This window comes from Carassius auratus, chromosome 22, assembly GCF_003368295.1.
Source record: "Carassius auratus strain Wakin chromosome 22, ASM336829v1, whole genome shotgun sequence".
Classification (NCBI taxonomy): Eukaryota; Metazoa; Chordata; class Actinopteri; order Cypriniformes; family Cyprinidae; genus Carassius; species Carassius auratus.
In genome coordinates this window covers 25,183,169-25,312,260 of record NC_039264.1, presented here as the reverse complement: position 1 = coordinate 25,312,260, position 129,092 = coordinate 25,183,169, and the positions used below count along the sequence as shown (strand labels likewise).

Sequence of the window (129,092 nt, the reverse complement as noted above, 5' to 3'; positions counted from 1 at the left end):
ACTCACTCTTGCTCACTAGCGCACACATATCACTCACTCTGCTAGCACACACATACAACACATACATACACACACACTAGTGCACACAGACACACACACATTCACTCCACCAGTGCAAACACACACTTACTCACTAGCGCACACACATACACTCCCTCACTAGCAGGCACACACACCACTCACTCACTCACTCTTGCTCACTAGCGCACACACATGTACTCACTTGCTAGCACACACACACACATACATACACACACACACTAGTGCACACAGACACACACACATTCACTCACCAGTGCTCACGAGTAAACGATAGTAAACAATCTCAGCATCTTTGCGGAAAAGTGAGGAACAAACTGATCTCTGCTTCATTACAGTTTGCACATATTTTTTTGTCATGAACGTTGATCTTCCTCAAAACAGCCGGTAAAAGAGTCCGTGCGATAACCTGCGTCATCACTAAGACACGGCATTAAATCTGGCTTTTGTTCACACAGCGCTCGTCCCTGGATTGAACACGGCAATGTTACTAGGTCCCTGACCCGGGTTCAATGCCAGAATCAATCCCGGGACGTGTTTGCTTTCACACATAAGGCGACCCGGCAATGTTCCGGCAATTTGCCAGGTCCGACGTGCAGTGTGAAAGGGGCTTTACTCACACTCACTAGCATGTGCACACACAAACACACAGTGAAATACAAACAGTCAATTAAATTAAAAGGTTTTTAATGTTTTATGTTTTTTTTTCAGATCGAGGAGGTTGAACCTGTCGAACAGGAAGTTGAAGTTGTGGGAGTGACTGAAATTGATGACAACTGCCACCTACTTACTGCGGATGATGAAATCTTTGTTGTGCCTTCTGAACATTATTGTGGCAGCATTGATGACCTAATCATGGAGTTGCCCATGAAAATTATTGTAAATCATGTTAATAAACGAGTAGTTAGCGTACAAACAGTAAACTAATCAGTAATCAGTTCAGCGAATCAGTTTTATTGTAGTCATAGCTTTATAGACTAATCAGTAATCAGTTCAGCGAATCAGTTTTATTGTAGTCACAGCTTTATAGACTAATCAGTAATCAGTTCAGCGAATCAGTTTTATTGTAGTCATAGCTTTATAGACTAATCAGTAATCAGTTCAGCGAATCAGTTTTATTGTAGTCACAGCTTTATAGACTAATCAGTAATCAGTTCAGCGAATCAGTTTTATTGTAGTCATAGCTTTATAGACTAATCAGTAATCAGTTAAGCGAATCAGTTTTATTGTATTTTATTTTTTTTGTAGTTATATATATATATATATATATATATATATATATATATATATATATACACTTTTGCATAATAGTAAAAAAATATTTTACACTATTAGTTATTTGTGCTTATGCTAATGCAAATTAATGTTAAATAAATTTGTTCTTGTTCAAATTTATTGCAATTGTTTAAACACTTTATTGCACAATCACTTAGGCTGTGTCTGTATTTATACCTCACTATCACACAGATGAATTCACAAACACAAATCTTAATTAGTAATGCTTTTTAGAAATCTTATGATCACCAAGGCTGCAATAATTTTAAAATTGAAAACCTTATGCACAAATGCTATTTTGGGGATTTCCGCTTGGCATTTTTCCTACCTAAATTCAAAAGCTTCCCATACCCACACCCACATGCAGTGGTGTACATACAAAAGTTTGGTATCATTTTACAGGAAATCTTTTGAAATTACATTAAACAGTTGAAATTGATGAAAATGATCTTATATGTTGTAGCTCAATTGGTAGAGCACTGCGCTATCCAAATTTGAAGTGTCCCCATACCCACATACATTGGAATAAATACAATCTTTATATCATTTGACAGAAAACACTTTGAAGTTACATAAAAAGCTGTTTGCGACAAATATTCTTATGTTGTTTTTCACATGATGAAAAACCTCAACACAATGCACTTTTGTGTGTGTGTGTGTGTGTGTGTGTGTGTTCTAATCACTGTCTTTAAAAGTGGATAACTGGTACTGCAAACTGCATTAAATTATAAAATATATCTCATCTATCACAATCTAAAATAAAATCCACAATCTCCAGCTTTATATCATTTCATTTATGTGCATTCTGTATAGGTATACTGATTGAGAGCATCTGACCTCAGCATCATCTGTATCCCTGTATCTCTCCAGCCTCTCTCTCATCCGTCTGTGTGTTTGGTCGCGTGCGTGCTAATCCACTAGCCGGAGTTGCTACATGGCCTTCAGAGAGTCAAACAAACAAATATACGTTCATCCACATAGCACTGTAATAATCCATATGTATTTACTGTATATTTCCTCAGATGCATCATGTACTGTACTTTTCTGTCAATAAACAGTTTATCAGTATGCTAGCTGTGCTTTTACGTTTCAAAATAAAGATAAAAATATATAAAAGTAACTAACACGTTTATAGCCTCACCAGACGTGTCCTGTACTCTCCATGGCGCCGGTGCTCATCGGACCATAACTTGTAATATAATTATTATTTAATTGATATTCTCCGAGACGTGTATGCTCAAACCTTTCCGCATGCGAGTTTTGCATACAATCAGCCGAAAACTCCAAATCCCAGCGTGCATCGCGGTCCCGGTGTCATTTCTCAGGACCCAGAGTGATCCCATTGGCTCAACGAACAATTAATGGGTATTATTTTTAGCGCCTGATTACAATTCCTGCAAAATCGTTTATAATTGTTGTTGTTTGAACTGTGCTATAATGACCATTAATGTCTTTTAAATTACATGTTTTATAGGCTAATATATAGCCGACGCTATAGGTTGTGAAATCAAACATTTTATGTTTTTTTTAAATAAAGTATGTCAGTATGCCCATTATATTTATACCATTAAGTATAGAAAGTGAATAATCGTTGTTTGTGCACTGAAAGTAACTAAAAATACAGCTAAATAGTTTATAATTGTTATATAAGTATAACTTTCAATTATAATATAATAATTATATTAATAAACAGATTTTTTACATATAAATGTTCAAAAAATATGCACAAAATCAATGTAAGACATTTATACATTTTTCAAAATACATAACATTTCAAAAAATCTTTACAGAAAGACATACCTATGGTTTTAATAGTTGGTGATAAATGCTTTAGTCTTCATACATACAGCAAGCAAGCCAAAGGCAACAGTGCTAAAAAAAAAAAAAAAAAAAAAAAAATCTTTAAAATGCTGATACTGGAGTAAAAACAAAACCTTTGGAGAAACTAGGCTCACCAAAAACACTGGGGACCAGTTCTCCTCTGTATATTCAGTCTGAATATTTGGTACAATGTCAATGGTATATAACAGTGTTACTGCATTGATTCATCTGTAAGGTTAAAGGTTAATTGTGCCATTTACAGGCAGTAACATTGTTTTCTCTGTGGCCCAGGTGAGGCAGGTAGTGTTAGTGAAGAGTTCTAAGGTGTAGTCATCCTTGCTGCTTTGCTGAAACTGGAAACAGTTCATCCTATGTGAAGTCGATTGTGGAAGATTGGGGATTCATCAGTCTCAACGTAACTGACAGAGCTTCTGTGGTAAAGAAAAATATAAAAATGTTTAGGAACTTTAATATAATAATACAAATAATTGTTTCCTCTCTGCCTTTGTAATATACATTATGCTGAAAGACTTTCATGACATCATGCAGAACGGGTTCATAAAACATGAGCAGGAGGAAACATCAAAAATCACTGTTAACCGTAGAGCATTGGTTTACAATTCTTGCAAAAATCAAGTTATGATTTGTGTATGTTGTTATAAAAACAATTAAACTGACATAAATGTTATCTGTTAAATTCAGTCTATTTTGTATTCAAAACATAGCAACACCCTAACAACCACCCCAAGTAAATAGCAACTGGATAGTAATGCCTTAGCAACCCCCCAGAAACCCTAGCAACCGCATAGCAACTATCTATCTCTGACAGACTGTATTGCCTTCAAACTTTATGCTTTTAAAACTTATTTGCATTTTTTACTATTTCATACTGAAAACTGTTAAACTTTTTAAACTTCTTAAACTTTTTAAACTTTTCAGACTTCAAACTATCTATCTATCTATCTATCTATCTATCTATCTATCTATCTATCTATCTATCTATCTATCTATCTATCTATCTATCTATCTATCTATCTATCTATCTTCAAACTCTATCTATCTATCTATCTATCTATCTATCTATCTATCTTCAAACTCTATCTATCTATCTATCTATCTATCTATCTATCTATCTATCTATCTATCTATCTATCTATCTATCTATCTATCTATCTATCTCAGACTGAAAACTGTAAAACTTTAAACTTTTTAAACTTTTCAAACTTTTTAAACTTTTCAAACTTTTTCAGACTTTCTGGTCAGGCTTTTCTCAAGCCAACTTAAAGTTTGTCTTGACGAACTTTTTTATCTAGTTAAGTTGGCTTGAGAGAGCCAACTTACTGATATTCTATTTAAACTTATTATTATTATTATTATTCTTCTGAGACTAAAATTTTCAACTGCTACTCCTCCTAGAGCTTTAACTCTACAGACTCCAAACTCAGCCCAGATCTTCAAACTGATCTGAAGTTAGTTGCTATATCTTTTTAGACTGATCGGACTTATACTTTTCATAAAACTGAAGATTAAAAATCATAAAAACTCCCATAGACTTGCATTGAAAAGCCTCTGCTCAACTGAACATTCCGTCAAACTCCAACTGTCAAAAATTCAAATCTAAACACACTGAAGCCCATTAAACTCATAGTCTATGTACTATGTACATATTCTATGTACTATTACTAACCCATTCAAACTCATTCAAACTCATTCAAACTCATCTATCATATCTATCTATCTATCTATCTATCTATCTATCTATCTATCTATAATCTGTCTGTTTCTAATCTATCTATCTATCTATAATCTGTCTGTTTCTAAACTATCTATCTATCTATAATCTGTCTGTTTCTAATCTATCTATCTATCTATAATCTGTCTGTTTCTAAACTATCTATCTATCGATCTATCTATCTATCTATAATCTGTCTGTTTCTAATCTATCTATCTATAATCTGACTGTTTCTAATCTATCTATCTATCTATCTATCTATCTATCTATCTATCTATCTATCTATCTATCTATAATCTGACTGTTTCTAATCTATCTATCTATCTATCTATCTATCTATCTATCTATCTATAATCTGTCTGTTTCTAAACTATCTATCTATCTATCTATAATCTGTCTGTTTCTAATCTATCTATTCTATCTCTCTATCTATCTATAATCTGTCTGTTTCTAATCTATCTATTCTATCTATCTATCTATCTATCTATCTATCTATAATCTGTCTGTTTCTAATCTATCTATCTATCTATCTATAATCTGACTGTTTCTAATCTATCTATCTATCTATGTATCTATCTATCTTCATAGCAACACTCTAGCAACTATCCAAACCAACCTAGAAACCACCCAGGGTATCCTAGCAACCACATAGCAACACCTTAGCAACCACTCGGGGTACCCTAGCAACCGCATAGCAACACCCTAGCAACCATCCCAGATACCCTAGCAACCGCATAGCAACACCTTAGCAACCACTCGGGGTACCCTAGCAACCGCATAGCAACACCCTAGCAACCATCCCAGATACCCTAGCAACCGCATAGCAACACCTTAGCAACCACTCAGGGTACCCTAGCAACCGCATAGCAACACCCTAGCAACCATCCCAGATACCCTAGCAACCGCATAGCAACACCTTAGCAACCACTCAGGGTACCCTAGCAACCGCATAGCAACACCCTAGCAACCATCCCAGATACCCTAGCAACCGCATAGCAACACCTTAGCAACCACTCAGGGTACCCTAGCAACCGCATAGCAACACCCTAGCAACCATCCCAGATACCCTAGCAACCGCATAGCAACACCTTAGCAACCACTCAGGGTACCCTAGCAACCGCATAGCAACACCCTAGCAACCATCCCAGATACCCTAGCAACCGCATAGCAACACCTTAGCAACCACTCAGGGTACCCTAGCAACCGCATAGCAACACCTTAGCAACCATCCCAGATACCCTAGCAACCGCATAGCAACACCTTAGCAACCACTCAGGGTACCCTAGCAACCGCTTAGCAACACCTTAGCAACCACTCCTGGGGACCCTAGATCTATCTATCTATCTTCTGACTGTGTCTATCTATCTATCTATCTATCTATCTATCTGATCTATCTCAGACTGAAAACCATCAAACTTAAACTTTTTAAACTTCTTAAACTTTTCAAACTTTCTGCACCGCCTTTCTCAAGCCAACTTAAAGTTTGTCTCGACGAACTTTTTTATCTAGTTATTATTATTATTCTTCTGAGACTAAAATTTTCAACTGCTACTCCTCCTAGAGCTTTAACTCTACAGACTCCAAACTCAGCCCAGATCTTCAAACTGATCTGAAGTTAGTTGCTATATCTTTTTAGACTGATCGGACTTATACTTTTCATAAAACTGAAGATTAAAAATCATAAAAACTCCCATAGACTTGCATTGAAAAGCCTCTGCTCAACTGAACATTCCGTCAAACTCCAACTGTCAAAAATTCAAATCTAAACACACTGAAGCCCATTAAACTCATAGTCTATGTACTATGTACATATTCTATGTACTATTACTAACCCATTCAAACTCATTCAAACTCATTCAAACTCATCTATCATATCTATCTATCTATCTATCTATCTATCTATCTATCTATAATCTGTCTGTTTCTAATCTATCTATCTATCTATAATCTGTCTGTTTCTAAACTATCTATCTATCTATAATCTGTCTGTTTCTAATCTATCTATCTATCTATAATCTGTCTGTTTCTAAACTATCTATCTATCGATCTATCTATCTATCTATAATCTGTCTGTTTCTAATCTATCTATCTATAATCTGACTGTTTCTAATCTATCTATCTATCTATCTATCTATCTATCTATCTATCTATCTATCTATCTATAATCTGACTGTTTCTAATCTATCTATCTATCTATCTATCTATCTATCTATCTATCTATAATCTGTCTGTTTCTAAACTATCTATCTATCTATCTATAATCTGTCTGTTTCTAATCTATCTATTCTATCTCTCTATCTATCTATAATCTGTCTGTTTCTAATCTATCTATTCTATCTATCTATCTATCTATCTATCTATCTATAATCTGTCTGTTTCTAATCTATCTATCTATCTATCTATAATCTGACTGTTTCTAATCTATCTATCTATCTATGTATCTATCTATCTTCATAGCAACACTCTAGCAACTATCCAAACCAACCTAGAAACCACCCAGGGTATCCTAGCAACCACATAGCAACACCTTAGCAACCACTCGGGGTACCCTAGCAACCGCATAGCAACACCCTAGCAACCATCCCAGATACCCTAGCAACCGCATAGCAACACCTTAGCAACCACTCGGGGTACCCTAGCAACCGCATAGCAACACCCTAGCAACCATCCCAGATACCCTAGCAACCGCATAGCAACACCTTAGCAACCACTCAGGGTACCCTAGCAACCGCATAGCAACACCCTAGCAACCATCCCAGATACCCTAGCAACCGCATAGCAACACCTTAGCAACCACTCAGGGTACCCTAGCAACCGCATAGCAACACCCTAGCAACCATCCCAGATACCCTAGCAACCGCATAGCAACACCTTAGCAACCACTCAGGGTACCCTAGCAACCGCATAGCAACACCCTAGCAACCATCCCAGATACCTAGCAACCGCATAGCAACACCTTAGCAACCACTCAGGGTACCCTAGCAACCGCATAGCAACACCCTAGCAACCATCCCAGATACCCTAGCAACCGCATAGCAACACCTTAGCAACCACTCAGGGTACCCTAGCAACCGCATAGCAACACCTTAGCAACCATCCCAGATACCCTAGCAACCGCATAGCAACACCTTAGCAACCACTCAGGGTACCCTAGCAACCGCTTAGCAACACCTTAGCAACCACTCCTGGGGACCCTAGATCTATCTATCTATCTTCTGACTGTGTCTATCTATCTATCTATCTATCTATCTATCTGATCTATCTCAGACTGAAAACCATCAAACTTAAAACTTTTTAAACTTCTTAAACTTTTCAAACTTTCTGCACCGCCTTTCTCAAGCCAACTTAAAGTTTGTCTCGACGAACTTTTTTATCTAGTTATTATTATTATTCTTCTGAGCCAAATTTTAAACACTATCTCCTCCTAGAGCTTTCAAGCTAGAACCACCAAACTCGGGTCAGACCTTCAGACTGGTCTGACTCGGGTTGCTATATCTTTTCTAACTGATTCGGCTTATGGTTTTCGTAAACCAGACTACCAAAACCACCTTAAATCCCATAGACTTTCATTACGGGGGTACAAACTTTTGAAAAATAAGGCTTATAATATATTTAAGCTGTCTACTACCAGGGCAAACCTTAAAAACTCTCTACTGAGAATACAGCTAAAACCAGCCTAAGCTGATCAGTTGTTTTGGCTAGTCTCCCAAACTGGTTTTTAAGTGGTTTTGACCACTCTCACGCTGGTCTTAGCTGGGTTTTAGCTGGTTTTTACTGAATCCACTGTTTTTAGCTGGTTTTTGCCAGATTCGCATAGAAACATGCTAACAACATGCTAGTTACTCACTAATCAGACTAGAAACATACTTCTAACAAGTTTTAAAGTGGTTTTGGCCACTGTCACGCTGGCCTTAGCTGGTCTTAGCTGGTTTTAGGTGGTTTTCTTTACTGAATCAACTGGTTTTAGCTAGATTATCATATAAACATGTTAATACCATGTTAGTAACTTGCTAATCAGACTAGAAACATACTTCTAACATGGTTTAAAGTGGTTTTGGCCACTGTCAAGCTGGCTTTAGCTGGTCTTAGCTGGTTTAAGGTGGTTTTCTTTAATGAATCAACTGGTTTTAGCTAGATTATCATAAAAACATATTAACAACATGTTAGTAATTTGCTAATCAGTCTAGAAACATACTTCTAACATGGTTTAAAGTGGTTTTGGCCACTGTCAAGCTGGCTTTAGCTGGTCTTAGCTGGTTTTAGGTGGTTTTCTTTACTGAATCAACTGGTTTTAGCTAGATTATCATAGAAACATGTTAACAACATGTTAGTAACTTGATAATCAGACTAGAAACATACTTCTAACATGGTTTAAAGTGGTTTTGGCCACTGTCAAGCTGGCTTTAGCTGGTCTTAGCTGGTTTTAGGTGGTTTTCTTTACTGAATCAACTGGTTTTAACTAGATTATCATAGAAACATGTTAATAACATGCAAGTAACTTGCTAATCAGACTAGAAACATACTTCTAACATGGTTTAAAGTGGTTTTGGCCACTGTCAAGCTGGTCTTAGCTGGTTTCTAACTGAATCAACTGGTTTTAGCTCGATTATCATAGAAACATGTTAACAACATGTTAGTAACTTGATAATCATGTCAAAAACATGCTTTTAACATGGTTTTAAAGTAGTTTTGGCCACTGTCACGCTGGTCTTAGCTGGTTTCTAACTGAATCAACTGGTTTTACCTGGATTAGCATAGAAACATGTTAGTCACTTGCTAGCCATGCTAGCCACATGCTAGTCACATGTTAATCATGCTAGCAACATGCTAGTTGTATACTAATCATGCTACAAACATGCTAACGACATGCTAGTCACTTGCTAATCATGTTAATAAAATGCTAGCAACATGAAAATCATGCTAGAGACATGCTAGCCACATGCTAATCATGCTACTAAAATGTTAACAACATGCTAATCATGCTACAAACATGCTACAAACATGCTAATCATGCTAGCAAAATGTTAGCGACATGCTAGCAACATGCTAATCATGCTACAAACATGCTAACAACATGCTAGGGACATGCTAGCCACATGCTAATCATGCTAGAAACATGTTAGCAGCATGCTAATCATGCTACAAACATGCTAGCAACATGCTAATCATGCTAGCAAAATGTTAGCGACATGCTAGCAACATGCTAATCATGCTAGAAACATGCTAACAACATGCTAGAGACATGCTAGCCACATGCTAATCATACTAGAAACATGTTAGAAACATGCTAATCATGCTACAAACATGCTAGCAACAAGCTAATTATGCTAGCAAAATGTTAGCGACATGCTAGCAACATGCTAATCATGCTAGAAACATGCTAACAACATGCTAGCAACATGCTAATCATGCTAGAAAAATGCTAACAACATGCTAGAGACATGCTAGCCACATGCTAATCATGCTAGAAACATGTTAGCAACATGCTAATCATGCTAGCAACATGCTAGCAACATGCTAATCATGCTAGCAAAATGTTAGCGACATGCTAACAACATGCTAATCATGCTAGAAACATGCTAGAGACATGCTAGCCACATGCTAATCATGCTAGAAACATGCTAACAACATGCTAATCATGCTAGAAACATGCTAGCAACATGCTAATCATGCTACAAACATGCTAGCAACATGCTAATCATGCTAGCAAAATGTTAGCGACATGCTAGCAACATGCTAATCATGCTAGAAACATGCTAACAACATGCTAGAGACATGCTAGCCACATGCTAATCATGCTAGAAACATGCTAGCAACATGCTAATCATGCGAGCAAAATGTTAGTTACATGCTAACAACATGCTAATCATGCTACAAAAATGATAGCAACATGCTAGCAACATGCTAATCATGCTAGCAAAATGTTAGTTACATGCTAACAACATGCTAATCATGCTACAAAAATGCTAGCAACATGCTAGCAACATGCTAATCATACTAGTAACATGTTAGCAAAATGCTAATAATGCTACAAACATGCTAGCAACATGCTAGCAACATGCTAATCATGCTACAAACATATTAGTAACATGCTAATCATGCTAACAAAATGCTACCGAAATGTTAACAACGTGCTAATCATTCTACAAACATGCTAGTGGAATGCTAGCAACATGCTAATCATGCTAGAAACATGCTAGTCACATGCTAGAAACATGCTAGCAAAATGCTAATCATGCTAAAATCATGCTCTCAACATGCTAGAAACATGTTAAAAACTTTGCTAATCATGCTAACGACATGGTAGTCACTTGCTTATAATGCTAGTAATATGTTAATCACTTTCTTTTTTAAACTTCTTAACTTTTCAAACTTTTACATTTTTAAAACTTTTTAAGCTTTTCAAACTTTCTACATTTTTCTAACTTTCTGGCCAGGCTTTTTCAAGCCAACTTAAAGTTTGAAAACAAACTTTACTATCTAGTTAGTATTACTGTATTTTTGATTAAATAAATGCAGGCTGGGTGAGATTTCTCTAAAAGACATAAAAAATCTTACTGACCCCAAACTTTTGACCGTTAGTGTATTATATATTAATGGTAGCAATTTTGTACATCGCATTTCCACCTATTGGTGAAATTTTAGACACTATTACTGTTTTTGTTCATATTTGTTGTTTCCAGTCTCACTTTTGTTAAAGGTTTAGTATTTTTTTTTCAATTAATACAATTTAAAATACTAGTATTTTAATTAAAATTTTAGTACATCAAGTTGAAAAATGTTTCCTTTGCAGGTATTTTACTTCACATGTACAATTACATGTGTGTGTGTATGTATTCTATATATGTGTGTGTGTGTGTAGTTTGGTGGCCATAAAGAGTTGTTTGGACCTAACTTTTATGTAGAAACATTAGCTAGACAAATCCTCCAGAGAGAAGCACACTGTGAACACCCTAAATACACAGCAATCAGGTTCTGCCAGGTTCCTCCATGACCCGCTGAACACTCTGTGTGATTCTATAGCGCTCAGAGCTGGCCTCATTTGTTCTAGAAGTGTGGCCTTTACCGCACAAACACTTCTGAAATAACACTTTTGTTACTGGAGACTAGATCTTGACTCAGTATATTCTCACAGGAACGGACCGCTGCAGAAGGGGGTCATTTCTCGTTTCATACTTTAAATCCCATAAGATCTTCTTTCTGTATTAAAAAACAAATCCTCTGCTCACACACTACACAACTGATTTCAGAGCCTGCATCATATAGTGCGTTCAAAGCTTCTGTGTGATTTACAGATAATATGCAGCAAAAGTCATTTATTTGTTTGAATTTGTTAATTAAGGCACATTTTATGGCATAAAGTTTAATGGATGGTATAAATGATTGATAAATGAAGAGATACTCTGCCAACCAAACGTTTGAAATAATAACAATATTCTTAATCTTTTAGAAAGAAGTGTCGTACGCTCACTGAGGTTGCATTTATTTAAACAAGAATACAGCAAAACAGTAATATTGTAAAATAATATTACATTTTAAAACCACTGTTGTGGTATATTTCAAATGTAATCTATTCCTTTAACATAAAGTTTTATTTTCAGCATTACTCCGGTCTTCAGTGTCACATGATCCTTCAGAAATCATTCTAAACATGTAGTGTAGTGTCAATTTTTACCCGCAAGGTTATAAAAATAATAATAAAAAATATTAAAACACATTTTAAAGAACTTTTATAAAAATGTATTTTCTAAAATGACTGATCTTTTGCAATTGACCTTGTTTCAATGATTCACTTTTATGGCTTTAATTAATTACAGGTAAATATTTTTTATTTTACATAACTTTTTCCTAATTTTCCTAATTAGTTAGCACATTCTGCCACTCAAAAATCATGCAAGACTACATCAATAATCTATTTTTTCTTTTTGAGAATGATTTTCTTCCTCAATTCACAAGTATGTTTTATACTTGAAAACAAGAGCAAAGTCAAGTTCACTAAGTATGGTGCTTTGGGTAGGTGTATTAATAGGCGGTTGAGACCAACCTGTCACATGGTCACACTCGTCCCACACTTTGGTTTTGCAGGTCTTGCTACAGCAGAAGACTTCACGACAGTGGCCACAGGCTGACAGCTGCACACCCCCTGAACGGCCGCATTCATAGCAATATTTGAAGCGAGGCTTCCTGTAATCAAAACCACACAGCACAGAAAACTCTTTGGTTCACAACACTGTGCTTTATGAAGTACCTCTGCACTCTCTGACTGATGTGTTTATTAAAGGATGTCATGTTGTTCTCCTCAGGAGAGCTCAGCAGACTCGATGTCGCTCTTGATCCGGTTTATAGACACTTCTCTGTGGGACTGACACCTCAAACAACAGATAAACACACAAACTAGCAACCACTTTCTATCATGACAGCTCTCAAAGGGATTGGCTTGATAATGCATACATGACAATGTTAATGTGTTTGGTCTTGACGGAAAAGATCTGCTTTGCAGCTGCAGCAGAGCAAGTACCAACTTGCTACTGCCAATATATCCACAACAAGCTGCTGTGAACGTGTAAGAAATACTGCTGCTGCACATATAACATATATGAAATAACCCCCATATAGCTTACATGAATTATACCGTATAGATCTATACAGGTGGAGCTGGGGGAGGTGGAGGGTTTCTGAAGTGCACGGCAACTGCTATAGCAAACACTAGCTAAGTATTTGAATGATAATAAAGTGAAAAAGTGACGTGACATTCAGCCAAGTATGGTGACCCATACTCAGAATTTGTGCTCTGCATTTAACCCATCCGAAGTGAACACACACCCGGAGCAGTGGGCAGCCATTTATGCTGCAGCACCCAGGGAGCAGGTGGGGGTTCGATGCCTTGCTCATAATAATGCTCATATAATAAAATTTTGTTATAATACTTTTATTTAGAATACATATAATATTTGTAATATGTGTTAGTGTTATTAATATATTTAGAATATGATTATGACAGGTATTATTTATTATTTATCATTCAAAATTACAGACTATTATAACATTTCATTTAAATCAACCAACAGGAATGCATCTTAGACATATACATTATTTTCATTATTTACAATATAAAGAGTAATACGCTCAGCAATATATTTAGAATAATAAATAGTAATTCTTAATTTAAAAAAATATTTATTTTGAATCAATTATCAATTATTCTGAATTGCATACTATTATAATAAATATTATTAATATATTACTATTACTATATATCTTGTTAAAGGGTTAGTTAACCCAAAATCAAAAAAAAAAATCAGATAAATCTAGTTATGTAAAAAATAGTCCCAACTCATTCAAGCGTTGGAATGGGAGTAGGTGGAAGTTACATGAAAAGTTTTATATCGTTTTACATTTGGATATTTTTTTTCTTACAAGAATTGATTCGCTACAGGAGGCCTTTATTCACCCCCCGAAGCCATGTGAGGCATGTTTTATTATGGCTGGAATTGTTTATTTGACTATTTTTAGACTGTTGAACATAAACACCCGTCCATGCCATGGTAAAGAAAGATCCAGGACAATTTTTAATATAACTTCGATTTGGATTCATCTGAAAGAATAAAGTCATATACACCTAGGATGCTTTGAGGGTGTGTAAAACATGGTCTAATTTTCAATTTTGGGTAAACTAACCCTTTGAAGGGGTCCTATTATGCTTTTTCACTATTTCAACTTTAGCTATTCTGTAATGTTAGATTTCAAAGTCCACTTCAAGAGGAGATATTTTATTTAACAGAAATCGCTTTTCAAAAACTACAACGAATTACTCGTTTGGACTACAACGCATATTTTCTGGGGTTTGTGATATCACAAATATCGAGGAATGGGACGAGACCTGGCTGAGCTGCACTAGAGAGGGCAACGAGTGTTATCACTATATCGAAAACACGATTGCTTTCCCAAGGCAGATGAACTTAGAGAGGTTACAATCATCTGGGTTTAAATCGCGCTCAAATTGATTTGATTTTGACGCAAAATTTACACTGAAGCCTTACTTTGGTAAGGGGCATGGCATTTCCCAACCAGGAGCCAAGTGGGGCCAATCACAACACAGACTGGCCCAGCTAACCAATCACAGCACATTTTGTATTTCAGAAGTCGGGCCTTCATTTGATACAGGAACTATTCGAGCCGTTCATGCCAGACTGGGGAGAGAGGTGTTGTAATAATGTAAAATATCTGAAAAATAATGTGTTTTCCGAACAACCTCATATAAGAGCCTGTTATATTACAACCCCAAAACAAAATCAAGTCATTGTAAAAGAGCATAATAGGACCCCTTTAAATCAACCAACTGGAATGCTTATTATCCTTATATCATACTTAGTGCGATTAATCATGATTAATTGCATCCAAAATATTTTTTTTGCCCATACATAATTATATTGTTTATTTAATATGTATATATAAATACACACACATGCATGTATATATTTAAGAAAAATATGTTTTGTTTATATAATATATAAATATATATACATGTAAATAAATGTACATATTTTCAATATACAGTGTATGTGTGTCTTTATATATACACATAATATTACTATTATTATTATTATTCACACATATATTATATAAACAAAAACTTTCATTTTGGATATGATTAATCGCGATTAATCATTCCCCAAAACTAATTATACATATAAATATTTTATTTAGAATATACAGAATTATTTCTTTCATATTCGTTTAGAAACATTTAGAAAAATCCATTTAAATTATTATATAAATAGAATAAGTATATTTATGATAAATGTATTTATTTTTTAACTACCTATAAAATCAATTCATAAATTATTAAGGTTGATCTTTCTAAAACATAATTTTTCATTTTATACTTTATATAATTATTATCAATACTTCTGCTACTAATAGTAATAATAATAATATTAGTTCATTAATACTGATCTGGTAGATATAAACTTGTCTGTGGGACTGACACCTCAAACAACAGACAAACACATAAATTAGCACTCTGTTGATTTCAGTCGATAAGACACGAACTCCTTCGAACGGCTGCAGAAACCCTGAAGGCAGTGAGACAAAATCCATAAAGCACTGTGCATTTATAGAAACGATCGGCCAGTCTCACCGAGTGCATCTTGGCCCTGTTCCTTCTCCATTCTCATCGCCGCCTGTCTCAGCAGATCTCCCATGAGGCCTTGCAACTGCCGGCGGGTGTTATAGGCTCGTCTCTCATGCTTGTTGAGGGCATGATACGGGGTGTGGGCCATGCACTGGTTCTGGTGGGAAAGTGGAACCAGTCTTGTGAGCGGAGCATATTTGGTTGAGGTCATAGGCGAGCGTGTGTAGGGCTGCAGAAGCCTCCTCCTGGCCTCAGGAACTGGGGGCAAAAATGCCCCTGCACAAACAAATTAAATCAATTACGTCTGCTGCAAAAAAAGTGAGTATGAATAGACAGTGTCAGCTGAATATGAATAGACAGCTATTTTTACAGTCTTGCGCATTTGAACTAATCATACATAATTCCGTTGAGCTTAGGAATGCAATGGCCAATCAGAGGCGTTCAGATGAGTCATCGCTGAAACTCATCAGTTGTGTTGAGAGTGCACGTGTTCGCTGACTGAATTCGGGATTCTTGCGCAGTCTCTCATTATAAACAACAAATATTTTCACAGTGCACACAGCTTCAGTGATTATAACGATAGTTTAGTGCTTAAACTCGCGATAGATCAATGTTCGTGATAAAGTCACTTTCTATATATAAGTTATTCGCTGTTTGAATAACAATGGAAAGGAAACGTTATATAATTTTCCAATTATTTTTATTACATTGTAATCACTTTAAATAAAAAATTCAGTCCCGTTAAAAAACTTTTTTTAGCCTACATGACACCCATGTGTTGTTCTTGCCTGAAAAGACGGACGTTTAATACATTTGGCTGCTTTTAGCCTTACCCTGGAGTTGGTTCACCCTCCGCCTATGGTTGAGGTGATAAATGAGATTTCAGATGATCTGGAGCACGGGATGAACTGGTGGTGAAAAGCTGCACCTGCTGGAATGTGCAGTGCGCATAATCCACGACTGTTCCCACAGCGCACCTGCGGCCCTCGCCCACCACCACAGGCATGAGGACGTCAGCAGCGCCCACTTTGATCAACTTCTCCGGCTTAACTAACTGAAACTAAAAAAAGAGAGCGCAGTGATAATAACTATGTTTATTTGACAATCCTCTGAGGTGCTGAATTGACCCTGACCGTGAGTCGAACGATAATTCAACCTGATCTTGTCAGGAAAAACATGAATAGGCATTTGCTTTCTGCAACCCATTAAATGAATAACATGGTTCTATGTTTCAGTGAAATACTTGTTTTATCATTTTGTTTTCTATTTGCAGATTTGTATTATTTTTTCATAATTTCATTATTACAAATTATTTCATCATTTTCTAAAATTATTAGTATTATAGTTGTTGTCAAATACACACCATGCATTTCCACTAAGCCTAACTAAAATTAAATGTATATCTCGACTTTTATTTTGCAATGCAGAGTGCAACTACAGAGCAACACTGCAGAAACAGATTTCTCATATGCACAGTCACGTATTTCCCCCTGGGACTGCGTAGGATAATTAGTTGAAGAAGATCACCAGCTTGACTTGGTTGCGTGGATGTGGCCCACGGTCGTAGATGATGTTGGCAAGGGCACAGAGAGCGCTGCCCACAGGACGAGTGAGAGGAAGATTAGGATCAGCCCCTCCAGCTAGCAGTTCATCCACAGCCTGGGAAAACAGCGTTAATATACACGGCACGTCGATGCAGTGCCATAGAGTTCTCACCCTCATCCTTCAGTAATGACTTATTATTCCACATTCATCCTGTGCCTTTGAATAGACAGCATTTAATTACACCATAAAAGATGATTCCTTGCAAATAGCAGCACTACAGATGACTCCGTTGGAAGAAGTGATGTCAAAAATGATTGGATGCAAGGTCGTAGTCGCTCTGGATGGCCAGAGATAGGGGTGAATGGCCACTCCACACATCGTTGGGGTTTGAGTTCTGAGAAAGGACGAGTGCACCACATCTCTAGAGTTCTGAAAGAGAAATAAGGAATCTTCTTATTATAATTCACGAATAAATTCCAATTCATTTGCATGTAGTGCAACGCCAGCATATGTCGGCACACTGCATTTCAGTTAATAATTATTTGTTAATAATAAAATTACATGCAAATTAAAATGAAAGGAGTATCATGTTTTTTCTGTGTATATACTGTCTCTTTGGCATGACACATATTGGGTGAATTTAGCCAGGAGTCCAGAGGCAATGGGATGCTGATTCTTAAAGGGGCTTAAATGTGCCCTGAGGGTTTATGTTTCTTTGATTAGAGATATTAAAAATGTGTGATGCAATACATTTATACAAGATGTTTACACAGACCTTAACAAGCTCACAGAATTGATGGGCACCCTGAGCTTTGACGGGCATGCAGGAGGAGCTCTGTGATTTCAGGACCCTCTGCTCCACATAAACACACTGCTACTGTGTGTGAAGAGGACACAGACCCTTTTGCTGACATGAACACAAAAAGAAGAAATAAAAATGCCTTGCTGTCAATATTTGATTAAACTTTTGTGATTAGTAGTTGGTCAGGAAGAATCTTTCAAATTGCTTTCTATTGGCATTTTAAATGTTTTGTCAATATTTATACATTTCTAATATCAATAAAATTTAATCTTCGTAGATTCAATTATTATTATTTATTAACTTACAAATTATATGGTTTTCTAAATTTATGCATTTAAATTAAATTAAATTAAATTAAATTAAATTAAATTAAATTAAATTAAATTAAATTAAATTAAATTAAATTAAATTAAAAAGCAACAACTTTCCAAATAATAACATGAACAAACAATGAAATGCCCATCCTATTTTTTTTTTTTTTATCTCATTCTCATTGCTGAAATGAATATATATGGGCAACTTTAGCAGAACAACTGTGAAATCAGAAGACTAAAAACTCTATATGACCCAGATATATTTTTAGGATTCAGATTCAGATAAATTTAGGAGGAATTAATAGGACTTTAGGTATAAACTCTGTCTTAACAAGTGCAAGTTTCCAGACTGTCTCCTGGGTGTCTTCCTGTCTGGCACATGATCTCAGCACTCTTCTGCAGGATATCCTCTGTCACAGGAATATATGGAACATGCAGAATCAAAAGTAGGATCGTCTGATCTGATGCTCCTTTCCAGGTTTTCATCAGTCTCCAGATTTGTCACCTCAACCTCAGAGTCAACGAATGCCTTCGCTTCCTTCTCTTTCCATGATACAGAACCCACTGGGATTTTATCATCAAAGACTTGAATAGATCTTGACTTTATAACATGTGGTTCTTCTGCTGGTCTGTCTTCTAAACGTTTAAGTTGAACAACTACCTTCTTGTTTGGGTCTGTATTGTGATTGATTTGATGAAGTTGTGGTTCCTCCGAGCTGTTGAGGCCCTCTGGTGGGTCAGGCTGAAGAAGTGTCTCATCTTCATTTGTGTCCTCTTTTATTTGCTCTTGAGCTTCAAGTTTCTCCAAGTTATTGAGGTTCTCCGGTTCAAGACTTTGGTCAGTTTGGTTGATTTCTCTTGGTGTTTCAAACGTCTCTTGGCCACTTTCATATTTGGGTGTTCCTGTCATTGGATCCGGAGAGGATTCATGGGAGACATGTTCCAAAAGCTTGATCTTTAGGGTTACGGGCAGAAAAAAAGGGGAGGAGAAATAAACAAAGAATAAAAAATGATCTGAAAAACAAGCAAAACCATTATGCATCCCAAACGTCCTCTCTGTATTATTACCTGTGGCTCTGGGCTGATGTTCTCATGTAAAGACTGAAGTGGGTAGCAGAGTGTAATGACAGACAGCCAGAGCAGACATGCCTTCATCATTTAACGTATTAACATCTGCCCTGCCGTCCAACAGCATGTGGATAACATCCTCATAACCAACACAGACACACAACTAATTATTGTGTATTGTTATTTCCATTTATCCAATGTTTCTTTACAACTGTGAAAAAATAAAAGATAATGCTGCCACCTTCTGGCCAATATTAGTCACTATTTATATGACAAGAAGGCTCAAAGTCCATCACAAATTAGACACAATGTAACAAAAAAAAAATCATGCATATATACTTTTTTATTATTATTATTTAACCTTTATTTAACCAGATGATCTCATTGAGATTTAAAACCTCTTTTTCAAGAGAGACCTGGCCAAATGGCAGCATATTAACAGTGCATAATATGCATAATAATACAAATATGATCACCAAACATATACTCAACAACAAGAGACATTTAAACAATATCCTCAGATACTGCTATGAGAGCCATGTGTCCCTGTGGATCACTCATTTCAGGATGGACTTTTTTCCTCTCTGAGGATTCGGTAAACAATCCTAGATTTACCATGTGATTAAAGTATAATTCATCTAAAAATTGTTAATAATTAATATAATTAAACATATATTTGTTTTTGTTTTTTCAGTGCATTGTCAATATTAATAAATTATATTAAATATATAAAAATAAATTATAAAATATTATAATAGACCTTTTCCACTTCACCATTCTGAAGAAAATGTATCTACTTTGTAGATTAAATTCTTATTATTTATTTACTTAAGAAATTAAATATTCTTTAACAATAAAATATACTTCAAAAAATAAAATGAAAAAATAAAAAACAACAATAATAATAATTTATCAGTAAACCATTATTTTGGAAATCAAGTGCTTTGCAGATTAAATTAATATTCTTATTTTTCTATGTCAAATTAATAATTATATGGTTTCATTATATCTAATTGCCAGTATTTATAAATAAAAAATTAAAAAATAAATTAAATTAAATATGTTGGTAAACAGCCCAGGTAACAAAGCAACAATCTTCTTACCTGTGTTCAAGAATGACCAGAGCAGCTTATTTCCTGTTTGCACCTTGAGAAGATGATGGCTGCATCAAAGCTCTAAAGCTAAAGGCTAGAAAAGTGTCTTAACATAAATATATGACAAAGATTTTTGGTACCTGTGATCTTTAGGCTGTCTAGTATTAATATATGAATTCACATATATTTCGTTTTGTTGAGTGTGGTCACAGAATGAGTAAAAATGTTGATGGTCACAATAGTGAATTTAGATATAAATGTTACAAATATGTTATATTTTACAAAAAAGTTACAATTTTGAAATGCTGTGTTTGTTTTTTCTCAGTGTTCCTATAAATGTAGCATAAGGTTTTTTTTATGCATAGTAGTAACTTTAGAATGTGATCAAATGGTTTAAAATAGCTGGGCTAAGATATCTAATCATTTGATGATTGCAGAAATATGTTATTTCAGTACAGACATTATCCCACCGGTCACAATTGTGACTGAACACTTTTCAAAAAAAATTATAATAATAATAATAATTGATTATTTCAAAGGGTTACTAATGACACATCATTTGGATATAGGGATATGACGGTATCAAATATTCATGTTGAGATTAATTGCTAATGCTAAGTGTGAACGAACAATAAAGAATCAAAACTCTTTCAAACAATATCTAGGGCAAGTTGTAGTCCAGATTAAAATGTTTTTTAGTTTTTTTTTTTATTGAAAATAAATAGCCTATTTAGTCTAAATATTTAAGTATTTGGGCTGTGATGAACATCATAGCAAATCCACAAATCTGAATGGCAATTTAACCTTTTGAGCGGGATGGTCCCACATATGGGATTCTTATTTCCTTGCCCCTGGGAGTATGGTCCCACATATAGGATTTAGAACGTTCAGTGACTTCACATAACTGTCAAATTCAAACTGTGTTTTCGCTGAGCCAGAGACAGACATGCACTGCATCATTTAAATACGTTTTAGAATGTAGCCTGCTTTATTTATGGGGTTTCTAGGGTAATGGCTGCATTTTAGCGCCATCTGCTGTCAGACAGTGCATGTGCTTTCATTCAGCGAGTCTCTCACAAGTGTTCCCCCATGTGCTTCTCATGCCTGCTTGTTTACATCATTTGTTTTTTTTTCTCAGTGTTCCTTTAAATGTTGCATAAGGTTGTTATGCATAGTAGTAACCTTTGGATGGGATCAAACAGTTTAAAATAGCTAGGCTAAGATATCTAATCATTTTATGATAGCAAAAAGATGTTATTTCAGTACACACATTATCCCACCGGTCACAATAAAACTCAATTTTTCAGAAACAAATTAATAAATAATAATCATTGATACTTTATACACGGTGTACTTTAAAAACCCATAATAGGGGAACTTTAATGGAGGAGTTCACAACTTAAAACGTCTTAGAACCAAACAGACCATTATGTGATATAAGGCATGTGTAAGTGAAACCTACCTCTTTGGCCATGTGAAGACACCAGTGCCATTCTTCAGGTTAGCCCAATCTCGGTTATTCACGAAATCCCCCTCATGTTTACATCCACCCGGCCATTCCTAAATCCCATGTCCATTTCTTTTATTAAAACTATCCCTTCCCCACATTACTGTTTATCCTTCTTATTCAGTTCATATCATAAACACTTCTAGTGCGACTTGGAAATACACTTTATCGTCTTAACTTATAATAGATGGTCTATTCATGACAAAACATACAAGAAAAAGGCCGGTGTCCCTATTCAAATAATCAGTTGTCTGTCGTTGCGTTTGTGTTTGTGTTTCAAGTGACCTGCTGTAGTTAAACCGCGCAAAGCAGGGGCACGCGCTAGCTGCTCTTTCTCACGCGCTCTCACACACAAGCCCACACGCATTCATACCTGATAACATTGTCTGTTTAAATAACCTACTATATAATCAATCTATGTTTTACTGACTTATTTGACGGCAGTCAGATATGCAGCAAAGCGGCGCGTGCGCAAAGCTTCCGCGAGCGCGCGACACATACGCGCCATTACAAGTGGCTGAACACACCTGATTGGCCTTTACAACGAGATCAATAATTCATTAAGAAGCCAGGATCTTCTGATACTATCGGATAAAGAGTTTTTACAAAAGTTTGTTTGGTGGTTTTAGGTCAATTTATGATAGTTTTAGTGGGATTTTGGGTGCTGAAAAGGAACTATCGCCTCGAAGACCAACTAAACCATAACATAAACCAGCTACATGATGAAGGAATATATATTTTGTAAATATTTGTAATAAATGTTTTATTCTGCCCATTAATTGTGTGCCGTTTAGTGCTAATTATTGTGGGAATGTTCTTAAATAAATATTAAAAACATTCCTATTTCAATATAACCAATATTATAACAAAATATACAATCATAGGCTACATAAATCTTTGAAAACATTTAATATACACAGGTTTCACAGGATCACACAGGTGTATTGGCTGGACAAACCACCTAACACAATATTTTGCTATCTCTATATGCACCAGAGTTTTATAAATATTTCATAACAAGGACTTCATCAGCATAACGTTTACTTGCGAATGCACCACAAATCACATTGTACTATTTTCTTCATACGCTTAAATAACTCTTTTGCATGTACAGTCATTGTGTAAATTTGTATAGTCTGTCTCAATACTTGTGTATGTATATTCAATTATTGATAATAGTTATATTACTGCTTTCAGAAAGTTAGCTTTGTATAGGTTTAAAAAAAACGTTTCTTAAGTCCAATGTTGTATGTTTATGTTTACGTATGTAGCATTGTGGTCCTGTGTCCGTTGCAATGTATGTCCACACATTTAGCGGAATGACAATAAACCTCGACTTGACTACAAACAGCAAATACTTGTCTTAGATCTAATTTAATTGTATCAAAGGGGTTTTCGCCGCTTTTTTACCAGCTAATCCACCTAAGACCAGCCTGGAAGACCAGTTATCCCATGACAAACCAGCTTCAACCTGCAAAATGATGAACAGAATCATGCACCACAGAATTTACATGATATTCCAAGGTACATGGAAGAAACAACATGTTAATTATTGTATCACCTGTACATTTATTGACCATCTGCAATAAAAAGCTAATATTTACAATGTTTTTTTTTTCCTGATATGTAAAGTGCCAGATTTTAGGAAGTATAATCCAGAAATATATTCAAATTCATGCCCACAGGCACAACATGCTCTGTTTTCATTATATTAATATATTACCATGTCCAGCAGGTTTTTCCAGGTTACAAACCTCTGTTCAGCATGTGTGGAGTCAGAAATTCAAATGTAGCATAATAAAACAGAACATCACAACAAAGAGATAGATTTCACATTATTCAGTGACAATAAAACAAATGCTCTGGGTAAAACCACACGTGATGTTTTTATCTAGTAACCAGGTGCAAAAGGAGGTGGATTCAAGTACTCCAAAGGTAACTGTCTATCTGCGGAGTTGGGAATCCCATCAGATGCCCGACGGCCTTCAACTGTGGATTTTTCAAGTATTTCCTGATAGTCATTTTCCTCCAGTTGCTCAGGGTTCATGTTACTACTCTCCAAAGCAGAAAAAGTTGCATTTTCTTGATCTTGAACAATCTCCTCATACATGTTCTCCTTGGAGCGGCTCTTTTTAAGCTTTTTCTTGATTTGCGCCAGGCCCATGACCACCGGATTCAATGGTTGATGGTTTTTCTGTTGGGAACGGCCTTCGACGGGTGCGTCGGGTGGGATATGATGTCTATCGGAGCTTATCGGCATCATCCCTTGGGATCTGTCAGCATCTGCGGTGGCTTGCGGGCGATTGGGCAAGCATGATCTGGGAGGCAACTGTGGTGGCGTGTCGTCAGTTGGTGTTTTGGATTTGAATATTGTCCTAGGCTTCGGAATGGGCTTTGTGTGCTGATTCTGAAATACCAAAACACATTATTAGATTTTTAACAACCTGTTTTTTAATTCACAATACAATGAATCACAAAAACAATAATTTTAAATGAATAGTTCACAAAGAATTTTTCCATGACTGAACAGATCATTTGCTCACCAATGGATCCCCTGCAGTGAATGGGTGCCTTCAGAATGAGAGTTTCTTTACATACATGCAGCTTTTCAATTCACAAGATACTAACTGACTGTGTAGATCACTTGTGGATTTTTGTGATCTTTTTATCAGCTGTTCAGACTCTCATTCTGACGGCACCCATTCACTGCAGAGGATGAAATGGTGAGAAAGTGAAAAAAAAAGCACTAAATGAGGAAGAAACAAACTCATTTACATCTTGAAAGGGCCCAAGGGCGAGTAAATTTTTTTTTTGCAAATTTTCATTAAGTGGAGAGCTATTCGTTTAACTACAAAAAAATGTATATATATATACATATATATATATATATATATATATATATATATATATATATATATATATATATATATACATATATATATATACATATATATATATATATATATATATATATATATATATATATATATATATACACACATATATATATATATATATATATATATATATATATATATATATATATATATATATATATATATATATATAATTTGTAATTTTATTATAGAATCTGGTGAAGCTGTATTACCGTGCTCTGTAGATTCATAGAGCTCATTTCTGTCTCCAAGCTGGGATACAGTCTCGCAGAAAGACTTGTAGGTTGCGTAAAGGATTCGTTTTGGGCCGGCGGAGTTGGGTTGCGTTCAGAAATTTTTGAATGAGCAGTATGTGTTGGAGTTGAACATTTCATCCATTCAACCTGTCCAGGGTTTTTATCTTTCTTTTGAGGAAACAACAGCTCAGCGTAGTTATTTTTATCACCCTGCACACAAATGAGACCACAAAAATAAGGCACATATTCAAAGATTATGAATAATGTTGATGGTGAAAATAAACATTGACTCTTTCCCCTATCATGCTGTTGATGGGGTAAACAACATACATATACTATTTAACAATGCAAACATGTTCAAAACTTTATATAATGTTTGTGACGTCAAAATCTTCGTAATTGTTATAAGACACTGTGATGTTTTCAGATTTATATAATATATATTTTTATACAGTTTTATTACAGAATTTCATATGTATGTATGTGTCATAACAGCTTAAAGGAATAGTTCACCCCATTTTAATTGTGTCATCATTTACTCACCCTCAAGTCATTCCAAACTTGTATGAGTTGCTTTCGTATGTTGAACATAAAAGAAGATATTTTGAAGATTGCTGGTAATCAAACAGTTGCTGGTTGCCATTGACTTACACAGTAGGAAAAAAAATTGTATGGAACTCAATGGCAACCACCAAGTGTTTGATTACCAGCTATCTTCAAAATATCTTCTTTTATGTTCAACATACGAAAGCAACTCATCGGGGTGAGTAAATGCTGACAGAATTTTCATTTTAGGGTGAACTATGCCTTTAAGGCCGTCTAGAAGGAACATGATAGCCAGTTTGGTGATTTCTATCAGTGTCTTTTTGGTTCATCTTGATGGATAACCATAACCACCGCGTCTGTGGAATATTTAGAAACAACAAGCTAGCATGCAAATGACACTCTATACCTGTTCGCAGGCCACAGTGAGCAAGTCATTGTAGGGGAGAATGGGGCTTCTGCGATGAAAGGCCACCAAGTCATGGAGGGAAGAGAAGGGTGTGTTTTCTCCCACTATAATATACTGGTTATCATGCAAGACGTCAATCATGAAGTGTCTGCAGCGATCTTCAGCTCTAGGAGAAAGGTTTATATTGATTCGTGGTCTCATTCATGTACAATACTTCCTTATAGTGGAGTTTATTGACTGACAACAATGGCCACATTGACTCAGACTCACCGATAAGATAATGTATAACCCACCCTGCTCTCACCAACACGAATGAGGAAGTAACCGGGAGGTTTGCACATCAGCATGTCCTCCGCAGCCCTATAACACAGAAATAGTTTAATTGACAGTTATCAGTAACCTGATTTTCTGCTCTATGATGTCACTGTGTAGTCTGAGCATTCAAGCACATATTTCAGAGTCTGTCTGCTTAGTTTTGTTATAATACAGAGTTCGATCCATTACTTTCTGGATATGATTCCATGGAACCATTCTGGAACAATCCCATTCTTCAAAATGCAGCTGCGCTGGAATTCATTGAACCAGTCGAACGCTGCATTGCTGCTGTCATTCGGTAAAGGCACAGCCATGACATCCAGTTTGTCCTAAAGGCACAAATAATTTGACGGGAATATGCACACTTTTAAGAACATGAATGTAGGCTGGGGACATCCATTTTGTCTGGAATTATTAAAGTATTTTTTTAAAATACATTAAAATACAATACATTCAGACTGTGAGTTAAATACACCACTTCTATGATGAATAGGTTTTCAACATTTAAATTAAAATCATTTCCTTTTATATATATATATATTTAGGTGAACTGTCCTGTGATTGGAATAAACAATAAATTGTCAAAAAATATAAATAAGTATATAAATAAATAACTACATTCATATTTATGTACATACATGCATAATGATTAAAAGTTAAGTTCAATTAAATCATATCAGAACGTAGGCTATCACATATAGGAAGTTATAAATATTTAAAATGTCAAATTAATCAGCAGTTTTATATGACACACAAAAACTTGATTATAACCAACTCGTTTAATGTGATTAAAACAATACAGTCTATATTCTATGTTAAATACGTGGTTGACGTCAAGGTGTTTTTAAAAGACTGTCCCTATTATAAATAAACAAAAATACATACAAAAAAATGTAATGTTTCTCACCTGCTGTCGAGTAGCACGGTTTAGTGACAGGAGTCTACCTGACCTCACCTGTTAAAACTGTTGTTCTGGGTGTGGTTTACACGAAAGGTCAACGACACATTTCTGATTATAAGGTATAATCATTTATAGCTTTGTAGTCATCAGTCGCTTTCTGGTGAAAACATATAATCAGTTTGCAGACGAGTGCAGTTGATTTGTTCGCGGACTGGCGTATATGGCTTGATATGATGAATATTAATTTCGTCCTGTTCACTTTCCTGGATCGTCCAGTGACACAGCCTAATTAATATTCATAAGGCAAATGCCAGTCATTGAGCAAAATAATTAATATTAATTAGTCTAGGCTTCCGCTAGTTTTCCTACGCTCACTCAACTGGCTCTCAGCAAATCAGGTAGGACCTGCTCGGAGAACGTCACATAACATAATTAATAATTTATGAGCAAGGCCTTCGCCGTTGTTGGATTCAGACATATTTACACAATTCGCAGGTCTGGACGATTCAATTATAATTTATTCATGCTTTGTTTTGTGTCAGATTGTCTTATACTGAAACTCATTTACCCTGTGTACCAAATGTTTTTCACAGAAATAAAATTAGGCAGAATCAACTTGGAAGTAAGATACGAAGCTTAGCCTGTTCTTCATGACTGTTCTGGACAATAATCAAACACAAAGTAGACTTTTTATAAAAATTTATTACAAGTGGAAAAGAAATGTTATTTATGCGATATTTTGAAATACTAATTTGACGGGGGGGGGGGGGGGTGGAGGGGGCAACAAAACGCATTCACAGAAATGACTAGGGAAGAGCTAATGTTTCTTTGGCCTTTGTTTGGTCCCCATTTTGTGGTGGTTCCACAAAAGTTCTCTTGTCAAAAATAACATGGCATTATCAATGGATTGATGTACTGCAGTGCATCATGTGGCCAATAGATGGAGCGCATGATGTACATATGAAAGGCTGAAATAATAACACATAATGTCTTCATTTGACCATAAAACACATTAATAGCACAACTTCAAGTGAATTTCAGCTCAGCACATTAACATATTCACTTTCCATGCGGTATGGCATTTATTAAACTATTTATACCGTTCTTTTAGTGGGAAAACTCGGTTGTAGCACCTCAGGTTGTTTGCCTATGTTTTGGAAGTAGCTATATCAAGCCAGCTTGGATAAAAGCGCAAAAGAAATACCTCAGATCAAAAATTAAATTATTAGCCCATTCTGTGAGAAAATGGGGCTGAATAGCTTGCGAGTTGGAATGAAGGAGAGTATTTGTGGAATGTTGCACGATGGACGTCGTTCTCTCTCATCGTCGTGTCTTTTATAAGCTGTTCAGCTCCTGAAGTGTCTGATCCAGCACTTGGTGCATTCCGAGGTTTTCTTCCTTTGCAGAAGATAATTTTTCTAAAAGCAAAAATGAATGTAATTAGTCAGACGATATTGTTATAATTTTTGACACGTTAAAATAGGCTTAAAGACTTAAAAAGTAATAGTATTAAATTACAATGAAGTGTACTACGTCTAAAGAAGTACTTTTCTATTGTGAAGATTAGTAAACTAGAGATGTAAGTGGGAAATCTGTCAGAATTGAAATGTAACCTCACCTTTGTAGTCATGAGATTTTTACATGTAAGGTGTAGGAAACTTTTTAATAAAAAAAATCTTTGTAATATAGTTAATATTTTTATAAATTTAGAACTAACTCCATGGTCTGGGTCATTTAGTAACAGAGTCTTTTTTTTTTTTTTTTGTGTAAAGGTCCCAAATTTCTCAAAGGTTCACATACTTTTGATAAAAATGCATTACCATAACCATAGAATTTCATCAACCTTTCTTTTTAGTCATTTGTGATTGTGATCACAAATCGGACATCACTACATCTTATAAGCATGTACAATATTTCATCTAGGCCTAAAATTGTCCTCAAATTTCCAGGTTTTTCTTCACCACAAGGACCCCTCCTAATCTTCATAACAATTCATTAACAATGAAAACAGAAGATTGAGAGTCTGAAATGAAAGAAAAGGAATGTTTTATTGAGACTAGCGAAGACACATTGAAGAAAATGAAGCGAACATGAAGAAAGTGTCTAGAAATCTGAGATAGCAGGAGGTGCAGCAGAGCGGGACAGAGATGGGTCTAGAGGGAGGTCATGTCATTGAGAGCATGGTCCAGCTCCTCGGAGATGGCCTTATACTTCAGCTTCTGAGAATAGAGTTCATCTGAAGATCGGCAGGAAAAGCAGGAAAGTGAAGGATCAGAAGCAGCAATGGACAAAAACCAAATGAAAAGAGAGAGACAAGAAGTTAACGGATGTTTGAAGACTAAACATGCTATGAAAGATCATGGTTTACCAAGAACAATGTAAGAAAATCATGTGCAAACCAACAATCAATGACTGTTTAAAATTTCATCTGGCCCTAAGAAGGTATGGGTACTTTTACTATTCATATACTTTTATTAATAAGCAAATGCAGAGTTTGGTCTCTTAAAGAGTTGCCTTGCGCTGTAGGAAACAGACATACTTCATTTCTCTTGGGACAGAAGTAATACCAGGCTTGTTTAAACTGATTCCATATACTGAGCTTAATATATCATCTTCCAGTGAAAGCTTCAAGCAGATGAAATATAAGCCTGCTGGAACCCTGACAGAATTTCTCTAAACCAATATGGTGTCGTGTGGTTAAAAAGAATTGATGGCCGCTCTATGCCCCGCCTGTGATCTGTAAAACCCTATCCATGAAAGACTTTAACGTGTTCTGCTTCACCACTGGTCATTTCTGAAGGTGAAAAGTTCATTTAGCCACTTCATTACCTTCACTGAAGTTTTCATTAGAACAGTTTAGTATGTAGTGTTGTTTTCCAAGTCAAACTATAGTCAAAAGTGACCCTTTTGATATAACTTTTGAAAAAATAGCTAATTTACTTAAAACATGCTCATTTTCCAACTCCCCTAAACAGATGAGTTTTACAGTTTTTTAATCCATTCATCTCCGAATCCTTTCAGCCGAACTCTGGCTCTGGCGGTAGCACTTTTAGCTTAGCTTAGCATAGATCACTGAATCTGATTAGACCGTTAGCATCTCGCTCAAAAATGATGAAGAGTTTAGATATTTTTCCAGGCTGATATGGCCAGGAGCTATACTCTCATTCCGGCATAATAATCAACAAACTTTGCTGCTGTACCATGCAGTGATATTACACAGCGCCTGAAAATAGTCCTGAACATACAAAATAGCAGCTTTTAATTTTCCGTCGGTCTTAGTACACGATGTAACTACAGAAGGGAAAATATCTAAACTTTTTGGTCATTTTTCAAGATGCTAACGGTCAGATTCAGATTCAGTTATCTATGCTAAGCTAAGCTAAAAGTGCTACCGCCAGACCCAGAGATCGGCTGAATGAATTCAAAAACGGTAAAACACAACTGTTTAGCTCTAGGGGAGTTGGAAAATGAGCCTATTTTTTAAAAAAGTGGAGTGTTTCTTTAAATGTATACAGGAGTAAAATATTTCTCTTTTGTTCTATCCATCTGAACAAATTTGTTAAAATAAACCACCCAAACCAATTGAATCTAGATTTTGAACCAGTTCATTCCTTCAGTTCAGAATGAAGTGATTCACAAAAATGAACCCCCCAAATAAATCAAATCTAGTTTTAGAACTAGTTCACATTTTCTGAATGAAGTGATTCACTAAAACGGACCACCCAGACCAATCAAATCTGGTTTATGAATCAGTTAATTGCTTTTAAACTGCCAAAACAGTCAAACTAAAATGAATCACCTCCGCCTATGGTTTTTGTTGTGCTAATCTTGATTTACTAGAGAAAATATCTTTTTCCTGGAAAAGTAACAATGCTTTGAAAACAGCTACTGTGAATTTTTGAAATGAACTATTTGAATAAAGTCATTCTTAACGACAAATCAACCCAAAGGAACCGATGCACTAGAATGAGTCAGCATGTTGTCATGCTACACAGCTAAAATAGCAGTCATTGCTAATTATGGGAAAAGCTACAGTACAGTGTTTTGGAAACAGATACTTGCACTTCTAGAACATGTAGTTAATCCAACAGAATCTCTATGTTCATTTACAGAGTCTTCCCAAGATTCAACGTTTGGCTCCACAGTAAACTTGCGTAACTCAAATATTTAACACAAATATTACTATCTTCGTACCTTCCAGGTCATCGATGGATTTTTCCAGTTTGGTCACTGTCCTCTCAGCAAACTCTGCACGGGTCTCGGCCTGAAAAACACAATACGGAAGTAAAAAAAAAAAAACAGTTGGGATGAGAAAGGGCAGCTTATCTTTGACCCTTGTCTCATTTATTGCCTTCTTTACCTCCTTCAGCTTGTCACTAAGAACTTTAATTTCCTCTTCATACTTGTCTTCTTTTTCCGAGTACTGAAAACAAAGACAGATACGGCAAATCTGCATAAACTTTGCTTCGCTTTCAGAGCTATTATGTTGTGAGAACTTTAACCGTAAATTACTGTCTTTTAGTTTCAAAGCAATTATCGAGCTCTGAAGTCGAGCGCTGATTATTATAGAGGTCTGAAATTGTGACTTGGTGAACATTAACAGATAAAAGAGAGATGTTGACTTACTTTCTCTGCCTGAGCCTCTAGGGATTTAAAGTTGTTGGTAACGTTTTTTAATTCCTCCTCTAAATCACTAGTTTTGCTGGAGGTGTTTGAGAGGAAAACAATGTTTTAACTGGACAAGAAACAAACATTCAGATCTTAGAGTGTGAGAACAGAAGTGTGAGAATAGGCAGATGATACCATTCGGCGACTTCAGCTCTCTCCTCGGCTCGCTCCAGCTCCCCCTCGAGGATCACCAGTTTACGGGCCACCTGTGGACAAGATGACGTTCAGATAAAGGGCTTCAAGCTTTCACACATCTGGAAGCGTTGTTCCTTAAAGACGCTTGTAACTCACCTCCTCGTATTTGCGGTCGGCCTCCTCGGCGATGTGTTTGGCCTCCTTCAGCTGCATCTCCTGGATCTCCATCTTCTCCTCGTCCTTCATGGCACGGTTCTCGATGACCTTCATGCCTCTGGAGGTGAAACAAGCAAGTTAGTGATTAGATCTTCAATAGGAGATGTGAGTGTTATTTCATAGTAAACAGCAATGCCACGGTCATGGAATCTGGAAACAGGAAGCAACCAATGAATTTCCATGAACTCTCTGCTTGTTTGTGATTACTGTACGCAAGACACTTATTCAGATAAATTCGCTAATGAATCATTCAAAACCATTTGTGAACCAGATTGAACAATACATGGAACTTTGTGATTTCAATCCATCTAATTTCTGAAAACTCATGGAAAATTTCCATCTTAACTAGTTGTTTATTAGCATGCATATTACTAGCCATTTATTAGTAGTAATTAAACACATATTAATGCCTTATTCTACATTCCTAATCCTACCCAATTACTAAATTCAACAACTACCTTACTAACTATTAATAATCAGCAAATTAGAAATTTACAGAGGGAAAAGTCATAGTTAATAGTGAATAAGTGTTCGCTTTTAAAAGTGTTACCGAACAATAACCTCTCAAACATGGTTAAAAGTAAATAACTTGACTCTTTTCATTATATTTAATTCTGTCACATTGTGCTATCATCTTATACATTTGCTTGTGGATTGATGAGACAAAGATGTTCTGGTCCACCAGAGCCATGTAGTTTGTACCCGAAGCAACACAGCAATTAATTCCTTTCCGCCATTCTTTAAAAATGCAAGCTTTCCATTGACCTCTCGCTCTCGTCTGCTGCTTTCTCCGCCTCTTCCAGTTTCTGCAGTGCAGTTGCCAGCCTCTCCTGAGCCCGATCCAGTTCCTCCTCCACCAGCTGAATCCTGCGGTTCAGACCCGCCACATCACCCTCAGCCTGACGACAAAAAAGGTCAAAGGTTACTTCTATGTAATTATATGCAAATAAACATGTGGCTTTTTAAAACAATGTTCTAATATTTTTCATGTCTGTGGGCATCCTCAAGATGATGGCATGTCATTTCCGTCATTTTTTTGTGTTTTGTTTTTGCACAATGCACAATCAACTGCGACAGAAAAAACATTTTTACACCCTTTACGACCACCACCACCACCCGTTGTGATTCAAACAAAGATTGGCCTCAGAATGAGCACAATGGTGCCTCTGTGACATTTCTCGGCTTTTAAGAGACCTCACAGCCAAACTGGCAAGTTATTGGACTGATAATTGCAACTATAATTATGACAAATATCACCATGGCTCTCTCACAGACACTCAACTGAGCGAGCGAGCAATGCTCTCAGAACGGTGGGAAAATCTCGCAGCCAGGAAACCGCATCTGGGTTTAAACTTTAAGAGAAGACAGAAAAACAGGGCATAGGGGAAAAGTTAAGAGGAGTAAATCGTCCATTTTCTGATAGCATCTTTGTTTTGAGTCAGAGCTGCTTCTACGGACTCCTGTTGCTTTCTTTAAGGTCCAGTAAAATATTTGAAGCATGAACGGTAGTGAACGGATCAAGGCTGACATACCACTTTATTTTCAAGTTTTTTTATAGCTAGTTTGCTACTGGATAGCATAAAAAAACTTTAATAAAACACAAAAAAGAATGTGATGACTCCCAGAATAGGGCCAAACCTCAATATTGTGAATGTTTTCTCATAATTTCAACTTCTTTTCTTGTAATCCCGAGTTTTTTCTTAAAATTGTGACTTACATTTCGCAATAAAAGATTTTATCACACAATGTGACTTAAGACTATTCAAATGTAACTTTATAACTTGTTCGAAAATGTGGGTAATGTGACTTTATGTCAACAAATATAACTTTCTTCTCATAATTGTTTTTTCATTTTGTATATCACAATACAACTTAATATCTCGCATTGTGACAATAACTTTCAAACCAACTATCAATGTGACTCTACAAATGTAATTTTATATTTCGCGATTAAGAGGAATAAAGTCAGATATAAGTTGTATTTCAAGGTATAAAATATTTCACGCAAATTGCGACTTTTCCTCATAATCTGGACTTTATTTCGCAATGCAACTTTATATCTCGCAATTACGAGAAATACATTTAGAATTGCGAGATATGTTTTATTTCAAGATAATTCATTGCAACTTTTTTCTCAAAACTGTGACTATTTTTCAATGTGGGAGCTTGTATTTTGCAATTTATCTCAAAATGTATCGTATTTCACAAAGTCCCATTTAAATATGCTCTTCAATATCAACAATATTAAAGAAGGAGGTCAAATGAACATTTATTCACACATATTTCACCAACACATCAATGGAGTAGGAAGTTGACCCCCTTTCGAAATAAAAGAGAACCAGAGAGGGGAGGAGAAAAATGCACAGGAAATGGACACACTCCACATCCTTTCCCCTCCCAAAATGCTCATTCAGTTCAGGGTCAGGATACTCCCTCATGAGCCGTGCCCTTTCCTTAGTCACCGCGTTCCCCGCGTTGCTTTAGATGAAAGCCATATATGGTAAAAGAAGCTCTGGAGAATGCTAGTGGTAAAGTGCCAAAAAAAGATTTAAAGGCTAAAGAATACCAAAAACAAAAACAGCCATATTTTATCGAAAAGCGTCTAGACGCAGCCTTGAATGTTTTATCATGTACCAAACAAACCCAAACACCCATATGTGTGATATGAGACGTCAACATTCCCAGATCTTTGGATTCCCAGGCCCATTTAAACCACAGTGCACTCAGATCTTGTTAGAGCCCCTGTGACGTCCGTATCCAATTATACGTTTAGGGTTTGAAATGAGGGGGAATCACCTCGGACTGCTGTCGACTTCCTGAGCACAGTACTATTGTATGTGACACTCAGCAAACACTGAGACGAACCCTATCAGTGTAATGACCTTTCTATGGGCTGATATTATGAAAATAAGGCCTATCGGATGAAAACGAACAGTGGCAATTAAGTAAGGAAGTGAAGGAAACGAAGGCTCGTTTTCAAGTTCATATTCTAGAGACCTAAAAGAGCCAAAGAAAGAGTTGCAGATGCAAAATGATTTGTCATTTCTCACCAAACGCAAGGAAAAGCAGAAGTTTATTGGAGTATTGTAAAGTAAGTGACCACTTGTGTGACTAAACTTTGAAAAGATATGCAAAAGAGGTCTTTATCATTTATGACACCATGGGAACCTGTCAATGCAAATTTGACAAGCCTAATGGTTTTTGTGCAGGCTTCGCCATATGTTTCTAGTCATGTTCTTGACTTTTAACCCCGCTGTGAATTATGGCCTACATAGATTAGGACCATCATGGAGAGGTCACTGGTCACGTCATGACCAAATCCAGCAGCATTCTGTCACTCTAAGGGTGGGAAAACTCCCACTTATGAATGCAAAGCCAGCAAAACTTGTATTATAAGCATATGACTCGACACCACAAAAGAGACGGAAGGAAGTTGAGGTAGAAGGATGGGACCAAAAACCTTCCTAACATTTCTTAAGATCTCCATTAACAGGTCTTAGACAAAAGACACTATTGATCTACAAACACCTGAAGAACTGGACTTTTCTCAAGCAGTGCCAGCTTCCTGCATATCTGCATGGTCATCTGAATACGAAGAGGGTCCACAGGAAACTCCAGTGTGGAGCAAGAGACAACATCCTGACTCAGTTCCTTTGGAAGCTCTGGATGGGACATCCTTTGGGTCTTTCTTGAGTAGAGCCAAATCTAATTCTTGAGTTCTACGAAAGATCTAACAAAGATCTTCACTGTCTAAACCCAAGCAGGAGAACATTCACATTTCCTAAAGATCCATTCCAGTTAAATGAGAACAGACAGACTGTAGGGTTCTGGCCATGTTTCCTTAAGGCAGTTTGAACATTAAGTGCTCCACAAAGGATGAGTCAGAAAATGAAGCATCTAAATCCACCAAGGACCGTGGGGGAGAGGGCTTCCTTGACCAGCATTTACATTTACTATTCTTCATCTAAATTAAGCGGCTTTATTCAAAAGAAATATTATTAATTAGGTCTAAATGAACGTTGCATTTTGATTAAACCAACAGAATACAAATACAATACAAATCGATCCTTTGACTGCAATAACTTCAATTTCTCTTTGTTTTTCTTTTCTGTTGAATGGATGGTTGTATGACTGAATACATTAGGTCCCTCAGACCAAAAAAAAGTTAGACAGGGTAGAAATAACTCATAGACCGAGATAGATAGATCTATAGATAGATAGATAGATAGATAGATAGATAGATAGATAGATAGATAGATAGATAGATAGATAGATAGATAGATAGATAGATAGAAATCTTTAAGAATTATGCTTTAAGTACTAAACAGGCAAAAACGCACCAATTGCTAGTTAAAACAAATACATTGTTAATTTTGTAATTTAAAATGGTTTGTAAGACTAAAATAACAGTAAAACGGTGCAATAAACTTATATGAGAAAACAGTGAGGCCTAACAACTGCCCAAAGGCAGATTTGGGGGTCGGACTGTCCCTTTGGACCAACGCCTTTCATTCCACAACCTCACGTCTGCATCCAGGTCTCGTTTTCAGCTAAACATACAATTACAGTCTTCAGAGGAGCCCAGGAGCTTTTTATAGACGCCTGTGCTCACAGAGGGAACGCGTAGAAGAGTCCGGAGACTGTAAAGACGATATGTAAGAAGTAAGAAGAAGTAAGAAGATGTGTCTCACTTTCTCCCGGAGCTCGCGCTCATTGTCCAGCTCGCGCTGTAGAACCAAAGCTCGATCTTCTGCGTCATCCGCCTGCTGCTGCAAAGTCTGGATCTTTCTCTTCACTGAGTCCAAAGAAGTCACACCTGTCATTTTAGATACTTTTATTATACTATACTTGCGACTGAAAAACGAAACAAATCGCGACTTTGCTCAGGGAAAGATAAATCGATGTGCAAAAAACAACGGGAAACTTTTCAAAAGGCTATTAAAAAATAAATACGTAAAAATATAATACCGAATATAGGGATGTTACAAAATAACGGAATGCTAATGTACTTGGATGGCCAGTGCAAAAAAAGGAAAAGAAATAGAAGTGAAAAAATGATATGAAATAGGCAATCCCAAGTTCTTCCCAGTCCGGATCAATACAAAACGCTTCAATGAACAAAAACCGCTCTTCGCAGGAGGTTATTTCTGTCTCATGGAGTCATTGGAATGTGAGAGAATGTAAAGAGGCAGAACTTCTGCAGGAAAGTTTCAATGTAGTGAAAAAGTGAGGTCCCTGTGACGTCACGGCGGGCGGGGCTCCCATTGAGTCACAATTCAGTCTCGTTTCCTTTTAATTACGTTTTTACATAAACTTTGACAACTCCGATCCATAGAAAGAAGTAGTCTTTTAGTTTATGCTCGTTCTAATTTTTTCTCTTCTTTTTCAAATATATAATTACTTTATTCTACACTGTAAAATCATTTTTAACAGAAATGTAACATTCGAAATACAATTGAACACAAATAATTTCTTAATTCTAGACGTCTCAAAAAGGGTCACATTAAAAAATCATATTATGAATAGCCTGATATCATCTTGCATCCCTCTTGTTAGTTTTCTGAGGCCCCTTATTTGAGAAACACTGCCATTGCTACCCAATCTGTCCATTAAATGTTTTCCGGTTGATTGATTCGATCACATTAAATAATATTTTTGGATAAGACTATGAGTTTTAGATTTTCACATACCTGACAAATGTTACAGTAGGTTATATACATTTATTTTAAAGCAAAAAAAAATGTTTTTAGTCATATTAATGATTCGTTGCCATTGAAAATATTCATTATTTTTGTTACCAAATGAAAATTCAAAGTAGTCAAAAGGCGAAATGCACTACAGGTTGTGACTTTGCCACCACTTACCACTTCAACACAGCAATTAAACGCAAGATTTCAATTACAACCCCCTCAGTTTTGACCTTAAACACCATTTCAAGTGTGACACACTTTTCTCAGAAGTGTGCTTTTGTTCTAAAGACGAGCCAGCATTGATTTCATTAGTCACAGGAGTGTGGCCCTCTGTGTTTGCTTTCGCTGCATTCTTGGGATTCCTGGCCTGCTACATGGCAACCCAAGTCCCAGTCTCCCCTGCTGTTCACTGACTTATCAGAAACAGACCTCAGAAATCCAGAGTATCTTACTTCTGTGGCATTGCGAATGCAGATGTATAATTAGTTTACAGTTTCCTCTAATGCATGACATGTGGTAGGCTTGTCTGGAGCACATTTTCAGGGCAACGCTCCAAGGAACTCAAAATGTGCTTGTATTCCCAGTTTTAGGCCTCACGGTCTGCCTACAGAAAACTAGAACGTTCTACAGGAAATGAATCTTGCTCAAAAATACATTTGTCCTCTTATTGGATAAAGTTTGATGTTACGGTTTGTCTCGTAAAAGTGTTTTGTGGTCAATGATAACATCTCTCCTTAAAGGGATTTACCTCCATCATGGAATCATTAAGGAATCACAAACAAGCGGTTTGCCCCTCCTCGGCTTCCTTCTCGAACTATGCAGTCATTTCCTTTGAGGTCACGTTGTGAGGAGTAACCCGAGCTTATCAGAGCAGAGGACAGGATGGACCACTTCAGACCCATGTGTAATTACGGCAATTTTCTCCCTCGTCCTAAAGCCAAACCCGTTTCTACAGGTGAAACCCTTTGTGCTTCATTTTAGCTTCAAGGAATAGTTCACCCAAAAATGAAAATTTGCTGAAAATGAACTCACCCGCATGCAAGTAGTAGATGAGTTTGACTCTTCTGCGGAACGGATTTTGAGAAATTCTACATTATATCACTTGCTCATCAATGGATCCTCTGTAGTGAATGGGTGCCGTCAGAATGAGAGTCCAAACAGCTGATAAAAACAACACAGTAATCCACACCGCTCCAGTCCATCAATTAATGTCTTGTGAAGTGCAAAGTTACATGCTTGTAAGAAACAAATCCATCATTGATGCGGTTTTAATTTCAATCCATTGGTTCCAGCTAAAATATGAGACCTCTATCTATAATAATTGCTTTTTTCCAGTGAAAAAAAACAGTTGTCATTTCTGTATCAGGAGAGAAATATGCACAAATCAAGCACGGTTTACAATTAGAAATATGTTGGTGGACTTTGATTTGAGCAGACAACAGGGGATGGACTTTTCACTGGAAGAAGCAATTTTATGGAATATGGACTCATATTTTGGCCAGAAGCAATAGTTTAAAGTTTAAACACCTTAATGATTAATGGATTAGATTTTTACAAACACACTTCACAATATGTTAACTAATAATAGTCATGTGGACTACTTCTGGATTACTGTCATGTTTAGACTCTTATTCTGATGGCACCCATTCACTGCAAATGATCCATTGGTGATGAAGTGCTAAATTTCTGTAAATGTGTACGGATGAAAAAATAAAATCATCTGGATCCTGGACGTCCTGAGGGTGAGTGCATTTTCAGCAAATATTCATTTTTGTGTAAACCATTCCTGTAAAAGTACTTAATTTGTGTGTTTAAACCTGAAAATGACCTTTTTAGGGAGGGAATTGTCAGTTTCAAGGCATTACAAAAGTAAACCTGAGGAAAAAGGTATTTTAAAAGATTCATGTCTTGACATGTTTTATTGAGGTAAAGCTTTTTATTGCCCTATAAATCCCCATTTGAAACGCTTGGAAATGGTGCCGTGACCCTGAAAGGGACCAGCTGGGATCAGAGCCGCAGTGACAGGAAGTAAAAGCATCATAACAAAGCCTGAATGACTTAAGTTGTTTATCATAGAGGTATCATGTCTGATTCTGTTTTTATTGAACCCTAGTCTAAAGAATGCGTCACTTACGTCAGCAGCTTTTTTTTCAGACAGTTCCAGTTTCTCTTGGGCGTCTTTCAGGGCCTCTGAGTACTTGTCCAGTTCATCTTCAGTCTGTTTGAGCTTCTTCTGCAGGCCGACCAGCTCATCCTCCAGCTGAATGTGGAAGAGTGAGTAAATGTGTCAGAGCACTGCACACATGACATAACTCAAAGGAATTTATCCCAGCTTTCCAAACTAAAATCTGGAATGCGTATAGTAATGAGTGTTGATAGATTTTAACTATTTTTCTGGTGCATAATATTATTTTTAAATGTACATGCTATACATATACATAATTCTATACGTAATGTATAAAAAGTGGTTATATTTCGCCTAAATATTTCATTTAATTTTTTTTGCATTTTATGACTATGATTTTATGAATTTATAATATTTTATGACTGATATTATTATAATTATGTATAATAATTGTAACAATTAATTATAATTAAATAATTTTACTAATAAATTATAATTAAATAATTTTACTAATAAATTATAATTAAATAATTTTACTAATGAATTATTATTATATGACCTTATAACCCATATTACATTCTAATGCCTTCTCTTTGTATTGGACAGATTGGGCAAAATTTCTACAGTGACTTTCTAGAGGACTAAACACATATAGTTTTATTAAATATACACTATAACAATAACCCAATTCACAATTATTTCCAAATATTTCATTATTCATTATTAATGTTAAATCATTAGCCTATTTATCCATGTATTTTTTTATTATTATTATTAGAGTAAAATTAACCTATGCATCTTTTAACATTAAACAATTTTTAATATATGAAGAAAAAAGACATTAACCAAGATTAATAAATGCCTTACTATAATTGAAATTGTTAGGTGCAGATTTTTTTAGCATTCCTATGTAATTGTACAAAATAAGTAGCCACTGTTGTGAAAGACCCAGAATTGCAGCTCAAATGCATACTTGGTTTTCAAGTATGAGGTCTTGGCTCACTTCTCCTTGATTACAATCATACAGTCCAGCCTTTACAGACGCTATTGCCAACACTTTTGTTGGGACTTTGAGCATTCATACATTTTTCACATCACTTTCTTCTGGATCTACCTGAAATCCTGAGTTCTTACCTGCTTGCATTTGTCCTCAGCAGCTTTCTGTTCTGTCTCGGCCTGCTCTGCCCGGTCGATGGCGTTTTCCTTGTCCAGTTTGAGCATCTGCATCTTCTTCTTGATGGCCTCCATGCTTGCAGGTTGATCTAGTGTCTGGGTTAAATATGAAATTCGAGGGAGCTACGAATGAAGTGCAGTTCTTGGTCCTTCAGCCGAAAGTGTGGTCAGACTAATGGATGCGAGGAGATTTAGGAGACGAGAAGAATGCAGCTGATGCTGCCTGCAACCAAGAGCTGCCAGCAATGCTGGATCGCTTTACATAACCCAACCAAAGTCTAAAACACCCCTCTCCCCCACCCGTCTCCCTATCTAACCACTTGTGAGAAGGAATGGCCTGGACCAAACACAGTCAGAAGAACTTCTCCTTATTTGGAGTGGTGCATATTGTTTTTAAAAAAGGACCAAGGGATGGAGAAGTGAGCAGATAGGACCTGGATCCAGATTTAACAACGTAAATGAGCTTCATGTTCTTGTTACATTCTTAAAAATAAATGTTCTTTATTGGCGTTGAAGATTCCATGAAGAATCTTTAACATTCATGGAACCTTTCCATACTACAAAAGGTTCTTTATTATAGAAAAGGGTTCTTTGGGTTGTAAAAAAACATGTTCTTCTCATTAAGAAGAAGAATGGTTCTTTTAAGATCTGTTCACTGAAAGGTTCTTTAGTGAAACCAGAAATGTTTATTCAGTAGAACTGCTGCAAAAAACAACCTCATTTTGAAGTGTACATGACAATCATCAAAAAATTTGTCTAAAGAACTCATTCAAATACCCTAAAATGTATGGTTATGTACTTTTCAAAAACCCTAACCCTTAGCAGTCGTGTACGGTCTGCTGTGGAAGCTGGTATTATTTTTCTTATTATGCAGCTCTCTGAAATACTCCTTAATTATTGGTCAATCACGGAACTGGGCATTCAGTTATTTTTACCATATAGTTCATGGAATTGATTAAAACTGCTCAACATGAAATAAAATCGCCATTTATTCTTATTTCATATGCAATTGGTGCCATATTGCATCTCATTATTGGCGGTGTTTGTCTTGTTACTGATTTTTTTGCGCATTGTAATGGACTTTTTTTTACTTATCACAAACTTTAAGCTAAAATTATAAAGTAGCCATAAAATAAGCCATATAATAAGCTTACCATTTTAATCTGGCCAATAAACCTGTAGGTACACAGTAAAAATTATTTAATGACAAGAATATTAAAAAAACTTGTAAGTGGACCATTTTGAAATGTAGAAAAAAAAAGCGTAGTCAACCACCACAGCAATGTCCAAAAAAGCCACTAAGAACACATTTAAAACCCCAGTTTTAAATGTTAAACATTTAAAACCCCAGACAAGGGTTAATCACATTTATATCGAAAGGAAATAAAGTGGCTTTCGATTTATTTCATGTCTTGTTCAGTCAAGTCTGATATAAAGCAAACGCAAACACTTGATTTAGAGTTTTTGAGACCCAAAGCGCTAAATGGTCAAACCGTTGGGTTTAACTGTTTTGGCACAAAAACTAGAGCAGAAGTGCAGAATGTAACACTTTTTTTCCCCACTGGCTCTCTTAACTGCTATTGGACACTAGCCATTCCAGTAGACGTTTTGTGAATTATAACAAACAGTGTAGTTTAGCTTCTGGGTCTAAACTGGGTCTTCAGTTTTATTTTCGCTCAGAAAGTTCTTTATTGTTTAGTATTAACTAAACAAATGCTTGAATTCCCACCATGCCACAAACTACAACTTTAGCATCAAGGTGCTGAAGCTACGAGACATGTTCGGCATGTACCTTAGACATACTCGTCTGTCAAACAGATGATTCACTCTCCATAACACCTGGATGAACACGCTGAGAAGAGTGGTCAAAAACACCTGTGCTCCAGACAGACGGCTTTCTGCATGTCATCGTTACATATGACGTCATAGCAGTACACAGATGTTTGGCACCTGTAAACCCACTCCAGTGTGCCCTGCCTTTGTTGGCCTCCTTTAAGCACTGTTGTAAGGAAAAGACGCAACGTCATTTGGCATTCGTTCAACGTTACTTACTCATGCCTCTCCCGCTGAGCTTTAAGGATAAAGGGAAGTATGAATGTGTGTCATGTTGTGGAAGAAGTTTAACGGATGAGTACAGCACAAAGTGTACTTTGTCAAATCGCCAATGGACAAAAACATGTTTTAGGAATTCATTCAATCCAGGTAGAAATCTAGAAATTGTTTAGATCAATGTTCAATACACAAGATTCTAAGTTCAATACAAGTTAAGGTCAAGGTCGATTACCACATAAAATATTGCTACTCCATCAAAACAAAACAATTTGGCAATTTTTCACTATGTAAAGTTCAAAAGTTATTTTATAAAATGTCAAATTGTGTGTAAAAAATTTAATATTATGGTAGGACTGCTCATTTACTGACAAAAATGGAGCTGTTGGGTTCTATAATAAAGTATAAACTTACATAAAAAAGTTTAAAAATATTGCGCTGTAAACTTCAAAACTTCTATTGAGCTGTAAACTTCTTAGAAAGTGTCACATTTGTAAGGAAAGTGTAAAAAGAACGAATGTGTAAAGTCTCAATCATTGTTTTGTGACAGGACTATTATTTAACATCAACTAAATTTATTGATAAGTAGGTAAAAATTAAGTAAAAATCTTGTATTCTGTGCTAATACGTGGTCAGTTTTTTGTCCGTAGTAATTAACATGCCACAAGTGCTATCAATAGATATTAACATTCCTTTAAACTAACCTTAATGTGTTGGAGTGTACTGTACATATGAGATAAATATCTGCTATATGCTATCTTTTCTAAAACATGTTGACATGTCAGAAGAGAGCAGACCGCACTAAACACAATGAAAAACGTAACGAGTGTCTATTTTCTTTGGATGATCAAAGTAACTGGATTGGATGTCAATTGCGTGACAGAAGTCCAGCTGTTTTCAAGATAATATAACTTTTCCTTAAACGAGCTAGTGTTTTTTTAACAATTATCGTAGCATGAAAAAAAAAACTACGCACAAAGGTATTTCACTGCTAGTAGGCTAATATTTGTCCGCTAATAGACATAGCGATGATTGGACATCACTAACGCCAAGATGGCATTCCACGTTGACCTTTAATAAGTTTTATGTCACTAAATATGAATATTCTGCAGAAAACTTTTTCACAAGTTTGTCAAGTAAGCTACAGTTGTAAAGTAGCTTCTCCAAAACTAACATGGACATAAACTTAACACAGACACAGACATTTATTTTAAGTTCCCTCTCAACTGTTGATGTATTTGTATGCTTCTTTTAAATGCAGAATGATCTGTTCTGTGGGAAATGCAGGCATTCAGCTGCAGATAAGAAGACTTTGTGTGTATAAATTGTGAACAAGTGAGAATGAGACAGAGGCAGAAATCACAGGCCCCTCCCACAGGAAACCCTAGCTCAGCTCAGCATGACCTTTTATGGTAATAAAAAAATCCCCAAACCGCTGGCTGCCTGTATTGGGAATAGCTGTTAAAAGATATAACTCGATTTAAAGGAACAAGAGCACAGAAAACACAGCCACAAGTCCGAATTTAACTGAAGCAAAGAGAGATATGAAGGGAGAAAAGCCACATATAGTTATAATTCTGATCTTCTTGTATTTAAAAGTGCTGAAAACGTGACAGGATAAACAGCTTTAAAACAACAGCTAGGCTGGTTGTGTAGTTCACCACCCCACTGGTCATAATTGCTTTGGTATTAATTATAACTATTTATTTTAACATTACATTAAAGTTTAGCCTCAAACGTTCCAGAATGCTACATCAATAAAACATTTTAGCGAATTTGGAACGGACATGAACATGGAACTCTACATAAACGCTTTGTCGCTAACAGTTATGCAAACATTGACGACTGATTCTGTAACTGTAGCACTAGCAAAAACTAAAGTGCCCCCTTATGGTATATTCGATGCACTATTTGGACCACAAACTGCTTTTCCACGTGAACGGCTCAGATTCATATTTCCCAAGCCTAATCTCGCCATCTTGCGAACAAAGTAAGGGACTGTAGGCTACATAAAAACAAATAAATAACTGAAAAACACAATACAACAATCAGGATAAATGTAATGAATGTTTATGTTAATATTTCATAAATAGGTTCTTAAAATCGCACAAAAGCACCTGTCAAACAGGGAAGAACTTACTTAGTCATACAGATATTATTAGACTAAATGAATATAGGCTATTCATAGGCTACTTGTCCTCCTACGTTAACTGATCAGCAGAGGGAGCAATGACTCCAAATATGTATAAAACCCTGCTGTTATGGCTGTTTTCACAACAAGTGATCTTTCAGATTTTACATATTGCTTCATCCCTGCACAATAATACAATAAAAACCATCATATAATATGTAGGCTAATGGTTTTACAGGTTATAATGGGAATTGTATTGGTTTTATTGGAAACTACTGGAAACTATACTGGTAATGTGTCACCTTCTATGGCTTGTTAAACCATGAAATCCTAATGGAATATGTTTTAAGACACACTACAGAAAACCGTTTTTAATGGTTTGTAGTTGAAACCATTCAAATTTCTGTATTGGTTTGTATTTGTTTGTTTGTTTTTAGCAGGGAAGACATTTGCATTTTTTTTTCACAGAGAAAATTAAGCACTTCATATTAAAATATTTAATAAATAAAAAAATATATATATTATTCAGTTGCACTAAAGATAACTTTTTGTCTTAGTGACTCAAAAACATACTGATGAAAGTCACTATCTTTTTTTCAACCAATGGCAGACAGGTGGCGCCACCATTGCCATTATTACTTGGAGCTGCATTAAGTGCAGCTGTTGGAATAGTTATTACATGCTTGATGAAAAACATGAACAACAAACCTGACAAAGAAACGGAACTATTGAAGTAGACTTGCCAACATAAATCTCTTCCAAATCCATCAACCTAATTTCAAAAGTTAATCCGTCCTATTCCCAACTAAGCTCTCCGCTTACATGAAAAACATTCTTCCAGTTCCTCTGTTCTCTGAAAACAATCAGGGGCCCCTGCATCCCGCCTGAAGACATGCATTTGAACAGAAACAATAACTGATGTTCTCACAGAAACTGGGCTCAGACATCAGGTGACATTATGCGAGTTGTTAATGCACAGCATGATAGACTATATTTTGCAGTGGCAGGCGTCCAATCTGTGAAACATCAGAGAGCAATCCAGCACACAGCTTTCCCAAGCTGTGGAAACATCCTAATAGTGTTTCTGTGGAATTCACCGAAAGTATTCGCCTACAACAGACATTGAAAAATGGGCATTTTAAAATGGCAGCATACCAAAAGCAACAGAAATCATTTGGATGTGAACTCAGAAGGCTCTAATCAGAGGTATTGTGAAAGAAGAGGAGAGAGAGGTTTAACATGCGTCTTCAGTGTGATGCTCCTGGGAGTGAGGACTTGTGAAACGCAGTTTGCAGCAGTCTGTGGCGAGGTCCCCGCTGAGAGAAAAGATCCCGGGTGTGCCAAGTGCATTTGAGTCCTTTGGCAGACATTGCCCATGAAAGCTGCTGCATAAGATACTTCAAAAGTTACACAATTGCTCACAAGATGCTTACACACACCCAAACAGACTTGAAGAGACAGGTAAATTTCACAGGTGAAGGGTCTACAGAGGTTTTTTGATGCCAAAGAGTGTTATGGCTACTCTAAAACTCTGGCAAGTTAACAAAATACATTGTTTTTAGCTTGAACAGGTAAACGTTAACACAGAGCATTAGCATCACAAGCAGGAATCTCCATTAAATTTGGGGCTACTAAGTTACAAGATAAGCCTAAATTAACGTTCAATTATAGTTGAGCTACTTTAGAGAAAAGAAAAAAAAGTGTTAATTTGTTCAGTCTTTATTCCTGGAATGACACAGCGGACACAAATATGTTCTAAGAACATTCCCATTTCCAAATGTTCTCTGAAAAAAAAAAAAAAAAAAAAAAAACATATATATATATATATATATATATATATATATATATATATATATATATATATATATATATATGTTTTATTGATTGATTGGTTGGATATGTTAACATTTGGGGAAAAAAACATTAAGTGAATGTTAAATTTTATGATTTTGCAAACATTATGACAACGTTAATTTTGAACGTTCTATCTAAACGATCTTTACATTTGAATGATCTGAAACAAGCAGCAAGTAGCATCCAATTAAAATATTTCAGTTTTTTTTTCTATTAACAACACAGTAACATATTTCTGCTAGATTAGATTTTGATAACATTAATAAAAAATGAAAGAACGTTACACTAATTAGGCTGTTAACTTATATAAGAATGTTCTTAAATTATCAAAAATGAAAGAACTTTAAACTAATATATTAACTTTACTGGAAGAATGTTCTTAACTTTTTGCTGAACCTAGAAAAAAATAATAATAAATAGCCAACGTTCTGAGAACATTCTTTGAGAGCTCAAAACAAGAGCATCATGTATCATATTTTTGAATAAACAAATTGTACATCACACTTTTATTTAGTTTTCAAATTCTTTTTTCTTTAAAATAAAATCATGATTATGAATTACTATTGTTATTATCTATATAGACAACGGTATGCCAACATCTGGCAACACAGAACAAAAAAAAAAAAAACGGTTAGGTTGTTTTTCAAACGGGTTTTTCAAACCCTAACCCGCGAAAAAAAATGCTCCAAACCAAACAGCATTTTACAGACCTTTCCGTGAGTAGACTAGTATACACACGTTGAATTTGTGTTGCAATTGAATGAATCTCTTCTCAAATTACAGAGAAATTCTTCCACTGAGAATTACTGCGAAACATACATGTGGTACGAAGCTTCTCATTGCGTGTTTTACGTAGCCTACATACAACATGAACATGTGGTGAAACAGATGTGGCATATGGAACAGCGATCTCTATGCTCTGGTGGGAACAAGGGGGGATGTACGGCAAGAGTATCGCTGACAAAAACATAACTCAGAGACCCCTACTGACAGCCGTGTTATTTCACATGAAACAGCGCTCCGCGTGACCTGATGTGTCGCTTATGCTGTCGTTGAATGAATCACTTTCAAAAGTCACGGAACGGATTCGTGTCACAACGGGGATTAAAGTAAACTTGTATGTGTCTTTTATCGTCTGATTCATCCGCAGCAGCGCTTTCAGTACATGCTACCAAAAAATAATGGTGTGCAAAGGGAATCACATGGGTGTTCTTCATCAGGGGCCAGCTGTCTAGAAAGATTAAACACTTGGATCTCTCCCACAGATCTCTGAGCAGCTGTTGCTCACTATGACATAGAACATTTTGGACGACTTTCCCTCTAAAAGGACCCAGAAGAGCCGCAACTGAATGGAACGCTAATCCACAGCATTCGCTGAACTTCACCATTCGCGCTTTTGCAAACAAAACAATGAGGCTTATATCTCGCGCTGAGAGAAAGCCCTCACCAGCACGTGACCGGATCCTTCCGGAAGCCTTGTAGCAACAATTTGCTCTGGCAAAATTACTAAACCCCTCCTGAATACATCTAAATACGTAGATGTACAATATTTAAGTAGGACTATAGGGACTATCTTACAATATTGCAAACATGCATATTTTAATTGAAAAAATATATATATATGTCTTTTAATTTAGCATTATTTAGTTTTTATTTATTTAGCATCTATATACCTGTAGCTACATTTCAGAATACTTGACAGATGTCTTACGCTCAAGTTTTCAAACTTGTACAAGATATCAACCCTTTCCTAAAATGATATTTTTTTGCATTTTTAAAAAAGTAGCTACAAACTATTCATCCTCATCTAAATTCTCAACTTTTTTAATGTATCAGATCTTTTTGTGTGTTTGTTATCTTAAAAACACAGTTCTGAAGAAATTGCCCATCAGAACTCAATTTTCTTTAAAAATATTATAGAAATAACTTTAAAACCACCTTATTATTGTAAAAAAGAAAAGAAAGTTTCATAATGAGCCATATTGCCTTTTCATTGACTTTCATGAATAACAGCTGCCTGACCATTCATAGGCTTTTTATTTTACATCAATATTTGTCATAATCTGACATTTTGCTTTGTCATCTGCCATAATTTCAACATGACCTTCGATGCATGATGTGAATCTAAAATAAACATTCTATTAAAAAACTAAGAAACCTCTTACACATTAATTTTGAGAAGCGAGACTTCCGATTATTTTTTTTTAACCTCCTAACATCCTCTTACTATAGGTGGGTGAAAAAAAGGACAAAAAAATCTAATTAAATTTTCTCATAAAGTACTGACTGCATTACATTAAATACATTAAAATATATTTTTTAATTATTACAAAAATAAATACATAAATTTATATAATTTGTTTACATTATGTATAAAGATTGTGATTAATTTAATTTAAACTTTTATAATCGTATTATAATCAACTGACAACATTAATAATATATATTTTACTAATTTCAAGTATTTTATAAATATTATTACTATTATTATTTGTACTATTTTTTTATAGGTTTCATAGGTGTAACCAGATAAAATCTAAATCTTTCCAGTTACCCCTTTCGAGGGTTTAAGCAGACAAAGTTACAACATTGACAGCTGAAAGGGGCTTAGTTTCATGCCCATCGGGACCTGACTCTGCAATCCTAATGTTTCAACATGAACGCAGTAGATGCAGCCACCAAGAGACACGTGCACTGGCCTCATGTAATCAAAAAAACCTCTGCTAAACTCAAGTTGGGAAGGAAGGATAAGACTAAGAGATGAAAGCCTTGGAAGTTTCAGTCATGGCTTTGACCAGATGGGTTTTATTTAGTGCTCTCGCAAACATTTGGAATCACTGTTAAAATATTTCCCCCGAACTGTGTAGGATATAGTCTGATGTTGTTGTATTCACTGCACTTCATACATGCAACGAATTACCATCTAGTTGCTAAACAGCAATTGTAGTTAAATGTTAGCATGCAAATATATTCGCATTGCTTCAGAAATTAAATATGCATTTTAATATATAAAAACATATTTTTGGAGGCCTGCTGGTACAGATCAAACTGTAAAAAAAAAATAATAATAATTAGGTGGAAATTACATCTTATTTGCAGTCTTTCATTAAGATAATATTACCAGTGCACAGTAAACTACCAAATTTTAACACTGATTACTATGAGACAAACCATAACCCTAAACGGGTGTTAGGCGTTGTCTGCTTTCGAATTTCTGGGTTGGGTCATTTAGGATTACCTAAGCTTTGCAAAAGTTATTTATCCGAACCAAAATGCTATTTTTAACATCATTAAAGCAATAGTTCAACAAAAAATGAAAAACTGCTGAAAATGTACCCACCATCAGGCCAAGATGTACAGTAGATGAGTTTGTTTCTTCATCAGAACAGATTTGGAGAAATTAAGCATTTTTTCACTTGCTCAGCATCAACTATAGTGAATGGGTGCCGTTAGAATGCGTGTCCAAACAGCTGGTAAAAACATTATAGTGAACCACAAGCAATTCACATTAAAGCAAAAAGCTTTATGTTTTTAAGTATCCATGAATAAAGATGGTTTTCAAATTCAAACCGTGGCTTTCGGCTAAAATATGAGTCCTTTATCCATAATATAGCTTTTTTCCAGTGAAAAAAGTTGTCTTGTCTTAATCTTGAGAGAAATATGCACAAATCAAGCACTGTTTGCTAGCGAAAATGTTCCAATGCATTTCTGAGCAGGTGGTTTTTGATGTGAGAGGACAACATGGGTTATATGTTTTCACTGGAAGAAATATTATTATGGATTTTGGACTCATATTTTGGTCAGAAGCGACTGTGTAAAGTTAAAACACCATAGGGCCCGAGGACCCTCTTGGAATTGCTCCATTTTTTATTATGGATTTGTTTCTCACAAACTCACATCTTTTTCACTTACAAGTCTAATTGATGGACTGAAGTCATGTGGATTACTTGTGGATTATTGTAATGTTTTCATCAGCTGTTTGGACTCTCATTTTGACGGCACCCATTCACTACAGAGGATCCACTAGTGAGCAAGTGATGAAACTCTATAAAACTGTCTCTAAATCTGTTCCGATAGGCAAACAAAAGCATTTACATCTTGGACGTCCTGAGGATGAACTATATATGTGTGAATCAGTCATTGCAATGGTTTTACAGAAATCTTTACAGAAAAGCTCATATTTTAAATGAACAGTGGTTCATTTCTCTGTATTCATGTTCCTAAGAAAACAGGATGAGATATGATGTGTGCTAAATATTACATATTACAAAAATCAACGTTATACAAAAATGTGGAACTTAGAACTATAAAACAATAACTGAAATTACTGTTTCAAATCGACAGCACAGTAATATTGCATTTTTCCGCTATTATATTATTCATGTTAGCATGATCATTTCAGCTATATACTTTCATACATGTGGTTTGCATAAAACATAGTGCCAGAGCAATCACATCCAACTTCGTATATTTGTGAGCAAATTTTCTTGTGTACCTTCATTGAGTATAAATGATTATACATGTGTAATCAAAAAGTATAAATGTTTATACTTGCTAAGGCATGTACTCGTAGGACTGTGTTTATGAAAGGGCACGTGCATGTGTTTTTCTTGCATTTATTTTTAGCATTAATCCCAAATACTGTTGCATCTATTTATTTAGCACTTTTATCCAGATGAAAACAAACTGTGCCAAAATATGACATTCCAGGATTGCTCAGAAGTTGTACTCTGTATATCTGTTCTCAAAAAGCCAGCGCTTTGCATGATTTTTCTTTGCTGAAATGTTAAAAAGTCTTGGCTGTCTGTCAGCTCACTGCTGTCTGGCCAATGAGACGCAGGGTGGCCAAACACGCCCACTGACCGTCTCCCTGAATGGAAATCACACTGATATTTGTGACCCTCTTCTTCCATATGCTGCCAAGAGCAAGCTGTGATTGGCAAGCATTATATTGTTGGTTTTTAACTTGGCAAATATTCACACAGGTGTGTTTTAGTTGAGCGGTAGGCCTGTACAGGACACGGTGTGCAATGTTTGGATTGGAAGTAACATTTTAATTTGTTGCGAAGCGCTGATCAAACAGTGTGGGTGATTTTATCAGTTGGTTGTGATGACCAAACAAGAACGATTTCCTTAACATAAATCAGAAAAGTAGTATAATTAAATACATTTACCCCACAACTTTAACAGAAGTCCCTGATTATTTTTAAGATTTCTGTTTATGTCTGGTTACAGTCATGTAGCTAATTAAGTTTTTAATAGCTTTACAATATGCGGTTATAGTTATAGACTTTCAAATAAAAATGACAATAAATGCAAAAGTAAACTATTAAAACTGTAATTTAGAAATATTCTTCAGAACTCATTAACCATAACAATTTTTAAAGCACGTTTGTCATTTGCATTTGCAATGTATTTGTATATTTTGTAATATCTTAGATTCAGAAAAGTTAATTGGAACTGAATTTCACCAGAAAAAAAAAAAAAAAAACTCGTTTGCTTGCAGACTCTCAGGGGCCTCACAACTTCATAGACATGTAATTCTAAGTGATGAGTCAGTGTGGGGGTTCCTGGCGTTTTATTGGTCATATCAGGCCTTACCCCGCCTCTCTTGACCAATAGGATTTCACTGATTTGCATGCGGTCCCGCACGGGAGGATAAAGACGCACTTGTAGCGGTACTGATTTAAACTTCGAGAGAAACTCTGGACACAAGACATCTGAAGCAGCTGCTACCCCCCAACTGGAACATTAACGTGCTGTAACGCTGTAACTACCCGGATCTCAACGGCTTTTACGCTCAGTTTAAGAAGTTGTTGCATCCGTGATCGATATAATTATATTAATATGGGGAGAGTACGCAGCGCTTGTTTTATATCTTGGATGTATTTGGTCTACGTTTCCTCGGGTTTTGCAAGTACGATTGAACCAGCGAGTGAATTTACCACTCTTGGTAAGTAAAAGCTTATTAAACCTTATTTAACTGCATTTTACTGAATTTTAATTGTGTAACTTTATGCATTTTCTTTAAATAAATGTATACTTTTATATTTATAAATTTTGTCTCAGAATTTAATGTTGGATAGTGCAAAATGTTATAAAAATGTATTGCTTATTTATATAATTATGTTAATTTATATAGGCCCTTCTGTGTTATTTGTATTTTATTTATGTCTTAAAAGACTATGTTTGGTGGTGCAAAAAATATTTACGTTAAAAAAAGTTTTTCACGTTTTTATGAATCTTTTTATTAGTATTTTTAAGAAGCATTTATTATTATATGGCGATTGTAAATGTTATTAATTCCTTGTCTTGTTCTGGTCAGTCTATGTTCATTAACTTTTAACTTTTAAAATATATTCCAAGCTTGATGATTTGTAAAGAATAACTATAAAACTTAATAGTATCTTAATAAATGGTAAACTTTGACTTTACTATATACTACACAGTAATTATCATGTCAAACGGTTGTTTGAGACTTTGTTTACTTTTATTTGACATGCCAGACCAGTCGGTTATGAACACATATTGAAAGACTTATTGCAAAACTATTTTTTATGTATGGTCAGTCAAGCACTGGGAAAGGATCCAAGCTTGCCATTTGGAAATAATTCCTCATATACAAAATAAGGGAAAAGTATAAGCACATGCAAGATAAGCTTCTTTGCAACTTCAATAATTAAATTTTTTTATAAGTAGCTTACAAGTAAAAAGCATTTAATGGAAGCAGCACTTACCTTGCTAGCAGTGAAACTTGTTGATCTTGATTTTGACAGATAACATCATGGAAAATGCCACAGAATGGATGATGGACTTAAATGACATCGAGTCCAAGTTTTCCTTAAGGACCACCGAAGAACCGGAAGATGATCTGTGCTACATAGTTCCAGGCCAACCCGAAACCATCAAAGAATGCAACTTCAATCCAGACACCAAGACTTTCATAGTTATTCACGGATGGACGGTGAGTGTTTCTTCTACACTTGTTGACAACATTGAGTAAATGTGCAAAGCAGTCCAAACCATGACGCCATTGATTTCCTCTCAGGTCACGGGTATGTTCGAAAGCTGGGTTCCCAAACTGGTAACAGCCCTGTATGATCGAGAGCCAACAGCCAACGTGATCGTAGTGGACTGGTTGTCCCGTGCACAACAACACTACCCTACATCAGCTGCCTACACCAAACTAGTGGGGAGGGATGTGGCCAAGTTTGTCAACTGGTTACAGGTAAGTCAAACGCTCGGAGGTGATTTGTTCTACGTCAAGATGGAGTTCGTTTTATGCAGTATTCTTCATATTTCTGGTTTCTTCATCCAGGCTGAGATTGACTATCCTTGGGAGAGGCTGCATCTGTTGGGCTATAGTCTTGGTGCTCATGTGGCAGGAATCGCTGGGCTTCTCACCAAACATAAAGTTAACAGAATCACAGGTAACTTGATTTTGTTTCCTAGGGTGTCACCTTTTTAATTTACCCGTAAAAATGCATTGATCAACCATTAAAATGGACCAATTTTATTGTATCTTCAGGCATGGATCCTGCTGGCCCTAGTTTTGAGTACGCAGATGCCCAAAGCACTCTTTCCCCCGATGATGCCCTTTTCGTGGACGTTCTTCACACCAACACTCGCGGTTCTCCAGATCGCAGCATTGGGATTCAGAGGCCAGTGGGGCACATTGACATCTACCCCAACGGAGGAACCTTCCAACCCGGCTGTGACCTCCAGAACACTGTGTTGATGGTGGCCACCTCTGGTTTAAGAAGTATGTTCCCATTGTCCTCCTCCGAGGTTCTTAGATTTCAAATCACAAATACACGCTTTAACGTTTTTTCCTTGGTTCTCACAGACATGGATCAGATCGTGAAGTGCTCCCACGAGCGCTCCATTCACCTGTTCATCGACTCACTGGTGAACCAGGAGCAAGAAAGCATGGCTTACCGCTGCAGCTCCAAAGACAGCTTCAATAAGGGAATGTGTCTCAGCTGCCGCAAGAACCGTTGCAACAAGGTGGGCTACGGAGTCAACAAAATTCGCACACGCAGAAGCACCAAGATGTACTTGAAGACCAGAGATGTGATGCCATATAAAGGTGAGAAGCACCAAAGTTTATGTAATTAATAAAACAAATAAAGGGTGCATTTTATTTGTATATACATTTGGAATTTTAGAAGTTTTTTTATTTTATTTTATATTAAAAATAAAAAATCTTTCCACAGTTTTCCATTATCAAGTAAAGGTCCACTTCTTCAGCAAGACAAACCTAAGCTACACTGATCAGCCCATGAAGATCTCACTGTACGGAATCCATGGCGAGAAGGAAAATATCCCCTTCATTTTGTAAGTTAGCAGCATTTCCTGATTTATATGTGAGGACTTAGTTCACACAAGTTCTAAATGATCTACGAATGCAATGTTAAGATGTTTACCAAGAAGGTTCTTGGACCTTTTTTTGATTTCAGTGATCTTTTATGGTACCAAAAACCAGGTCGTGCAGCTAGTTTAAACCATGTTTGGCTTAATATTGAACTCTGTCCTGAACAGAGATAACAGAGAAAGTGATAGAGATGGTTTTTTGATTCCACAGGCCTGCATTGAACACAAACACCACCGTGTCTTTCCTACTGACCACGGACACAGACATCGGAGATCTGCTGATGGTTAAACTTCTCTGGGAGAAAGACACCCTCATCAGCTGGCCATGGTGGAACCCCGATACCTTCCACGTCCGCAAACTGCGCATTAAATCAGGAGAAAGACAGTCTAAGTAAGCAGAGAGACATATTTTGGCAACTTAAATATTTTTTAAATAATTGTATGTATTATTTTTCCATAATGAATACTCAGGTTTATCTTTAATACTATTGATGTGCATTTTTATTGCATAATACTTTTATTTTGTACTTTATACCTTTAAAGCCTGTGCAAAATTTAGAATGTATGTGTTTGTTTTCAATCTAGGATCATCTTCAGTGCCAAAGAAGGTGAATTTTCCTACCTTTCCCGTGGAGGAGAGGCCGCCGTCTTCGTGAAAGACAAAGAAGCCCAGTCGAGCCGCAAAAGCCAGAGGTAAATTTCTATCTGCCATCTCCCCCAATCTGTTGACACAGCCCAATAAAAGTGGCCTTCCCTGCTCCGTTATTATGTTCCTGTTTTATTTGTTGTGGTGAGTTTTGTTTGACTAAACCCTTTGCACTTTACACTGGCAGATTGCACAAGTTGAAGATGCACGGAAGTTCGTTCAAACAGAGCACCGAGTAAAAACACACGTAAAAATCCACCTCCGCCGGGATCTGGCACAGAATCTGCCAGGGAAAACTGGAACAGCAGGGACAAAACCTCTCCCGAATCTTCAGACTAGTAACCTTCACCCCACGCAAATTCAGAAACACACCCTGCAAGAAACCACATCTTTAAAAAAATGTTGCTGCTGTGCAGTTTTAAAACAAAACAATCACTTTGGATACCACATTACAGGTCATCTGAGATCTGGCTAGACAATCTTTCCTGCATCTTTAATCCATAAAATTGATCAAGTCTCTGTGCAACATATTTATGCAAGTAATCAGTTCCAGTCTATCTAAAAATGACTTGCACTTAGTTAAAATGATTGGCTAGTTGTCCACCAAAGAGACTCTTCTTTTGGATAAAGATGCAACCTGAAAACATGTTACGGTTTATTTGGTTTATCAGTATAACTCTTGAAATTCCACTTAGAAACTAGGTTATGTAGCCATTTGTTTGGTTGTACTGTGAATTATGTTGTACCAAAACAGTTTTCTAGCTATGCTAATCCTCTTTGCTTCACTTCCAAAAACGTTTAGATTTGTCTGTTGCAACCGAAAATCAGTCTGATTTGCTTTAACCAATAATGGGACCAAATCCTCTCTCTGCTAAAACAAGTTGAAATAATACTGTAAATATTTGTAATTGTCATTATATATACTTACAAACAGCTCTTTAAATGTCTACCTTTTTCTTCCGTTTCTTGGGTTATTGTGTCTGGCACAGATCACTTTAAAGGCTTTACCACCCTTTGATTCAGTATTGTTTGGTAAATGAGCAAAATCAACAAACGATTCTGCTGATTCAATTTTGTTGTGTTTTTTGTCACTTCTTTCAATTCAGTTTTGTTTGGTAAAAGAGAAAAATCAACAAACAGTTCTGCCACTTTTGTTTCGTCTCCCTCAAAAAAACTCAACGATGGTTTCGTCTGCATTTTGAAAAAGTAATGAGGCAAGAAAAAACTAGTTTATGCATGAGCCAGCCAAGAATAAAAGCAAGATGCATTTGATCTAAGAAATGTTGACAGTTGTCCAGGCCTGACAGGGTTGACTGCCCCGCATAATAGTCACAAATACACCAAAACTATCCCTTTTTCCTATTTATTAAATGTATATATTTGTATATTAAGCACCTAATATATGTATTCCATGTTTCTGAAGTGCTCTTGCCTTTTCTTTTGAATTATGTAGCCTCTCTATTTTTATAAACAAACGTTGACTGATTGAAGTCACTGGAAGGAAAAGAAATGATCAGTTGTGATAATATGAATCTATATGCCGTGCACTGTGTGATGTCATTTTAATAAACATTATGTTACTGTATGTGAGCGCTTTGCATTTTTAATTTAAATCTTCATTTTATGTGCAAATGACAATTTTTGCATTTAATTTGTATTATTTCATTCTTAAATCCTCTTTAGGAATGTTTTTGATATTTCAGGCCTTTAACAAATTGAAACTATTTTGAAATTGGCTGCAAATTTCACAGCATCAGCAGAAATCTGGGACTTGACATTTGGCAGGGCCTTAATCTTTTTAGAATGTGTTGTTTAAATATAAATATGCTAATCTGATCTAATAAAAAGTAATAAAAATAAATAAATAAAACAACCACATGTCATTGTTTTGTTCACATTAGCTTCATTCATATAAGATTTTATGTGAATGAACCTTCACACATTCAAATAACAATGTGTTGTAAAAAAAAAAAAAAAAAAACAGTAGTGCACTGACTTGTTTTATGGGAGAGCGGCTCATGTGCAGTAACCTCAAATCAAAACACAAGGAGTTTGTTTTTCAAGATCCCCTCCACTTTTTCGTGGAAGAACAACTTCTTGGAATGAAAATACAACATTCCGATACTTTGATTAATCAGAACCTTCTGCCAGAGACTATTGTGAAATTCAAGCATTAAATTTTTGGAAAATACCCTACTTCTGCCAGTTTATCACAGTAAGGAAAAAAAAAGTTAGATATAGAGATTTAAATGAAGACTTTGATTTATCACTTTCTAATTCTTCTTAGAAATCATATTTAAGCCCCACTGAGTTCTTGAACGGTGGACAATGATTTCTTGAAGTGTTTCCATCTGCTAAAGAACATGTGACAGGTTATTAGTTGTTTTTGTTCTCTAAGAATATTTTGGATAAAACCAGCAATTCTGGTGCCTGGTCCTTGCTGTAACAAACGGAAAGAATGACCACAATGCAAGTGTCACTGAGACTTTCGGCAGGGTCTGAGTGTTATGGTATGACAAATGCTGGGTTAAATACAGCCTTGCGTTGGGTAAAATATGGACAAATGTTGGGACAAAAGAACCCAGTTGCTGGGTTTGTCCATATAGTACCCAGTGCTGGGTTGTATTTAACCCATCATTTTTTTAGAGCGAGCAAAGAGCATTTAGGGTATTGGCACATATGTTATAAGTCTTTTTTCCATCGAATGTCTGTTAGAGAGACATTACTTCTCTCTTTCATCCATGTTGAATTAATTAATTGCATGAATACTGACATAAGGTGTTATGTCAATTTTCATGACATACAGTAACATGTTGTTGCCACAAGGTCAGGTCAGTTTGAAGTGGTCTAAAACCTGTCTGACCCATTTTACATACTTATTCAACTATAAGCTTTAGATTCAAACTCTGTGCAGTTTATAGCCTATGTTAAGTTAGACAAATGCATGACACATACATGAAATTAAGTGTAAAACATTGTTTTAAATAGAACAATAGTTAGAATGATAAATAGAACTGATAGAACAATAGAACGTCTGAAAATAGATTTATGCGCTACATTTTTAGAAAATTATTAAATACCAGATAACTGCAATCAAACGTTCTATTAATGTTGCTGCAAAAACATTTGTTCATAACTTGGGGAGAACCTTGCCAGAACGATATATAGATAGATAGATGGATCTGAAGGATGGATCACATGAATCTGAAACGATCCGAGAACGAATATGATGACAGAATTTTCATATTTGAGTAAAAAAGGTCAGTTCAAGGTGAAAACGGCTTGTTTTATTTTGGTAGAGAACCTCGTGAGACTTCCACAGCTCTGTGTGACCGTATTACCCCGCCTGTGGGCTGAGACCAATGGCTCTTATTTAGGAACTCAGTATCAGATTTCATTAAAGAGTATTCAAGCAGCACCGGGAGCTCGCGAATATTTTATTTCTCAGTTTATGTTATAAGAGAGCGCGACAGGAAGGTGAGGATCAAAAGCGCGCCAAAAGTTTAAGCAGAAAAGACATGAACATTCTGTCAATCCAATGCGTTTCGTGGCTCGTATTAAGCTTCACTGGTCTGTTCGTCGCTGCTCTGGAGAAAGAAATCTTCTCGAACGAACTCTTTGGTAAGATGTTTATTAGATGTGTGTTGATGCGGCGTGAGAAATGCATTCGGATAACCTTGAGGCGTTATTTTGTTTGGACGCGACGCTTTTCTTTAATTTGTGATGTCTGTGTTTTCAATTCCTACCGCGAATCCTGCATTTATGATGGGAAAACTTTAATATCCGGCATCTGTCTGAGCTTTTAAATCCACGAATTAGTCTGTTGAAGACACCGGTGATCTTTTACTAGCTAAACATTCTTAAGAGTCGCCTAGATGCATTAATTTTTATGGACGATTTTTTAAATGTAGGCTACATTTCATACTCACCACAAGGTAGCTAACGTTAGTCTAAGCTAAATGCAATCCGATTAAAGGTGTGATAATTGTGTATTATGCATATTATGGCTCCTTCACACACCTATTATGTCGGCTGAGGTGAACTATGAAAATATTTAGTGTCCTCTCATAACCTGTTTTAGGCATGCCAAGTGGCCATGTCAAATTTGAAACCTATTTTTTATTATTCCGTATTTAATTTATATATTACAATACATTTAAATAAATAATATTACTTAAATATTACTTTTTTTTTATTACAGTTTTCATGTGAAATTGTCAATTAATGCCTTCCATTCAAATGTTATTTTAAAGGGAATTAAGAGCTATTTAATTATAATTAATTAAAACAATTGTGAATCATTTTATTTTAATAGTATAACTTAATATATTATATATTTACATAGAGTACAAGTTAATAATTATAATGCAGATTTCTTTGTATAATATTTATAATAACAAAATCATTTACTTATTTTTTGAGTTGACGGTTTTTAATTGTACTTTATTAAAATGTTATATTTCACTTTCAATGTATTTCATGTGTTTTTTAATTACATTTAAAATTGTATAGTTTTATATTTGATATTAAATTTTTACTTATGACTGATATTCAGTCATATCTATGTTGATTTAATATTTTTGCATGCTCAGTTTTATAATTCTTATAGAATTTTTGTATACTTTATCCAAATATTTGACTTTTTTAAATTTGATATTGCATTTTCATCTGTGACTTTTTTATTTAAAGTACGTTTTAATTGTACTATATTACTTTTTCAATGGCTATCACCTTTACATAGATAATTTTCTGGAGGATCTACGAGACCTGTCAGATGTCAACAAAGCCAGCGTCAAGTTTTCTCTGAGAAACCCGTCCCGACCAGATGATGACGTGTGTTACATTGTGCGTGGCAAACCAGAGACTCTCAACAGTTGCAAATTCAGAAACACTTCTAAAACCTTTTTGGTCATTCATGGGTGGACGGTAAAGCAACAGTTACATAGATTCTATAAATTCAGCTGAGTCTTTTTCAATATGTTAGTGTTAAATTAGCTCTTTTCCCCTAGGTGAGTGGATTGTTTGATAGCTGGGTTGAGAAACTAGTTGCCGCACTTTATAACAGGGAGAAGGATGCTAATGTAATTGTTGTGGACTGGTTGGAGATGGCACAGAACCATTACGTGGTGGCAGCACATAACACGAAGATGGTGGGACAAGAGATCGGACTGTTCATAGACTGGTTAGAGGTACGTGTTAGCAAATCAAATCAAATACACATACTGCTATTCTAGGTTTTCATTTGCCATCATTGTGCCCAATTCATAAGGAGACTTCCAGGATTCCTCTGGAGAAGTTGCACCTCATCGGCTACAGTCTTGGTGCCCACGTTGCAGGTTTTGCAGGAAATCATGCAACCAATAAAGTTGGACGAATCACAGGTAGGTTAATTGGTGTTCTTTTGGAAATAAATCTTAGAACAGGTCTTAAACACCATATGGGACAACAATTGGATTTTTTGCAGGTCTAGACCCAGCTGGACCAGACTTTGAAGGGGTCCACGCCCATGGACGGTTGTCTCCAGATGATGCCCATTTTGTAGATGTCCTCCACACATTCACCCGAGGTTCCCTGGGTCTCAGTATTGGCATTAAGCAGCCAGTTGGCCATGTGGATATATACCCTAATGGAGGAAGCTTCCAGCCTGGTTGCAACATGAGAGGAGCGCTGGAGAAAATTGCCAGTTATGGAATATTTGGTAAATACACTTATCTGGGATATTCAATTAAATTCCAATCTACAGTACAGGTCTGCTCACTATTTACCACCAGTTTTCCTCAAAATACTTGGGAAGATTACACATACATGCGACTGGTTGTTGAATTGTTGATTGATGAAAAGTTGATTGTAGCATCATAGAAATTTGACACACGTGAAGTAATATTTGAAAATCTAAGTCCCGGTTCATAGACACGGCTTAGCCTAAAACAGGATTAGGGCATAGTTCAATTAGGATATTTAAATGATTTGTATAAACATTCTTTAGAAAAAATGCATCTTAACACAACACAAAGATAAGTTGTTTTAAGATCAGTCAGTGCAAGTTTCTTGAAAAAGCCCAGATTTACATTTTAATCTAGGACTAGGCTCAAGCCTTGTCTGTGAAACCGGGGGTAAATGTTTTAAACATTGTGTTTTTTTTTTATAAAATATATTTAAAATACATTTTAATTTATTTACAATAAGTGCAAAGTAAATTCTTGTTTAAAAAACTTAATTTTGATTCATCATTAATCTGGACAACACTAAAACATAATACAATATAATCAATTATAATAAAAAAGTAAATCAACGTACATTTAAAATATATAAATGTTTTTTAAATAAAAAATGCTGATTTGTTGAAAATCCTAATAACACTAAATAATATATTACATTGTAAAATATTAACTTAAACACACTAAAAAGCATTTTACATTTTTTGAACACATTAAAAAAGTTAATACATGTAGGCATATTTTTATTAAGAATTACATTTTTAATTATTTTGCTATGAATAAAAAAAATACTGCATTCTGCACTGACAAAAATTTTCTAAAATGCCTGTTAACTTTTCCAAAGATGGATAGAGATTAGTTATGTATCACGAATAGGTTGTCACATTTTTTATAATCTGTTTTTTTTTAATCTGTTTTGGCAACCCATTTACAATTAAATCATTCATCACTACTTAAAACCAGATTATTTACACATATGACTTAAAAGATCATATTTAAGTTTAAAATCATATCAATTTTGTTTCATTAATACCCTTAGCCTTAAATAATGCCATCAGATGCGAGCATGAGCGGTCCGTCCACCTGTTCATCGACTCCCTGCTGAATGAGGAAGAAGCTAGCAGAGCATACAGCTGTGGGAGCAATGACATGTTCGACCGCGGCATGTGCCTCCAGTGTCGAAAGAACCGCTGCAACACCGTGGGCTATGACGTCAGCAAAGTTCGTAAGGCAAGAAGCATCAAGATGTTCACCAAAACACGAGGCTCCATGCCGTTCAGAGGTAAGTGTCAAGTTTCAGAGTAGGAATTTTGAAATTGTCATTTAAACAATAATTTTGTTGCCTTTTTGTTTCTGTATAGTTTTTATTAAGAGTTAAGATAATACCGTTTTAAACTAAAAATGGAAACCCTTTAATGCGTTTGGGGAGCTTAAAAAGCACATTTCTGAAAATGTCTTTTAAAGTGCATGTTTTTTTTGAAAATGATACAATTATGACCTCCATGTAAATTATAAAAATGTGAATTTGTGAAAACAGTTACATCATGCACTTGTGTGTTACATGTTCTGTCTTTAGGCTTGCGCGAGTTTCTTTACAAAGTGACAGTGCCAACTACTGGGCCGGTATACATAATACAGAATGTGTGGTCATTTTCGCGGATCCATGTCAACAAGGACCATTTTGAAAAAAAATTGAGAATTATGAGAATCTTTTCAAAAACTTTTTTTAGTAGGCTACTTCAAATAAAAAATTGTAATGTAGCCTTGGCAGTTAGCTGATTTTTTTCGTTTTTTTTTTTTTTTTTTTTTTACTTTTTATTCATGGTTTTAGTGTTAGCTAACAATAATAACCCTGTCTGTGAGACGCTAAAACATTTATAATTTTTTTTTATTTTCAGTCTTTCATTATCAGCTGAAAATCAACTTCCTTGGAAAAATAAATCAATTAGCAATGGAGCCAGCACTGACAGTCTCACTTTACGGTACCAATGGCGAAGCAGAAGATCTCAAGTTGAACATGTGAGTTATCAAAAAATGACATCTTAACGATCACGATATAGTGTGCATATGAGTCAAATTCCATTTGCTAATGATCTTCACTAACTTCAAGCAGACAGGAGAAGATCACCCCCAATAAAACTCATTCATTCCTCGTGGTAACCGAGAAGTACATTGGAGATCTTCTGATGCTGAAGTTTAAATTGGAGGAGTCCACATCGTCTTTACTCACTCTGCTCTCCTCGTGGTGGTATGGAGATTCTGCAAATTCTGGCATACAGGTCCATAAAATCAGAGTCAGAGTTGGAGAGACACAAAAGAAGTATGTTTCTAAGATTTATGCTTGATATAGTGAGCATAACATTTTTTGAACGCATTATGATGTAGAACATATCTACTGTTTTATAATTTAAATAATTTTCGCATTAAAAGACACCTGATTTGATGTTTTATTCCCTAATGCATTAACATTCACACATTTTTAAGAGCATTCATTCTTCATTTTTTAGGATTGTGTTGTGTTTGAAAGATCCCCAAGCAGGAAGTTCAACTCAGAACGTTGTATTTGTGAAATGCAAGGAGCCATGGAGGTCTTTATCTAGAAGGTAACAATAGCTATGATTGTCTATGATAGAATTTGGCTAATATCTTTACATTTAATTTTAAATATTTCTCATAATTACAATTTTTTTTGTTCCAACACAGGCCCAAATTGAAAAGCCAATGAAAGGATTTACAAGTGATTTTGATAAAGCACTTCAACAAATGTATTTGTACAGCTGTTATTTATTAAGACTGTAACTGCACTGACTGTACTCTGTTGGATATATTATGTGTTGCTATGAATGTGATTCATGCAAATAGATTGTGGACTTTTGCACTAGGGTTAGCCATAGGCTTGAAAAGCAATGAAATGTGATTGATTTTATTAAATAATATTGGATTTGTGTTTGAAATTGCATTTGTAACGATGATGCTTCTGGCTAACAGATTGTCTTTTATCTGTTTTACGAAATAATTTAAGCATTTTGTACGAAATAATAACAAGATTAACATTATTTATCCTACCGTTGTTTTGACAAATTTTCACGGGTTAAATCGAGTCACTTCAATAGGAATCCATGTGATTAAGAAAATCACGTGAAGGCAAAATATTTCCACACAGACATTTCATAATGGGTTACTCTCGCAACTTCGTCATGTTAAAAGTCTTGCCAATTTAGCTATTTAAAAAATGTTTTTTGCCAACTTTTAGAAACTTTTTATAAGTGACTCAAACAATAATAAGGCTCACATTTTCAATCTAAATTACACAAAAAGAGGAAACCCAAAATACCTAGAGGTACACATATCACTTGAATTTTGTTAGGTGCTATTTGCAACTGTTTAATTTAATGATAATATTGAAAAACTGAATAATTGTTAATTTATGATACACCTTGTTAGTAACTTGTTCTTGCGATACGGAAATCAATACGGAAAATTCCTCCATATTAACATAGTAGATTGTGCCCTATTTTCACAGGCTTTTCTTAGAGTGTAGCATACTGATTAACTACTAATACACTGCTTAAAAGTATAATTGTTCAGAATGTGTAGTTTTGTTTACTGGGTAATAAAAAAAAACAACAACAACTGTAATCATTCAAATATGTGTACGTTTTCAATGATTCATTGTATTTACAAATAGTTATTTAAATTCTAATATCATATTATGCATTTATATTATTTTTCGAACAAATCTAAATAAACATTTATAAAATATATTTTTTGCTGAAATGTTATGTAGTGAAAACTTAGCGATTTGATTACGTAATGACATCATCGCACAATGACGTCACAATGTCATTTACCAACAAATCAACCTACCATTAGCAACTTCCACTGAAAATTATTTGGCAAGTGTTTAAAGCTGCTCGCTTTGAAAGTTACATTTGTTTCAGCTGTTTGAACATTGCTACCCTATAAGCAATGGACCTTTTAGCCTGCTAAGTTTGTCTTGAGCATGTCTGGATAAAATATTATTAGGTAAGAAACGTGGTTTGATTTTGACTGAATTATCTGTCAAAAAGGACAACGTTGAGGGTTCCTTTTCTCTGAGGAAAATGTAAACACAATATCATCCCTGCTGAAAACAACAACACAAAAAACAACAGAAACCATCAAAGAAATTATAATGATTTCCACTAGAAATACCATTGCAATCATCAGCTATTAACCATTAAATAATGGTTTCCTGTAGTGAGTTTTGGTACATAGTCTTTAAAATTAGCATTTTTTTAAACTAGCCACCAATAGAAGTTGACCAATAACCAGTAGAGACCCAAAGGGACATTTACAGTTTCCATTAAAACCAATACAATTACCATTATAACCAGTAAAACCATTACAAATTATATAATGGTTTCTTTTTTTTCCAGCAGGGATTACTTTAAATATCTTGAATGCTTTATGCTGTTTAAGCAAAAGGAATAATTGCATCAAGAAAACACCTGTTAAATTCCAAATAAATAATTATTATGTATTATTAATATTATGTATTATTATTGGTACCTTTTATCTTTTGTATCTTTTGCACTTGAATTAGATAATCGATTTACCTAGGCATACTGTAATTGACATTTAATCTGTAAACTGGATTGTACAAACTGCTACAATACTTTACACATTTATTAAAAATAATGTGATGTACTGTATATCAATCAAGTGAATTGTACATAACTGTAAATAAAATAAAGTCATAATAAATTATATATTTGAGCTAAACATATACCTGTTTTAATGTCTTGAAATCGGAACTTGAATGGTTTATACATCTATTTAGCCTTTTCATCCTAATTTCTAGATACACATTTTACTCATATTAACTGTTTTAATTATTTACACATTTATAACATCGAACATGTTAAAACAACATTAAATAGTGTCCTGTTATTTTCTTTACCTCATTCAAGCTTAAATGTCACTTAGTGCTTATCATGGTAACCCCTCTCAAGGACGACATGAATTGATAAAATCCAGCAGCTTAAACAATGTGGTGTCGTGAAATCACTCATAGCCAAAAGTTTGCGCAACACTAAATTTGAACCTTGCTGATATTGTTCTGAACCTGTAATTTCCGGAGGAAACGCATGACCAGAGACAACCACAAGTAAGCCATTCATAGGTTTACATATACTGTATTTTTATTGTACCTTTCCCAAAAACATGTTGCGTTTCTTAAATTTCCATGAATCTACAGCCATCTGTTGTCATTAGGGATGTTGAGATACTTGGCTTTCTCAAAATCGGAGTCTCATGTCCTTGGATTTCTTTCAAATAAACATAGGCAACATTGTGTTCAAAGTTATTAAGAGCACAATGGTTTATAGTTGAAAAGCTGGACAGTATTCAATTCTCAAATCAGCAGTGGAGTTAAAATAACTTTGTAACGACCAATGTTGCGAGACACATGGCTGGAAGAGGCGAAGTAAACTCAAATCATGTTTGTACAGATGCAGTCGACTCTCTGCTGTGCATCTGGACAGGCTTTAGTGATCAGTCAGATGTTTTAACCACTCAAAAGCCAAGTTTTCTTGTTTGCAGGGAGTGTTTTTTACCAGTTGGAAGGCTCCAAGTGAAGAGATGTTTGCTTGTCGTCATCAATCTCAAGTGGCTGTCCAAAAATACAGATTGTTCCGGCCATTACTGCTGAAATGGCGAGAATACCGAGAAGTATTGCCCACCAATGTGCCTGCAAATGAGAAGAGAGACGTTTCAAATAATAGCAGACATATATTCACTAGAGTGTTTTTAGCTTGCAGTTTTGCAGCTTTGGTTCTCTGGGTTGTTCTTTAATGGTCCATTTGGATTAGGTGCCCAAAATAAGTATTTGACGAATGTTAAAGCTAAGTCCTATTACTATACACAAGACTAGTGATGCCATCTCTGCAGTAAACGCAAAAAGGGAAGATGGTAGCACACTATAATAGACCAAATAATAACAACAAACCTTCATCCAACCGCCCAGGTCATCAAACTCATCCAATTTCAGGAAAGAATTCTTAAGTCTTGCAATTGGGCCATCGGCATCTAGTATTCGACACACTTTGAACTTGTCGCAGTAGCCTCGGTTTCCAGAGCACGGAGACCCAGGAACCAAAGCCACATGTTTCCCGCTAAAGTAATGCAAAAGAACGGAAGAAGTGGTGCTTGCGCAAGTATTAGGTTTATCTATGGAGAGAAAATAACAAAGAAGAAAAATTCAAGTCAGATAAAAGAACATATGCACTTTATTTACACATGTATGGAGCAGTAATGTCAGCACAAACAGTCCATTAAAACAAATGGCTGTTTATGCATCTAATTTATTTGGAGCAGTAAACACAATCTTTTTATGGCGGAACATTGTGGTCACCTTTCTGCTGGCAGCACATGTGGCACTTTTCCGTCTTGTTCTCTCCCAGGCAGTCACATTGCACCATGTTATACAGTGCACAGAGAGACAGGCTGCATTCCTGAGACATCAAGCCACAAGACATTGGTTATAGAGGACATCACAATGTGTGATAGGATAATAGGCAAAATATAGCCAATTTGCAAGATTACTAAGCTCATTAAGCCTGAATGACTCCATGTGCTCAGTTCCCAACAACATCATCCCAGAAAAGCAATTACTTTGATTTATCTTGTCTTTGCATTTCTTCCTCAAACAAAATTTACGACAATATAATGTTTTATGACTTTGGCCCAAGAAAAAAGGTGTCTGTTTTCAATTAAATCACATATTTGTATTACATAATATATGTCCTCAAGGCTGTTCTGACTTTTGTAGAACTCAAATGTGTTGTTTTGTTGTATTTTGAATAGCAGAAAAATGCATGAAATCTGATTCTGACAAACATCAAATCAGTTTGAGACCAGTATCAAATCTGGATGAGTCTGAATGTTCTAATCAGAACCCAATGTAAATATGTAGATAGACTGAATATGGATTACATTGGACTGAAAGAAACCAAAGATCAGATTTTATAAATTACAAAATGCAGATAGCAAGTTCTAAATATTACAATCCAAATCAGCATAGAACAAAGTCAAAAAATAGGTTGGACATACCCCATTAAAACAGACACGTGTACCATCACTGCATATTGTCATGTCTGGCTTGGCGGCGGGTTCTGGACATACAGCGGAGGAACCAGTGCATATACTTTGGTTGCGACAATCGGATTGGCGTTCACACGTCAGCCCAGATTCCTTGAAGACACAATGCGAGCTGCAGCATAGACCCTGGCTAGGACTGTGATGGATATAAAGTAAACAGTTACCAATGATCATATTCAAGAAGGTAGATGTAGTCTACCATAATCAGTTCAGGCATTATTAGGCCCCAACCCAAATAGTACTGTTTATGACATAATTCCATGAAGTCCACAAGACTCTACAGAAGGGCCCCAACCCAGCTCCTGGAGGGCCACCTTCCTCCAGAGTTTAGGACTGGACACCCCTCTCTTACAGAAGTGGGGTCCAACCTAGCTCCTGGAGGGCCACCTTCCTCCAGAGTTTAGGACTGGACACCCCTCTCTTACAGAAGTGGGGTCCAACCCAGCTCCTGGAGGGCCACCTTCCTCCAGAGTTTAGGACTGGACACCCCTCTCTTACAGAAGTGGGGTCCAACCCAGTTCCTGGAGGAAACACTTAAGAAATTTTAGCTCAAATGTTCTCCAAAAGCACTCGCTGTGACATTTTGAGTGATTTTGATGACCTTGATTAAGTGGTTACAGTATGTTTAGGTATCTAGGGTTGGAGCTAACCTTCTTGGTAACCTCCTGCACTATTGCAGTCTTCAAAGTGCTCTACTATACAACAGTTGATTTGACATTACGTCACCAATGGACCACAAGTGTTAAAGGTGCTATTTGGAACCTTACAGTGAAGAAATTCCATTTGTCCAAAAAGTCTACAGGTCATTCTGACACAAAATGGACTGATACAAACCTGCATTGTTTGTTGGGCTTCAGTCGACATTCAGTGCCTGCAGGTTCCTTTGAGCTGTAACAGCATGGATCACTTTCATCATGGCCCACGTCGCATTCTTCCCCCTCTTCTACAATACGGTTTCCACAAATGGGATGCTCACTCTCTGACGAGACAAAACAGGTAAATCTTCAGCCAGTTAAGTTTACCTCAAGCCCTGATCAGCCATGGAGATAAAACCCATTGAAGGTGAGATTTAGAACTGAGACAAGCTAAAGTTCATTAGCATATCTAACCCATCCCAGAATCTTTTCAGGCATCTTACCTACAAAACATTTGTCCTTCTTGATATTCAGAATGCTACTCATGTGCCGCAGGCTGCAGGGGGAGAACTTGTCGTTGTTCTCCTCGATCTTGTAGGAGGCTTGAGGGAACATCAAGAACCTGCCTTTGTCACCGGTGAACTCAAGGCCTCCACAGTCAGAATCCTCATCATGCTGCCACAGTATATAAATGTAAATGTAAAATAAATTTATGCATTTAGCAGACGCTTTTATCCAAAGCGACTTACAGTGCATTCAGGCTATCAATTTTTACATATCATGTGTTCCCAGGGAATCGAACCCACAACCTTACGCTTGATGGCACAGTGCTCTACAAATTGAGCTACGGGAACACATATGTATATATATGTATATATGACACATTACGTAAAATGTAGACTGGGAGTCTCAAATTAAATGATCTACTACTAGTTAGTTGTTCTCCTCCATCGGGGATCAATTAAACAGTTTTAACAACAATAGTATAAGCATAAATTTTTAATACTATATATTTATTTGGCCAAGTAATACAAGTAATTTACTTGCTTCAGTTTATTCGTTTCTATATTTCATTGTCTAGGAAGTAGTACCAGGTATAAAAATTATGCACACTAAAGTGTGGTGTTGCTTTTAGTTCACAGAAACTCTGCAGCACATTAAAGCCTCCAGAAGTTAAATGAGATAAGTGGGCCAAAGGCCACCGGCCCCTCTCCCAGGCCTCCCCAAAAATCAAAGATGATGTGGATTCTCCGATCTGCTCTGCATCCCACATTCAGTCTGGAAACCCCTAGCCATGCTTTTCTGCCCTTTCGCTGTCAAATGTGACTTAACATGTTAAAGGGAGATGGACAGGCAGAGCAGAACTAATCTGCCAAAGAGCCGTAGGAAGTGTGAAGAACATGGCTACCTCAGATGGAAAAATTCACTAAAAGGCAATTGGATATGCAACAAGCCCATCATGCGCTATAGCGTCACATGCTATGTCGATCTAGCCTGCAATCAAACAAAAATAATCCAGCATTTGGCATCAGCGTAGCAGCATGCATTTTCAAAACAAATGACGCCAATAGAGATTGCTGCCCAAACCCGGTGTTAATCATTCATGCATGTGTCAGTTGTTGGCTTTAACTATAGAGGTTAGTTTGTAAAAGGCATCAGACTTACAGGGGCTCCAAGACTATGGCCCAACTCATGGGCGAAGGTCAGGTGCACCTGTTTGGGAGAAAGGTAGTAGCCGTAGTTCTGAAGGGTGATGAGACCTGTGTTATGGCTGAAATTGTGACCATCCTTCGAAACCATCTGAGAGCAGATCCCTCCCCAGTTATCTAAGAATAAAAAATAAAAGTACAGAAAATATACAGTAAAACCTTCAGGCACATTTGTTGAAGCAAAGATTAGATTGACTTGAGTTTTAATTTAGAGCTCTTAGCTATAGGATCAGGGCAAAGGTACCATGTCTCCTGGAAATGGATGTGTCAGTTGGCCAAAATATCTCAAGTCATGATTTACATTCTGAGAAGAACCCCTAGCAGAGTTGTATAATTTACATTTTTATGGTCTCCCCTTTGTTTCAGACTTCATATAATGCCAACAGACGATTTTACTGCTGATCACAAACATCTGGTCTTTTTCGCACAGCACTAACCAATTACATCATTGCTGACTAAAGTCTGCTGGTGGGTGGTAAGAGGGGTTAGACTTGTAGTTGGTCAAGATCAGCCTGTCCATCAAAGTCCAAAGTCCTGGACTGTTTTAAACCAGGCTGTGAACTCGTAGTCTGGCAGAATCAAAGGTCAGGCTTATGGCTCCTCAGATGTTTTGAGATTTGTGTTCAGGCCCAAAGCATCGAGAAACCATTCACGTTTTTTTTTTATGCCTGTCTCTGGGATATTTACGCTGAGGTTGGATAAACTGGCTCACATAAAACGTATGTGAACTGTGGGTTTATAGAGGCTTTATGGTTGTCATCTGTCTCTTATTTAGGGCTCTCATCATCACACAAGGAATAGGTCTTCGTTTTTGGAATTGCTGAGTCATTTGTCACTGTGGTCCAAACAATCATAGACAATTGAAATTTCAAATGCAAATGTCAAAAAATTCTTAATGGCAGTTAAGAAATATTTCAAAATTTGAAGGTCTTGCAGACCATGTCCAACTGCCAATAGTGCAACTGGAAGGACAATGGTGTTGTCCAGACAAACACATTAAAATAACTATGTGAGCTATATTCAATTAGACAATGGAATATAAATGTGTTGCATTGCAGAGCTTACTCATTCCAACTGACTAGGAAGAGTGCCAAATGAAATGAAGGTGAACTGTTTACGCCATTGTACTCTAGGTCAGAGGCATCTTTACAGATCGTTGAGCTTGTTCAACAACATGCAAGGTGACCAGGATGGTGCCTTTCATAGTTGCTATATCAGGCTCTTTTTAAACTAGACTCACATGGAGCCATTTTTGTCACAAGGTTTTTTAGGACATAAGACCGTTGATTTGCACTACAAAACGCCCATCATGATTGTTCAAAACAATCAGCAAAATGTCCAAACCAACCACAATAGCGAAGATTAAGGAAGTATTTAAGAGATGGGAAAGTAAACAGGACTAACAATAGAGGAACATTTTTAGTCCAATAGATAATTTAAGTAATTACATTTTTGGAAGCCAACCCAGACGATTGTAACACCTTGGTTTACTCAACAAAAACCTAAATTAATTTTCATTGCTTTAAAAAAAAAAAACAGGAATCCACACAATCTCCAATTTCATTTTGAGGGACATCTGGACCAAAATAATTTCCAGATTCAGATTCAACGAACCGTTAATACTGGTCTTTGCCATGTTTACCAATATAAAGCTGCTTGGATAGGAAGTTACATCTAAATAAATGTTCATGCATAGCTACACTATATGACAAAAATTCCCTCATGTGAACGCACCATGCACATTCTATTCATCATGATGAAGATTAAAATCCCCACAAATGAACAACTTTTCTGCATTGTGAAACCTAAATAGAACTGCCAGAAGTAAAAAGTTAAGTGTAGGATATAAACAAACAACACCAGAGTCGCATGACTTTAACGTCACCAAGCTTTTGAAAATTCTTTCAATCTTCATTTAAACATTTTAACTAAATTTGGAGTTTGAATTGTTAGTAGGAGAGAAAACATAAACACAACGCTGTCAAAAGGACTAGCGAGTAAAACTGAGGGTTTTAGCATTATGATGTTTAATACCTCAAAACAACCTCTATGTGAGCCATTCAGCCACTTGTTAACAACCACAAGTAAAGGCTTCAAAACATCTCACTGACGTATTTTATGTCAACAAATGTGAAAACATTATGAGAGTGTTTAAATCCTTATTTCAGGCATTTTACCAAACCCCATTTAAAACCACCAACTTCAGTATAAAAGTGCTCAAATGCTAAACCATTTATGGGTTTTGGCCTACAAAAATTCGCCATTCCTGCATAATAATTGGAGAACACATGAAAGACAATATATATCCAAATCATAATGCATTGAAATAAAACAACTACCACCCACCTACAAAACACTGACCTCTCTACAACCTCCCAAGCTGCTAAAGTAGGGTAGTGCGTCTATGTTGGGTTAGTATGATTGACAGAAAGCCCCCACAAACCCCTTCACCCCACTCCATCGTGGAATAAATGAGTGAGAACAAGCCCAGTCTAAACAAGGCCAAAAGACTGTATAGGGCTTGCAGAAGTCTTGATTCAACTTCCAAAGGCCAAATTATTAAGATGTTAGTGTTAGCATCCATCAGATTTCTTGACATGTTTGAGTGCTAAAGCACTACAAACTCACATCAAAGTCACTGCTGCTTTTATGTTAGTCAAAAAAAGACCTGAATGAACAAGTTTACAAACAAGGCCCAACACATATGGAACTGCATGCAACTTGATTCTGGATTTGCATAGTGGTAAAATGCTAATGTGCGTGAAGGAACCTATGTGCCTCCTCACGTGAGGGCTTCACCATGGAGGCAAATGGGGATAAAGGAATGCAGTTATCCGAGTTTTTGCAGTGGGGGTAGAGGTCTAACACGCATAGCTCTCTGGTCACATGTCACCACCTCTGTGGACTCACACCCCCTTTCTCAGCCAATCACAGCGGCGCAGCGCGGTCAAGCCCATGGCAGCATTCTAGGATCTCAGCTGGCGGCCTGCACCTCCAACCGCAACAATAATAATCAAAACAATGACTGCTCAGTTTGCTGGCCGTGGGAGATCCCAGTGACATTCAGATACCGTAACCCAATGTTTTCAAACTCAATTCCTGGAGGGCCACAGCTCTGCACAGTTTAGCTCCGATCCTAATCAAACACACCTGTTCCAGCTAATCAAGGTCTTCAGGATTACTAGAAACTTCCAAGCAGGTGCGAGTTGGAGTTGGTTGGAGCTAAACTCTGCAGAGCTGAACTAGCTTACACCGGACCATTTTGCTTGACTGCATGACTATATTATTCCTATGGTCTAGACCAGTATGAACTATGAAGATTAATGCTGGTCTAAGCTGACCAGCCAAGGAGAGGAATTAATTGATCAATAAAGGCAGGAGATGTCTTATTTAGAACATTAAGGATGTCCAGATTAAAAGGGAGCGACAGCTAAGGTCATGTCCTGTCATGTAGAGGAGCTGCTAATGTGGAACGCAGCATTCATTGTGTCGCGGAGAGGAATGTTAATTATGAGGTCAGCTTAGCAGCGGTACTACAATGTACCAACAAGACGTTTATTGTTTTGGTTAAGGTTTTTTTGGACCAAAGCAATACAGTATAGTGTACTTTTCAATTTACTAATTACTTTTTTTCTGAGCAGTTTTAAACACGTTTTCTTCCATGTTTTAATTTTCACAGTAAATTTAATTTGTCTAGCAATGTTCGCCAAAAAATAAAACGAATTTTCCAATTTTAATTTTATTACACTTCAAAATATTAATTAAATTGTTTACAAGATACTATTATTATTATTATTAAAGTCTACCAGGACCGGGATTGGTTGGGGTAGGTTCTAAATTTGCACAGTTGCTTTTCGTTTTATATTACTATTCCCAGAAGAAAATTCAGTAAACAGTTGTTAACCAAAAAAAAAAAAAAAAAAAAAAAATCAATGTTTAAAATATTAATTAAGATGCCTTTGTTTGATGATCAGAGTCCAAAAGAAATTCAAAAGACAACACTGTCTTTGATTAAAAAAATATATATTATTATGTCACAAAATAAATAAACTATTAAATTGTTAAAGCTTTATGAATTTAACTGAATAGACATGCTTTAAGATAATTTCAAATTAATAAACCAGAAAACACAGAAAAAAGTCCCCTAATAAATATATTTTTGTTAAACATTTAATAAACTGATATTTAATTGTTTAAATTTCAATTAAAATGGATTCAATTCAATTAAAATCAATGATTTCAATTAATTTTCATTACTTAAATATAATCATAATATATAACCATTTAAACAGAATCTAGAAAAATCGAATCTGCAAAAAATAATAATAACAAGAATTTATTTATGGAAAAAAATCAAATGTCAATTTGGGGGAAAAATTTCATAAGGCCCTAAACGTCCTTGCATTACTGTATTCTGGTTTTCTCATACAATTAGAGTCACTGTAAGTCTTGCAGTTTCTTATTAGCAAACTTGTCCACTTGAATCTCATAAAACTCTCAAAGTATACATGCAATTACATAAAAACTTACAGGAAGGCTGTTTCTCTGAATTTTACATTAAAGCACATTCTTTCCTGGAAGACCACCACTCCACGCCCAGACCTCCACCATTCACATCACAATCTTTCAATAAGGTGTCTAGGGTTTGAGTGATGTTATCAGATAGCTTTGCTTCAATATCATGTTGTGTCAAGGACAGCTGTGGATAGAGGTCACATACCAAAGGCCTAACACACCATCACTGAGGCAGCTTGTGTTGCTATTTGTCTAGAGCGGATGGATGAAAGTACCTGTTTTTCCTTCCCAGGCCAAACCGAGAACCCCGCTGAAGTCTCTGTTGGTCAGGAGATAAGACAGGCAGTAGTCGTTCCAGTTCGTCTCGGAAAACAGACTCAAAAGCTTCTCAGGCCCAATGTAGGTCTGGCCCAAGGGACTGCTGGGGTCTTCTTTGGTGATCACCTGAAATAATTAGCGACCTGTTTTATGTCATTCCAGGTTGTGCGTTTAAATCTTTGACATTGGTGAAAAAGTAGTAAGGAACCATAAGAGTAAAACGATATGTGAAAAACTGAGAACCTTATGAGGAATTTAAGTAAAAAAAAAGTTAAAAGGCAATAAAAAAATACAAAATAAGATTCAATAAATTTAAATAGTATGAAATTATTTAAAATAAAGAGGCAAAAATACAAATGACAGTAAAACAAACAAAAAATATGATCAAAAGCTGACCATAAATACTAAAACAACAACATGAAAATCAATAAATATTATGAAATGATCTAAAACAATAAACAAAAACTAAAACAACGGCAATAAATAAATACTAAAAATAAACAGGATGATTAAAACAGTCAAAATATAAATAATACAGCTGTAATTATTTTGTTTAAACCATGACTAAAACAAGGACCTTACGGTGAGAAATTTAACTTTGAAGTTCACCAGCTCTATGCCGTCAAACTCGGCTTTGTCATAAATGTCGTTTACTGCTTTCATGTAGGAGGCAACCTGCAAAACATATACTGCATTAAGCTTATGATAACTGACTTCACTTTGACACCTTATTAGACAGAAATAGTGACACAAGACAAGAGGACAGACGGACAGATTAATTTTGCCACAGTAATCTTATCACAGTATTTGATCAATTGAGACACTGTTCTTCAGAGTTTCAGCTGCAACAGTGAATCCTCCAGAGAGTCTCTTGCCCCAGTCACTGTCAGTGGATTGAGGCACATTTTGTCTCTGAAGGAATGAAAGCACTCTGGGGTAAAAGTGCCTGGTGAGGAATAAGAGTGACAATCTGGCCTCTGATTCTTACAATGAGCAGGCCAAGACCAACATATTAGCACACAGCACTGGGTGAATATGGAAACGTGGAATAACTCAGCCCGAGTACCTCCACCCAATTACACACACTTCTGAATCGGTTTTATATAAATGACTGTTCATACATATTATGATTTTTAGTATCATTTAAAATTTACATTAATATTAGCACCAATAAAATGTATTTATTTTTATTAGTTTATTTATATTTGCTCAGTTTATTTATATTCTGTTATTATATTTAATATATATATATATATAATATAATATAATATAATTTTTTACACAAATTGCTATATATAAATATTGTTTCTCATTACATATATTAATATGTAATATTAATTATGATATATTTATATTATTAATAAACATTTATAATTAATAATTGAACAATAGTTTTTGAGACCAGTAAAAATTATTTTACTGATATAATGATATTATTAAATTTGTTTTAAAGTTGTCTTCCCTTTTTACTTTCGAGAGTATCTTTATTGAAATTTACATTGTGTGGTGTTACTATATACACCACCAAAACTTCTCTCTTTTTTAAGAAAAAGGCATTTTTTAAATAAATGTATACTTTTAATCTGTAAGAATGCATTAAATTGATCAGAAATTAATGTAAAAATATTTAAAATTTTAGAAAAGATTTCTATTTTAAATAAATGCTGTTCTTTTTAACTTACTATTCATCAAAAAAATCTGGAGATGCATCACTGTTTCCACAAAAACATTAAGCAGCAAAATTGTTTTGAACATTGACTGAAATTCAGCTTTGCATCACAGGAATAAATTACATTTTAAAATAAATTGAAATAGAAAATAAGTTTTAAGTTGCAATAATTTTTCACAAGGTTACTGTTTTTACTGTATTTTATATCAAATAAATGCAGCAAGTCACTTTGTTTAAAAACATTAAATCTTAACAATCCCCAAACTTTTGAAAACTAGTTTTGCTGGGCACAAACATAGGGACCATAAACAAAAGACTTATTAACCGTCTTCTTCAGCTAAGATGCCGGTTAAATAAAAAAGCAACAAAATAACAAAGACCCATTATCATTTAAAAACATGTGTTTCAGTTATTCGTTTGGCAGAAACATTGCTTTTCAGGAATTTCGTACACGCAGTGATTTGTTAAAACAATAAAAATCACCAGCTGTGGAAAGTAAAACAAAAACATTGCGTAAACATCAAAAATGATATGCAGACAATGGGAACTACCCCCAAAGTAAAAGCTCAGTGATCTCAGTGGTCCAGCCCCCAAAATACACCAATCTGGAAAACTTGTCAGATAAAAGATAACAAATGCTTAACTTGTGGAAATCCTGTCTTTTATCTTCAGCTTATAAACATTACAGTTTCTCACATCCGAAGCAAAGAACTTGGCTTTGTTCCATTGGTGACACACAATCCCACCATTTCGGAGAAGTCTCCAGTGGGATCAAGGAAGGAACATGCTGTGAATCCCACTTTGTGGAGATTGGGCAGCGAAGGGAGGGGGGCAAAACTTAAACGTCAACAGGAAAAGTATTGTATTTATCAGCCTGTAGATGTCCAATGAAAGAAACTTTTGAGCACTCGGTCTTGGGAACTCACCTGAGCCACAACAGCTTCAACACTTCCAAAGCGTTTGTAGAAACGGTGGTCTGCATGGAGGTGCAGAAGACAGCTGGTTTTGGACTGGTCGACCTTCCGCTTTGACCTGGACACTGGTATCTGTTGTGGGTCACAAGACGGAGAAGATCTCACAACCTTGAGAAGGCGTCAAGGGAGAACTTATAGAGATAAGACCACATCTGGTTTTTCAATGCTGCCAACGAACAAGTGGAAGTCATGTGTTGTAGTAAATATGAGCTTAACATATAATGCTAGCGTGTTTCTGATTTAAAGATGCGGCATGTTGTCCTTGCACCCATTTTGGGCTTTAACCCAACCAGGAGCTTCAAACAATACATAGATTGGACAGATAGTACTCTTTTCCATACAGCAGGACGCCTCCTAAAACAAGACAAGGTGGTAGTTGGTAGCATTGATGTAATGTCGGACACCTCCACGTGCAATCTTCTAAAAAGCTCTGAACATCTGATTTCAAAATTATTTCAACATTTAGAGCTCCTTTTAAAGAACTTATTTGGGTTTGTAAGGAAACGCTGTACAGGACAAAACTGGAAATGAGGTGAAGTCATGTCTGACCTCTTGGTGGTTTTGGACAAGGGCCTGCAGACGTTCGGCACCACAGAAGCCAACATGAGTCTGTTTCAACGGAGCACTGTCTGTGGAAAAACATATTCAAGGGTTATAATATAGGAGTCAACAACTAAGCAGATGTAAACGAGGGATAAAAATGTTGTAATTAACAGTGTTGTTGATGTTAGCTGAAATGAAAGCTATTAAAAGTCATTTTAATTTCCTGAAATAAATCTGAAATAAGATGAAATATAAATGAGATGAAATAAGCTATACCTAAAACCTGTGAAAAACCTAAACCTAAGCATTAGCAACTAACTGCAATAGGTTTAAGTATTGAAACTACTAAAAGTAAAATAAAATCTAAACATAAAGATTAAAAATAAATAAAAATAACACATAAAATTTGTAAAACTTAAATGACACTTAAATTAAAATGAAAAAAAAGCTATTTTAGAATGTTAATAAATAATGATAGTACATAATTATATATATATAGAAAACATAAAAAACTGTTAATTAATCAGATTGTTGCTTTGATATGAAAAGAGAAGCATCCAAATTAGTTTCAGTGGGATTTAAGTGGTTTTACCATACAAGTTCTTTTTTTCAGCTTTTTTTTTCTATAAATATCATATTTCATAAATGTTCGTAAATAATTATTTGGGCCTCATTCAGGAAACAGAGAACAAATAAAACATGTAAATCTCTCACGAAAGATACTGCAAGATTTATGTAAGAATGGTTTTTATGAACCGCTTGCACAATAAAAACTGTTGTTTGTGATTCACGATACACGAATGAGGCCAAATACATTCTTATTAATGTCCTGTGAAATAAAAGACTAGATGACACAGACGTGCTGACAAAAATAGATTGCAAAAACTTTGGAGCCCTTTGTACAGTCTTGAAACTTTAAAATTCATTGCAAAACCAACACGCTTGCTCAAGTGGGACTTGGGCGATTGTAATCTTTTCTGACCTCTGTTGAAAAGCCTCATTGTAACATAATTTCTAACTGTACTAAACTTTGCTAGACTTGATTCTTTGTACATCGTAAATAAAAAGAGAGTACATTGTATAAATAGCACAATATTTTGTTATTTTATTTCTGTAATTAGCCGGATTTTAATTATTGTGTTAATTTGAAATGAAGAATTTTTTTTTAAATGAGTCACTGCCACAGTGCAAAGTGTAGTGGGTGGTTGTAAAGGTCCTGCTAATGTGGTTTTTGTGTATTGCTGGTTGTTAGGGAGTTTTTGTTGGTTGCTAACTGGCCCAAATCAAAAGTGCCCACATTCTTTAAAATGAATGTTTCTAGTTATTTATGGTTCCGTTAAAACCTTTAACACCAATGGAACCTTTGCGTTACACAAAAAAGTTCTTTATAGTGGTAAAAGTTTCTTTAGATTATTTAAATGTTCTTTACACTTAGAAGATAGCGGTTCTTTTGAGAACTTTTCGGTGAAAGGTTCTTCCAAAAAATGGTTCTTCTATTGCATCCCAGCGAAAACAACCGCCTTGTGGAGCCTTCACTTTTAACAGTGGCAGTCCCAAATCTATTCTACAATAAGACATATAAATTATGTTTGTTTGTTTTTTTGCCAAATTTTATCATCTTGCAAGAAAGAAAAAAGTACGAAAACCTAGAAATATAAAAATCAAACAGGTGTACAATATCTACTATGCCCAGGACTTAAAGGTGGTTCACAGCATGGATGATAACTAACACTGTAAGGTTTTAATAATTGTTGCAGGGAAATCCACACTACAGCTATAATGATAATGGCACAGGGAAAAAATATCACCACTTTCAGAAACATATTTTTTCCAGCTAACGATCAAAAACATTGACAGTCAAAGAGAATCCATTTGATTAAGCTCGAGAATTTACACAACATTGTAGGGCATTGGTGTGGATGCTAATATAGTTAGCGTTACAGTTATCCCTCTTGGCTTTAACCCCAAGCATTAGCTGTAGTAATCGCAGGCAACAAGTTTAAATCTCGCACGCCACAAAAAAAGTGATATTACATTATATTTAAAGTCTTTAAGATCCGACATTGAAAGTTGAACCTTCTTCATAGTTACATTGTTGTTGTTAAAAAAAAAATCACTTACAAAGATTAAAGTGTTCCAGAAGCCTTTCAACAAATAAAAACACATAGGTCATGTTGTTTTATTATGATTCTTAAAGAATAACTTAAAAACATTCTCCTGGAAACTTCAATCAACTATTAAAAACAGCTACACTGATTGTTTTTGATAGTGGTGCATCGTGACCCAAACCAGACATAACATAGCTGGGTGATATGACCTTAAAACTCAAGGTAACTGACTCTCAGACTTCAATGAGAAGGTTTTTCACTATGGCTTCAAATTCAGGAAGGTCTCAAGATTGACACAAATTAGATTAACCATTAATTTGAAGCAAAAAAAACAAGCTCATGCAAAGTCATGTGGTTGACATCCTCAACAGCCTGGTTAAATTTTACCTACACTGTAAAATGACTGGGAGTTTAGCTGGGAATAAATGTCAAGTTGACTCTAACTAGAGAAGCAACATGATTGGATCACACCATCCTGGTGTGGAAGAATCGACCAATAAGAATCCGAAAATGTAAATAAGGTGGACAGCAATGTTCCACCACTGGTTTCGGATCATTCTTTGGAACATGAGCTCAGTTTCTATAAACAAAAAGGCTAGCAGAGTCGTTCCTGGATCAGTGAGTTTGAGAGAAATGGAGCACGTGAGAAGCAAGGGTAAATGTCGGGCATTGACCCATTGATGGAATTACTTCCAGACTTTGGCTTCATCCTGCGTGCGTCTCTTTCAAGTAGTTGTGCATGTGGAGACCAGGGCAGAAAGGTTTCAGGAGTTGTTTGAAGAAAAATATGCATTAATTTGTTGAGAAACAATCCACACTAGGGGGGAGCGGAAATTAAAATGAATGTTTATCCAAGTACACTTGCAGAATCAAAGACTAACCTGGAATAGATGTTGTATTTTTTTTTTTATAAGTCCATCCAGCACCAATTACATTGACGTCATTGAAGTATACAGTATGGAAATCGAACCCAAGCATTTAGATATGGCAGTGAGCTCATGATGAAATACAAACTTGCTAAACTCTCCTGTTTCTGTGTTCATATCTATGATTTTCATGTGGTCAACCCTGATTGGTTGTTTCCTTTACAAAGCCAGCTGCAATGAAGCCTAATCAAAGCTGCTCCTCTTCCTGTTAGTTTTAACTTCCAGATGGCAGACAAACCATGGCATTGTCCAAAAATGGCCTGAGTATAAATAACAGATCTGACTGGGACAATCATGTTTAGTCTTCAAGTGACTCAAACAGGAAATCACTTACTTTTAATTGCTGCAAATTAGTATACTGTTTAAACAAAAAACAACTCAGCATAAATCATGGCCACCATTTTAAATATTTCTGGATGCCAATTTAATAAATAAAATAAAAATATATATATTTATATATAAATATTAGGCTAAATCGTGTGCACGATTAAAAAATTAATTCCCTCAATGTACTAAAGCGTGCACACGGTAACTATTTAATTCACTTGATTTATAAATCGAGGGAATGCAATAGTAATCTTGTGCATGTTTTAGTACAGTGAGGGAACGAATTAGTAAATCATGCGCACAATTTATTTATTTATGTCATGTGCGGGGCTCCGTACAGATTTAGATCATCAAACTAATTTTAATATTACACAAAGATAACCCGAGTAAATACAAAATCCAGTTTTGAAATAATGATTTCATTTATTAAGGAAAAGCTGTACAAACCTGTCTGGCCCTACGTGAAAAAGTAATTGCCCCTAAATCTAATAACTTGCTGTGCCACCCTTTGCAGCAACAACTGCAATCGAGAGTTTGTGATAACTGGGTTTTTCGAGCATGAATGGACTGTTTAAGGTCATGCCACAGCATCTCAATCAGATTTAAGTCTGAACTTTGACTTGGACACCCCAAAACCTTAATTTTGTTTTTCTTGAGCTATTCAGAGGTTGACTTGCTGGTGTGCTTCAAATCATTGTCCAGCTGCATAACCCAAGTGTGCTTGAGCTTGAGGTCACAAACTGACGGACGGACGTTCTTCTTCAGGATTTTCTGACAGAGCGCAGAATTCATGGTTCCATCAGTTTTCACACCAAAATCACACCTGAGCAATGCATGCGACTAGTTTACTTTAGTATGGATTACTTGGGTTGTTACCGACATCTGGTGAAAATTTCATGTCAAAAGCATCTTTGGAAAAATGGTGTTCAGTGCTTATTTTACCCGCTGTATATATATACACATCCATGGGAATCCATGGGAAATATTCTACAGTAACCTTGAAACCACATGCGCATGGTGTGACCACAAGATCACATGACCACCAATATCCCCAGACTATACATACACTGGTCTCTCTGCCAATGTTTACCTCCTGCTATACAAAGACAGGAACACGTGTCTTTTTATGACCCCAGTGAAAGAGGCGCACAGACGCAAATGTAAATCCCAGAAATTGCATCAAAACAATTCAGGGTACAAAAGTCGAACCACTAGTTCGAAATGCACTTGCTTTGCATTCTTGTCAAATCTACTATCGAGCATTTGGAGCTTCATCTGAAACAAATTCAAAGTTTTGTACAAAAGATTTTGGATGCTCCATGGCTAATACATCCTTAAAAGAGACAAAATGATCATATTTTTAATGTGGTCTCAGACGATATATTCATTACACCGTTGAGAAAATCTCATCATGTTACTTTATAGTGCATGGCAGATCTCTAATCCTCTCTTGACAGGCTATTTAAAACAATTATTTCCATGTCGTTTGACAAAAAAAAAAAAAATTATTAGGGTTTAAAAATGGCGTGGCTGAACAATAAATGAATTACGGCCATTATCAACCTTCTCTATTACATTCATCATTGTAGGTTGTGGTATAAATAGACTCATTTGTGATATCTCTAATATATTTATGTTCTTTAAACAATCAAAATAATGCGTAACACATGTTGCTCTCCTGCATGCAACTTATACACCACTCATATTAGCACGACATTGAACTGCAGTAAAAAAACAAATAAAAAAAAAGTACCCCACACAGTTCAAAGAATGTTTGAACAAACGAAATTAAACACAATAGCAACACCACTTGAAATACAAATCTCACTTTTAAAACCGTAACTTTCCAAGTAAATAAAACTGTTTTTCTTCAAAAGCGGAATACAAAAAAATTAGTTTGTTAAACACTCGTTTTTTACTTATTTTCCAAATAAAACAATTTGAGATCGTACAAATTCATGCAAGTACAGTTATAGGGGTGAGCCTTCATGAAGGTTTTTTGTTTTGTTTTTTCAAATAAAATCACATTGTACAAATTCATACAAAATCGTCTACTCGTAAAACATCTCATGAGATCGCGTTGAGAAAGTACTATTGTATTAAACTACTAGCTATATTGAACAGCTCTGCTTGCAATAGGCCTAAATGTATCATGGTTTACGGCTTTTTCGTCTTTATTGGAAAAATCCTGAATAAGAAAATTATTTTTGCAGTAAACACACACAATTATGTTAGGACTAATTCACAGCTTTACCTCAGCGAAGAAAGAAAAACATTATAATGACTTACCCACATCGTCCTCATGATAAATGATGGAATGGTGGTCAGTGTTGGAGGTGGTGTATCTGTCAATGGGCTCGACGTAGAACGTCCCATTAGCTGTTGTGATGGAGCCTTCAAACTGACCCTCGAGGACAGACCCTTGACATGAGGATGCACTCTCATCTCGAGACAAGAACAGTTTCATCTTAGTGACATTTAATTATAGATCTGAATTGTGTGGCATTCAAAACAAGGAACGTGTTTCAGAATATCCTACCTTCTACTACTCCTGAGAATATGTGAGAGAGATCCACCGTCTGAGATTCATCTGCTGACTGGACCTTGAAATCTTCTGTGAAGCCATTCGCATCTGGCTTGAGACGTAGGTGGAATTCCCTACCCCCCAAAAATTAGATAAAAAATCAGTGCTTAATAAAAAGTACATATTTAAGTATGGTGGCTGTTTTAGTACCTTTGAAAGGCGTTGAAGTTTAGATGAAGCTCTTGTTTGTTTGTATGTGTCTCACGTCTGACGCGCTGGTGCTGTTGTTTTATGAGCTCTCGGTCATAAGACAGGCCTTCATAGTGTTTTATGTACTTGCTAATATCTTGTAAAGCTTCTGAAATAATAAAAAAACAAAGGATACTTGGTTAAATTGGAGTCAAGTTCAAATATACATTTGTTTACCACAAAGCAGTGACAGTGAGATAATTCGGACAAATGCATTGTGCGTTGCTGGTATTGGTTGGTTTTATTGAGGTTGTTGTTCATTTTTAGCTGGTCAAGCTGGGAGATCACCTCACCCCAAGTTGGAAACCAGCTTGGACTGCCTGGGAGCTGTAAGCTAAGTCTAGAGAAACAACTTAAGCTGGTTTAAATCCAAGTTCCTGTTCTGAATGCATTGTAAATGTTACAAATATATTGCTGAAACACATTTCAAAGACTGTGATCTATGTAGTACTGAATAGTGGAGTTAGCCCGTTAAACAGTTTTTCACCAATTCTGTGTTCAGGATTTTTTCAGGGGGTTCGATGATGCACTGGAGCCCCTGAGCCATGGCCCTTGCCCTAACACTATAGCTAGAGCACATTCCCATCAGTTAACTGCTTTATCGCAAGTTGTCAGTACCATTAGTAACAAACTAAGACAGGGGTGTCAAACATATGACCCACAGGCCAAACACGGCCCACAGAGGTGTCCAATCTGGCCGCAGGATGATTTAAACAATGATATAAAAAAACATAATTTTAAAACTGAATAGTGTATTCGCTACAATATTTTATTTTTAATTTAAAGTAGAACAAATTGCTCATTTATTTACATTAATATTACGCCTCGGGAGTCAGGACAATTTATTTGTAACTTAAAATTTTGCACAAAAAAAACTAACACATCATGGAAGTTTTTCAGTGCCGGATGGAGGCTATCAGATTACAATATAATTCAGTATTTGACCCGCAAGAAATTTTGTTTTTAAAATTTATGTCATGGTAGTTAAGTAATGTCTAACTATAACAAGGGAGCTGCTTTCCCAAATGTCAGCTCGATCGCAAATGAATTGATTTTATACAATAGCTCAACAAACAAGATCCTAGTATTAAGTGAGTTATATAAGTCACAGTGCTGTCTGCTTATCTCTGTCTAAGCAAGAAAAAGTTTTTAACAGAGCCTAAGTAAGAATAAATTGTGCATCTCCGAGCAGCACTGTGTATTTTGTTACTGAATGAATCTGTGTTTTTGAACAAATCATTTGAGTCAATGATTCAGTGGCCTATTCATAAAGACAATCACTAGCTTCGTTTCTAAACGAATCGGCCATTTTTAATGAATGGGTCAATGGATTGATTACTCATTAAGAAGGAAACATGCTGCCACATACTTCCAGTTTTAGAGTCATATTTATTTATCAATGACGTGCTTAAAACAAACATTTTGTGTTAGTATTGCAAACCCCTAAAAGAACCTAGTTTCATCTTTTAAAAAAATATTTTTAAAATAAATTATATTGTAGTTTGTACGGTTAATATTAATGTAATTATGAGCAAACTAGGTTTTAACAAAATGTAATTCAGCCTGCGAAAGGGGTGATTTTCTCCGATCTGGCCCTCAGTCTCAAATTTAATTTAATTAATGCATATGCTTTTATTCAAAGCGACTTGCAGTGCATTCAGACTAACATTTTTTACCTCACATGCGTTCCCTGGAAATCAATCCCACAACCTCTTGCGCTGCTAACGCAATGCTCTACCACTGAGCCACAGGAACACCAATGAGTTTGACACCCCTGTACTTGCAGCATCCATTCAGTCTGTAGTGGTATTTTACATTATTACTATTATTTACTATTTTGAGGCGACTCCTTTCCCGCAAGTAGGCGTGGTTTCAGCGCAAAAAGAACACAAGCCCAGTAGCCCCCAGCGTTTGAGTGCAGAGGATTCCGCCCATTTTTTTTTTTTCAAGATTTTGATCAATTATTTTATTTACTTGGCGGATTTTTGCATAATTCAAACTGGGCCAGAGTGGTTAATAGCCTAATACGTCTTTATGTGGTGTGACAAACCCAGAACACATATTAAATATCGCCTTTACACGGACTTTAATGACAGTTGTCAGCCATTTCTTGCTTGCTTTTACTTCGCTGCCCCTATTCTGTGCTGTTTTTATATTTTTAAATACAATTCTTTGTGAACAGCACCTGATGCTCATACTACTATACTATAATGGTTTGAATGGTTAAAGTCAAAACAACTTGTCTGTATGATAATTGTTGTAAATTATTATCAATTTTATCATCTATCAAATGAAAATCGTTTTGCTTATAATAGCAATAGCGTACCTGTCCTCCACAAGTTTCATGGCTGTATATGCACAAACGGTGCAGTTTAGGTTTACACCAAAGCATAATATTTTCCAGTTCGTTCAAATCCCTAACCTTAAGTATGAACAAAAATAGTGTTGCTTACCTTACCTAAGCAAGACCACTAATTACGATTAAAGTTTTCTCTAATCTGAGTAAGGAAGAAAATCAGATTTTGCTGCAGGCAAGTTGGGGTAAGCAGGCCAATGGAAGGGGCCAAAAAACTTCAATAATCCATTCAAGTTTCCCTTCATTACCTCAGATAAACCCCCCACCTGCAAGTCAAAGCATAAAGGCATATCTTACCTGTGAAATGTCCTCTAGATAAAATATAAATCAGCAGATAAATCTTGGAAGCGCTCAAAAGTATGGCTATCATGTTTTCTTAGCAGACTAGGTGCTTGAAATCTTTTTAGAGAGGAATGTTTTTGGTTTCACATGCCCGAACTACACTAACTAGGCATATACAGACTTGTTTTGAAGGAGGACCACAATTTGAAATCAGTTCTTAGACTATAATGGGGATTTTAAATCAGTTTTGCTCAGGGAAACATGAGAAACGCCAAAGACATGTTCTGAGGAAAAGGGTCCCCCACATTCATGAGGATGTTTTTTTTTTTCTCTCTCTTTTGGGAAACATCCAGAAACCTCATTGTATAGCTATCTGCAGGGGAGAACACAAATTCTCATGGGTTTATGGTACAGTAATTGAATTTCCAGCCTTGCTCATGTTTGGCTCCAAATGGCTTGGTCTAAATACTAGCATATTTTCAGAGGAGAACATGTGCCAATTCAAACAGACGAACATCATTCAGACCTGAGACAATGAGGAGTATCATTAGGACTGAAGGCAACCAGCAGTTCTTGGATAATAGTTCAGTCGGGAGGATTGTAGGGCGCATTAATTTATGAACAATTTCTTGGCACATTTCAACATCATGATATATCATGAAAGTTTTACGGCCTCCAGGCTTTTCTAGGAATGAAAATCTGACTCCACCTCCAAAACCTTCAGCTTGGACGCGATTGGCCACTCAAGCACGACCTGATCTAAGTTGGTGACATCATTCAAGATGCCTCCCAAGAAGGCAGAGGTTACTTCAGGACATTGTTACACATCACTGGAGTAAAACCAAAGTTTTACTGATTTTTATAGGTTTCATTCATCTTTACTTATATATTTTTCAAATAAAAACCCTATCATATTGATGACCATTACAAATTCCCACCCACACCAAAAGTTGCACTGCAGTGCTTTGTATTGAAATATTAAACAACAGACCGTAACATTACCATGGCTAATTTCAAGCCAGCAATGCTCAATACCCCCAAGGTTTGTCATCACAATGATTAACTGAAAACAGATTCACGATTGTATTTAGAGGTTCAAAGTTGGGACAGCATCGCCCCCTAACTTATAAGATTCTGAGGAACAGCTAAACAATAAGGAACTAGCAGTGTGATTCAGGATATATACACCAAAATAAAATGGTTTGCTTTCAACATGGGAACTTGAGGGTTATTATTAGATTTATTAGTGATCTAATACTCCAGTGATAAGACTACCACAATATGCAATCTTTTGCACTTTTGACATTTAAATGTCATGTAGGATGTGCATTTATTTATATTGGTCTATTAAAAACCATAATCCTCCTACACCATGAATAATCAAGACGTTTTGAGCAACTGGCTGGTGGACGTGATGGTAATGTCATCTGTTTTCTCAAATTAGTAATGGAAAGACATCTTAAACTGTAACCAAGGCTAGAGAGATGCCACATTATTAGCTGTGCTTGATGACACGACAGTTCACTTTTACTAAATAAACCTGAAATATGAATTTAACATTGAATGATATGCAATTGCAAATGATTGGAATGATATGCAATTGTTAATATGTAGTGTTCTTTTTCAGAAAATGTTATGTACTTGCATTCTTCAGTTCCTCTACTAATGCTTAGACTACAAGTGCCACCTAGTGGCATCTTCAGAAAACAAGAGCACTCCTTTAAAGAAAACCGCACAATAAATTTATTGAAACACATCAAAAACAAGTGGACATCAGGTTCATGGTGTAAAAGACAGGTTTCATTTTAGCAAAACAGTCCTGAGCATTCACCAACAGAAAGGACTAAAATCTAAAGAGACGTGGAATGGAGAAAAAAAAAAAAAAAAAAAAGGTCGAAATAAAATCTCTACACAATGTAACCAATTGTCTATTAGTCTTTACACCATGAAAAGAAAAGTGGACTTAAAAAAAAAAATTACAATGCTTGAATGGCAATATACAAGCTGCAAAGTCTCTTTACACACAACACGTTCACAAAGGAAGAGGATGCAAGTTAATAGCGTCGACCAAAGGCTCCACCTCCCTGTATCCCGCTGCCTTGCATGATCTGATTCGGTCGGTTTAAGGCCCCAGGGATCGACTGGGATGTCCCTGTCTGTATGAATCCACCTCGGCTACAGAGACAAATATATTAGTTTCATGCACAACAAAAGAAAACCCCAATGATACTCACTATACTCCAAACAAGACAGTGAAAGCCTAAATCTCACTACCTTGCCATTCCACCCCGCGCCATGGGACCCTGTCCCGGGACACCGCGGTCTGCTCCTAAAAAGACAGCGAGGTAATAAATCAGAAGGGAGGAGAACATGCAACCTTTTCTAAGCTTAACAGGTGTTTATTGGACAAACCTTGCCAGTTTCTGTCACCGTCCATTTTACGTCCAGGCTCCCAGTCCCTGTTGTCACGACTGTTAAAACAAAAGCAGCAGCACAAACAGTTGAACAAAGAGAGGTCTAAGACCAAAGCACATCAGACAACAGGAGTGAAAACAACTTACCCGCCTGGCACTGGCCTGGAAGGATTCATTCCACGCTTGTCGTATCCGCCAGACCAATTGTCCCTGCCATGTCTGTCCCGATCTGATAAGTGCTGTGGATGGAGAAAATAGGATGAGATGCCATCCAAAACCCAAATACCAAATTAATTAAGAGCCGTGAAGGACTTTTCTTACCTGGTTGTCTCGGTCTCCTTGCATCCCGCCTCTCCTATAAAAAATTAATAAAATGCAAGTAAATTATTACTGTATAGTAGCAAAATCTATAGATCAAGGATGCTGTTAAGATATTGCTGGTGTTTACCTGTCCATCATAAGGTCATCCTGAAAGCGGCTGCGGTCTCTGTGGTCAAAGTCTTGGTAGCGGTCTTGGCGTCCAAAGCGGTCATCCATGGTCATTCTCTTCATCTGCCAGTCATCTTTTCTGTACATTTGAAAGAGGAAACAGAAAAACTGCATAAATCTAGACATATGACTGCATGGTCGGAACTGACAAATCAACATGCTCCTAGTCACAGAAATTTCCGATAAAAGAATCCGGTCGAGTAATAAGTAGGTTGTGGAATCCTTGTCTTTTACTGGTTTTTCCACAACCTGTGACCCTAAGAGAATTTGGGACTTGGGCAACCCTACCCTATGCATACCTGCCATCCATGTCGTAAGGCCTCTTAAGCGAACGTCGATCCTGTTCAAATCGTAGCTGTTCTTGTTGTCGCCTCAGCGCCTCCCTCTCACGATGAATGCGCTCCTGCTCACGCCGCCGCTCAAACTCTATCCGGAGACGCTCGCGCTCCAAAAACTCACGCTCCATGCGATCCGCATTCAGCCTCTTCTTCTCCACTTCCAGCCAGTTGCGCTTCCTCATCAACCTCTCCTTCTCCTCCCGCTCCCGGAAGAGGCGGATACGCTCTCGCTCCGAATGGCTGTCACGGTCTCGCTCACTAGAACGTAATAAAACGTAAAAAAAAAAAAAAATCGGAGGAAAAACTGCTAAATTGGTTTTTGATCAACTTTAGATCATGTTGAGGGGAGGCAGTAGTTACCCAGAGTGTCTGCGTCTCTCCACCTCTCTTATCTCTCGTTCCCTCTGCCTTTGGCGCTCCCTCTCTCTCTGCTCTTTGATCTGGTCAAATGACAAAATGTCCTTCCTGTCTTTGCTGGAGGACTTACGGTCACGGCTCTTAGTGCTCTAAAAAACAAAAATTGGTACATTTCAACACCACCTCCCAAACAACAAGGCACTTAGATTTAAAACGGTTCCAATTATGAAACGTACACGTTCTTTGCTTTTTGTTTTCACACTGATGACCGGCTCTCCTTTCGACTTGTCCATCACAACAGTCCTCTCTCCTCCTGGCTCTGGAATGGCAAGATTTAACCATTAAACATCTGGATACCTTAGGATATTGAGGCAGAAACAAACATGAATGCAAGCCATTTTGTTTTTACCTTTTCCCTCAGAGTTTTCGGGCTTCTCGTCTTTGCTCTCAGATCTGTACGGATGAAACCGTATGATGAGAATGTTACAGTTATTTGGCATGCAGAGATGTCTGCAAATACTATTGATCTACACTTACTTTTCGGTCTTCGAGTCTGTGGAGTGTCTTCTGTCACTGCCAGGCTTTTTGGTATCGTTTTTGTCAGCAGGCTTCTTTCCGGCAGGCTCGTTCTTAGCCTAAATACAGATACAAATCAAGGCTTTGACTACACACCTTGTGACAATCATATTGACAGCCACCCAACTCTGAAGCAATACTTCATGCACTGGTGCAATCTATAATAAAACGTTTAGAAATAAAGGCCCTTACACACTAGAAAAAGCTTTTGGAAAGTCTGAGTAAAGTCAGTTTGAAATAAAACAGGAATAAAGCGAGTCCTAATACAGAAACGGTGTTAAAGCCTTAATAATAAACTAAGCCATTTACCCTTTCAACTGAAATCATCCGTCCATGCAGCTCGGTTCTGTGCAGATGGCTGATGCACTTTGTGGCCTCCTCAGTAGAGCACATCGTAACAAAGCCATAGCAGCGAGCACCAGGGCTTCGGGCGTTTGTTACTACTTTAGCGCCAACAACCTGCAAGCAGTGATATATACATATGAGGGCACCATCCCACCTAAGAGCAACTTGTTTGTTTAGTTAAGTCTTCTAGAACATGCTGACCTTGCCATATTTGCTGAACAGAGTTTTTAGATCAGTCGCTCTCGTGGTTGAAGACAGTCCACTGACCCAAAGGTTCCTTCCGCTAGCAGCTTCGCTACCTGATAGGCCACAAAAATCAATGTAGAAAAGCCCAGAAACAAAAGCCTTTTTCTCGTTTAAAGGCCGTGTTGCAGGGTAAATTTTTTTTACGAATTTGTGCAATTTGCTTGTTGGTAATAAAATACAATGGATAACAGTTTAAATGTTTATGTTGTTGGGTATCACAAAACGGAAAATAATATGAAGAATTAGGTACTATCTTACAGCGGTCTCCTTTCCCCCACAATGCATTGAATCAGGTCACGTTTGGGGGAGAATTTACCAGAGACCGCCTTGAGAGTATTGAGAGTGACGAGTAGTATACAAGAGTATTCAAATTATAGATAAATAGATAAATTCATAAGATATATATAGATAGACTAGATGTATATAGATAGACAGACAGACAGACAGATAGATATCGACCAACAGCTACCCAAACACTCACTTCCCTACAGCACAAGCTTTTCAGCGCAGTTTTCATGGGACAGCACCCACACAAGCACCTGCCAAACACAGCAGCAGACACACGGCTACGTTTGCAACAACATTTTCACCGGAGGAAGAGATAAACGCTTAGAAACGTCCATATAGCTAGCATGATGCCTTCTATTTCTAAAGTGAAAGTGACTTGACATTCAGCCAAGTATGGTGACCCATACTCAGAATTCGTTCTCTGCATTTAAGCCATCAGAAGTGAACACACACACACACACACACTGTGAACACACACCCGGAGCAGTGGACAGCCATTTATGCTGCGGCGCCCGGGGAGCAGTTGGGGGAGCAGTTGCTCAAGGGCACCTAAGTCGTGGTATTGAAGGTGGAGATAGCACTGTACATGCACTCCCCCCACCAACAATTCCTGCCAGCCCAAGACTCAAACTCACAACCCTTCGATGCGAGACCGACTCTAACCATTAGGCCACAACTTCCCCCAATGCTTCTAGATGACAAAGACAAAGTTTGCCAGTTCTACGACAATATGACAAAGGTTACCTTTACTTATCTGAACTAACGTCATGATCACGCCACGGCCACTAGATATAAAGAAAATGTAGATTTTTCACTCTGTACTATTCAATGACAGTAAAGAATATATGTGTCGTTATTGTGCACTGCTGCTCATAGACTAGCTCCAGTGCTCATTGCTGCGATGCTAAATTGTAGCAACCTCACTAGGACACTTCACCAACTCTCCACTCATTCTCCTCGGACCATGCATTTAATTAGCTTTGACGGACATCAGTTCTTGGCAATTCCTCATTTGCTCTCTCACGTCTGGCTGATTTGAAATTACACGGCTGCGGGAACATCATACATGTTGGTTCTTGCCACCTCTTCTTCATCCCAGTCAGTTTCTATAACGTTAGTTCTGATGCTGCGTTCCAAGCAGGTTTTTGAGCTCATAATCACTATTTCATACCATGACTAATGACTTTGTACCGTTCCAGGCAAGTTATGCCAAACTTTAAGCGCAAGGGATTGTAACTAGATTATTTATATTATTGCAACGTTACATTGACCTAAAATAATTTTCAATGTGTACCACTTGCATAAAACTGCATCCATAGGTAGTATTATTCGTAGAGGCTGCCATCGTTGTTTTGCATGCAGTGTGACCTCGGAACCTGGAGTACATCGATCTAGTACGAGACACGAGTTGACGGGTGGGAAGTCACGGGTTTGATTGCCGTTCCAGTGCACTTTCATGGGTTTAAGGTTGGAAAAACACGGGTTACAGGTTGCCTGGAACGCAGCATCATACTAGGCTGAGGCTACCTTTCCTCGACTTCTCCCCAACGTGACGTCATCAACGAGTTGCGTAAAAAAAAAACGTTAATACCAAAAACGTAAATAACTGGTCTTTAAGACCATTTTTGAGACATTTTAAAAATGATATACATACACTGAATGATTTATGTACCCATTGATCGAAAGTGGTGGTTAACCTGCAACATGGTCTTTAAAAATTTTGAGTGCACACCCACCTTTATCATCTTTTGAGTCAGGCTTGCTTGATGAATCCTCATCACCGCTAGAGAAAAATAAAACGGCATAATGAGTGATTGAATGGGCAGTTTAAACCGGATCACCAGTGTTGACAAATACCCACCTAGTGAGGACAAACAACCTCAGGCAATGAACAAAGATTTGGATACTACAACTTGAATAGTCATGTGAAGCCCAATTACGTTAAACATACCTTGGACTGGCAAACCATATTTGTGGTACATTACTTTTTGAAGGTAGAAAATAAAAATAAAATGGTACACGAAATGCGCAGTCGATTATACCTCCCAAGAGCACCCATACTTGTTAACAAAGGAGCCAATGAAACAGAGAAAGCCATTGTTCTAGTAGACAGAAAACAACAAACCTCTTTTTCTGATCATCACCCTCTACAGAGGATTCTTTGACTTCTGAAGACTCAGCAGGTTCAGTCTTCTTGCATTCCTCGACCGCTTCTCCTTTAGATGCCCTTTCCGAATCAACTGCGCTTTCGATATCGCGCAAATCTGTTTCGTTAGCATTAGCGGCCTGAGCAGAAGTGCTCTCGGCATCCACCAAATTGTCCGGAATATTTTCTTGGTCCTGGCTTGTCGATTCAATTTCACTTTGCTTTGACGCACCAAGGTCCATTTCGAAGGCAGATGATTCGGCTTCCAAATTGGCGGCCTCCTCGGCGTTAGCGAGGTCCTGCACATTGTCTTCCTCTTTGTGAGAATCCCAGACTGAAGATTTCTCGTCTTCAGTGGTGTCTTCCTTAAGTGGCTCTGATATACAAGACCCGGCTACTTTCTCACTTTCTACGGATTTAACAGGAATAGAATGGCACAGAGTTTAATCACTTCTGAGACATTGCAATGGTTATCGTGGAACTGGACTAGGACGTGGCCCTCTGCTGTCTCATACACAAGCAAAGGCAAGCTACCCTATGAAGAGACTGGAAAAACCAAAGCGAGAACAAGCAACAAGCTTCCAGACAACAGGCCATTTCGTTTCAGTTCACCTGCACCCCAAAGCAGAGGGCAAGCTGTTGACTAGGGAAAGCCACAAGACCTGCACCACATCCGAGTGTCCATCGAATCGTCGACTTTAGTACTTGAAGTGTCCGTGATATAGAAGAAGCAGCTTGAGCGATCTTTACAGGAATTGGGTTTCTTTTGAAACAAGCAAATGGTCCATTAGTGAAATCTCCAATTAACAAACTTTTGAGTCCTACAGCGATTTCGCTCCAGCGCGATCCAATTCTTCTCATCTTCTCTTCGTGGTCTTCTTTAAGCAACCTAGAAACACTAAATTGCATCTGCAACAACCATTTAAACCGAACTATGTGCTAACTGAAACCGATTGCTGGCTCTTTGCATTTCTGCACCTACCAAAAAGAGCATATGAATGACTATAACATGGTTCTAGATAAATATTTAAAATGTCTAGATGTATAGTCAGCCATGCAGAAAGCCAGTAATCAACTTTGGATTTCCAGTCTCTTTTTCCTGAGTAACCTGATACATTTATTCTATAAGGACCTTATGGCTTCACCCTGACTTTGCAAGAGCAATTTCCGGACAACCCCATACAGTACCTTTTTCACCCTTTGGGTCCTCGCATCCATGCTCACCATCATCTTCCTGCTAAAGGTGGAAAATGGATAAAGATCAACAAAATAAACCCAATGCAATCAGAGAGAGAGAAAAAAAAAACAATTCTAAAATATTAACTTGCTTGAATACCTGACAAGGCACTTCCTGGTTCTCTTTCCCCTCTGCGTCATTAGTCTCCATTTCCTGAAAGCCAAAGAAAGTGTCACACAATGTGCAAGAAGAACAAAACAACGGTATGACTTGGTGATTTTAAAACCTCACCTCCCCTACCTCAGATTTACTCGGGACAACATCAGTGACATCATCTTCATCGTGGTTACTTGCGTCATCCTCCCTCAGCTCGGCGGTGTTCTCTTCATTCGATAGCGTGTCTAGGACCTCCTCGTCATATTCGTCACCCTCGGGCTCCTCTCCATTGCCCATATCAGCTTCATCCAGGACATTCATGTCCATAATATCCATCTCATGAATGTTCTCTGGAATCGCATCCGAGTCCTCCTAAAGGAAGTGAAGGAGACTGTTAAGTTAAGATAAACTTATGCAAAATAACCCAAACACAGTTACTTAAATCATCTCCATCAACAACTTTATAATGACGAAGCACCTGGCCATCAACAGAGTCCTCCTCAAGGGTGTAATCTTCAGGCTCATCAGGTTCACCTTGTCTCTTTCCTGTAGAGAGAGAATGAATAAATGCATGCTTGCGTGCATATACATATATATTAGTGCTGCGACGACGCGTCAATGTCATCGATTACATCGACTACAAAAATACGTCGACGTGCGTGAAATGCGTTGACGCGTCACACTGTTTGTTTACATCTCACGTAATGGCATACTGGTAATGGAGAAAGTTACATTCTATCACAAAAACAGACCACTGTTATCAAAAGTATTGGAATACTTTAAAAAGAGGACAAATAAAATGGCCCTTTGTTCCCTTTGCAAAACCGACATGGTGTACCACAGCAGCACAACTGCGATGCGCGAGCACCTCAGAGGAAAACATCTTGCCACTCTCCGGTGTTACGGTTTAACTGGTTACCGTGTGATCTGGTGACCAACTTCTTGGTTCAGGTCTGATATTCTTGCGCTTGTGGCATTCTGAAAAGTTGAGATGTTTTTAACTTGAACGAACTTGAGCGCGCAAAAGACGTGATACTGTATGTGAACGGCCCCTTAAAAGACAACAGTCACAAACCACCGAGCTACCCAGAATCAGCTCCAGATCTCTGGAAACCATGCTAAACCATAGCAGAACCCTGACTACATTTTATGGTTTGTGATGCTAAAGAACATTTCATGACGTCTCAGACAACTGTAAATGTATGGCTACTGTGGTTTAATTATAAATTCTATCATAAACTCATATTTACCATAGTAAAATAATTTTCTTTGCCTCTTTATTATTTTATACTGTAAAAACTTCAACCACACTGGTTGAAAATGAATAAAGGTTGAAATATTATATTAGAAGTTGTACTTATATTTTTTTTGTAAAGTTATCCAAAGGACTCATTAGCTAATTAAAAAAAGAACATTAGATTAATTATCTATTGTAATAAAAATAATCGTTATATTAGTCGACTAATCGAAAAAATAATCGTTAGATTAGTCGACAGAAAAATTAATTGTTAAATGCAGCTCTAATATATATATACAATTTTTTTTTATGTACATTTTCGAAACACGATGTAGTAGTTAAAAAAATATAATAGCTTGAAATAAATTACACATCAAAACACATTTTTACCTTTTGGAGTTCGCCGAGGTGTTTTTTTAGGCGTTATCTCAAGGTGTACAATGATCTCATCAGGATTTCCACCCTCTTCTTCAATGGCCTGAAAACGAAAGTATGACTTATACAGTCAAATACAAGCATAAAGGTCATCCATTTCCCCATTCTTTGCAGCTTCACAACAATCAATCATTATTCTAAAACGACACCCTACGCTTCATTCATTCATTGCATTTTACAAAAGCACTGAATTCAAAACATCCTGCAGATCTAGTTTGATGTCTGTACCAGCCAGACAGCTGTGCGTAACATAAAGTGTTATGAAAGCGTATGCATTTTACCGGTTGACAAATTACCAGTAATAACCCAATACAATCTACAAATAAATAAATATATCTATACAAAAATACAAAATAATACGCACACAGAATACATCTTATTAGCAAAAGACAAAAAAGAAGCAGGAATCGCCTATAACAGCACGTGATGTTACTGCAGTACCAGCAACGTGTGCATGCAAAGCATGTTTATACCACAAACTGCTTCAAAATGATTTGATATGTCTATATCTGGTGTTCCACTTGCCTTTTTGAGTCTTTCTGAAAGCAGGCTCTTATTGCCCGTGATGTCGAGGTTTCTGCGCTTCAGCTCGGCCTTCAAATCGATCACTCTCAGCTCCGATAATTTACGCACCCCCGCCTCCACGGGCCCCACATCTGCTGTCGAGGAGTCTGACATATTTTCTGGTTGTGAGAACGTTACGGTGGAAGCAGAAGTCAATCTCTATCCCGCGCACTCACCGAATTTTAGATAAAGCGCGATAAACAGCGTTTCTCACTCGAAGCAAAATGGCGCAGTCCGCTGCAGCCCCACGCATGCGCCTGCCTTGGGAATTTTAGGCGCATGCGCGCAAACGTCACCGATTTGACATGAGCGCGGGAACGATATTGTGGCGTAATTTATGCTTAAACGATTTTTTTCTTATGAAATGGTTTAATATCTGGTGGAATGACTCAGTCCCAACAACTGAGTCCTTGGCCATCTTCAAGAATCGGCTAAAACACATCTGTTCCATCTTTTTTGACCCTCTACCTCCAATTCTACTTAAAAAAATCCTGGCACTCTATTTACTAACTGCTTGTTTTCTTTAAAAAGTAAACTAACACTAGGGTTTCTAATCTTTATGCAGTCAATTTGATTTATTTTTACTTATTATACAATTAACAAAAGCAAAAAAGGCCTCTTCCACTAGCTCTATTTTTTCTATTATATACGTTTTCTTTTTATTTATAAAATAATAGCAATTGTTTTAGCACTTGCATATCTTTGCTCTTTTGCTCATTTTGATTGCTTCCATTGTCCTTATTTGTAAGTCCCTTTGGATAAAATAATCTGAAATGACATATATTTCTTGTGGCCAAGAGTTAAATATTTTTATAATTATGCAAGCATTTGCTATATTTTGCAAATAAACACCTGACCATACAGTTTTGAGTTTATGACTGTATATATATGCCTATGTCAGGACTGCATTTTCATAATAATAATAAATGTTTTTTGAACAGCAAATCAGCATATTAGAATAATTTATGAAGGATCATTGACACTGAAGACTTAAATAATGATGCTAAAAAAAACCCGCTTTGAAATCACAGGAATAAATAACATTTTAAAATATATTCAAATTGAAAACAGTTATTTTTAAATAGTACAAATATTTCACAATATTGCTGGTTTGCTGTATTTTGGATCAAAATAATGCAGGTTTGGTGAGCAGAAGAGACTTCTTTAAAAAACATGAAAGATCTTACTGTTCAAAAACTTTTGACTGCTCGTATGTATATATATATATATATATATATATATAAAACAATACATATTATTACATTCTCACAAATTATGTTGTGGCCATGAAAAACTAAGTGAACCGAACATATCACCTCCTAGGCACTGCATGGATCAACAACCCTGTTGATCTTGAAACAATATTCCATGCAACCAATCAGAATTGAGAGATAAGTTTACAGGAAATGTCAGTTTTAGCCGCAGAGTTAGGTGCTTTGTACACCCTTGTTATTCAACTATCATTTCCCTCTGATTTTAGAGATAAATTATGGGTAGGGTTTGGTTAAGGGTTAGAAGAAGGTTAGGTTTATCACAAACAAACCAGACTTGAAAGTAGATTAGCGTTTGTGAACTTGAAAAACATGTATTGACGTCTTCCAGAATTTGATACAAGGTACCTTCTGATGTTCATTCACGTTTATTTCATGCTATAACTTGTAAAGAGGAAGAGATGATCAGTTCACATGCTGCTTGAACTGAGGAGCTACAGCGATCTGTCACGATACATTAAAGAGCCACAAAAAATATTTATTGTTTGAATTGCTTAAAAATGTACAAAATTTGAAAGTGAAGACTTTGTTTCATACCCAAAGTAACTTGCTCTGTCTTGTCTGTCGGCATGTTGTCAGTTTCCTATTCGCTCTGCAATATATTTTTCACTGAGTGAGAACACTTGTGGCATGAGAGCAGTCTTGCAACAGTGATGAAGGAGGTGGGTCTTTGCGAAGGGTCAGTTACATTACATTCACAAGCTTCTGTAACATGGCAGGTCGGGTGGAATATAACAAAACCATACTTTAACATATACACTGTAACATACAAGACGCACAGCTTTGAACACTTTCTTGCTAAAGCGAATTTGGTAAGTTGCTAAATTGAAATTGAAGTTCCTGAGAAGAGGCGCTAGGCAAACTCTTGATGGCGGGAGGCTCTTCGGATTCAAAGAACTCAGGACATATGGTTTCCTCTGGTTCATTCTTAAAACTAGAGAGTGTGGGTGATTCCATGGATCCCTGATAGTAGGACCAGCATGTAGATGCAGATCCGATGGAGGAAGGGCTTGAGTCGGGTAGGCTAGCTCTGAAGCTTTCACTGAAGGATGGAGACTCCATTATACTGGACATTTGAAGGTCACAGGAGGACCCTGAGAGATTTGTAGGACTCTGAGAGAGTCGTGGCTCGTGGAGGTTGAGTTTGGACACTAAAGGTTTGCCTACACTAACCCTTTGCTCTTCCAAGAGCTCCTCATCCAGATTAGTGTACTTGTAGTGTAGACACACAGTAAATGAGAGCTCTTTCTGTGAGGGGAAAATCAGAAAGATATGCCTTATCATACACATATAAAACATTAGATATACAGGGGTTTGACAAAATAGTGTGAACACCCATTATTAATCAAATTTGTGTAGGCCACAGTGAAAAAAAAAAACAAAGATTGTCATTATCCTGTATTTAACTTTTCATCTTCTATATTCTCTATTTTGTAAATCAGTTTACAGGTAGTGTAAACTTCCAAAGAGAACAAATTATGGACGCTTGTTGAACATTAGCATCTATAACCTTAAAAGCCCATTTTTTATGACTATGACTGCGAACACAAAGTATGGCATGACATCTTCAGCTAAATTAGAGCAGTGGACAAACTGAGGGTGAATAATATGGGTCGTTGAACACTAAGAAGAACTGTGCCCACCAGTGATGTGGGTAACGCGTTACAAAGTAACGCGTTAGAGTACTCTAATTACTTTTTTCCTGAAATGTGTAACTTAACGCGTTAGTTTCGTGCGTAAGTAATCAGTAACTTCGTTATTTTTTTTAAAAAGTAATCCGTTATTTTAAGGAAAGGAAAATCCCGACTGCAGCCTGCTTTTTGTCAGACAGTAGTCCTAGGTCTACTGTGCCACCTGTGGATGTATCAGCGGAGCCGAAGCTCTGTGATCGTAAAGTCAATGGCTGTGATGCGTCTGTGCCCTGCGCCTGACCATGTGTGTGTGTGTTTTTTTTTTTTCGAACTCCCGGCAAGATAGCAGAGAGGACAGCGTTTGGTTTATGGAAGTACGCACATTATTTTCAATGTGTCAACGAAAAAGAAAAGAACATAACGGTAAAATGCACACTCTGCTTTGGTGAAAAGCTTCTGTCGACCGCCAAAAATTCTACCTCAAATTTAACGCTACGTTTTAGTCACTACTTTGAAGAGTAAATGTAAGAGGACTGCGTTAAAGCGAATTTAGGCTTGTGACTGTGAGTGACACTTTAATAATAATTAGTTCAGCTATTAAGCGATTTGTCATTTGCCTGTGTGGCAGTGAAGGATTTAATTCGGTCGGTTTGTTATCATTTTTGTTTGACAGGCAGCTGTTAATTTCTGTTAGATCGTTGGCTGGCTGGTTGTTCATCATTTCTAAATGGATTTAAATCTGCAAGCCTGTTTAAGGTTGTGTTTACAAGTAAGCATACTTGTACTTTGATAACTGCATTATTTAAAGTTAAAGAAAAATCAGGAGTTTTCTTGTGGTGCTCATAATATACAGTAGCCTAGGCTACCCGGGCTGGGTAACGTTAGGTGCGAATTTTTATTAATAATATGTTCTGTGATAATAAATAAATAAAACGCAATGTGGAATAGCCGATTGCTGACTGTCTTTCCTGTTATTGTTATCCTGCAGTGTTAATTTAGTCGGATGACTGACGTTATTCATTGTCGGGAGTCACGACTTCTAGGTGCATTTATAGGGGCCGGGGGCTGTGTCTGTCATGTGTGAGCCGCTGCAAACGGCTTTTAATTTTTGGTAACGCATGAGTACTCTAACGCGTTACTTTTATGAATAGGTAACGCTGTATCATAACTGATTACTTTTAATTGATGGTAACGTTGTAACCTAACTAACTACTTTCCAAAGTAACTATACCCAACACTGGTGCCCACACAACACATAACTACTGTTACAACCTTAAAGTACGTTTCCACAAAAACCAACCACACAGAACTTCACAAAGCCAACATCCATGATATCGCTGCAACTGTTAAAGTTATAATCAGAGACACCAATTTTAAAATGTCAAAATGATGGTATTAAACCTGGAAAGTTGGAGCACCAAGATGAACTATAACATACGCTCCGGCCAGACAAATCACCTGACATGAATATTGGTGAAAAGCAGATTCCCTTCTTTAAATTTTCTGAAGAGAATATTCAGAAGTTTTATCAATCCATTTTAAGTAGGTTGGAAACTGTATTAAAGGCCAAATGGTGGTAAAACACCTAAAGGAAATAAAATGTCCCTGGTGTTCCCTTATTTTGACCAATCCCTGTATTATATTGTGTGCATATTGTACCTTGAGTCTTTGCAGGGCGCTAATACGAGTAAAGAGCCGAGGTTGTTCCGGAGGCAGTAGATCATCCATGGACAGTAGTAAGCTGCCAGCCTCGCGAAGACTCTCCTGATTGCTGTGCTTCAGGTCTACTTCAGGACCCTAAAATTATATCATTGTGAAAATTGTAAACAAAGCTTCTTTGCCTACATGTTTGACAATCAACCAAAGATACACCAAACTGAAGCAATTGAAGCAGAGTAGTAGACCATGGAAATTCATTCATAGGACAGCAATTATTGATGCATCTAAGGACTGACTCAACACATTCTTTGCCGGTCTACAAGAAATTCAGTTTACCTCTGTAAAGTCAGAGAGCTGAGCAGAACAAGAAACAATGTCTTTAGGTGTCTCCAATATCCGAGTGTAGATTATCATGATGTTGGAGAACTCTGCAGCGAAACCTAGCTGTACCCTGACACCACATTCAAACCGAAGACAGCGGCTCTCTGGGATGACTGGAACAGTTTACACAAAATCATCATGTTTATCATCATTTTATCTACAGCCAAAGTTATTTGCATAAGGATCTAAACTAAAGGGGTTTTATTTTAAACAGCTCCCACCATGTGCGATGGCCCACTGTAAGTTTCGCGTGGACGCTGTGACTTGGCATGCTGGAGCCTGAATGCTGTCTGTCAGGGCACGACGCTCCGAGAGATTACTGCGCAGCTCTAGAGCCTGCCGACCACGAGTGATTTCACACCTTCCCATGTCTGAAATGGACAGTGACTCTGTAAAACTGTGTGGTCATGCTTAGTGTCATCAGTTTTTTGCTAAGAAGCCTATGGCAAAGATGTGGCTTAACAGTCATAGCACATTTTGTAAAAAATGTTGTCTGAAAAGTAGTTCAAACTAAATACCAACGATGATTTGAACATCTTTAACCCCAAACCTTCTGCTACTTTGTCAAGTATGACCGAGACCTTCTCTGGCTCCATCAGTCTTTTCTTAAGGAAGCTCATGAAGATTCCATTGGAGAGATCGTCTTTATTTACTTCAAATGCTTCGGCATCAACACACCTGAATCCAGAATGTGACAATTAAAAGCGCAATTTCTAGAAGTCAATACTATTATTGTCATTGCTTTAGACTTACGTTGCATAACCGAACACTATGTTCGCGGTCACTCTCAAGGGGCCAGGTTGTGGGATGCTCTCGTCATTTGGGTTTCTGAATGAACACGACAGAAGTCAGTTTCAAGTAAATTCTTATGCACAATATTGCAGAACTGATACAGTTATCAATCAACCACACCGTTTCCGACACATGTCCAATAGAAAGACGTTAAGTCCCGTCTGGCGCTCTTGCATGCGATGTAACACGTCCTGCACCCAGAGGCAGTGCTTGAAGGTATAAGAGGCTGGAGCATCAATAGGTACCATGAAACTGTTCCCATAGTTCTCATAGCCATGGCCAGCAAAGTACAACAGCCCTTGAAATGGTGGACATGGATGAAATGATCCAAATGTATTTCATAAACAAACAATCAAGAAGTGTAGAACTTAGTAACTGGCCCAATCTTCCATCGTTTCAAAAATCCAAATGGTGCATCAAGGAACTAACCATAAACGCCTCGATCCAACAGAAGCAGGAACTCAGTAACAGCACTTTGCATCTCCTGCCAGTTGAGGTTTAGCAGAGAGACGACTTTAAAGTCTAATTGGCGTAGAAGGTTTGTCAACTCGTGCACATCCGCCATGGGAGCTCTCAGTTGCTGGTGATGCAGGTAGTTCATGTTCCCAATAAGCAATGCTACCTTATCAGTGGCTGTACATTTGTGAAACAACAAGATTAAGATTTCAGATCCTTTACAAGAAATGCCGAGAGTCACCAACACACTTCTGCTTATCACTTACCAAAACAATCACCCATTTGCCTTGGACCCGCATCAGACGCACCTGTAAAATATAAGATGAATGTGAGTGACAAGAAATTATCAGCAGATGTGTTGAAATCATACGGTTAAACACATCTTGCTGACCTAGTTTTGGTGCTTCCCATGAAACATCAGGGAAGGAACCAGGACCTGAGTGAAAACAGACCATGCTATAACAAAAAATCTTTGTTCGATTTGTTTCACTTTTTTTCAGGTTTTTAAATCTTCTCTTAAAACTGACTTTTTTCGTTAGCTTTGAATTCATTGTGATATCATGAAACTGTTTTTTTATTTTTTTTATCTGGTGTATTGTTCAGCACTTTGGTCAGACCTGCTTGCTGTTTTTAAATGTGCTATATAAATAAATACAAACTTGAAACTTGAAACTTAAGGGAACAGTTTTGAATAATTTCGTCTCAAACACCTTACCAATGTTTACTTGAACCTGATCACTCCATGCTTCATGATAGAGGTTGTAAACCTTGCAAGAATATATACCTCTATCCGCTGTGGTTATGCATGGAATCTGTGGACAAGCCCATACAGATGCTTAAGTAAGTAAATTCAAGTGAATTACTCTATGCATTCAACTGTGAGCCTTTCGTGAGTACCTCTAAGATGCTTCTAGTACAGTTTGGCATTGGCTGTTTGTTTAAATACCATTGGAACTGGGGAGGCGGGTTGGCCCGAGCAGCACATTCGAGATAGAGAGCGTCTCCCTCCACCAACTCTTGAGGCCTAGGTTGCTGAGTTATATACAACCCACTACCCGACGAAGGGAAGTAGCCACTATTGGAACCTGCAATTGACGTAATTGATCAGTAATAAAGGAAATCGGATTCATTTCAGACTCAGCTTAAAGTGAAATCTTCACATGCCTGCACTTGCGCCTCCAGACTTTGCCACACGTACATGGACCCAGTTGGAGAAGACGTACTTGTCCCCAGAACTTACACGGCAGATGTAGTGGCCCTGTTGAGCTGAACTAACAGAATTCAGCACCAACTCTGGGCCATTGCCTCCTGGCACCTACCGAGAACATAAAGAACCAGACTAAGGATAATATTTCAAATCAGCAGGTTCAGTTGCAAATTGAGTGCACCAGACCTCATCTTTGCCTTTGAACCACTGGTAGGTGAGCTCCACGGGTCCAACTGCTCTGCAACTCAGAACCACGGGACTTCCCTCGGGTACCCGTTGACTCTGTGGTTGCTTTGTGAAATCAATCTGCTCCATCACTACCCAACAACACAAACAACACCAGGGTGATATGACTTAACCTCTTCGGCCTTTGGCTTACCAGACTAAATCATTAACCACAAAGGCACACAACAGTGAGGATGGAAGAACAGTTGGAGATTAGCTACCATGTGTAGTGAGATATCCAGCAGCCTCTCTGTGGTCGATTTTCTTCAAGCACTGAAGCAGGAAAGCCAAGGTACACCCTCTGTCTGATAGAAGGGCAAGCAGGGATCGGCCAGGACTGCCATTTGGGCTTAGCACTTTGAGTGAGACGTCAGTCAGCTCTTTCTCACTACAAAGAAGTAGGTTATATCACTGTGAACTGGTCATAACCATGCACAATATTGGTTAGTTATTCCACATAATTCAGGCTGTAACAGACCTACCTATAGCAGAACTGTGGATGCTCGGCCACTGCCTTTGCCAGCCGTTTCCAACCACCCTCTGGATTGTCTAACATGTAACCAAGTCTGTTTAGCACTGCCTCGCTCAGGGTTTCTACACCCAAATTCTTGTCCTCCATAACTTAGTAAATGATTATCTGAGAAATAAATGAGAAGAGGTTTATTCAAATTTTTCTTCAGACGTGAATGTTTTTCAGTTTTTAGGATTTAGTTTTAAGCATTGATGTAATTTCTACGATAGGTATCAGTGTTCACGATTTTTCAAAATAAACTAGAAATTAACTTCCAAAACTAAACGTTTACAAAACTATGAATTTCCTTACAAATATGTTTTTGCCCAAACCCTATCACAAAAGGGGAAGACATGATTAATGTCTAGCCTCTCAAACAATATCACATAATATCAAAACAAGAACTAAAACAAAAAAAAAAAAACCTACTCCATACTGGTATTTTTTGGTGAGGACTTAAATAGGGAAATGTGTAGGTGGTAGGCTATAATTGTCCAAAAAGAAAAAATCCCATTTAAATGCTACAATTCTTGAATGTTTTGTCCATCAAATAAAAAATTGGCAATAATAATAAAAATTAGATCTTAATCTCGACATTCTTGGAGTAATCCAAATTTGAAAGACAATGCTATTAAAATGTTTTACTTCAATGTAATTTTTTTTAGCACGAACATAAAAATTACATGTATGTACATATGAACATGGGGTTTCAATCTAGATTTGTGAAATGCTTCTCTTTTCTATAATCTAAGAATTATTTTAACAACACACACACACACACACACACATATATATATATATATATATATATATATAAACACACACACGCGTACATTTTAAAATTATATTTAAAAAACACATTAACACCAAAAAATCTCAATACGTGTTTTATATTAACGCTAACTTGTGCCTGTATTAAAAGAACCCAACATAGGCTGTAGTAAAATGAAAATGAGGAACCGAATGCACCCTTTATTTTTCTATATACGACACATTTGTCAATGCTATAACAAATGTAATTTTAAATAACCAACCACGCGGGTAATTAATTAAAAGTTTTAGTTCTCCATCACATCATAGACATCACGATTAAAAAATCTCGTTATAAATTATTGACTTTAGATCCTAGATCTAGGTCCGATTTCATTTCATAAAACGAAATACATAAAATAAAAAGCTCCTAAATATTTCATCGACAAACGGTACACAAAAGCACACTTACCTGTTATACGGTAATTTAAACACCAGGAAGTGAGTTTACCCCGGTTTTTTAACACTTAAGACTGTCAAGCGACCGCAGCACAAATACTGTTATTTAAAAAGAATCGCTCACTGCACACAGCACGCATTCAACAATAAATCAAATCAATCGGAAAGACGCTAAATATCAGTTTAACTTATTATTTATCAGTTACTGCGAACAACGATTAACAAAATCAGTATGGTAAACATCCGTAGCAGCTCTCGTTCAGTCAGTAGTTCCTCTTTCTGTGATGTATTTGCATGCACACCCCACACAGCGAGCAGCACGAGCTTTTTACTTTCATCTTCTCTCGACCTATAGCAGCAAACCATCATCATATACATGAGAAGCTCCTGCTGAAGGGATGTGACCGGTCACCTCACACAACTTCCACAAAATATACATACACAGATACATTCATCTAGTTAACAATTAGACTCTTTAACAATTTCTCTTTGCCATTTCCAAGTTTATCATGACTATAAAAAAAATGCCTTTTTTTTTTTACATTTTGCATTAGAGTTTTTATTTTTCACGCGACAGAATTGAGAACAGAAACACAACGAGGTTAACAGTAATGCAAAGAATGACAACAAAAATACAAGCACTTGATCCTCAGACACAGTAGATCCAACACAACCAGCAAAACTGAAAAAGTTCACTTGTTTTTGTCAGCATGGATTTGTTCGTTACACTGGAAGAGTCCCCTCTGAAGAGAAACACATCTCAAGCTGTGCCTCAGGTGATGTCCGCTGTGAATGCTGGGAAAGCAAAGGCTCTCAAAGACGCAGGATTCTGTCCAAACCCTCTACATCTTTTTGCCTTTATGCAGTTTATTATGTCTCCAAATATGCTCCTTCCTTAAAAGCTTCCAGTATTCCCGACTGTCTGGTTCCAATTCGTTGAGTTTTTTGGGGGGACCGAGGTCCAACTGAAACAACCTGAAACAACAAGAGAAGAAAATCATCTGAATTGATTAGATATACACTTGCAATTGTGATGGGGAAATCTGATTTGTGACAACAACAAATAAATAAGGTAGCATGAAAAATGTAATTTTTTTTTTTTTTGGTAACACTATTTCACCGTTACATCTATAAGTTGATTATTAGCATGTATATTACTATAATATTAACAATGTATTAGTGCTAATTAATCACATATTAATGCCTTATTCTACATGCCTAATCTTACCCAATACCTAAACTTAACAACTACCTTACTAACTATTAAATTATGCAGAAAAAAAAAGATTTATTGAGAGAAAAATCATAGTAATTCATAATAAACAACTAATAGATGTAACTGTAAAATAAAATGCCCCCCCCAAAAAATAAATAAATAAATAATAATAATAAAAAAAACTAATAATCACAATTTAATTTTTAATTGGTGGTAACAAAAAAAAATTAATTAATTAACAAATTTAAGATGTTCACTCAGAATTTACAGGAAAATAAAGTGAAAATAGCTAAATGTAAACTCAGAATTCAGAGGAAAAAAAGCTAAGAATTTGAACATATTTTTTTTCCGTGGAGGAAACATGCTTCCATAAATCAATGCATATATACAAGCACCAACTAGGCCTGCACGATAATGACACAAATCATAATTGTCGTTTATTCCCTTGAAATTGTTATTGTGGTTATTAATTACAATTATCACAATTGAATGATGTTTATACCATTGTTTGATGGAACCGCATGCTGTACTTTTATAGGAAAATAAATAAACTGAAAAACCTTAAGTGCTTTTAAGTGTATTAAGCCTCAAATGTCAAAAATGCATCAGATTGGTTTCTTCTTTAAGTTATATATAAAAAAATAAAAAAGTCAGATTTGAATGGCATTATAATGTTATACTAAAGCAATGGAAAAACCCTTAAAATAACATAACATATCTTAAGCATGCAGAATAACCGTCTATCCATAATTTTAATTGTGATTAGAAATTTAGAGATGAATTGTGCAGCCCTAGCACAAAGTAAAATACACCATCGATCATACCATTCTGGGTATTCCTCCCTGGGTTTAATAAGAGGGTCCTCGCCTTGTTTGAAGATGTTGACTCCAACTGCATGTGTACAAAGTCTCACTGGATCCTTACAGACTTCTGGACCCTTAAAAACTTCCTTCACCATTCCTTTGCCTTTGCCTTTGGTGACTAAGAAAGGCAAGAATAATATTTGACAAAATAAAATAGCCATTCAAATATTTTATAATGTGAAATTTATTATATAAAACAATAACACAAATAATCGTAATGTTTTGAAAGTTGGACCTACAAGGTCAGAAGCTGCAGGGTAATGTAGACACTGTATGTATACAAATACAAAATTCATACACGGCACACCTTACCTGGTTTCTTACTAGCATAATTACGGGACTGAATCCGTAGAGTGTTAACAAAAAGCTCGTTATAAGCATTAAAAACAGGCAAGTTTATCCTCTTAAAACAATGAAGTACACTACAGTAAGCCATCGTGCCTCCTCGGACCTTCCACCATGCTTGTCTCAACTACTTCTTCTTCAGGTTTTAAGGGCAGCTTGAATCCTAAAAGTTGCATTACTGCCATCTTCTGGAATTATATCACTCCTACACCGATGAAAACCTCAAATCCTCTTTATTTTTAAGGAAGCAGAACAGATATTTTCTTCCTTCCTTGACTTTTTCCACCACATTGTAATATGTCCTTTTGTCCTCTTTCCCAAACAATACTCTTCATTGTCTTGTCTCGACAGCTTTATGTTTGTGTCTATAGTTTTTTATTTAATGGCTTGTTTGGTTAATATATCAACTCTCTCATTTCCCATTATTCATTTATGTGCACGAATCCACATTAATACAGCCTCTTCGCTGTTCTGCTTTATTCTCAATTAAGTAACCATCATTTCATAGAGCATTGGACGTAAAGCTGCAGTGCGCATGCGCACTTAAGCACACGTTGACTCGAACCAAGCAGGACTCTAAAATAAACAGGAATTAATACGGCTTTTTAGGCTGATGATGGGATAGTGTGGAAAAGAGGAAGAAACGTATCTTTTAATTTGGATAGAATTAAAAAAGCAACAGGGATAGTGGAAAGACTAGTGTCTTTAGAAGGGGGTTCAAATTTTCATTATCCAAAACATATTACCAGACATTTATATCATTCATATCATAACATACGTAGAAGGGAACAAGTCATTTTATCACATATACGAACAGGACATTCAAATCTTAACCAAACACTATACATTATAGGCGAACACTAGAATCATTGGAGCATGTTATGATGATATGATGATCAGCATATGAAAGAGAAACGCATCAACTTAAAGATAAATCACAATCCTTAGGAGTTAAATAATTTTCTTTAAGCAGTATTCTGAACGATGGTCCAAATGCAAAGTGCAATCATGAGATTTCTTAAGAATTGTGGAATAATGAACAGAATATAAGATTTAGATGGGATACGGTACAGTCTCTTCACACTTCATCAGTAGATGGCGGTATGTTCATATGAAGTTAGTTTGCAACCGGAAGAAACATCGTCTGTTCGTACGAAGCTGCTGGTTGCTAGAGAGGAGCTAGCTAACATGTCGGAGTACAAATCGGTTCAAAAAGGCTCTTTAAAACTTAAAGGGGTCTCTTTAGCAAGTAAAAAGTATGTATTTGTTACCCTTAATGCTTACCTAGCTGTATATTTTCAGCTGTGTTGTGCCTTCACGATAGCCGTCAGCTGTTATGCTAGCTTTGTGTTGTTGTGCGTGTTGTGTGTACGTTATGTGTATGACTAGAATTTACGATTGTTGTTTTTTTCCATAGGAAAAAGAAGAAGGAAAAGGAACGGAAACGTTTAGAGGAGCAGGTTTTGGCCACTCAAGACGAAGAAGGTACGCCGAAAGTTTATGTTGACAAAAGGACCCCAGCACAGATGGCATTCGACAAATTACAAGAGAAAAGGGTGTGTATGATTCATTATTTTATATTATATGAGACAAGTAGTTAATTGATTTGTTTTATGATCATTTCAAAATGCTGAGCAATGGAATTACGTAATTTTTTCTCATTTAAGCCTTTTCACTGACAGAAATTGTGGTTTGACTTGCAATATATATTCTCTCTTTGTATCCTTTTAACAGCAAATGGAAAGAATCTTAAAGAAGGCCTCCAAAACACATAAGAGAAGAGTTGAGGTGAGGCTGTCACTACTAACGTCCACCTTCATATTTTAGGTACCCTGTGGTTTTTGTGTGTGTGGGTGAATAACCAGATTTTTTGTGTGTTACAGGATTTCAACAGACACCTGGACGCATTGACAGAGCATTACGACATTCCCAAAGTCAGCTGGACCAAATAAATATCAATGGATTTTCAACTGGGTGCTTTTAGAGTCCAGAGCGATTTCTTTCTTTTTTTTTCTCCCCCATTTTAATTTCCCCTTTGGGATGTAGTAAAAAATATTCCATGTACATTGGAATTTTGTTTTTTAAATAGTCTATTTTAGATTTTGATTGGGTTTTGTTTATTGTCAGGCTTGACCCCCAAATAAAGAGTCAAGTCTTTTATTTGGTGCATGTAGTCTTGGCCTGAAAACATGTTTTGAAATATTGTAACAGTAGACTGCTGGTTTAGATGTAACTTGTTTCATATGCTTCCACTGGCCTCAGTACTTTATTTTATTTGCCCTATAACAGCTCAAGAATTTAGATTCTCTCTTTTTGCTTGACCATTCTGAAGTCATGGATGTCTTGTTAATTTTATTTTATTTTTATTTTGTATTCAACACCTATGATAACTTTAAATTCTCCTGCCCCTATGTGAGTCAAGTGTAAATAACCTGGTTCTTGTCTTGTCTGTGAAATAAAGCTTGATAAACCAGTTAATGGTCTGGTGTAAGTCTAGTTTCATCCGTTTGAGATCGTTAGCCAAAGTAAAATCATGTCTGTCTTGTAAAAATAATGAAAGGGGAAATTCATCCAGTTATTACATCAAGATTGGATTATTGCAATTAATTAGTGCTGCCAAACGATTAAATAAATAATCAAAAAAATTCTGAAATTAATCAGGATTAATACCCCTAATTTTAACATTTTAAATAAACTTTTACAATGCAATAATTTCATATTAAATATTTGAATAAATGTACAAACAACATAAAGACTAATTATTTTTAATATTTGTTTAATGGCATCTTTTTTTCTTTTCTTTTTTTTATGACTGAAGGCCAGTAAGGCTGATACCAATACTAGATGTCTATAAAACAGTCCCCTCCCACGCTAATATTTAGCCATTGACTAAAGCCATTCAACATTACAGCATAACAAAGTTATCTATTTTAACATTTAGAGTTAGACTCGTTTTAAAAATGACTTAAGTTCTCAGTTCCAAAGAAACCATACAGACTTTCACCAGAGACATGCAAAAGCAAAAAATTTGCATTGTATGGGGGTTTATCAGAGCAAACCGCATGGCATGTGTGAGGGTACCAGTGACGTGAGATTATTTTGGCATTGTACAGAGATGACGAATGAGAAGTCCATGGTTATTAGATCAAGACAACGCTAGGTCTCATTGTGCATGTGTGCTACAACAGCATGGGTGTGTCTCCTATATTTAATATGTATGACCCATCACGAAAAGGACAATCAGGTAATGATCACCACAGTGATCAAGCAGTTTTGCTTGCAAAACTTTTAACAATTAGTATCCTTGATTTACAAAAATGTAAACATTGTATTTAAAAGTAAAGTTGATGTGACGTGGCTCCGCACGAGAAGCATGTAACCTTGACAAGTGAGTGTGTTTTTGAATGGTGTGGGTGCAGATTATTAATCAGGTGATCGTGAACAGGTGTAGGAGGCTGGTGAGGCAGGTGATTCTGTGACACAAATACAGTGTTGATTTTTAATTTTTGGGGTTTGGTGCCGTTTGCCTTTACACTGCCCTTTTTGTAAGTGAATCAGAAACTGTAAACAAAAACCAAGGTCATCCATTCACTGGTTCCTCCATTCAACCGTACCAGAGGTCGTTTGCAAGCGGACCAAGACCACCTCTTCAGCTGGGTCTTGGTATGGTTGTTTGGTCCGTACCAGAATGCAATTGCTGTAAAAGATGTCCAAAAGATCCGCACCAAAGGAGGGAAACGAACTTGATTTTGATTAAATAGAACCAAACAAGACAGGTGTGAATACCTGTGTTTCACAGAAGAAAGTCAGTTATGCAGGTTGGAAAGGACATTGGGTGAGTAAATGATGACAGACATTTGCTAGTTTATGCTGGTCATTTGCTGGTTTATGCTGGTCATTTGCTGGTTTAAGATTGCCTTTAGCTGTTCATGTGCTGGTCCTAAACTGGTTCGGCCAGTTTACGACCAGCACATGACCAGCTAAAGACCATCATAAACCAGCAAAGTACCATCTTAAACCAGCATCCCAGCTTCAAAACATACCTAACCCCAACATATGCTTTTTTTTTTTTTTTTTGTCTTGCTTCCGGTGTTGTGCCCAATTCTGACCCCCTGCCAAATTATTACCCCCCCTAGTATTGGTAGGTTTAGGAGTAGGTTTGGGGGAGGGGTTAGGATTAGGGGTGGGGTTGGGATTAGGCAACAGGGGGTCAAAATTGGGCACAACACCGGTCTCATATGCTTCCAGCTATTTTTAGCTGTACAGAACTGCTTGTTTTGCTTCCATGTTATTTTAGTCCATTATCTTAATTATGAACAAACTGGCTTGTATGGAAACCGTTTACTGCACTTTATTCTTCTCGTTATTTCCCTGTAGCTCCTAATGAACCAGTGGACAAGTATGATATTGAGTAATTTAATGATCTCATCAATTACATTTGTTAGACATTTCTCCCACTTGTGGTAGAAAAACTGCGTAAACCGATTAATATATTAGTATCAGTACTTTTGTTGTTGTTTTTACATTTTTGGTGTACACATTTGCATTTGTCTGGGTACAAAATTAATCTGCTATGATGCAACAGGAAAAAGGTGTTCATTGTTGTGAATACTCCTATTCCTTATAATTACCATCTCAAAGTAGAGTACACACACCCAGAGCAGTGGGCAGCCATTTTTGTTGTGGGGCCCATGAGGTTACGTGCCTTGCTTAAGGGCTACTCAGTTAAGGGTAGTGAGGGTGAAAGAGAGCGCTGTTCATTCACTAATCTACATCTTCTGCCAGTACTGCGACTCGAACCCATGACCTTCAGGTTACAAGTCTGACTCTCTAGTCATTAGGTGTCACAACTAGATCATTAAATTAGCTAGAATGTCTCATAATGTCAAATGTTGTTTAATGAAAAGCTTCATAAATGAAATTCCTTCTTATTAAAGACTTCCAAGTAAATCTTTTTTTTTTTTTACTCTCAAATGCACCAAAGAAGATGTTTTAACAGGAAGACCAAAAGAAAATCGCATTACAATCGTCAATTCGAAAAGTGACAAGCGCATGGACCTTTATTGCAGTGCTCCTCATTGAGAAGGCTGGGTGGAGGCCATTAATATTGCGTATGTAATAACCCATTCGAGTAAATCATTATGTGCTTCAGAAGATCCAAAGCTCTTTACCTGTGCTGAGGAAGTGATTGTAGAACCATCAATACACATAGAAAATCACTGGTATTTGACCAATTTTTTTTTTGTACCAACAAGACGTATTTCTGTTTTATTACAGTTAAGTTTAAGAAAATTGCTTGAAAACCATACATTAAATTCAGACAAAGAGTTAGAAAGAGGAAGTTTAGAAGTAGGTCTTGAGGACAGGTAGAGCTGGTTGTCATCGGCGTAACAATGAAAATGTATACTGTATTACCTGAAAATGTTTCCAAGGGGCAGTAGATAAATAATAAAGGTCCCAAAACTGAACCCTGTGGGACACCCAAAGTAATATGTGATGACTTAGTTTTAAAGTGACCTACTTGAACAAACTGAGTATGTATTGAGGGATAACGTGAACCAAGCTGGAGAAGTGCATTTGATTCCAATGTACTGCAATCTATATAATAGAATTTTATGGGGAATGGTGTCGAATACTGAAGTTAGATCAAGAAGAATATATATTGAGTATAAATGAAGCAAAATATGTTGATGCCTTAAAATAATGAAAGAATCCTGAGTAATTTTTCATACATTAACGTAAATAGAATTGATATTATTAACACAGGCAAATAATATATGATATGTATTTATAGAATTCATGTTGTTATTTAATTTCAATCGTAAACGTTTTTGTAATTATTGTTATTTGACGTACAATCGAAGTATAATGGCACAGAAATACCGATGCTGTTTTATTTATGGCCCTAAAATCATGCAACACAGATCAATACCAGCTGGAGGCGATGTTGGCTTTTGGATCAGCTATGACTAAACCCAAGGGGTGACTTCTCATGCAATCACGTGTTTGACATTTTAGTTGTGTCTTTCTTTGTCTTTTATTCACCCGTGGTCAGTGACTTGTCTTCCTTGCTGCCATTTGTTTAAGCCTTGATCATTATGTATGTGCAGTCAGTGAAATCGCATGTCATAAGCAACTTCTACCAGCCATAAGTCTTAATTACGAGACTTGTGCGCGTGGACGTGCTCTCCGAACACACACGATATGAACAAACATGAAACACCGAAAACCACATAATCACCTTGTTAATTACAGCCTAATAAACCGAGTGTATCAAAACTTCGCTACAGGGTAATCACAGATCAGCATGACATGCCTAAAGCATAAAACAAATATTTAATAAGTTACATGAATAAGTTATTTTAAGTTTGGGAATTAAACGTTTTTAAAAAGTGTTTTTAAACTGAACACAATTAAATTGCTCTGGATAAAGGTCATGATCATTTGTGGCATTTAATATATATATTCACTGTCTGTTACCATGGCAACTTAAAACCTTAAAATTCCATAACACTACAAACACACTAAAATGACTCTATTATAGACCAATGACTAGACTACATAAAAATAAACAATAGTAATAATTGATTTGTGTGTGTGTGTGTGTATATATAATATACACACGCGCATACATATAGGTGCTGGTCATATAATAAGAATATCATCAAAAAGTTGATTTCACTAATTCCATTCAGAAAGTGAAACTTGTATATTATTTTCATCTATTACACACAGACTGATACATTTCAAATGTTCATTTCTTGTAATTTTGGTAATAATAACTGACAACTAAGGAAAATCCCAAATTCAGTATCTCAGAAAATTAGAATATTGTGAAAAGGTTCAAAACACCTGCAAAGGCCTTTAAAATGGTCTCTCAGTTTAGTTCTGTAGGCTACACAATTCATGGGGAAGACTGCTGACTTGACAGTTGTCCAAAAGACAACCATTGACACCTTGCACAAAGAGGGCAAGACAAAAACATAAACGTCATCTGCTGGTGTTGGTCCACTGTGTTTTCTGAGGTCCAAGGTCAATGCAGCCGTATACCAGGAAGTTTTAGAGCACTTCATGCTTCCTGCTGGAGATGCAGATTTCATTTTCCAACAGGACTTGGCACCTGCACTCAGTGCCAAAGCTACCAGTACCTGGTTTAAGGACCATGACATCCCTTTTCTTAATTGGCCAGCAAACTCGCCTGACCTTAACCCCATAGAAAATCTATGGGGTATTGTGAAGAGGAAGATGCGATATGTCAGACCCAAGAATGCAGAAGAGCTGAAGGCCACTATCAGAGCGACCTGGGCTTCAGTAACGCCTCATCAGCACCACTGACTGATCGACTCCATGCCACGCCGCATTGCTGCAGTAATTCAGGCAAAAGGAGCCCCAACTAAGTATTTAGTGCTGTACATGCTTATACTTTTCATGTTCATACTTTTCACTTGGGCAAGATTTCTAAAAATCTTTTCTTTGTATTGGTCTTAAGTAATATTCAAGTTTTCTGAGATACTGAATTTGGGATTTAACTTGGTTGTCAGTTATAATCATCAAAATTAAAAGAAACAAACATGAAATATATCAGTTTGTGTGTAATGAATGAATATAATAGACAAGTTTTTTAAACTTTTTGAATGGAATTAGTGAAATAAACTTTTTTTTGATGATATTCTGATATATGAATATGAATGAAAGTAGTGTGATATTCTAGTAATAACAGAACTCCAGCTGTTTCACCTTTTTTATCACTCCGCTTATGGTATTTCTCACAGCGAGACATCCATCATTTTTGTAAGTTCGTTTTTGTGTCACAGAATGTAGTTTTTTTTTTTTTAGGCGAGAATATTACAATGTGCAATATATAATTATATTGTTACATTAACTACATTATAATATGTATATGTGTGTATATATATATATATATATATATATATATATGGTCTCTCTCTCTATTACTGTTTATATTATACAATTACTTTATTACAGTATAATATATTTTCATAAAATGTAATTTAGTATATATTGTAATATAGACAGACAGATGGCCAGATAATTACTAAATAAATAGATAGATAAAGGTTACTATTACCAAACAATATTTACAATATATACACTTCATTATAATCCCTATTTTATTGACTTATTTATTTTGATGGACTTCTTTTTGATTATTTACTTACTAGGCTATTTTGATGCATATCTTTTCAGTCAGTTTTTAGAAAACCCCCAGAAACCGCACCTTCATTAGATTCTAGTCATAAATTACTGTTGTAGTATATAAATATGTATTAATTGCATAATTTGTGATGCTTTATTTTAGTGTTGTCTATTTGAGGTTTTTCCATGCACTAAACCTCCCCTGAGCCAATATCCACAAAACCCCAGACGCTGCACCTTAATTTTACGCTAGTCATAAATTAGCTAGCCGTGGCAAGCAGGCTGGGTTCTCTGGGTCTGTGACACTGGAATGATGTCACATATGGTTCTGATGAGAACGTCTTGATGTTATCTAACACAGGGTTGATGTAACTCTTCTTTTTTTTTTTCATCTTATATTGTGCTTGTCTTATCTTTTAAGATTTAATACACAGGTTAGCTTTTGGCTAGTACAGTTTGTGGCTTTTTAATTCAATTAAACACATCAAAGACCTGAGCGCAGCTTGGGAGGGATGCAATTATTTCAGCTATTACTAAATTATGCAGCTGGCGAAATTATAACCGTCTAGAATGTCACAATGGAAATTCCCATTTGAAGTTGTCAGTTTTACTTTTAGCATACAATAATTGTTTTCACCTTTTTTTAGCAGTTAAAGAGTAGAGGGAAGTGCATAAGTGCTTTAATTTGTACAACCCAAGCTGGTTGGTACTTTCACAACTGCTGTAAAAATCAATAGCATACTGTTATACATTAAGTATTACTGACATTTAGCATGCTATTCTCCTGGTGACTTGTCCTCTCCCACTACTGCAAATCAAGGATCAAACTTAACCCCTGATGAGCCCACAAAAGTCATCACCCAAGATGGTCTGTAATCATGAGCGTGCTGCCTGTTACGGGCCACATGGGCTAAACACTGAGCTCCAACCCACAGACATAATGAAAGTGCTTTAACTGAGATACGAGCCTCAATGAAAAACAGAAGGGCTTCAGGGCAGGACTATAACAACTATTTCTGACCTCATCCGTGCAAAGAAACACATACCATTTTTGATTATTAAATAAAAGTACATTAATTATTATAATAATAAAGTTTACTAATAAGTAATAAATGCAGTTTTATAAGTGCGGTCAAAAAATAAATTGCATAAAACAAAAAAGTTTGCAAGTTTTGTTTGCATAATATATGTGTGTCCTGTGTATATTTATAATGTATGTATAAATACAAACATACTGTATACATTTAGAAAATGTATTTAATGTCCATTGCAAGTCTATATTTATATTCATATAATTTCTATTATCAATATATTTAACATATAAAAAAAACATATTTTCCTGAATTACATATATGCATACGTGTGTGTTTATATATTAATAATAAATATACACTGTGACTGCACACATACACATTATGTAAACAAAAACTTTTTGGGGGGGATGCGATTAATCATTTGACCACTAATATTTTTAATAAGTAATATAATGAAATTATTTTAATTATTAAAAATGATAAAGGTGTCATTTCATTAGTTAAATGTTATTTACTGATAAATAATCAATTAATTTATCAAAATAAAGCAATATATGATTAAAAAAAATAATGTAATTTTGTATTTAAAAAAAATCTAAATCCATTTATAAAAGTTTTATTTACTCCATAAATAAATTTCTAAGTTATTATAAAATAATTATTAAAAACAATAAATTTAGTTTTTTTTAAATGAATAAATCTGCTTTATTAAAAGTACATTTATTTATAAATGTATTATTAACTGATAACCAATTAATATATTATTGCAATAATACAATTATTATTTATTTATAAACGACTTTTATTTCAGTTAGGCCTTTGCTTGGACAGCACACAGATGGACAGCTCACACCTCAAAGTTCTTTTTTTTTTTTTTTTGCCGAAAAACTAATCCCAGTGGAATTCCTGTCAATGTCCAACCTTGATAAAAGTTGATTAAAGTGACCGGAGAGGGAAATTTACCGACATGATTCATAACCAGACTCGACGTACACCCTGTGACATTGAGTGAGAGGTCAGGACTGTATCGAAGAGACCAAATGGATGCAGATAAAGAAAACGCTCAAAAAGCAGATTTCCATGTTATCTCTTGCAATAACCATAATGTGAAGAACACAATGGAGAGAAAATGCAGAAAGCTTGGAGGAGAAAAGGTGAGTGAAATTGTGAGCCTTTTCGGGCAGATGGAGTTGCCTGCCAATAGTATTGAACTTTACGAATTAAGGGTCATTGATGACGAACGTTGCACTGCCCTGTGGGACTCCAAACACACGACTCAATGTTTATGTTCCAGTTTCATACCTCAGTATTGCTGAAACTGTGATATGATAATGCACATATGAGAAAATGCTCAAGTGAAAAGTTATTTTACATTGGCAGGCATGAAAGCAAAGCAATTAAAGTTATCGTTCTTCGATTTATGGCATACAAGCACTAATCAAATAACAGTGTATGGCTCAAATTGTTTTTAATTTACTATCGGCACTAATTCAATAAAACGAGGACAACCGCCACATGTTCTCAAATCTTTCACAGACCTAGAGGAGCTTGAGGCGGACAGAACTTGATTTAACACTGTAACGTTAGTCAGCTGCGCTGTGTTGATTTTGTGGCAGTCTGGTGCAAAAACTAAAAGGTTTTCCTGAGCCACGTCTTCTTGAAGAGTTGTAGGTTGTTGCTATTAAATATTTAGAAAATATCAGCCGATCTCTGGGTCTGGCAGTAGCACTTTTAGCTTAGCTTAGCATAGACCATTGAATCTGATTAGACCGTTAGCATCTCGCTCAAAAATTACCAAAGAGATTCTATATTTTTCCTATTTAAAACTTGACTCTTCTGTAGTTACATCGTGTAATAAGATTGACGGACACTGAAAAGTTGTGTTTTTCTAGGCTGATATGGCTAGGAGCTATACTCTCATTCTGACGTAATAATCAAGGAGCTTTCCTGCTGTTCCACGGGTACAGCAGGCGCAATGATATTACAAACCGCCTGAAAATAGTCTACAGCTAGTTTGTGTAGTCGCAGCAATAGCAGAGTTCCTTGGGACTATTTTCAGGTGGTTTGTAATATCACTGCGCCTACTGCACCCATGGTAAAAATATGAAGTCACCCAAAAATTCAAATTCATTTGCTGTTTACTAACCACAGCAACCATCTTGAGGTAAGAATTGGAGATCTTTTCCGCAAACTGTTAAGCTCCGAAAATAACAACAACAAAAACACACTTCATATGACTTGTGCACTTTATAGAATCTGAATAATCCAGTAGAATCTGAATATTCAAATTCGATCAGTTAATTATTCACTGTTAATTTACCAATGCAAACACATCATTTATTTAATGAGTCAAGAACCAGATCAACAAAACAAATCATACTTTTGAGTGAACACTTGATCCCATTCACAAATCTGAATGACTCATTCACAAATTGAACTGATTTGTTAACAAAGTTTCCCCAAAGTTGAGTGGATTTATCAGTGAATAATGACTTAATTGACTGTCTGTTTCTCGCACAACTATACATCTTCAAAAGATTTGAAACATAACACACAGATCATATGGACTATGTTTATGCCATTTCTTTTTTCTTTTTTTCTTTTTTTGGAGCTCAACAGTGTTCTGAGAAGAACACGAAATAAGTATATACAAGTTTTGAACGACATGACAGTGAGTAAATAATGACAGAATTCAAATCTTTCAGTCAACTATAAATTGGGAACTTGCAGCTTGGATGCCTTGTATTTACACCAGTGATAACCAACTGTTAACAAACTGTTAATATTACACACATATATATATATATATATAAGCTTGAATGTATAGCGAAAACACAAAATATCATCATCTTGCATGTGCATTTTCTGACATAAAAGCTTTTTACTGGGTTGGGGGTTGGATTGTGGTACAGGGCCAAATTACAAACCTTCCTCCGTCATCTAGGCCTAGTTGAGGCTCCTAAACTCTACCTACCAATTATGGCTACAACCCCCCTGAATGCTAAACCATCCCATTTCACCCTTTTTAATGTCCTAGTCTCACAACCCCTCCAGGAAGCCGGATTGTTTGATGGCTCAGCAGACAGTCATTTTACAGGATCCTTTGGGTAAGAGGAAACAGCAATTTAGACCTATTGTCTAGACACAGTATGAGGAGAAACGCTAGTTTAAATTCATCTATAAGAAATGTACGCAATAACTGGTGTAATTCAACAGACATGAGAATAAAATGAAGTCGTTTCTAAAAATCTCCATAGCATTAGCGTACACACATGCCCTTAATTGTTCTCAAACACATATTTTATAAGTTAATGAGAGCCAGATATCCTTAAGCCTATAAGGGAATGGCTAACTGTCAACACAAAATCCTTCACACTACAACGCTAATAAAACCTAATGGCAAACGTTCATTGTTATTGTTACACAGCAAACACTGCACACTTGATCAATTATAACCTTCCCCACATGCTTTCCTCCAACAGCTGGTTTGTTCTCGCTGTGACAAATCCATGCGCACGCGGCCCATTGTTTAAGCCTGGGCCGGACATCAGGTTCACCTCCACTGCTGGTCTCCAGATCCCAGTGCAGATAACGCTAACAACTTGGCTCAAAAGTAAAGCCTGAAACTCAGCACAGCTGTTCCCTCCCAGCTCTCACCAGCAGATCTGGCTCAAGTATGATTACAAGATGATACAGAATAATAGCCCTATGTGTCTTAAAAAAATCTCCAGAAGTGGCTTACAGTTAGTCATGTAGGTTTATGCTAAAATATGGATGCTGTATCTACTAGACTAATTAGCTTGCTAGCGAGCACGAGAACATCTGGACAGGCTTGCTTCGAAAAAACGGAAAGTCCCATTTTTATCCTTTATAAAACATGATACCCAGTCCCAATGAAAAAACTTGGTTCTTGCATATTTCATGATTTAATTTCTTGTGCAGTGCTGTACCAGGTGGGCTACCAAGCAAGTTTACCACACTAAACATATGGAGCTGGTTGTGAGTTACTTTACAAATCATGCACTATAATAAGTTTTTGAGATCATAACATAATATTGTTGAGATCATAATATAATAAGTTACTCAAAGTCATCATTTAAATGAAAAGGAATAAAAGTTTTCAGTCTTTTGCTGTCACTATAGTGTTCGTTTCCGATAATGCAGCAAATTGTATGTGTAGGTATGTTTTTCAAGTTTTGCTAAGTTGTAGGTAGAAGCATGCATTTCCAGTTCTTCAGGTAGACAGACATGGTATGATGGTCTTAACTATTTTAGCCAGCCAGTGTTTTGGTTGGACTAAAATAAGTAAACAAACAATAAGAAGAAAGGCCCTAAAATCCCCTTCACAGCCATTAAACTAGACAAGCCTATCCAGCTTGGCAGAAGATCAGCTAACCTCCATTTGGTTCAATAAATGTTGCATTTCAGTATATTTTAAAAGTATACAAGTTGCCTTGGTTCTGACACTTCCAGCTATTGTCTTTGCTAATGACATGTTTGGATTTTAACTACATGATGAATAGCCTGTGCCGGGCTCCATCTGGGCCTTGTTTCATTTTGGCTTGATTGCTGAGAGACTGATTGTAGCTTGGGCTCCGAGGAGGTGCCGTACAATGCTAATTTCTTATTTACATATGTTTGGATCCAAAATAATGTCCCGATTCTCCCCAATCTATCCTTCCACTGCAATTTACATTGTGTCCAAAAGCATTAGCCAGCCAGCCGTGGCTACGCCAAGATCTAATACACAACAAAGAAATCATAAGCAAAATCTAATCTGTGGATATTGCATAACGCACATTATTTTTCCCCAATAAAGATATTTTCTGTATGTGCAAATTGGTTAGCACATCCCTAGCTGTCCAACAGCTAAGGGGTTTGCTTTGGTCACAAAGAATCCAGACTGAAATATGTAAGGATGAATTGTGGGGAAATGACCAACAAGTGCCTTTCCTTCCTGCTTACCATGGAGATCTATTTCAGGAGCTGAGGTCAGCAGCCTGCGTTCAGTTGAAGTCGCCTCCTGCGTTTGAAGCAGCGTATTTAGCAGTGCTGCAATGTGGTTGAGGAAGTGGCTTGGAGTTACTGTCTGCCAGGCTCTTCTCTGGACACAAATAAGGACAGGACACAATGAATGGGAGAGTGCTACTGTCCAGACACAAAGGGGTCAAAATTAGAACGTTTCTGTGCCAATTCACTTGATTTATCTTCTATGCTATTGCTAACAAACTGCATGTCCTTCTACAGCACATAGCTATTTCCTGTACAACAGTCGTGAAGCACTAAAAAGGAGAGCAAAATGGCACAATCATGTTATAACCATTAACCAATAAACCATATAATGTATTAAAATGCATTTATTTATATATCCTAAAATCTAAATATATAGAAATAAAACCTTTACAACTAAAATCTTCATCTAAAAACTGCAGATGAAAAAAGTAGAGGAAAAATGCCAAATAAATGTTATGGCCAATAACCAGTCAGTTGAAACGTTACAATTTATAAAACATTATTAATATTCATTGTAAAATGAATGTAAGTGAATTATTAAATCACTATAACTATATAATTAATATTAATTTTCACATTTGCTTTAGACGTGAGAGCTGTGAATTCATAAATTAAATTTAAAAAGCAAAGGTATCTGCAAAACACTAAAAACAGATTAGCAACAAGCAAGCAAAAAACAAAAAAACAAATTTATTAAATATAAATTTCTATAAATAAAAACTGACCCCTTATGACTGGTTTTGAGGTGCAGGGTCACATATTTATTCAGTCACTCTAAAACCTAAATAAATACTACGAAAATTGTTTTAAGTACTAGTTTCACATAATACAAGCGAATTTAGTCATCACAAGATTATTAGGTAAAGCATAAAAAATGGATATTCACTTAGACATTTGCTTTGAGTGAGCATTAGAGCTAACCTAAATGTAAAAAAAGGCAAAATAATTTTGCAATTAAATATCCAATATTGAAAACTGAGTGAACTCTTCCTTGCAAGCAGTTGAAGTTACACTTGACACTTTGAACTTGTGAAAATATTCCCCAAGGAGCACCACTGAAGAAATTTCAGGAGACAGGATCCAGCGTTTGCCTGTCTGATACTGGCATTATGATTGTTTGAGCACAACTTTGTCAAGGAGACGTTTCCCCCAGGTATTGTGTTGTTATCTAATCTCAGCGGCTCACTTCGGTATGTAAGGTGTTTGTGGTCAATGTGGCTGTAGCACACATGCACAGATAGCCGTGTTTATTTACAAGGAAGACAGGATGAAGAGCTTTTGGCATACGCCTCGTCTGATACTTCAGAGTAATGAGGGGATTACAGTGAGACACATTTAGTTTCCCAACTCCAGGTTGCCCACACATAAGACAATAGCATTTTTCCTATTTTTAGAAGTAAACAAAGTGTAAGAAGTCTGCACACCTAATGTCCAATATCTGTGAAGAAAAAACGCAAAAAAAAGCCTTTGGATTAACATGCCATTACCAAAACAGTCCTGTAGAGGTCAGTCTACCCCACACGGTACATCAAATCTCCCTCCAATTCGGTGACAAGCAGCTGGCGGCAAGATTAACCTTTTAAGAAAATGCACATTAGACCTCAAGAAAAAATGTTTATGTGAATGACTGAAAACATTAAACATTCTAGCCTAAATTACGACTTTCCTAGTGTAGTCCAAACACAATAAATTAGCTTGAAACAAATGAATGAGCTAAAGAAGCTAAAGTAGTTTTCTTACTTCTTAATTTACACTGGATTGTAGTGTACTGAAGCACACATGCTAAGCATGACACTTATGATGCTACAACACTAGCATGTTCGCATCGGATGAGCCCTTGAGCTAATTGCTACATTGGATGTTTACAAAAGAATTTCATGGTTAAAGTCGGCATAAAATATTTTGTTCCTTGTTTCTTTACATTTGAGGTAACTGTACAAAGTCATCAACTTTTGCAGGTATCAGTTTTCATTGTTTTTATAGCATATATAATTTTGGCTAGCTGATGTAACCCAGCCCAGCAGAAAATATAAGTCTGTTTTAGAAACCCAAAAAATTTAATAAAACACCAATTATGAACATGCTGGTATTTCTCATGGCCCCTTGTTTGCTTTCGACGTGATACAGTTCCTTGCGTATTGAGTTGCACAGGACATCGAGTACCTTTTGGCTCTCTATAGGTGTGTTGCGTGCTTGGAAGTCCTGCTGTTTATTATTCTCAGACGCTGTTACCAAGCAACCCAGGTTTTTTTTTAGGGAAATCCTTGCGTGTGAGCACACCTGGTTTTATGACGCAAGCAGCCAGTCATTCCTCAGCAAGAGCAGTGCAGTGGTATTGACTGATGTGGGACCATTGGATGCCAGCCACAAACATATATAAGTAATAAGCATAGAGGCTTGAGTTTATGGAGTGCAGGGTTGGCGAAAAGATTTTATACAGACCCAATTTGAATACTTCATCCATGACATAGATGTGTACGACTTTACAAGGTACAGTATTGTAAAGGAAAATGTCAAAGACTTCACTTCAGTCTGAATTAGGACTTCAGCCTGGAGCTCTTTGCTGGGAAATATCCCTGCATGTCCCAAGCTTGATGTGCTTTCAGGATTCAAACTGATGTACGTTTACTTACTGGTAGCGTGACAGTGAGACGATGGCTCTATGATCTTATAAACTGCATCCGATGTGTCACAGTACTTATGACGCATTCTCAGACACAGGGTATGTTTCAGTCATTGAACGTTTCACTTCAGATGACTGCAACAGATATGCACCTGTGCAAAGAAAATACTTCAAGAGAAACATTCAATAAATGCAGTTTTATAATATTTTAAAAATAATTTCTGAGTGCATTTTATGCCTGAAACACACTGTATGCAAATATGTGACGACAAATGCTTTTACCTGCAAGCTTGATCTTATCTGTCGTTGAGAAATGTCAACAATTCAGAAAGCGATGTTGCTACTGGTAATATTAAGTCAACTAATTATAGCAACAGTATGAAGGAAATATAGCAATCACCCAGAACACCATACCAACGCTCTAGTAAATATTAAGTACACCCTGGTAAAAACCATTCAGAACACACTTGCAAACACCAAGAAAACCCTTAGACTCTAGCTAGCGAGGACCCTGAACATTTTAGCAAACGCTAAAAAACACCCTTAGCATGAGGGACATTTGCACTAGTTAGTTATAGGAGCTAGCCCCTAGGGTGGTCCCCCAAGAACAAAATTCCCTAAGGCCATTTTTTTAGCATTCACATTGCTAGTAGGAACTATGAAGTGATGTAAGCAAAAGCAACCGACAGCAATGTCATTTAAGCGCACCATTCAACAACGTCAACTAGAGGATGGAAGACAGAGAAGTGCCTGGACTTTGGTGTCGGTCCATCTATAGTTTTTTGTGGAATAAGTATGTGTGTTTACAGTACATGAGTTTTTAAAAATGGCAGTGTGCATGCGTTCGGCCAATCAACGTACACTTACATCACTGGTAGTTCCTATTGAGTTAGACCCTACTCTGAAGTAGGAGCTAATTTAGTGCCCCCAAAGGACATTCCTATAACTCAAATTATTCCCAGTCCCTGAGGTGCAAACATGGCAAAAATTGATAAAAGAACTATGAAAATGTTTTTTCTGGTGCGAAAGCCACATAACAACCGAACA

At 36.4% G+C, this 129,092-nt stretch overlaps 9 protein-coding genes, 1 long non-coding RNA gene and 1 pseudogene across 15 annotated transcripts; 3 read left to right on the top strand and 8 right to left on the bottom strand.

The window, feature by feature from the left end:
* Positions 1 to 2,102: 2,102 nt before the first annotated feature.
* LOC113040689 (uncharacterized) lies at positions 2,103 to 2,799 on the bottom strand. The gene is made up of 2 exons (XR_003275284.1): positions 2,456 to 2,799; positions 2,103 to 2,253 (listed from the first exon to the last, which is right to left on the bottom strand). It is a non-coding gene; the product is annotated as an uncharacterized LOC113040689 (long non-coding RNA).
* A 10,030-nt stretch (positions 2,800 to 12,829) lies between these two features.
* On the bottom strand, positions 12,830 to 20,349 carry LOC113040548 (ankyrin repeat and MYND domain-containing protein 1-like; annotated as a pseudogene).
* A 3,531-nt stretch (positions 20,350 to 23,880) lies between these two features.
* Positions 23,881 to 28,176, bottom strand: LOC113040153 (hematopoietic SH2 domain-containing protein homolog). The gene is made up of 6 exons (XM_026198435.1): positions 27,639 to 28,176; positions 26,921 to 27,060; positions 26,687 to 26,776; positions 26,417 to 26,582; positions 25,441 to 25,674; positions 23,881 to 24,738 (listed from the first exon to the last, which is right to left on the bottom strand). The coding sequence occupies exons 2-6, from the start codon at positions 27,043 to 27,045 to the stop codon at positions 24,223 to 24,225; spliced, it is 1,131 nt and encodes a 376-aa protein (XP_026054220.1). The 5' UTR covers positions 27,046 to 27,060; positions 27,639 to 28,176; the 3' UTR covers positions 23,881 to 24,222.
* A 140-nt stretch (positions 28,177 to 28,316) lies between these two features.
* On the bottom strand, positions 28,317 to 41,913 carry LOC113040154 (tropomyosin alpha-1 chain). Of its 4 annotated transcripts, none has more exons than XM_026198436.1 (9): positions 41,601 to 41,911; positions 40,476 to 40,601; positions 33,417 to 33,550; positions 32,592 to 32,709; positions 32,436 to 32,506; positions 32,259 to 32,334; positions 31,993 to 32,055; positions 31,827 to 31,896; positions 28,317 to 29,050 (listed from the first exon to the last, which is right to left on the bottom strand). In XM_026198436.1, exons 1-9 carry the CDS (start codon positions 41,712 to 41,714, stop codon positions 28,968 to 28,970), a joined length of 855 nt encoding a protein of 284 aa, XP_026054221.1. In that variant the 5' UTR covers positions 41,715 to 41,911; the 3' UTR covers positions 28,317 to 28,967. The 4 variants fall into 4 exon arrangements, with proteins under 4 accessions (XP_026054221.1, XP_026054224.1, XP_026054223.1 ...); XM_026198438.1 differs by lacking the exon at positions 28,317 to 29,050 and adding an exon at positions 29,662 to 29,868 and having other exon boundaries at positions 41,601 to 41,913; XM_026198439.1 differs by lacking the exons at positions 40,476 to 40,601; positions 41,601 to 41,911 and adding an exon at positions 37,343 to 37,838.
* An 11,429-nt stretch (positions 41,914 to 53,342) lies between these two features.
* On the top strand, positions 53,343 to 58,277 carry LOC113040152 (lipoprotein lipase). Its single transcript, XM_026198434.1, has 10 exons — positions 53,343 to 53,626; positions 54,450 to 54,637; positions 54,722 to 54,901; positions 54,992 to 55,103; positions 55,202 to 55,435; positions 55,520 to 55,762; positions 55,890 to 56,010; positions 56,258 to 56,437; positions 56,632 to 56,739; positions 56,880 to 58,277. Exons 1-10 carry the CDS (start codon positions 53,521 to 53,523, stop codon positions 56,929 to 56,931), a joined length of 1,524 nt encoding a protein of 507 aa, XP_026054219.1. The 5' UTR covers positions 53,343 to 53,520; the 3' UTR covers positions 56,932 to 58,277.
* Positions 58,278 to 60,076: 1,799 nt separating this feature from the next.
* LOC113040150 (lipoprotein lipase-like) lies at positions 60,077 to 66,057 on the top strand. Its single transcript, XM_026198433.1, has 10 exons — positions 60,077 to 60,313; positions 61,434 to 61,618; positions 61,702 to 61,881; positions 61,962 to 62,073; positions 62,157 to 62,390; positions 63,449 to 63,691; positions 64,308 to 64,428; positions 64,523 to 64,729; positions 64,917 to 65,012; positions 65,113 to 66,057. The coding sequence occupies exons 1-10, from the start codon at positions 60,211 to 60,213 to the stop codon at positions 65,132 to 65,134; spliced, it is 1,503 nt and encodes a 500-aa protein (XP_026054218.1). The 5' UTR covers positions 60,077 to 60,210; the 3' UTR covers positions 65,135 to 66,057.
* A 1,513-nt stretch (positions 66,058 to 67,570) lies between these two features.
* LOC113040149 (disintegrin and metalloproteinase domain-containing protein 10-like) lies at positions 67,571 to 88,797 on the bottom strand. Its single transcript, XM_026198432.1, has 15 exons — positions 88,700 to 88,797; positions 86,008 to 86,155; positions 85,813 to 85,931; positions 85,563 to 85,718; positions 79,919 to 79,998; positions 79,322 to 79,441; positions 77,309 to 77,401; positions 76,684 to 76,852; positions 71,850 to 72,010; positions 70,688 to 70,859; positions 70,384 to 70,528; positions 69,502 to 69,685; positions 68,804 to 68,903; positions 68,399 to 68,619; positions 67,571 to 68,140 (listed from the first exon to the last, which is right to left on the bottom strand). Exons 1-15 carry the CDS (start codon positions 88,770 to 88,772, stop codon positions 68,003 to 68,005), a joined length of 2,079 nt encoding a protein of 692 aa, XP_026054217.1. The 5' UTR covers positions 88,773 to 88,797; the 3' UTR covers positions 67,571 to 68,002.
* A 1,607-nt stretch (positions 88,798 to 90,404) lies between these two features.
* LOC113040148 (scaffold attachment factor B2-like) lies at positions 90,405 to 99,700 on the bottom strand. Of its 2 annotated transcripts, none has more exons than XM_026198430.1 (21): positions 99,414 to 99,700; positions 98,844 to 98,931; positions 97,695 to 97,762; positions 97,352 to 97,588; positions 97,220 to 97,273; positions 97,072 to 97,120; positions 95,863 to 96,292; positions 95,474 to 95,520; positions 93,405 to 93,502; positions 93,168 to 93,317; positions 92,820 to 92,917; positions 92,692 to 92,735; positions 92,519 to 92,601; positions 92,286 to 92,431; positions 91,887 to 92,183; positions 91,547 to 91,666; positions 91,420 to 91,453; positions 91,246 to 91,337; positions 91,097 to 91,155; positions 90,959 to 91,013; positions 90,405 to 90,859 (listed from the first exon to the last, which is right to left on the bottom strand). In XM_026198430.1, the coding sequence occupies exons 1-21, from the start codon at positions 99,564 to 99,566 to the stop codon at positions 90,739 to 90,741; spliced, it is 2,523 nt and encodes an 840-aa protein (XP_026054215.1). In that variant the 5' UTR covers positions 99,567 to 99,700; the 3' UTR covers positions 90,405 to 90,738. The 2 variants fall into 2 exon arrangements, with proteins under 2 accessions (XP_026054215.1, XP_026054216.1); XM_026198431.1 differs by having other exon boundaries at positions 97,361 to 97,588.
* A 1,128-nt stretch (positions 99,701 to 100,828) lies between these two features.
* LOC113040146 (mucosa-associated lymphoid tissue lymphoma translocation protein 1 homolog) lies at positions 100,829 to 109,083 on the bottom strand. Of its 2 annotated transcripts, none has more exons than XM_026198427.1 (17): positions 108,808 to 109,083; positions 107,557 to 107,711; positions 107,296 to 107,462; positions 107,036 to 107,166; positions 106,807 to 106,957; positions 106,540 to 106,727; positions 106,358 to 106,454; positions 106,025 to 106,078; positions 105,909 to 105,950; positions 105,616 to 105,819; positions 105,307 to 105,484; positions 105,148 to 105,222; positions 104,945 to 105,072; positions 104,616 to 104,765; positions 104,350 to 104,507; positions 104,014 to 104,151; positions 100,829 to 101,971 (listed from the first exon to the last, which is right to left on the bottom strand). In XM_026198427.1, the coding sequence occupies exons 2-17, from the start codon at positions 107,691 to 107,693 to the stop codon at positions 101,522 to 101,524; spliced, it is 2,448 nt and encodes an 815-aa protein (XP_026054212.1). In that variant the 5' UTR covers positions 107,694 to 107,711; positions 108,808 to 109,083; the 3' UTR covers positions 100,829 to 101,521. The 2 variants fall into 2 exon arrangements, with proteins under 2 accessions (XP_026054212.1, XP_026054213.1); XM_026198428.1 differs by having other exon boundaries at positions 100,831 to 101,971; positions 106,034 to 106,078.
* Positions 109,084 to 109,354: 271 nt separating this feature from the next.
* On the bottom strand, positions 109,355 to 111,385 carry LOC113040147 (39S ribosomal protein L54, mitochondrial-like). The gene is made up of 3 exons (XM_026198429.1): positions 111,186 to 111,385; positions 110,835 to 110,991; positions 109,355 to 109,769 (listed from the first exon to the last, which is right to left on the bottom strand). Exons 1-3 carry the CDS (start codon positions 111,307 to 111,309, stop codon positions 109,637 to 109,639), a joined length of 414 nt encoding a protein of 137 aa, XP_026054214.1. The 5' UTR covers positions 111,310 to 111,385; the 3' UTR covers positions 109,355 to 109,636.
* Positions 111,386 to 112,319: 934 nt separating this feature from the next.
* fam32a (family with sequence similarity 32 member A) lies at positions 112,320 to 113,696 on the top strand. The gene is made up of 4 exons (XM_026198426.1): positions 112,320 to 112,474; positions 112,636 to 112,774; positions 112,953 to 113,006; positions 113,102 to 113,696. The coding sequence occupies exons 1-4, from the start codon at positions 112,407 to 112,409 to the stop codon at positions 113,168 to 113,170; spliced, it is 330 nt and encodes a 109-aa protein (XP_026054211.1). The 5' UTR covers positions 112,320 to 112,406; the 3' UTR covers positions 113,171 to 113,696.
* Positions 113,697 to 129,092: the final 15,396 nt, after the last annotated feature.

What these genes read in the sequence shown, in the direction of transcription:
- LOC113040153 (XM_026198435.1), bottom strand. Translation starts at nt 27,045, where the DNA reads ATGGCTGTGCCTTTACCGAATGACAGCAGCAATGCAGCGTTCGACTGG. An exon ending in CATGGAATCATATCCAGAAA is followed by an intron (nt 26,777 to 26,920) that starts GTAATGGATCGA and finishes TCTGTGTTATAG; the next exon opens with GGCTGCGGAGGACATGCTGA. An exon ending in GGTTATACATTATCTTATCG is followed by an intron (nt 26,583 to 26,686) that starts GTGAGTCTGAGT and finishes CCTTTCTCCTAG; the next exon opens with AGCTGAAGATCGCTGCAGAC.
- LOC113040154 (XM_026198438.1), bottom strand. Translation starts at nt 41,714, where the DNA reads ATGGAGGCCATCAAGAAGAAGATGCAGATGCTCAAACTGGACAAGGAA. An exon ending in CCGACCGCAAATACGAGGAG is followed by an intron (nt 32,507 to 32,591) that starts GTGAGTTACAAG and finishes TCTTGTCCACAG; the next exon opens with GTGGCCCGTAAACTGGTGAT. An exon ending in TTAGTGACAAGCTGAAGGAG is followed by an intron (nt 31,897 to 31,992) that starts GTAAAGAAGGCA and finishes TGTGTTTTTCAG; the next exon opens with GCCGAGACCCGTGCAGAGTT.
- LOC113040152 (XM_026198434.1), top strand. Translation starts at nt 53,521, where the DNA reads ATGGGGAGAGTACGCAGCGCTTGTTTTATATCTTGGATGTATTTGGTC. An exon ending in TCAGGAGAAAGACAGTCTAA is followed by an intron (nt 56,438 to 56,631) that starts GTAAGCAGAGAG and finishes TTTTCAATCTAG; the next exon opens with GATCATCTTCAGTGCCAAAG. An exon ending in TCGAGCCGCAAAAGCCAGAG is followed by an intron (nt 56,740 to 56,879) that starts GTAAATTTCTAT and finishes TTACACTGGCAG; the next exon opens with ATTGCACAAGTTGAAGATGC.
- LOC113040150 (XM_026198433.1), top strand. Translation starts at nt 60,211, where the DNA reads ATGAACATTCTGTCAATCCAATGCGTTTCGTGGCTCGTATTAAGCTTC. An exon ending in TGCCAGTTATGGAATATTTG is followed by an intron (nt 62,391 to 63,448) that starts GTAAATACACTT and finishes TAATACCCTTAG; the next exon opens with CCTTAAATAATGCCATCAGA. An exon ending in GTTGGAGAGACACAAAAGAA is followed by an intron (nt 64,730 to 64,916) that starts GTATGTTTCTAA and finishes TTCATTTTTTAG; the next exon opens with GATTGTGTTGTGTTTGAAAG.
- LOC113040149 (XM_026198432.1), bottom strand. Translation starts at nt 88,772, where the DNA reads ATGATAGCCATACTTTTGAGCGCTTCCAAGATTTATCTGCTGATTTAT. An exon ending in TTGTCCAAAACCACCAAGAG is followed by an intron (nt 79,442 to 79,918) that starts GTCAGACATGAC and finishes GACCCACAACAG; the next exon opens with ATACCAGTGTCCAGGTCAAA. An exon ending in AAGCCCAACAAACAATGCAG is followed by an intron (nt 69,686 to 70,383) that starts GTTTGTATCAGT and finishes TATCCATCACAG; the next exon opens with TCCTAGCCAGGGTCTATGCT.
- LOC113040148 (XM_026198430.1), bottom strand. Translation starts at nt 99,566, where the DNA reads ATGTCAGACTCCTCGACAGCAGATGTGGGGCCCGTGGAGGCGGGGGTG. An exon ending in TGTTCAGCAAATATGGCAAG is followed by an intron (nt 93,318 to 93,404) that starts GTCAGCATGTTC and finishes CACTGCTTGCAG; the next exon opens with GTTGTTGGCGCTAAAGTAGT. An exon ending in AAACAAAAAGCAAAGAACGT is followed by an intron (nt 92,432 to 92,518) that starts GTACGTTTCATA and finishes TTTGTTTTTTAG; the next exon opens with AGCACTAAGAGCCGTGACCG.
- LOC113040146 (XM_026198427.1), bottom strand. Translation starts at nt 107,693, where the DNA reads ATGGAGGACAAGAATTTGGGTGTAGAAACCCTGAGCGAGGCAGTGCTA. An exon ending in GGTTCAAAGGCAAAGATGAG is followed by an intron (nt 106,958 to 107,035) that starts GTCTGGTGCACT and finishes TGTTCTCGGTAG; the next exon opens with GTGCCAGGAGGCAATGGCCC. An exon ending in ATAGTGTTCGGTTATGCAAC is followed by an intron (nt 105,073 to 105,147) that starts GTAAGTCTAAAG and finishes TTCTGGATTCAG; the next exon opens with GTGTGTTGATGCCGAAGCAT.
- LOC113040147 (XM_026198429.1), bottom strand. Translation starts at nt 111,309, where the DNA reads ATGGCTTACTGTAGTGTACTTCATTGTTTTAAGAGGATAAACTTGCCT. An exon ending in TTATGCTAGTAAGAAACCAG is followed by an intron (nt 110,992 to 111,185) that starts GTAAGGTGTGCC and finishes TGCCTTTCTTAG; the next exon opens with TCACCAAAGGCAAAGGCAAA. An exon ending in AGGGAGGAATACCCAGAATG is followed by an intron (nt 109,770 to 110,834) that starts GTATGATCGATG and finishes TTGTTGTTTCAG; the next exon opens with GTTGTTTCAGTTGGACCTCG.
- fam32a (XM_026198426.1), top strand. Translation starts at nt 112,407, where the DNA reads ATGTCGGAGTACAAATCGGTTCAAAAAGGCTCTTTAAAACTTAAAGGG. An exon ending in ACAAATTACAAGAGAAAAGG is followed by an intron (nt 112,775 to 112,952) that starts GTGTGTATGATT and finishes TCCTTTTAACAG; the next exon opens with CAAATGGAAAGAATCTTAAA. An exon ending in CACATAAGAGAAGAGTTGAG is followed by an intron (nt 113,007 to 113,101) that starts GTGAGGCTGTCA and finishes TGTGTGTTACAG; the next exon opens with GATTTCAACAGACACCTGGA.